At 43.6% G+C, this 140,431-nt stretch overlaps 1 protein-coding gene across 1 annotated transcript; it reads right to left on the bottom strand.

Annotated features, from left to right (window-relative positions):
• Nucleotides 1-27,917: 27,917 nt before the first annotated feature.
• LOC124616589 (cytochrome P450 6k1-like) lies at nucleotides 27,918-100,086 on the bottom strand. The gene is made up of 6 exons (XM_047144909.1): nucleotides 99,867-100,086; nucleotides 52,465-52,729; nucleotides 49,210-49,409; nucleotides 39,570-39,788; nucleotides 37,580-37,831; nucleotides 27,918-28,075 (listed from the first exon to the last, which is right to left on the bottom strand). Exons 1-6 carry the CDS (start codon nucleotides 100,084-100,086, stop codon nucleotides 27,918-27,920), a joined length of 1,314 nt encoding a protein of 437 aa, XP_047000865.1.
• Nucleotides 100,087-140,431: the final 40,345 nt, after the last annotated feature.

Genomic DNA, 140,431 nt, shown 5'->3' with positions numbered 1-140,431 from the left:
TGATGTGGAACGTGACAAATGTTGGTTGGGTCTCTGTCAGACTTTTAATACTATTTGGCGAATGACTGAAGATTTTTGTGGCAGCATAATTCGCACATTTCTGTGCGAAAGTCAGATTTAATCTAGAGTAGTGAATATCATGCTTTCTTCTAGTGTTGTAGCTATACACTTCGCTGTTATTTTTTAATTGGGATGGGTTATTAATAAAAAATTTCATACATGAATAGATGTATTGCAAAGGCACTGAATATCTTGAGTTCCTTAATTAAATTTCAGCAAGGCGATCTTGGGTGCGCTCCAGCTATTATTTTGATTTCACGCTTTTGTGCAATGAATACCTTTTCCCTTAATGATGAATTACCCCAAAATATGATGCCATGTGAAGGCAGTGAATGGAAATAGGTACAATAGGCTAATTTACTGATATGTTTATCACCAAAATTTGCAATAATATGAATAGACTAAGTGGCTGAACTTAATCATTTCAGAAGATCATCGATGTGTTTCTTCTAATATAAAATACCTAACCTGTACACGAGTTTCTACTGTTCCAACTTCTACGAAAACGCGATACCGATCACATTAGCTTGCTGGCCAAAAGCAACATCGTCTTTTGTATGTCTAGAACTGGAAAAGTAACTATTACAAGTATTAAGTTTATCAAAAGTCATTAATGGCAACAAAATTTACCTTTATTTAAAAAAGATTTTCCTGACTCTTTAAACGTGTCTAGCAACTAAGCAAAATAATAATAATTCGAAACGAACTTGTTTACTACTGAACGCACTATTTCGTGTACTCCATGTCAAGAGCGTGGGCGTAGAAAACCAATCGAAGTCGGAAACTCGTAGTGCTTTCTACTGTTAAGAGGTAAAACAAAAGCCGACATTAGGCAATGGTGACTCAGCACCCGCGCGACAGGAATTCCCCGGAGATAAAAGTAGCAGTTCAAAGCCGGCGGGCTTGCATCTACGTGTCAGATGAATTTCGTCAGCGATAGGGCAGCCTCCTAGTCAGCGTGACACGCGATTTCTGTGCTCGGTATCGCGGGAGCTAATCGCACAACTCATTGTTTATGTACTACGAAACGTGCGATTCTTCCTGGATAACTATCACATTACATTAATACTTGTTTCATAGATCATGAATACGACATTTCGTAATGATGTGGAACGTGACAAATGTTGGTTGGGTCTCTGTCAGACTTTTAATACTATTTGGCGAATGACCGAAGATTTTTGTGGCAGCATAATTCGCACATTTCTGTGCGAAAGTCAGATTTAACCTAGAGTAGTGAATATCATCCTTTCTTCTAGTGTTGTAGCTATACACTTCGCTGTTATTTTTTAATTGGGATGGGTTATTAATAAAAAATTTCATACGTGAATAGATGTATTGCGAAGGCACTGTGAATATCTCGAGTTCCTTAAGTAAATTTCAGCAAGGCGATCTTGGGTGTGCTCCAGCTATTATTTTGATTTCACGCTTTTGTGCAATGAATACCTTTTCCCTTAATGATGAATTACCCCAAAATATGATGCCGTGTGAAGGCAGTGAATGGAAATAGGTACAATAGGCTAATTTACTGATATGTTTATCACCAAAATTTGCAATAATATGAATAGAATAAGTGGCTGAACCTAATCATTTCAGAAGATCATCGATATGTTTCTTCTAATTAAATTTCTCATCAATGCACACACCCAGAAATTTTGAATATTCTGCCTTAACAACAGACTTCTATTCATGGTCTAAATTTATCAGTGATGTTATGCCTTTTACTGTACAGATTTGTATACACTGTGTTTTCTGAAAATTTAGTGAGAGTCCATTCGCAGAGAACCACTTAATTTTCTGAAAGACATCGTTTACAATTTCCTCAGCTGTTTCTTTTTTGTTGGGTACGATTACTACAATTGTACCGTCAGCAAAAAGAACTATCGTTGCATCTTCATGAATACAGAGTGGCAAGTCATTAATACATATTAAGAACAATAAGGGACACAAGACTGAACACTGTGGGATACCGTTATTGATACCTCACCAGTTAGAGGACTCTGCTGATTTTTGCAGACTATCTGTACTGTTAATTTCAAACTTCTGAATTCTTCCAGTTAAATATGAGTTAAACCATTTGTGCACTGTCCCACTCATACCACAATACTTCAGCTTAACTAGAAGAATTTTATGATTCACACAATCAAAAGCCTTTGAGGGATCAGAAAATATCCAAATGGGTAATGTTTGGTTACTGAGTGCACTTAATATTTGATCAGTGAAAAAATATCATATTCTGCTGAAGATCCTTTCTGAAAACCAAATTGACATTTTGTTAGTAGTTCATTTTTGCAATTATGTGATGCTATTCTTGAATACATTATGTGATGCTACTCTTGAATACATTTCTTTTTCAAGAATTTTGGATAAAGCTGTTAGAAGTGAGATTGGGCAGTAGTTGTTAGCATCAGACCCATCCCCTTTTTAATGCAATTATTTAACAATAGTGTATTTCAGTCTATCTGGGAAAGTGCCCTGTTTCAGTGAGCTACTACATATGTGGCTGAAAATGCTACTTGTCTGTTGGGAACAAGCTTTTAGTACTCTGTTGGAAACGCCATCAGTTTCTTGCGAGCTCTTATTTTTAAGTGAATTTATTGTTTTCCAAATTTCAGTAGGACAGGTGGACTGAATTTCAATCGACTTGCATAAGTATTGCCTCTTCCATGTGTAGTATTTCAGGCTCTTCTTCACTGGTGGTACATAATGTGAGACTTTTCTTTATGAAGTGATTTAAGCTGCATGGTTAAACAGCAGGAATCTCCGTCTAAGTTCCTTGTGATGGCCGCTGTTTTTGATTCGAATTCTGGAATATTTACTTAACCTTCTTTGCTGAAAGAATTATGTAATTATCAAAAGCGCTGTAGTGAGATACTTGTTGACTATCATTTGACGTGCAGCTGACCTTAAGAGTTCGTGGAATGATATCTGGTAAACTGCTGATTAATATAACATGTAGTCTGTCGTCGATGTCCATCTAGGATTCGTCCCACGCTTTTGCTCTGGTGTTCGCCTATGAAACAGAGATCGGTAGTGCACGCCTGTGAGGTAATGCCAGAATTGGAGGTAACCGGTTCGAAATCTGGTGTTGGTAGAATTTTAACATCTGGTATTTGGCCGGCAAGCCTGGGGAAGGTATTTGCATGAAGTTACTGATTGCTACACTTTGCGCCAATGTCGTGCACTAGACTTCAAATCTCTTCTCAGGATTTCATCGAGTAACAATGTGTGACATTTTTATGGTGATTCAACCATCGGATGTGGATGTTAAGCACTGTTTGGTGCTGTTCGACTAAGCTGCGTGCTGGCATCGAGTTTCATGTATCTCTTCTTTCATCATACAACTCAAACATGAATCCACCCCACACACAGACCAACTGTAGTCACATATCCTCAGCCGATAAACGTAAGACACGACCCCCACACAATGCGAGGGAAGGCACAGTTACGCGAGGTTAGATGGCAGTACCTGCCCGATGGGTCCTCCAAACAACAGTGCATCACTACTCTGTTCTCTTCTTCTTGTTAAAGATTTCCAATTTAGTATTGCTAGTTTCTTCTTTTCTTCTGTCTCTTAAAATAATGACTGCTAATCGGATGTTTCGTGACGATTACTATCGAGAGAAAACGTGACTTAAGTGATAATTAATCTGAGAAATCTATAGTGCGGCGTCAAATCACTCTGTTACTAGACTCATATGGAGGTCAGTTGCTGATTATGACACTGTAGCACGAATAATGCTGGATATTTCCAGCATTAGATGAAGCAGCCTGCTCTGTATCCTTAGCTTGATGTTATACCGCCTCATATACAGTCTTACTGATTTATGCTAAGAATGACTACCAGTTTCATATTTTGCTCTACTTGTCCTACAACTCCATTCTCTATACTGACTTCTATCTTTAACTGTCCAATTTGTTGTGTGGTTAATGCAGTGGTTTCCGTTGCCTCCTGCATCCTCATGTCTATAGCTGTACTATCCCGTCCTGAGAACAACAATGTGCTTTGGATCTCTGTCCACCTTACTGGCCTGTTTTGACAAGCTGTTGCAGAATGAATGTGTCTCTGAATGAACTCTTTCGACTGGGAGTGCAAGACGTCTCAGATATTGACTGCCTATGACTGCACTTTACTGTTTGTATTCGAAGCTTGTACATCTCCCCTCAACTTCTTCCTTCTGATTCTCTCCTTCCCACATCTATGCGCTTCGTTTATTACAGTCATCAGTAAAAATCCCACATTCTCCTTCCAAATTTAGTTGTGTACCAACATTATATTGGGTAAGTCACTAACTAATGCCACCTAGAATAACTCTGAAAGTATGATATTAGCTGAAACGTTTGTGGGGCAAATGTTGCATGGGACAACAGGGGCCATAATATGACGTTTGTTTTTTGTTGCTAGTTGGGGTCGCGTCAGAGATATGAACGTCAACTTTGTTTTTTAAATGGCATGTTGTAGTTTGGTACTTCTTTTCTGGTAGCAGCTATCAAGACTAATCAAATGATGTGTAAAAGTAAGATCTTTGAAGGTCAAAAAAGGTCAAAAAGATGGCATGAACGTCCATTTACAGAAGGTGTGACCACACGGAAGGTGAGACCATACAGAAGTGATGACCATTGGTATCAATGCAGTGCTGCAATCTTCTTATCATGGATTGAGTGGTATTCCTTATCACTTTGGCACTTATAGAAGCACATGCTCTGACAATTCTCTCTCGCATATCTTCAATGTCTTTTACGGGTCCCCCCCAAGAAAAACTTCAGTGGTATCAACTGTGAACTGTGGCGAACGAGCCAGCCACGACACATCTCCTCCACTTCCAATCCAGCGATATGGGAATTGTCTCTGTAACTCATTTCTAGCCATCAGTGAAAAATGTACTGGATACGCATCGTGTTGATACCACCTGCTAGATGCACACACCACCATCAGTGCTCTCTGAACTAAATAAAAGCGCGAAACGTGCAGAAGCAGTCAAACAGACAATTTACATGGGAGGGAATAATGATCCAGTGCAAACACAAGTCCATACTGAATCTTCTCAGATTTACATGTGATCACAAAAGCAGTACAACACATACTAAGTATTAGTTTGCTATTCGCCCGTATAGAGAATGACATGGTAAGGTGACCTACATTTCTGCACCCCAATCGCTCTTTCCATTGGAGCGGCTCCTGCTGTTAGTGAGAATCATTCCCACCACAGACCACGGCCGCTGCGCGCCACACACCCCTAGACGGAATCGTCCTAGGAAACTGGCTACATACATATTTGATCACTGTACTTACAATTAAATATTACGATTGCAGTCTCAACGGAACAACATTCGACAATGTGTGAAGAATCGTTAATACACCCTGCTGATGGCTGTGGCTCTGGAAATAGAGATATCTTATCATTCTTATGACCCGACATACTTTTCACTTTGCTATCGCAGTATTCCACGTCAAATTCATACCTTCCTTAGGACTGGACATAGTCATTTCCTTTGCACATGTCGGGAAACACACACATACTTCATAAGCCTGATGCTCATGGGAAACCTATCACGCGCCCGCTACTACTAAGTATAATACTTCGCCAATAACTGATTGCCGGCGATACGAAATAATACTGACCGAAATTCAGCGGTGGGTCGACATGTCTCATAAATTTTTCCCGAGAGTGGTATCATTGTGTCTTAGAAAGAGGTGCCTAATCATCTTACAAACTGCGATATGTTAAAAAACGCGATCGCAATGACCATATTACTATCACAATCGCTCCTGGTTCTATAGGTTCACACAAGTATCCATGGTAAAACTATAATGGCTTGGCATTACCTTCGAATGAAGTGGTTTTTCCAGACAAATACCGCTGCATTGAACATAGACGGTGATCGCCGGAATGTAAATTAACAGACCGAAAGTGCGGTCACAAGTCGCCGACTGTGTAAGCTCGTAATAAAATCACCGAATTTAGAAAGTGATTCGGCTAAGGAATGCAGTATGAAGACGGTATTTGCAGCTCCCTCATGCCTCTGCTAGATATTCCTCCAGTATTAGTAATGCATTCTGTCTCGGTGCCACGTCAGAGGTTCTGCAATATATCCACTGTGTTATAGGTGATCATTGATTGAGAATGATCGCAAACAGCAGATGGTGTGCTGATTGAGGTCGTAAGAAGTGTATACAGGCTTTTTAGATCGCTAGTGCTACACTTCCCGGTAGAAAGTCTGCGATTTGGAATTAAGTCTTTCAATTCAACTACATACCTGCATTTGATCCTATGGAGAAGTCTTTTAATGACTACAGCCACTAGTGAATCGTATTTTGGCACGCCCATATCTCGAAAGGAGTCATCCTTTTCGAACCTATCTGCTACAGTAAAATTTTAGATAGTCCCTATGCCTCTTGCAACTGCTGCCATTTCTGTAGCTTTGTGCATGTGATCACTCCAGTTTAAGTCAGAACTAAGCAGAAGTCGAAGAGAGCTATATCTGCCACCTCCTGCAACCTGTGTAGAAACAGAGTGACCTGAGTTAGTGCGACAGGTCCGTGTTTTGACCATTTGGTGGAAATGGGAACATGTTGTCATAGCTCTGCCAACAGTGTACGATGTGAAATGTCAGCACCAAACGAAGCCTGCTCCTGCAACATGAGGTAGTACAAAAATAGGCAGTGTAGGAACTGGGAGGAGGACGAGGATTTTGCTACTGCATTGTGGTGCGTCCCCAAACTACATACAGGTACTGCAGTCTGATGCAGATACACATCCCTCAGGGCCCATTCATGTATATCACCCCAACATGGTATCATCCTTATTATGTACCATCTAACACAGAAAAATTACGACCTATGGTTCAAATGGCTCTGAGCACTATGAGACTTAACTGCTGAGGACATCAGTCCCCTAGAACTTAGAACTACTTAAACGTAACTAACCTAAAGACATCCATGCCCGAGGCAGGATTCGAACCTGCGACCGTAGAGGTCGCGCGGTTCCAGACTGTAGCGCCTAGAACCGCTCGGCCACTCCGGCCGGCTACGAACTATAAAAGTTCCACTAACTTCATCCGATAGAGAACTTGATAAAATTTTTACCACACCTCTCTCCTCCCATACATCGAAAACAAATACTGTCTGCTAGCTGGTATCAAGTTGTTGAATATACGGGTATTGATCCAGTGCACAGATTAGTGTAAGTCCGCAGCTCGTGGTCGTGCGGTAGCGTTCTCGCTTCCCGCGCCCGGGTTCCTGGGTGCGATTCCCGGCGGGGTCAGGGATTTTCTCTTCTCTTCCTCTTGATGACTGGGTGTTGTGCGATGTCCTTAGGTTAGTTAGGTTTAAGTAGTTCTAAGTTCTGGAGGACTGATGACCATGGCTGTTAAGTCCCATAGTGCTCAGAGCCATTTGAACCATTTGATTAGTGTAAAGTTGCATCGCCTGTACTGTAAGAGGGTGACCATATCCGACAAACTATACTGTAAGTCGCAAGAAATACCCACTTTGAGCGTCTTTCGTTGTTTGAAACATTTCTTTTTCTGCTGTAACACGCTCTGTACACTGCCATACGTTTTTTTCCCGCCACAACTTCGAGGTCTGTGTCAGGTTCTAAAATGACATTAACACGTTCTGATCCATTGCTTCTCACAGAAAACTAGACGTTGCATAGTGTAAATCATTTTGTTGTTGTTGCTGCTAACGTAACACACCACACACACACTGGATGATTTTAAATAAAAGACAATTACAACATAAGGAAACTGGAAGAGTTTGGCAGGGTTGTGGAGCGTTTCCAAACTGCTGTCCGAAGGTGATGACATCCTCTACATTTAAACTCATAGGTCACAGTCGCTAAATAGCTGATGGTTCTGCACTCTGTTTTGACTGATTCCTCATATTCCAGTCATGTACTTGATCACTGTTTCAGTGCTAGCCATCCCCAGAAGGTGTTGCCCCTCCACCAAAACTCTTACTCCATCTCAAACAACCGATGTTAGTCAATCATTATGTGGTAACCAATAGCGTACCAGTGGACAGATGGGATGGAAAAGACACCATCGATGTACTGTAATAATAAGCATCACAGTTGATAGCGTGAAAAATTTCAGCAATTTTACAGTAATTTCAACAGTCATCAGAGATGCAACAGCATGTTCCCCAATTTCAGTGTCATCGCTAAACAACCCGTTCTCTACTTTGCGAGTATCATTGTGAATGTAGATAGGTGACTGCAGTACATCCATTCATTGTTAATTCTCGAACGTATACATCATGAATGTATACCAGACAGCGCTCTACATATTTCTAGCACCTCGAGCATAGTGCATAATTTATGATCTATCTCTATACGCATGGGAGTCACAGGGCTTTCTCGAAGATACAAGATGAAATTAGAGACTGAAAGACCCCCCACACACCAACCCGACCTCTACAGATTCAATCTGCAGCTGACCAGAAGTAGAGCGCTACATTCAGCGTCTTGTGAATGCATGGAGCTTACCGAGTTCTCGCCTATCCAAGTGCACAATATTTCTCCAGATGCTCCCATGTCGAGGAGGTTATCACCCCTTATAGGTGTATAGTAACACATTTGAAGGAGTTGTGATGTAGTAGCACACAGTTAAGAAGAACAAGAAATGGGTTGTTTTCATGCATGATGGAGCTCCAGAAAGATGAATTTGGAAGCATTTTACGTAAATCAACTACGTTACGAATTTTAAAGCATTGTTCTGGTGTCTGGGATCAGTACCAGGAGGGTACTGGTAAGAGAGAACATAAAAACACGCACTACTAAGACTACACAGTTCCGCACTTAAAACAGGCTATAATGTTACATTGCTTCAATTTCTGACGTATCAGTCTTGTGGAATGCAGCGCTGTTAATATTCCATTGTAGGAAATATATTTTCATCACGTGACATACATCCTTCTTGCAGGTTTGTCTATGATAAACTATTCTAACAGACTGTAAAATGAAAAAAACTACTTCCTTAAAATATCGATTCTCTGTGATACATGCACATTGTAGCTTTCCAGAGATGCATAGCGTCCACTGTTCACATTCGATCGTGGTTCAGAAATTATACTATGCCCGCATCAGTCCTATATAAAATGATCGTTAGTAATGGAGAATGCCTCTTATAAGGAAACAGATAACGCACAGTAGCAGCGTTCGACATGTGTAATTACATCCTTGCCGCTACTAACTCTGTAAACAGCACGTTTGTCAAGCAGATGCATACATGGGGATTGCAGTGTCTCACAAACACCTATCGCTAACTTAGAATCACCTTAGTTATGAAACTGAAGTCTCGATCTTATACCCAAGATGTGACAATGGAATGGAGTACATTGGATAAATCTTTGTTCATTTAGAGGAATGTGCCGAAACAGGGACATTTCATCACACTTGAGATGGAAGTCCTCTGATGTCCGAGAGGTTTGCTGTTAACAATCGCACTAGACAGTGCTCTAAGTCTCATACAGAACACGTGGTTCTATACAAGTCAAACGCAGGCTATGTCACATGACTGATGCACCCTGACATAACATTGGAAAAATGTTCAAATGACCAGCAAGATCATCTCCCTTCCAATCAACTATTAAATTATTACAGCTCCATCTGAATCGATCACTCTGTCCACTCTCTGTTATCCTTCAATGCATATGCATGTAAGTTTAGAAGCAGATGGTTCTCTGTTTTCCTGAAACACGTCAGCGTGTATCACTATTACCACAATAGACACACAGCAGAGTGCTGCCTCGACAGAAAAGAAAGTGACTCCTTCCAAATGGTTCAAATGGCTCTGAGCACTATGGGACTCAACATCTTAGGCCATAAGTCCCCTAGAACTTAGAACTACTTAAACCTAACTAACCTAAGGACATCACACACACCCATGCCCGAGGCAGGATTCGAACCTGCGACCGTAGCAGTCGCGCGGTTCCGGACTGCGCGCCTAGAACCGTGACTGCTTCCATGGTTCCCTCTGCTTCCATGTTGACATTTTCTCAGATTCCTCTTGCTGTCACATACTTGTTCCCATGCACAAATCGTTCTGTGTCAGCAAGAAGACATGCAGTACTTCCTAGATTCCCCCCCCCCCCCCCATTTTGGTGTATGTTTCCTCAATTTATACTTATCTTCACTCATTTTTCGCAGTTCTATCGATTTTATGTCAGTTCTACCCATGTGGTTCTGACATAACCTCTCCTTCTGTGTTCTAAACTGGTAGTACAGCTGCCAACACCTAGCGCAATTCACTATTTATCTGATTGGGAGGCATAGTACATCACTGTAGGCGATTGCATACAGTCGCATCCACCCACATATTCCACATTTGCAGTGCATTTGCTCTGTTTTCTGTGTACCTGTGTGTGTGCATGTGTCACAGACACCTCCCAGTACCAGATCTTCCCACTGGTGGATCCAACTTCGAACATACAACACACCTTCAGACGTAAGACATGGTTGGTCCACCTGGAAGCGCTATCCCAAATGTTACGTGTGGCGGATCCGACTCTGAACATCAGTTTGCATATATAGTGCGTGGAAGATCCACATTCGAATGCTAACTCGGATGTGGTAAATTGTGGATCTGCAGCCCAACATCGCTCTGTACATTGTGCATCTAGAGATGGGTGTAGAATGCAAATAAGCAAGCAGGTTGGGACTAGAAACAGCAACATCTTTGCACCCAGGGGAAACGGGCCAGCCATTGTACAACAGTTCAAACAGTGACTTCGGTCCACTGAGGGCACTCTGGACACGCGTCGGTAGTGGATGACTTGTGACCGTCAGCTGCAGTGGGTGACCACGTGAACTTGTGGGAAATATCAAGTACTGTGAGGAGTATATACTGTGCATGGCCTTATACTGTCTGTCTTTGCGGTATATGTACGAGTGTCTGGCGGTCGATTGCTACATGTATGATGCAAAAGGGATGATATTGTATGGCGCAGGATACGAATTGTATGTTTATTACATCGATATGGTACGTGGAGATCGGTTTCACGCTAAAATATTCAATCTTCCGTCCTTAGTGGCAGAACAGCGTAATTGAGCAAGACTCTTTCCGTATTTGACGATCTGTAGGCCACTTTTGCAGGGTTTAACTGTCAGTGTAATATGGCGATCTGTACAAAATAGTTTTGCCGCTTGAAGTCTCGTCTGCAGAAAGAAAAAGGCGGATAGTGCTTCCACACCAGCAGCATCAGTAAATTGGTGAGTAACTTCAGTAAGAGCCGATCAGAATACTCCATTCATTTGCAAGACATCCTTTGTGCTGGGACATAAGAGCTTCTATATAGCAGTGAGAACGATTGCGTTTCAGAGATGTTTGTTGAAAGCAAGACTTTCCAGGATGGATGGGGTGCCACGTTAGGACCACCAGGAGGAATGCATTCGGCATTATTCTGGGCTATTTTCGTAAATAGGTCCTGTTAGACAAGAATTTCCATGAAGAAAAGCTGAGACATCGTGAAAGCTCCTATAAAAGCGACTGTTAACTATTTCTGCAGCACATTACGATTTCCGAGAGGTAGAATTTGCTCTTGCTTACATAGACATGTGACAGTAGTATAACACTGGCAGCCTTTTAGCTGCACCTGCACAGGTGAGCCGCTATGCAAACGTCTATTGCTGGGCCGACAGCTCTGAGAGCTACATGTCAGCCACAGTAAACACGTGCACAGCTAGATGCATCTCACATGTCCCATTAGGTTCACTAGGAGCAATGCACCTTGTGCTGGGAAGCATTGCAACAGATTTCTATAGCGTGTTCAGAGAGAGCGACTTGACTGTTACTTACATAGACATGTGACATCAGTATAACAGTGAGAACCTTTTATTTGCGCCTACGATGGTGAGTCGCTCGGCTGTAGGTCTTCACTGGACCACAGGTAGAAAGGCATTGTGCCAGCATTGGAAAACACTTGCACGTGGCCCAGGGGCGCCCCACATATGGAACCGACGTGAGTGCGTCGTCCGACATGCGTGCCTTGGGACCTTTGTAGGGAAGAGTTCGCTGATATGTTGCGGTTGACGACAGTTCTGAAGCGTTTTTTTACATGGAATGAGTTTTTGTGCCATGCATATTTTGCAGCTGTTTAAGCGCTATAAGTGTCTTTGCAGATCGTTACAAATGCATTATTTTTTTACAATTGACGTGTTGTTTTCATGTGTGCTGCATTATTTTGTGAACATGTGCGAGATTGTGCAATGCATAATTTTGACAGCTGACGATTAGCAAGCGTGTTTGCAGAGCGTTTTACATGCATTATTTTGACAATTTACGAGTTGTTTGCGTGTCTGTACACCAGTGTACTGCATTATTTCGGTGATTTACGAGTAGTGTGCAGGTCTGTAGGCTATGTAGTGTGACCCCAAGCACATCACAGTGAGTGTTTTGTATCGGCATAATAAGTGAACCACATGAAGTTCATTGCTAAATAAATTGTTCCAAAATAAATAAAGTACAGTCCTTCCTATCCAGCAGCCCAGAACAGGCAGTGTCCTTTTCCCGCCATTTTTCCCCAGACCGCCTTGGGGTGACAGTGCTCTTTGTTCGCAATACTGTGAACTTGATCAGTTGGACTCCAGAACTCGTAGTGAACGCACTGTATGGAGCTACTACCTATGACAACACGAATTGTTTAAATAAACAATGCCTGCATAATAAAGACCTATGTCCATTCTATCCAGCAGCCGAGCACAGGCTGTGCCCTTGCCCCACCAACTCCTAGGAAGAGGTGACGGTCGGATGGCTTAGGTTAGTGGAGGTAGTGCAAGTGATTTTTTTTTCTCTTTATTTTCTTAGGTTAGTGGAGGTAGCCAAAGTGCCGTTTTTCCGCTAAATTTTAACTTCCCACCATTTGCGGGGGGAAGGGAGGGGCAGGGTTAGTGGAAGTAGCCCCATTGACCTACTTTCCTGCCAAAATTCGAATTTCCCACCTTGACGTCATTGCGACATTGCCATATGTATCGCAGCCATCCTGGATCCACCATCTTGAATAAATTTGGCAACAGTGCTATGTGGGGTGGTAAGAACTTTGTCCCACTTACTCCTCTCCCCTCAAATATACTCATGTACCCTGATGATATGGCATTCCTTGTCCCTCATTTTAACCCTTACCTTCTCCCAAAGAAATCTTCTTCACCTTAACTGTTTTTTGTCATACAGCAATCTGTCGCACCTAGTAATCAGTACCAAGAATACGAACGCATTAATAGTAGAAAAATCACCTGCTGATTTCGCCTTCCTAATTTTCACCACACCATATACAGTGTGACAACTGTTGGACTACAAGAAATAATTGTTATAAGTTTTGAACGGTTTGTGTTAGGACATTCAAGCTGGATGGTTGGCCACGGGGCATGATGGGAATCAGCATACGTATGCGCATGATTTAGCGACGAAGCCCACTTTCATTTGGATAGATTCTTCAATAAGCAGAATTGAAGCATTTGGGGGACTGACAATCCGTATATCGCGATCGATAAGTTTCTCCACCCTCAAAAGGTGACTGTGTGGTGTGCATTGTCCAGTCACGGAAAATCGTGCGATACTCCTTGACAGCACGGTATGTGAAGGTTTTGGAAGATGATTTCAACATCATTATCCAAAGTGACCCTGATTTCGACAAGATGTGGTTCATACAAGACGGAGGTCGACCCGATCGAAGCAGGAAAGTGTTTGATGCCTGAAGGAACACTTCGAGGACCGTATTCTGGCTCTGAGGTACCCAGTGGCCACTGGCATGGGCCTCGATTGGTTACCATATTCTTTGGATCTGAACACATGCGGCTACTTTTTGTGGACCTATATTAAAAACAATGTGTACGTCAATAACCACAAAATCATTGTTGAGCTGGAAACAACCGTTCAGGAGGCCATCGACAGCATCGATGTTCTGACACTTCAGCAGGTCATGAAGAATTTCGCTATTCGTCTGCGCCACATCAACGACGATGATGGCAGGCCGATCGAAAATGTCATAACCGAAATCCGAATATCTGTAGTGTTTACATGTTGAATGAAGTGTGTGAAAGCCGTATTTTGTAACTAATTTACGTTTTTCTCCTACAGTTCAATAATTGTCACCCTGTACAACCATGTCGTGCAAGTTACTGGAACACAAATACACTTGGTAATAATTATCTACTGCACGCTATCCTGGAAACTGAAAGTTGAACAAAAACAAATAACTGCAACTACTAATAGGCCATACCTTGGGATCACATCGTTTCACTACATCTCGCACCTACAAATGCCTTACCTGACTCATTCGTATCACTGTCAATGCTGCTTGTACTTGCGCACCTTACATGTTTTAAAACTCACTAGAAGTTCTTGTATATGATGCTCAACACATTTCATTCTGAAACCACCTGCAGTCGTCTATGTAAATATTTTACCAGTAAATTACGTTCCTAAGGTTCAGACGTTTCATAGGTGTACCTTTGTAAATATGTATGAACTGCACCAGAAAATTCCCACCCTCATCACATTCATCAGCTATACTCGACCACTACCTGGACGAACCTCTTTCCCTTAACCTTCATACACCCCAAATCTTCTCTGAAGGTGATTATTACCGACTCCCGCTTACTGATCCAAGAAATGCGTACATAAAACTATCTGACCAATCAGACAAGTGCTAATCTTCCGTCTTTCCTTTCGTCTCTTCTCCACAAATATAAACGTTGTTGCATTCCCTTTCACCTCCTACGTACAGCGGCCAAACACTCATAAAGAACTTTTGTTTCCTTCCACCCACAAAATCGCCACAGTACTCCTGCCACCTGCATTACCACGTTAGTACTGAACACGGTCGTTGTCACGTGTCCTTGCTGATCATGCCATTGCCTTTATGTCATAGAGTTACAATCTATGAGTAGTCCACTTGTGACCATATTTTTTTATGTAGCACTGGTAGCTGTTTTTCTCAAACCTATACACAATATTTCCAGAATGTAGGACTACTTTCTAATCATGGAGACTTTTCCGCACCGTTTGTGCTACTGAGCATTTATTCTCCCTCTTACTGTTGTGTTAGCTGAATCATTACACGGGACTGGAAAGTAACAATAATAATACAACTACATAGTTTTATTTTGAATTTTAAACGCTTTTCCAATAATCCATGTCTTCTATTTCTGAAGATGAGGTTAGATTTGTTTGTTTCTTCATCATAGCATATGTGATATTAACAAATTATAGCTGCATGGGATATGAAATCGGTTTGTTGGATAGGCTAATTTCTTATCGTGCCTCATGTAAATCTCTGCAAATAACTACTGATTAAAAACTGAGTTACTGCAATATATGAGGGTAACTCCAAAAGAAATGCACACTATTTTTTTAAAAATCCATCTTTTATTTTACATGTTTGAAAGTTTTACAGTGTGTAGCTACATCCTTTAGGAACAATATTTTCATTTCTCCACATAATTTCCATTATTTCATATTTGTTCTTGACTAGTCTTTCAGTTTAGTCGGCACCACTTTTCTTTTTACATTTATTCTTTGCAATTTGAGCTGATCAGATTCCATATTCGCGTCAAACTTGTATTTAACTTGATAACTTTTTGAAACAGTCATTAAAATTGTTTTCACTCTGGCTTATGTCCCTGGACAGTTTTATTTCTTTCATTTGTGTACACCCTTGTATGGCATAAAAGGTGACGCACGTGTTGCATGTTCGTAATAAGTAAGACATTTAATCGGAGCAGCCATTATGCTGGTATATTTTTGAGGTTGTGATACTGTCCATAATTTTCTTCCATTTTGGCTGCTGAATCTTAGTAATCTGTTGACAGGGGTATCAAAACATACTTTACCTTTTGCTATTCTTTTAATTTTTCATATTTCTGAATAAAAATGATATTGCTTTAATATGTTTCTTTATACTCTCTGTAATATAACAAGTAAGATTCTTAAAATGCACAATATTGTCAGGTGATGTTAAGCAGCTGAGAGAGTTTGCAGCTTGGTACACTATATGATCAAAAGTGTCCGGACACCCCCACAAACATACGTTTTTCATATTAGGTGCAGCGTGTTGCCACCTACAGCCAGGTACTCCGTATCAGCGACCACAGTAGTCATTAGACATCGTGAGAGAGCAGAATAGGGCCCTCTGCGGAACTCACGGACTTCGATCGCAGTCAGGTGATTTTGTGTCACTTGTGTCATACGTCTGCATGCGAGATTTCTACACTCTTAAACGTTCCTAGGTCCACTGTTTCCGATGTGATAGTGAAGTGGACACGTGCAGTACAAAAGCATACAGGCCGACCTCGTCTGTTGACTGACAGAGATCGCCGACAGTTGAGGAGGGTAGTAATGTGTAATAGACAGACACCTGTCCATACGATCACACAGAAATTCCAAACTGCATCGATATCCACTGCAAGTACTATGACAGTTAGGCGGGAGGTGAGAAAACTTGGATTTCTTGGTCGAGCGGCTCCTCATAAGCTACACATCACGCTGGTAAATACCAAACGACGTCTCGCTTGGTGTAATGAGCGTAAACATTGGACGATTGAACAGTGGAAAAGAGTTGTGTGGAGTGACGAATCACGGTACACAGTATGGCCATCCGATGGCAGGGTGTGGGTATGGCGAATGCCCGGTGAACGTCATCGACTAGCCTGTGTAGTGCCAGCAGTAAAATTCTGAGGCAGTGATGTTATGGTGTGGTCGTGTTTTCCATGAAGGGGACTTGCACCCCTTGTTTTGCGTGGCACTATCACAGCGCGGGCCTACATTGATGTTTAAACCCCTTCCTGCTTCCCAGTGTTGAAGAGCAATTCTGGGATGGCGACTGGATCTTTCAACACGATCAAGCATCTGTTCGTAATGCACGGCCTGTGGCGGAGTGTTTTTTTTTTTTATTCTGGTCATCGGTCTTCTGACTGGTTTGATACGGTCCGCCACGAATTCATCTCCTGTGCTAAAATCTTCATCTCAGAGAAGCACTCGCAACCTACGTCCTCTCTTATTTGCTGGATGTGTTCCAATCTCCATCTTCCTTTACAATTTTTGCCCTCTACAGCTCCCGCTAGTACCATGTCTTAACAAATGTCCTATCATCCTGTCCCTTCTCCTTATCAGTGTTTTCCACATATTCCTTTCCTCTCCGATTCTGCACAGAACCTCCTCATTCTTTACCTTATCAGTCCATCTAATTTTCGACATTCGTCTGCAGCACCACATCTCAAATGCTTCCATTCTCCTATGTTCCGGTTTTCCCACAGTCCATGTTTCACTATCATACTGTGCTGTACTGTCCGCCCACGGTAGCTGAGTGGTCAGCGCGACAGACTGTCAGTCCTAAGGACCCGGGTTCGATTCCCGGCTGGGTCGGAGGTTTTCTCCGCTCAGGGACTGGTGTTGTCCTAATCATCATCATTTCATACCCATCGATGCGCAAGTCGCCGCAGTGGCGTCAAATCGAAAGACTTGCACCCGGCGAACGGTCTACCCCAGTCACACGACATTATTATTAGTATTGATGCTGTACTCCAGATGTACATGATCAAAAATTTCTTCCTCAAATTAAGGCCGATACTTGATATTAGTAGACGTCTCTTGACCAGGAATGTCTTTTTTGCCATAGCTTTTGATGTCCTCCTTGCTCCGTCCGTCATTGGTTATTTTACTGCCTAGGTAGCAAAATTCTTTAACTTCATCTACTTCGTGACCATCAATCCTGATGTTCAGTTTCTTGCTGTTCTCGTTTTCACTACTTCATGTTACCTTCGTCTTTCTTCGATTTACTCTCCGTCCATACTGTGTACTCATTAGACGGTTAATTCAGTTCAGCAGATCATGTAATTCTTCTTCACTTTCACTCAGAACAGCAATGTCATCAGCGAATCGTATCATTGATATTCTTTCACCTTGAATTACAATTCCACTCCTGAACCTTTCTTATATTTATATCATTGCTTCCTCGATATACAGATGGAACAGTAGAGGCGAATGGCTACATCCTTGCCTTACACCCTTTTTAATATGAGCACTTCGTTCTTGGTCGTCCACTCTTATTATTCCCTCTTGGCTGTTGTAGGTATTGTATATGACCCGTCTCTCCCTATAGCTTACTCCTATTTTTCTCAGAATTTCGAACATCTTGCACCATTTTTCATTGTCTAACGCTTTTTCTAGATCAACAAATTCTATGAACGTGTCTTGATTTTTCTTTAGTCTTGCTTCCATTATTAACAGCAACGTCAGAATTGCCTCTCTCGTGCCTCTGCTTTTCCTAAAGCCAAACTGATCGTCATCTAGCGCATCCTCAATTTTCTTTTTAATTCTTTTGTACACTCCTGGAAATGGAAAAAAGAACACATTGACACCGGTGTGTCAGAACCACCATACTTGCTCCGGACACTGCGAGAGGGCTGTACAAGCAATGATCACACGCACGGCACAGCGGACACACCAGGAACCGCGGTGTTGGCCGTCGAATGGCGCTAGCTGCGCAGCATTTGTGCACCGCCGCCGTCAGTGTCAGCCAGTTTGCCGTGGCATACGGAGCTCCATCGCAGTCTTTAACACTGGTAGCATGCCGCGACAGCGTGGACGTGAACCGTATGTGCAGTTGACGGACTTTGAGCGAGGGCGTATAGTGGGCATGCGGGAGGCCGGGTGGACGTACCGCCGAATTGCTCAACACGTGGGGCGTGAGGTCTCCACAGTACATCGATGTTGTCGCCAGTGGTCGGCGGAAGGTGCACGTGCCCGTCGACCTGGGACCGGACCGCAGCGACGCACGGATGCACGCCAAGACCGTAGGATCCTACGCAGTGCCGTAGGGGACCGCACCGCCACTTCCCAGCAAATTAGGGACACTGTTGCTCCTGGGGTATCGGCGAGGACCATTCGCAACCGTCTCCATGAAGCTGGGCTACGGTCCCGCACACCGTTAGACCGTCTTCCGCTCACGCCCCAACATCGTGCAGCCCGCCTCCAGTGGTGTCGCGACAGGCGTGAATGGAAGGACGAATGGAGACGTGTCGTCTTCAGCGATGAGAGTCGCTTCTGCCTTGGTGCCAATGATGGTCGTATGCGTGTTTGGCGCCGTGCAGGTGAGCGCCACAATCAGGACTGCATACGACCGAGGCACACAGGGCCAACACCCGGCATCATGGTGTGGTGAACGATCTCCTACACTGGCCGTACACCACTGGTGATCGTCGAGGGGACACTGAATAGTGCACGGTACATCCAAACCGTCATCGAACCCATCGTTCTACCATTCCTAGACCGGCAAGGGAACTTGCTGTTCCAACAGGACAATGCACGTCCGCATGTATCCCGTGCCACCCAACGTGCTCTAGAAGGTGTAAGTCAACTACCCTGGCCAGCAAGATCTCCGGATCTGTCCCCCATTGAGCATGTTTGGGACTGGATGAAGCGTCGTCTCACGCGGTCTGCACGTCCAGCTCGAACGCTGGTCCAACTGAGGCGCCAGGTGGAAATGGCATGGCAAGCCGTTCCACAGGACTACATCCAGCATCTCTACGATCGTCTCCATGGGAGAATAGCAGCCTGCATTGCTGCGAAAGGTGGATATACACTGTGCTAGTGCCGAGATTGTGCATGCTCTGTTGCCTGTGTCTATGTGCCTGTGGTTCTGTCAGTGTGATCATGTGATGTATCTGACCCCAGGAATGTGTCAATAAAGTTTCCCCTTCCTGGGACAATGAATTCACGGTGTTCTTATTTCAATTTCCAGGAGTGTACATTATTGTTGCAAGCAGCTTGGATGCATGAAGTGTTAAACTGATTGTATGATAATTCTCACACTTGTCAGCTCTTGCGGCCTTCGGAATTGTGTGGATGATGCTTTTCCGATTGTCTGATGATATGTCGCCAGAGTCATACATTCTACACACCAACGTGAATAGTCGTTTTGTTACCACTTCCCCCAATGACTTTAGAAATTACGATGGAATTTTATGTATCCCTTCTGCCTTATTTGAGCGTAAGTCCTCCAAAGCTCTTTTAAATTCCGATTCTAATACTGGATCCCATATTTCTTCTAAATCGACTCCTATTTCTATCACGTCAGACATATCTTCCCCCTCAAAGAGGCTTTCAATCTATTCTTTCCCCCTATCTGCTATCTCCTCTGCATTTAACATTGGAATTCCCGTTGCACTCTTAATGTTACCACCCTTACTTTTAATGTCACCGAAGGTTGTTTGGACTTTGCTGTATGCTGAGCCTGTCCTTCCGACAATCATTTCTGTTTCGATGTCTTCACATTTTTCCTGCAGCCATTTCGTCTTAGCTTCCCTGCACTTCCTATTTATTTCATTCCTTAACGACTTGTATTTCTGTATTCCTGAGTTCCCCGACATATTTTTGTTCTTCCTCCTTTCACCAGTCAACTGAAGTATTTCTTCTGTTACCCATGGTTTCTTCGCAGTTACCTTCTTTGTACCAATGTTTTCCTTCCCAACTTCTGTGATGGCCCTTTTTAGAGATGTCTATTCTTCTTCAACTCTACTGCCTACTGAGCTATTTCTTATTGCTGTATCTATAGCCTTAGAGAATTTCAAGCGTATCTTGTCATTCCTTAGTAATTTCATATCCCACTTCTTTGCGTATTGATTTTTCCAGACTAATGTCTTAAACTTCGGCCTACTCTTAATCACTTCTATATTGTGATCTCCGTCTGTATCTGCTCCTGGGTACGCCTTACAATCCAGAATCTGATTTCGGAATCTGCGTCTGACCATGATGTAATCTAACTGAAATCTTCGCGTATCACCTGGCCTTTTCCAAGCGTACCTCCTCCTCTCGTGATTCTTGAACAGGGTATTCTCTGTTACTAGCTGAAACTTGTTACAGAACTCAATTAGTCTTTCTCCTCTCTCATTCCTTCTCCCAAACCTATATTCTCCTGTAACCTTTTCTTCTATTTCTTTCTGTACAACTACATTCCAGTCCCCCATTGAGCCGTGGTAAAAACTGCTGTTTTGAAGAGCGCGCCACAGCGCGTAGTGTGAAGCAGTCTCGCTCCGTTTCTGGCGGTGGCGCCGCTGTGGCAATCGCAGCTTTGGTGTCTCCCTCTGGTGGGAAAGGGGAAAGGTTGCCTGTTCACGTGCATTTAAGGGGCGCTATGAGCTCGCCAGTAAGTGAGTCTGGGTCAGTCTCTCGTCCCCAGCTTGCTAGTCTGTCTCTCGTCCGCATTTGTTAGGCAGTTAGTGTCTGTCTGTCGTTCGGAGTGCTAGTATGTCTGTCGTTCGTATCAACCTTTAAAGCCGGCAGAATGAGAGTCTTTCCACTCCGCCAGTAAGAGAACTCAGCGAGTGGTCGCCCGGTCAGGGCTTAGTTCCTGCATCTGAGTCTGTGCGTTAGGCCGCCAGTCTGCTCGAGTTTGCTCAGGCAATGGTCACTGGCGGTTGGATCGATCGGTTGGTCGGTCGCGCACTGAGACACGACTTGTCCGTCTTGAGCGTCGGCGCATGTGAGGTCGCCACGTGAGTCCAGCGGGCCGCGGCGTATAGCGAGGGGTAGTTGACTTCGTGGTCGACACGAGAGCAAGAGGAGTCAACCCACGACATCAGTCTGGCCGGTGCGAGCTGCGACGACGTGAGACGGGAGATCGGCGCGCCTTCCTGCGTCCGTTGAAGCGGCTGGCAGCGGACGGTTCGGGAGAGCGATTTGGTGGTACTGCGCCAGGTCTTCTCGAGAAATCGCAGTTTATTAGAAGTCAAGTGATTGGTGATATGTCGTTTGATTTGCTCTTGTTAAATTCTACTTGTTTTCAAGTGAGGTCACCAGCCGTTTTGCTTTGGGGTCGTCCCACCATTGTTCTTCGTTTGCCCACCCGCGGGAAGGTGGTTGTTTATAAATTGGGTGGTCCGTTTTTCCCTTGTGGACTAGGGGCGGTTAGAGCAACTTGCAGTTCGGGTTGTTTGGTAATCTCCCTATCAATCTACCGTACGTTAGTAGCTGCCTCTGTCATGTTTGTCGGATTTGGTGTGTTAAAATTTATTGCTTGGAGTGTAACGGCCTAATACCTGAAATATGTTTTGATCTTTGGAAACTTTGATATTATTGCCTATGATCTTCAGAGGCGGTATCTGTGTACTGTAGAGCACCATAACTATTGTTTGGCCGATCTTGCAGAATTTGATATAAGATTGCATTTCATGGGCTGTTATTTAAATGATCATTTTAGTATATAAAGTTGCCATCCTTTCACCGTAAGACATTTCTTAGAAGTTAAAATCAAGTTGCACCTTCGATGGCAAGGTTAATATTTTAATTGTTGGTGTTTTGTACCATTTCCATCCCTACCACGGGAGGTGCATAGTTTGTGTGCTTGTGTAAATTGTTAAAACTCTTAGTTTAAAGTTATCTGGTGTGTTGCAGATTTGCACCAGTGTAGTCTTTCAGAGGCTGTTGTGAATAGTCGTAACTACGGCCGTGTCAAAAGGGAGCGCCAAGGTTCTCTGCCCGAAAGCTCATACAGTCAAAACTTGTTTCTTTGTGCCTCTGAATAAATTGTAACTTTGGTATTTAGAGGGTGCTTTCTGCTTATAATTTTAAATCTGTTTTCTTTAAAAGAAAACGCTTTTAGGAATAAAATTCCCATTTGTTAAAAGGAATTTGGTTATGATTTCATCAGTTACTCCCTGGCAACTACTTCCATGCTTTCATAGTGTGATTAAATGTGTTAATGTTCTTGATGTATCGCTAGTAAATAAAATAAATTCTTAAGAATATTCTTTGAAAATAAATCACGGTTCACCCATGACTATTATATTTTCATCCCCTTTTCCATTGTTGCCCTTTCAATAACCTCATACACCTTCTCTATCTCTTCATCTTCAGCTTCCAATGCCGGCATATATACGTGAACTATCGTCGTCGGTGTTGGTTTGCTGTCGATTCTGATAACAACAACCCTGTCACTGAACTGTTCCCAATAACACACTCCCTGCCGTACCTTTCCATTCATAACGAGTCCTACTCCTGTTATACCATTTTCTGCTGCTGTTGATATTACCCTATACTCATCTGACCAGAAATACTTGTCTTCTGACCACTTCACTTCACTGACCCTTGTTATATCTAAATTGAACCTTTGCATTTCCATTTTCCGATTTTCTAGTTTCTTTACTACGTTCAAGTTTCTGACATTCTGCGTCCCACTTCACAGAACGTTATCCTTCCATTGATTATTCAATCTTTTTCTCATGTTAACCTCCCCCTTGGCAGTCCCCCCCGGAGATCCGAATGGGGTCTATTCCGGAATCTTTTGCCAATGGAGAGATCGTCATGACACTACTTCAATTACGGGCCACATTTCCTGTGGATGCACGTTACGTGTCTTTAATGCAGTGGTTTCGATTGCCTTCTGCATCCTCATTCCGTTTATCATTGCTGATTCTTCCGCCTTCAGGGCAGTTTCCCACCCCTAGGACAAGAGAGTACCCTGAACCCATATCCGCTCCTCCACCCTCTTTGACAAGGCCGTTGGGAGAATGAGGGTGACTTCTTACGCCGGAAATCTTCGGTCGCCAATGCTGATTATTAATCAAAATTTAAGCAGCGGCTGGGTTCGAACTCGGAACCGTTTGGATTATGAATCAAAGACGCTACCCCTGGACGAATGGTCACACGACAATAATATCCTTGTAACTGAGTGGGCTGCACGGAGTCCTGATCTGAATCCTGTAAAACACCTTTGAGATGTTTTGGACCGCCAATTTCGTGCCAGGCCTCACCGACCGACATCGATACCTCTCCTCAGCGCAGCACTCCGTGAAGAATGGGCGGTAATTCCCGAAGAAACCTTCCAGACCTGATTGAACGTATGCCTGCGAGTGTAGAAGCAGTCATCAAGGCTAAGGGTAAGCCAACGCCATACTGAATTCCAGCATTATCGATATTGGGCGCCACGAACTTGTAAGTCATTTACAGGCAGGTGTCCGGATACTTTTGATCACATAATTTATGTCTTGAACTGATGAATGACCCTCCTGGAGGGGTTGTGAGTTTTAGGGTGAAACCGGTGAGATCTGTGGATCTACTGATCTGTTTATCGCCTACAGAAATAAAAGATTTGATACACAACCTTCGTATTCTCTCTTGAGATTTTGCTTATTTACCTCATTTATATTTCTTCATATAATAAACATAATTTTCTAAGACGAAACTATTAACTTATACTAATCCTCGTCACACATGATCATAACTGATTTCCATTTGTCAGCTATTGATCGTAGCGCCACGCCAACAGTCGGAAATGATATTTCATCTGTTCTGCATTTAATGTCAACCTTGTTGTCTTGCTAGTGTTATTTTAATTGTTATATTGCTGTACTTTCCTCAAACTGGAAGCTTAGCAATCGCTATTCTACTTTCTACACCTATTTACAGATTTCCCCTTGCTTCTCCTCTGCCCTATGTCAAGCAGGCTATTCATTTCATTCAACTATTCCTATGTATCTCGCTTTCTTTCAGCGGGGACCTTAGTCTTACCATCTGTCCCCACGCACCCTCACTGTCAAATAGGATGTCTGCTACAGTTTATGATCAGCTGAAATTAATGTTAGCTACAAGCTCAGAAAGCTCTAGACCAAATCAGCACAAAATTTTATTTCATTATTTTACGTACTGTTGCAGTGTTGGAGGCGCTATAAAATCCTTGCAAAAAATTAATATGTTGTTTAGTCTAGGTTTCAAAGAAAGATCAGAAGTATTGCAAGGCCCATTATGTCATAGTCAGGAAACAGTCTTCAGTTAATTCCGATTTCTTACAGCAACAAGACAGAATGAGTGTTCAATCATCTGTGATTTATTTTAAAGGTAATGTAAGATCCTACCCTTCACCCTGCTTGTGCAGGTTAACGCAAGAGGCACCAGCTTGAAGTACACAAAGTTAATTCACACCAAGGTAGAACCTGTGTCGTGCATGGTACACAGTCCAATTTTTACATCGCTTCTACTGTCATCCTGGCATTTGGTGGACTTCGTGCATTTCCGAGGCAAACTGTGTCATTTTGTCAATAACGTTTATTTATTGTAATTTCATCCCTTAGGGCACTGCTGGTAATTGTGCCGTTTGCCACTCTCCAGTAAAATGAATTGTGTAAGTAGTAACAGATTTTTTAAAACAAATAATAAGACATAAAATTGCAGTATATTTTAATACTGTGTAGGGAAGCAGCCTACTCGCGCCATATAGAATTCATATGCTTTCCATTGTGTGCCATCCTAGTCCGCTGTAACTAGCTATGACGTCACAAATGTTGCGCAATACCTTAAAAGTAAAGTAAATGATCTGAAAAGTTAATAGCATGTCAGGAGTGATGCTAAAATAATAATTTGTTATGTTTGTAGTTTAGTAACTTTAATAGTTTTCGAAATTTGGACGTTTTACGTAAAAATCATTGGGGCAACAGGAAGGAGCTAGAATCTTCAAAATTTATATTCGAATTCCTTTTTCATTGTAATTTAGTGGAAACAGCATGCTGGATGTCACAAAGTAAAAATTTCGTTGAAATTCATGATTTTCTGTTTTTGTGTCCTAAGAGTAAGGAAGCAAGATCGATTAAGTAAGTCATTAGATAAAGCTACGATGTTTAGATTTAGGTAGGATGGAGATGCGCTATAATAACAAAGATGTGAGAAGTTTCTAAAAGGTAGTTATAAAACTATAGCTGTAGCGTCTCTCCAAAGGGCAAGTTCAGAACGCATCTATTGCGTGCAGTGCAACTAAAACAATTCTCTCGCCAAAAGTAATTAGCCTAGCCACATCAGAATTTTATTACAGACACTTACCGGTGTGCTGATAGCACTATTAAATTGGGAGCTTCATTGGCATTCAGCGAATGAAGCAATTAATTATTTAGTAACTTGAAGTAGTCGAAGTAGAGAAGATATAAAATGTAGACCGGCAATGGCAAGGAAAGCGTTTCTGAAGAAGAGAAATTTGTTAACTTCGAGTATAGATTTAAGTGTCAGGAAGTAGTTCCTGAAAGTATTTGTATGGCGTATAGCCATGTATGGAAATGAAACATGGACGAAAATAGTTTGGACAGGAAGAGAATAGAAGCTTTCGAAATGTGGTGCTACAGAAGAATGCTGAAGATTAGATGGGTAGATCACATAACTAATGAGGAGGTATTGAATAGAATTGGGGAGAAGAGGAGTTTGTGGCACGACTTGACGAGAAGAAGGGACCGGTTGGTAGGACATGTTCTGAGGCATCAAGGGATCACAAATTTAGCATTGGAGGGCAGTGTGGAGGGTAAAAATCGTAGAGGGAGACCAAGAGATGAATACACTAAGCAGATTCAGAAGGATGTAGGTTGCAGTAGGTACTGGGAGATGAAGAAACTTGCACAGGATAGGGTAGCTTGGAGAGCTGCATCAAACCAGTCTCAGGACTGAAGACCACAACAACAACAACAACTTGAAGTGGTGCTTTACGGGCAGAGCGCCAAGGCAGGAAGGCAAATGTTGTTGGCTGTGCCATCGGCGGGTCCGCAGCGCGGCTATATAAATAAGAGCTCTGTGAGCTAGAGTAAGGCCCCAGTTCCCTTCTAGGTTCGTATCAGAGCGCACTCAGTGTTGGAAGCCTCGTCGCGTTGCAAGGAACAGCCTTGGATGCCGTATTACGTAACTCGGTATGCACGTAACAATGAGTTCATATTGGGGTAAAGTGTTAATTGCGGAACGACTCCAGTGATTTATTCTCAGTTTGCGTGTGTTGGATTTTCACGTGTCGCTGTAGGACAGACCATCTATCATTACTAGCGTGGCGTTTGATGAGTATTAACATCAAATTTTGGCGAGCATTCACTTTGAACATTTACATCGATAAAGATTATTGAACAGTTTCGTAATCTAGTGATAATACGATTTACGCAGTAGACTCTGAACAGCTCTGATAGTACAATAGCTGACAGTAGCACTCCTTGATAAAACATTTATCTGGAATTTTACGCTTGATCATTTTCAGAATATAGTGAAAAATGTTATAGTAAACTGCATATACTATGAATCCCAGACATCCTAAATCCTCAGAGTGACGGACTTCAATGATCAATAACTTTATTTCTCCATCAGAGTTGGCACAGTGAAATTTAATTACAGGCATCACGTTTTTGGTAATCACGTTCTGGTTGCCAACATCGTAGTTAGAGAGCTTGTGTTGAGAACGGCAACAAATAATACAAAAAAATTAAAATTTTCCACCCGCCGCCCCACAGCTGGCAAAACAACAGTTCAGCACACATGGTACTGAGAACATCAGAAATATTACTGCTTCTTGGAAGTATGAAAATACGAACTTCAGATCCTACACATTTTAGACAACAGTTAAGTTATTCAGATTATTTCATTTGTCTGAATGTCAATTTCATAAAATCACCTCAAAATGCTCTTTTACGAAAGCATAGGTATCTGTCTTCCTGATGTACAATTTCTATACCACAGAGCATCTCAGCATCGCTATCGTCATCTATGGCATAGGTACTCAACTGGGAGCCAGTTGTATAAAGTAACCATTAGATGGCCACTGTGGTTTCCCTTTTAGAGAATATTACGAAGGGCAGTTGCAGTAGCAATCATCATCTTACAGTTTAAGTGAAATACGTAGTAGTGTGTTTATTTATTAAAAATAAGTGCACAAAATGTGCTAAAAGTACAATATTGAATGTCAGTTGTCTGCATCTCACGCAATAGTAATTCATAGAGTAAAGCTGTTGTGTAAGGATTATCTACGACCTACAATGCTTAATTACAAAGACAACACAGAACACAGTTATTACAATTTCAAGCACCAATACTGATCACTTTGCTCGTGAAGATCGTTCTTCCTTGTTGTCCTCCTAGAAACGCCTTACAAACTGAAGATGGATTCCACTTTTAGCCATGAGGACTGGAGACCGTGGATGGTTTGCTACTGTCTTCTGCGTGGTTCGCACGCTATACTTAGAGAGGATGTTCGTGAGGCCCACTTTGGTTTGCAACAGGCCCATCCGCATACCTGAAACATGTATACAGATCAAATTATAGAGCTGGGGGGAGTGATTTTAAATCAGCATAAACTGTGCCTCCTCATTAGAAAGAAACTGCTTTTCTGTATCGTTCTGTCATCAAAATATCCGAACACCCCCAAAAACATACGATTTTCATATTAGGTGCATTGTGCTACCACCTACTGCCAGTTACTCCGTATCAGCGACCTCAGTAGTCATTCAACACCGTGAAAGAAAAGAATAGGGCGTTCCACTGAACTCACTGACTTCGAACGTGGTCAAGTGATTGGGTGTCACTTGTGTCATACGTCCGTACGCGAGACTTCCACACTCTTAAACATCCCTAGGTCCACTGTTTCCGATGTGATAGTGAAGTGGAAACATGAAGGGACAAGTACAGCACAAAAGCGTACAGGCCGACCTCGTCTGTTGACTGTCAGAGACCGCTGACAGTTGAAGAAGGTCGTAATGTGTAATAGGCAGACATCTATCCGGACCATCACACAGGAATTCCAAACTGCATCAGGATCCACTGCGGGAGGTGAGAAAACTTTGATTTCATGGTCGAGCGGCTGCTCATAAGCCACACGTCACGCTGGTAAATGCCAAATGACGTCTCGCTTGGTGTAAGGAGCGTAAACATTGGGCGATGGAACAGTGGAGAAGCGTTGTGTGGAGTGACGGATCACTGTGCACAGTGCGGCCATCTGATGGCAGGGTGTGGGTATGGCGAATGCCCGGTAAACGTCATCTGTCAGCGTGTGTAGTGCCAGCAGTAAATTCGGAGGCGGTGGTGTTATGGTGTGGTCGTGTTTTTCATGGAGGGGGCTTGCACCCCTTATTGTTTTGCGTGGCACTATCACAGCACAGGCCTACATTGATGTTTTAAGCACCTTCTTGCTCCCCACTGTTTAAGAGCAATTCGGAGATGGCGACTGAATCTTTCAACACGATCGCGTACTTGTTCATAATGCAAGGCCTGTGGCGAAGTGGTTACACGACAATAACATCGCTGCGGTGGACTGGCCTGCACAGAGTCCTGACCTGAATTGTATAAAACACCTTTGAGATATTTTGGAACGCTGATTTTGTGCCAGGCCTTACCGACCGAAATCGATACATTTCCTCAGCGCATTACTCCGTGAAGAATGGGCTGCAGTTCCCCGAGAAAACTTCCAGCACCTGATTGAACGTACGCCTGCGAAAGTGGATGCTGTCATTAAAGGCTAAGGGTGGCCTAACACCATACTGAATTCCAGCATTACCGAGGGAGTGCACCACGAACTTGTAAGTTATTTTCAGTCAGGTGTCCGGATACTTTTGATCACATAGTGTACGTTTCAGACAGTAAAATGCGGTCATTTGTATACTTTGACACATAGATACATTTACTCGATGAATTCCCTGGACTTGTTATAAACGTAAGCTCTAAACGTTACTGTTGTTTGTCCGCAAGGCATATCAGAATAAGTATCCACGGATAAGATGTCATGTGCTGGTGCTATGTAGGCATATGCTAGGCTCCGTTTTCCTTCTTTTGCTCTCTCTCTCGTTTTTTCCTTTTCTTTCTAACAACATTGGCGATATTTACTGACATCACAGAAGCCAGAGGTATCAGTTTCCGATTTTAAAATGTTTCGAGTTTCAGTATGAAACCAAAATGTTAAATGTCACCTGCTTGCTTCATCTGAGGAACTCAAGGTGACAATCGCGGAAGTAACAGCGGGATAGGATATTATCATGACTTTGCATTAATATGCTCGTTCTACAATGTGACTTTAGCATCAGAGATGGAGGTTTCTCAATCAGTTGAGAAACTATAATTGTATTAATTGAGAACTGGTGCTGAAATGCGCCACCGAGAAACCGGTATTGGTTTTTAGTGTTTACATGGAATGACTTCAACAGAAGGCTGCGGTGGATCCTTTTTCAACTGGGGTACTGACCAGTGGAGGGTGAAGATCGGCTGGTTCCGAGCTCCCTCTTGGTGGCCCAGGCAGCCCAACACCCCCGGCCAGGCCGGAAGCAAAGAGTCACACACCATGCCAGCCAAGACACTTCATCATGCACGAAGGTAGGTGTGTTCTGTAATGTTCGAGAGTTGTGTGTTTGCGAGTAGAGGATGTATGTGTAAAAAGTAAAAGAGGCTGCTTTCTTCACAGCACAATAGCTTGGTAATTAACTTGCTATCGTTTAATTGTCAGGCGAGGTTATAATAGTAATTCGAAATGAAGTAGCAATGTTTCACGTAATTCAGAGTTGACACAGTATGAAAACAATGCTTTCTTTATCTCTAGTCTAGTGTAGCTCGTTCATACCTGCCAATCATTTAATTGATTCAACAGTGGGTTCTTGAAGAAACATTGTGTGTTGCATTAACTAACCGAAAGCCCATTTTTAGTACACAACTGACCCCAAAATGGCAACCAACCATAGATAAACAAGCCATCCTCTTAATATTTGTCCCAAGAAGGCTATGACCAGGGACGTAATACAATAAAAACAATAGCCAGAAATACTGAATTTGAATTCAGCGTTATTGACAAAATTCTCTACAAAACTTGTAAAAGCAAGCCAGATCACTATAGTACCCAGTGGGCACTGTAGATAGACTGCAAAGGATATTTTGTAATTTAACTGTTACAGATAAAATTTCTAGTAGAATGAGCAAAATTTTAAAGGCAAAGGGTTTTTCTTTGTCTTTATATATCCCACAGACGCTGGGTAGATGTTTCTTTAATTCAAAAGGGAAACAAAACGGCCTTAACTGAAAAGTGTGGTTTATAAGATCATCTACCAAGAGTGTTAGTCCTCTCGTATACTGGTCAGACTGGAAAGCCAATCCGTAAGAGACTAAAAGTACAATATGGAAGCTAGAGATTAAAGAAGCCAGATTCATCCTTTGCCGAACACTGCTTAAACCAAAAATACAAGTATGTGGTAGATGTAGAAGGAGATGTAGAGGGAAAGGGGGTGAAGATTAAAAATATTATAAATTAGAAAAACAGATGTTTGTATTCCCACATTAACTATTAAATGAGGAAAATAAGTTCAATTATTCAACCCTTTTCGACAATGTTACAATCTCTACATGCGAGGAGAACCCGGGCGCCTCTTTTATAAAAAGATAATGACAATAAGTCTCATTTCTCTGCACATACCTCCACTTCAGTGTATGTTTATTCGTAATTATTGGTTTTGGATGCAAATGTAACTACGGCAAAATTGTCAACAGAGATAATTTTTATACTTTAAGTCAACGATCGGTCGATTAAGAAGTTGACGTGTTTATCTGTGCTTGGTTGCCTTCTCTGTGAACCGAGGATGTAGAATAATAACAACGTTTATGAAACACGACAAAAAAGCGTTTCATGTAGTTAAATGTAGTCAAAAGATAGTAATTCTTTCAGAAGTTGTAAGGAAAGCCATGTCTTCAATCACACCCAAAAAACTGATTTACATCCACATCTATAGACATGCTACACAAGCCGCCGTACGATGTATGGATGAGGGTTCCACGTACCACTTACTAGTCATTTCATTTCTTGTTCCATTCGCAAACAGAACGAGGGAAAAAGACTGTCTAGAAACCTCCGCTCGAACCCCAATTTCTCGCATCTCATCTTCGTGGTCCTTACTCGAAATGTACGTTGGCGGCAGCAGAATCGTTCTGCGGTCGGTCTCAACGCCTACTAACTAAATTTCCCGAATGTTGCATCACGAAAAGTTCATGGTCTTCCCTCCAGGACTCCCATTTGAGTTCACGAAGCACCTCCGTAACACTTGCGTGCAGACCAAAGCTACTGTAACACATCTAACAGCGTGCCTCTCAATTGCTTCGACGTCTTTCTTTAATCTGGCCTGGTAGGGGTCCACAACACTCGAACAGTACTGAAGAATGGGTCGCAGTAGCTTTCTATACGCCGTCTCCTTTGTGGATTAGCTACATTTCCCCAAAATTCTCCCAATAAAACGAAGTGGAACCTTCGCCTTCCCTATTACCAACCTGACGTGCTCGTTCCATATCGCTCTGCAACGTTACGGCCACGTATTTAATCGATGTGAATATGTCAAGCAGCGCGCTACTAATGCTTCATTCGAACGGTAGAAGATTATTTTCCCTTGGCATCCGAATTGACGTACATCCTTTTTTATGCATTTAGAGCAATGTTCTATTCCTTGTACCAATTAGAAATTCTAAGTCATATTGTATGCTCCTACAGTCACTCAACGACTACACCATCTTGTACACCACTGCGTCATCAGCAAACAGCCGTAAATTGCCGCCCACCCAATCCGTCAGATCACTATTCATGTATACAGAGAATACGAGCACCCCTACCACGCGTCCCTGGGGCACTCCTCACGCTGCCCTTGTCTCTAGTGAACAGTCGCCTTCAGGGACAACGAACTGGGTTCCATTACTTAAAACGTCTTTGAGCAATTCACGTGTCTGAGAACCTCAACTGTATGCTCCGACCTTCGTCTGCAGTGGGGCGCCGTGTCAGATGCTGTCCGGAAATCTAGGAAAATAGAATCTGCCTGTTGCCATTCATCCATTGTTTGTAGGATATCATGCGAAAAAAAGGGCATGTGGATACCAGCAGGAGCGACGCTCTCTTAAACCACGCTGATTTGTGGCCACATGCATTTCTGTGCCAAGGAAATTTATTACGTTATAGCTCGTAATGTGTTCAAGAGTGTTGCAGCAAACCGATGTTAAGGTTATTGGTCTGCAACTCTGCGGTCCGTTCTTTTACCTTTCTTATACACAGAAGTCAGCTGCATTTTTGTCCATTCGCTTTGGACTTTGCGCTGGGAGGGGGGGAGAGATTCACGATAGATGGAAGCTTAATAAGGCTCCAGTGCAGTAGAGCACTCATTGTAAAACCGAACTGGGCATCCACCCGGACCTGATGACTTACTTGTTTCCAACACTTTCGGCTGCTTCCCTAAGCCACAGATACCTATTTCCATGTCCTCTATGCGTGAGTTTGTAAGACAGTCAAAAGACGTTATGTTTATATGATCCTCCTGCAGGAATGATAGCTTAAACGTGAAATTTAAAACTTCAGCTTCCTTTTTGCTGTATTTTTCACAACCAGACTTGTTGACGAGTGGGTGGACAGAAGCCATCGATCCGCTCAGTGATTTTACGCAGGACCATAATTTTCTTGGGTTCTTGGCAAGATCGTTCCCAGGTATAATGATGGAAGGTGTATGCTTACCGCACTGCGGGAGCACGAATTTCTATTAATTTTTGGCTGTCAACATCTGTGCGCACTTTTTTGAACCGAGAGTGTTACAATCTCTGTTTCTTCAGCATTTTCTTTATCTGATTAAAACCACAGAGAGTCCTTTTCGTTCTTAATCCACACACGCCAACATCACCGAGCCGTGTCATGCAGAATAGACTGAATTACGACGCTTCCTATCACATAAATAACTCGTGTTCTCCAGATAAAATTTTTGCTTAAAGAGTATTACGCAAAGGACAGATAATTTTGAATCATGGTTTATGCTAGAAATTATTTATTCATGGAAATAGAAAAGTTACGATACGATTCTCAACGCAAAATTTTTACAGTATTTGATACCTTTGCAAATAGAAGAACAGTGACACAGAGAAGCAATTTTTATATTGCAGTGTTTAGTGAAGTAAAAAAAATGCTACCTCAGTATATCTGGTAGTAAGTTTTAATCCGTAGTGATATAATGACAGTTCTTATTTCTGCCAATGACGTTGGTGGTAAGGTAACAGAGTTGAATTCTATTCCCCCCCCTACTCCCCACCACCCTTCCACCCAGGCTCGATCGTGTTGAAAGATTCAGTCGCCGTCCCTGAATTGCTCTTCAACAGTAGGAAGCAATAAGATGCTTAAAACATCAACGTAGGTCTGTGCTCTGGTAGTGCCACGTAAAAGACTCTTCCGTGAAAAACACGACCACACCATAACACCACCGCCTCCGAATTTTGCTGTTGGCGCTACACACGCTGGCAGATAACGTTCACCGGGCATTCGCCGTAGTCACACCCTGCTATCGGATGGCCATACTGTGTATATTCTGTAACAAAGTATGACTGAATAAATGTTCTCTCGCATGGAAACCATGCATTTGCAGACATAAGTTCATTGGCCCTTTTTGTTCCATATCCTCTCGTCGATCAATCCCTCGAGTTTGTATACGGTGGAAAAAACATACAGGATATGTTATATACCATCGCGAAGTTTCATAACGGTTGATACACTGGTGGGTTGATCTTTTCTGGTTTTAGCATCTAGGCTGGTATGTTCAATGTCTGGATCGGCAAGAAAAGCAAGCTTATTAGCAACTGTACTACATTCAAATGGTTCAAATTGCTCTAAGCACTATCGGACTTAACATTTGAGGTCACCAGCCCCTAGAACATAGAACTACTTAAACCTAACTAACCTAAGGACATCACACACATCCATGCCCGAGGCAGGATTGGGACCTGCGACCGCAGCAGCGCGGTTCCGGACTGAAGCACCTAGAACCGCCACTGCGGCCGGCTGCGTCCAGCTAAAAAGTGGGATGATTGGGTGGGGAAGCGGAGGACATTGCACTGGCTGTAAACTTTGAGCCTAGCTATGTCACCTGACACTTTCATAAATGTATTGTCCAACTGACGTTATTATCTGTCCCATGTGCACTGTAGTCTGATGGAACTCTGGACTCTAAACATGTTATCTGTGTATTACATCTTCTCTCAATATTACCATATTTCTGTCAGAGGCATCTAAATATCGCGGTATTATCATGAAATTGTTCATGATGTATATTAATGACCTTGCAGAAAATATTAACAAAAACCTCAGCCTTTTCATATATGATGCAATTATCCATTATAGAGTACTCTCTGAAAAACATGCACGAGTATTCAGTCAGATATTAGCAAGATTTTCAAGTGGTGCAATGACTGATTGGCAGCTTATTATTAATATAATTAAATGGATTTTAGAAAAGCTGAGTAGTCGCATACAAACAGGTTCTAGTGTTTTTATGCATACATTCCAGTTGATATGTTTCTGGCTCTGCACATCATCTGATTTCCTGGTGTAAACACTGCAACAAATAATTAGTTATACATTTTTTAAAACACCAGATGTTAACAAGGAAGCGCAAAATCGAACAGAGTGTTAGGACCAATACATACCACTTCATACCAGAAATAACTTTGACAGTTTGTTCCTTAATCATACATTCACGAACCAAAAGGTGTGACATATAATTTAAACCTGGAAAAATGGAATGTTGGTCGGAATACTTCTACTTCAGTGCGCTCGCAGTTGCTATGGAAACCACTCGGTGCAAGAGCGCACCACCTTACGGCATTGCGGCTGTGCAAATGCCGATATGTTTATCAAAAGTCAAACCAGTAACCAATAACAAGTAAAAGTATGTCTTATGTGCCTGCACATTGGCAAACACACATTGCAGTAGTACCAAGTACATTACAAAATTGTAGAAGAAATGTTTTGTCTTGGAAAAGCATGAGTTGTCGAAGATTACAAAAGGATTTGTCTAAATTGGAAACGTACATTACAAAATTGTATAAAACAGTATTTTGTTTTGGATAGACATGACTTGTCAAAAATTACAAAAAGAAATGTTTAGATTTGTAATTACACTTCTGCACTGTTCGTCAAACGTCAAATGTGAAGACATTTGTCCCACCCTATAATTTATTATTACGGTTGTTCATATGCCAATATGTTTACTGCCCGTTACAGCAGTAAACTAAAAACAACAAAAACACATGTAGTTTGTGTGCACGTAAAAAAAATAGTAAAGGGACGGTGGTTGCCTGCTCACATTTAACCTCAGTAAAAGAAGCATCACTGTAATACCTGGGCACGAGATTGTACCTTTCAACAATTAAAAAATTATTTAGCTTCAAAGAATAACGTTACAAAATTTCAGAAAATTTGTCTTGATTCACTAATCAGAATGGTACATAGGGAAGGGACTGTACATTTGAAGGTTCAATTTTTTTATTCTTTTTAAATATTTTTATTATATTTTTACGTGGTATTTGCTAATCACTGTAGAGCGCAAAGAAAAATAGTAAAGGGAGAAGTGGTTGTCTATATACTCTATTTCAGAAAAGTGGTTAGGAGGGTGATAATAGTTTTTACGTGCCTCTCACAACAAATCGTCAAAATGACTAAAAACCATTCCCTACCACTACTGATTAGTTCTTTGATTAATAGTTCTGGAGCCACTTGACTGAATGCACGTATTTCAAATTCGCCGTTCTAGGCGCTACAGTCTGGAACCGCGCGACCGCTACGGTCGCAGGTTCGAATCCTGCCTCGGGCATGGATGTGTGTGATGTCCTTAGGTTAGTTAGCTTTACGTAGTTCTAAGTTCTAGGGGACTGATGACCTCAGATGTCAAGTCCCATAGTGCTCCGAGCCATTTCAAATTCCTCCAAGATGTCCCAATTGTTCCCCTTCCTCTCTGTGTGTAGGACTGTCATGCTAGTTTCTAATTCTGCCTGAATATGGCTTTTATCGTTCAAATGGGGACGTAATGCGCTACTATCGCTAGCATACCCATGTTCTTTAAACTAGGATTTGAACTCTCGCCTTGTTTGTCCCACGTAAAAACATTCACATGATCCGCACTTTATTTTATGTACTCCAGTTTTACAAAACTTATTTTGTACGGATTCCAGACCGTGCCTCAACAGGTTCCCCAAATTGTTAACCGTTTGGAATCCTACCTGAACGTTAAGGTTTTTGAACAAGTTTGCAATCTTTTGTGAAAGTAGTCCTAAAAAACTTAACGCTATGTGTTTTACTTCTTCTCTACGTTCCATTTTGCCTGTTGCAATCTTAGCAAAAACTTTTTCACCTAGTCTCCTAACATTAGCTTCATGTTGCTCATTTGACAGACCGATCTGTACAGTTGTCCCGATTTCCTTATTTATAACAAAAAACAACTAATACCTGTTTGTTTGCGACTGCCCAGATTTTCTAAAATCCAGTTAATTATCCCACTTATTAAGTTTCAAGAACCAACTTTAAGTGATCAGTTTGGGGATACATTATAATCCCCTGAAAATTGCTCCTGTAAGATTCGTGTAGAATTAGACTAATTTACAGCACTCACAGAACGTTTAAGTAGTCATTCTTACCGCATTCTGTTCGTGGATGAAACAGGAAAAAGCTTTGGAAACTGGTACAGAGTACCGTCTGCCATGCATTTCACAGAGTTTCACAGAGTATGGATGAAGATGTAAGGTAAGGGTAGCTAAGAAAGCGGTGTATATAGCAACAAAAGTCTTATTGAGACAGTCCACAAGTTTGGCCCCGGGCAGTGAATCACATCTTTTCTGTGACCAAAGACCGAGCGGCATTACAGAACACAACAGTACACGATCGGCCATACGAAAGTCGGTATAAGATGGTCATACTGGCAGCCTGATCTACCATGAGGTGACAATGTAACTTAATGCAGGTATCAGACGACTAAGTACTCACCTATGCAAATGCGTGGTCCCTCCCCGAAAGGCAGGTACACATAGGGGTGGCGCTTAGCTTTGGCCTCTTCGGAGAACCTCTCAGGGTCGAAGCGGTCGGGGTCAGGGAAATGCGTGGGATCGTGGTGGAGGCCCAGCACAGACAGCACTACTGGAGTTCCCTTCTCCAGAACGACGTCGCTGTCTGGAATCTTGTAGTCTTGCTTGCACTCTCTGTTCAGTACTGCTGCTGGGGGGTGTTTCCTGAGAGACTCTGGAACCGAAATGAAAAAATATAAATATTGAAAGGCAGAAATGCGCTGAACTGATTCGAGAAAGTGATCACGCACAGTATGAGGGCGGTAGGTACTCGAATCGGCTACTTACGAATCGAGTACCACCGGCCTATGCGGAGTTGAGCATCTGACGGAGAAATAGCCCAGAGCTCAAGCCTTCAAAGTCAGTGTCGCGTTGGCGAGAGAGACTTATGAATTGCTTCCGATTGTTGCTGGCACTCATTGGCTATCATTATCATTAAATTCGTAGGGTGTTCAGTAAGTAGTGCAGCACCCTCTCTTTCTGAAATCAGGTTGGTTTTGTTCAAGATTCAAACTGTTCCCCACTCCTTTCGCTACGAAACCGTATTTTTCAACATGGATCTCCGTATCTCCGTTCAATGCGCCGGCTTTACGCCACCTTACTGTGTGGCGCGGGGGGGGGGGGGGGGGGGCTGGGGGGGCTGTATACCCGCTAGATCCACCAGGAAGCAGAGTCAAATGGTTCAAATGGTTCTGAGCACTATGCGACTTAACTTCGGAGGTCATCAGTCACCTAGAACTTAGAACTAATTAAACCTAACTAACCTATGGACATCACACACATCCATGCCCGAGGCAGGATTCGAACCTGCGACCGTAGCGGTCACGCGGTTCCAGACTGAAACGTCTAAACCGCACGGCCACACCGGCCGGCGAAGCAGAGTCATCCATTTTCATAGTACGTATTAACAATCAGAGCACAACAGTACAGAGACTGTGGCTGCACACGATTTTTAAATAAAAATTACTTAGCTAACATATGATTGAAAAAACGTTGATGACTGTTAATACATCAGACTGTCTTAAAGTTTCACTTACAGTGACAGCAATAAGATAAATAATACATAAGTTGGACCAGCTTCCAAGACCGGAACATAAGTGTACGAGAGGTACGGTTGCTGACCAATCATCGCGCTTCTGGTTTTTTTTTTTTACATCAGGTTTATTCTTATGATGAACAAAGTATAGTAATGTTTTAGGTACGCCCGTCAAAATATAACTGAGAACACGACTACATACAACGATTTACAACGTTCTTCCGCTTTCCTGAAAAATGTAAATTTTCGAAAAGGTCGGTTTTTTGTAGTTGGTACTGTAATTGTAATCGATACGGGATTTTAGCACTGAGCGCTGCGAATCTGTGGATAGAGGCAGAGTACAAATATAGGTTCGGAAGACTCTCAGACTTCCGGATTGCTTCGCAAATTACTGTAATTTTACGCCAAATTTCCGCAGCTTCTTTAGCTGAGCTCTTAGCTGGGTCGAACACAGTCTGAATCGTAACCAAATTCGGCAGCTGCTTTAGCTGACTTTCTCAGATGGGTCGAGCACAGTCTCAATCGTAACCACCACTTTCCTTAGATTAACTAAGCCGTAAATTCGAAAATCTCGACAGTTTATTGAAATCAGCTTCTATTGTTTCTCTTAATCCGTTTAATTTGGGGCCGGGATGCTTCCTCGAACAAGAACAAAGATGAAACCCTTTCTCAAGAATTTCAGTCGGAGTTAAAGTACAGTCTCCAAGGAATTCAATGTTCGCAGAATTTTAATTAGTGATATTTATTCCTTCCTTCTTCCGCCATCTAATACGTGTGTGGGTGAACTCATTGACTCTTCTAACGTGAATGATGACAGTCCATGATGTGGAAGGTTCGCATTGCAAGCCAATTGAAACTGAAGATAGATTTTCCTTACCAGATACAACCTTGTCAAGGTAAGTCATTTTGCCGATGGCGTCGTAGGAAATTTCACCGCCGTTTTCCTCGAGCACGGCGTCAATTTCATCGTGCAGCTTGCTCTGTATGTCAGGGTTGAGCGCCAATTCGTGAAGCGTGAAGCTCGTCGCTGTTGAAGTCTCGAAGCCTGCAGCGAAGAAGACGAACGCCTGCGCTGCCATGTGTTCCATCGACAACTCTATACAAAGATAAAAGAAAGTTAAAAGTCACAAAAGACTAAAACGTGAAATGTGATAGGGAATATCATTGAATTATGTAATAGTTTTAGTGTCGAAGGCCAACGGCTTTGCCGTAGTGGTAACACCGGTTGCCGTCAGATCACCGAAGTTAGCACTGTCGGGCTGGGCTAGCACTTTGATGGGTGATCATCCGGTCTGCCGAGCGTTGTTGGTAAGACGGGTGCACTCAGCCCTTGCGAGGCAAACTGAGGAGCTACTTGACTGATAAGTAACGGCTCCGGTCTCGTAAACTGATACACGGCAGGGAGAGCGGTGTGCTGACCACGTGCCCCTCCATAACCGCATCCAGTGACTCCTGTGACCTGAGGATGACACGGCGGCCGGTCGGTAGCTTTTGGACTTCATGGCCTATGTGGAAGGAGTTTAGTTTAGGAGTTTTTTTATTGTTTTGAAGACTGTGTACCTAAACAACCAGGAATGTCTTTCGAGTCTGAAATTGTACTCTTCACCATATTTACTTAACCAAATCAGACATGCTAGCGCTGCCAGCGAGGAAGTAAATGTATCAGTTGTTTCATTATTTCGCATTAGTCCCTTGAAACTTGCACAATTTCTTTGAAATACGTGTTCAGCCATAAAGAATGGGGTAGTCATTTGGCATTGTTGGCAGCGAGACACTAAGTAGTAGCTTCAGCTGTCTGATTGTAAAGGCTTTTCTTTCTCTATATCTACATACGAGGGTCGTTCAATAAGTAATGCCCTACACTTTCTTAAAAAGCCATTAATATGCATACACAAACGTCTTTGTTGCTGCTTCACATTTGATGTCTGTGCGCGGGTGAAGTTCTGAACCATTCTGGCAGGTGGGAGAGCTGTATTACAGCGTCAAAATAACGTCTACATACGACTCACATGACAAGCAGCGTGCTGTTATTGAATTCTTGTGAGCAGAAAAAGAAACCGTGCTGAACATCCAAAGACGTTTGTGCGCTGTGTATGGTGATGCTGCAGTTGATCGGAGTATAGCTGGGCGATGGCTAAAGAGAGTTGCAGAATCAAGAAATGCAGAAACAGAGCTCCATTATCAGCTGCGCTCGGGACGTCCTGTCACAGCCACTGTTCCAGGCATGCTGAATCGTGCGGATGCCATTATTCGCATCGACCGGCGAATCACAATTCGACAATTGTCTCTACACTTTGAAGATCACGAGAATGTCAGTCATGCAGTGAAAACACGGCTATGCCTACCGGACAAGATCTTTTACCAGCAGGGAATACATGCTCTTCCACAACGATGGCGTACTGCCATAGAACGTGATGGAGATTACGTAGAAAAATAGGACATGGACGAGATATGTTGATGTATATTCTCACCAAATTCTGACTCGTAATAATAAATATGTTCTGCGAAAAAAATGTGGGGCGTTAATTATTGAACGACCGTCGTACATAGTCTGTAAGCTTTGTATAGTATAGAGCAGAGGGTACTTTGTACCAATGCTTGTCTTTTCCTTCCATGTTCCACTCGCAAATTGAGCGGGGGAAAACAATTGTGTATGCCTCAGTACGAGGTCTCATTTTACTCATTTTTTCTTTGTAGGCCTTGTGCGAGTTGTATGATGGTGATACTATAATCATTCTGTAATCTATGTGTATATGAAGGTGGTATCTGATCTTTCGTACATTTCCGAAAGAACAGATAACATCAGTGACCATGCACCTTGTTACAATGAAATTACAATGAAATGAATACCCCTAGCTGCATACAGGCGTTGACGTAAGTCAACGGGGACAGTTGAAAATGTGTGCATCAAGTCGGACTCGAACCCAGGATCTCCTGCTTACATGGCAGACACTATCCATCTGAGCCACCGAGGACACAGAGGATAGTGCGACAGCAGGGACTTATCTCTGGCAAGCCTCCCGTGAGACCCACATTGCCAACTTATTTTCCCGCACTATATTCATAGTGCCCCTGCCCATTATACTCATTACTCGCGGCTTTTTGCCGATTCCCGTTAGAGTTCGGGCACTGTTTGCGCATCCGCACAGAAGATGATGGTCAAATGGCCGGTGAGCCTTAACTAGTTATATATATATGAAGATGGTATCTGTTCTTTCGGCCATGTCCGAAAGAACAGACACCATATCCATATAAGTATATAGTTCTTGCAATACCGGCCATGACCTTCTTCTGTGCGGATGTTCACATATTCCCAGAACTCTTAAGGGACTTGCTAAGAATGTCTTCAACGAGTAATGATTGTGTTTGGGTGGGACACTACGAATGTAGTGTGTGGACATACAAGGTGAGAATGTGGGTCTTGCGGGAGGCGTGCGCGAGATAGTCCTTGCAGTCGCACTATCCTCTGTGTCTTCGGATGGATAGAGCGTCTACCTTGTAAGCAGGAGATCCCGGGTTCGAGTCCTGGTCGGGGGCACACATTTTGTTCTGTCCCCATTGATATATATCAACGCTTGTCAGCAGCTGACGGTATTAATATAATTCTAATTGAGATACAAATATATTGGGGAGGTTGCAAGATGCGCGGAGCCATGAGGGAATTAACGACCCATTAACAACAGTTGGGCTGATATTCTGGGATGTCTGCTTATTGCTATAGGAGGGTTCCTACAAGTGTTAAACCGAACGGCAACGGCCTTGCCACTGTGGTAACACCGGTTCCCGTCAGATCAACGAAGTTAAACGCTGTCGGGCTGGGCCACCACTTGGATGGGTGACCATACGGTCTGGCAAGCGGGATTTAGTCTGCCTTCGGCAGTGACGCAGTGCGGACCGTGTTGCCTGCCGGCCGCGCTGTGGTGCGCGCGCCTGTTTGTTTACGCCGGAGCAGCTTCGCGTGTGCGGTGTTGTGAGTCAAGAACGAGATGGCACACTCGTACAGAAAAACGACTTTGAAGTTCAGTTTTGCGAACGACTACACACGACCAAAGGCACACGAGATTGAACGTTTCTTAAGAGAAGAGGTAAAATTCGATCCACAGGAAATCGTGGGAATCAATTTATCGATCGTTTCTAGCGTCGTCTATGTCAAGCTTGTTGACGAGGCTACTTGCGAAAGACTTCTACAACGATCATCGAACGGGTATCGTTTCTGTCATGCCGACGGGAATGTTGGTGCGGTTACAGTCGATCAAGCGGGAATGGGGATCCGCACTATACGAGTCTTCGAACTTCCGTTTGAGGTCCCGCCTGAACTTGTTACCGACCCCTTTCGACCATACGGTACAGTTCTATCCCATGTGGCCGAAAAATGGACGAGTTTTACCACGTACCCCGTTTTAAATGGGGTGAGACAAATACGGATAGAACTGCGAAAGCACGTCCCCTCTTATTTGTACATAAGAGGTTGTCGAGCGATTATAATCTATGATGGGCAACCTCGCACTTGCTCAGGGTGCGGGAAAGAAGGTCACGTCCGCTCGGAATGCCTCCAGCGACGTTTAGTGCAAATTCTACGGGATGACGTTCAGGCGCCACAACAGATGACTGTCTTACCGTTGACCTTTGTGGAAGCCCTGAGAGGCGATGTGAGGGAGATTTCCGATGGGAACCAGCAGCTGCCCCTTATAGAGAACATGGACACCAACGGATTGGAACTCCGACCACCGGTTCCACCACAGCAGACACAGGACACCACACAAGAGATGCAGCTGACGGCCGCTACAGGCTCATCCGTGGTGGCTGCCAGTGCTTCCACCGAGAGCGTGATAGGCCAAGCCCAAGACGGAGGATACGCAACCCCAACAGCCGATGCGGAAGCAAGGCAACGGAAACAGCGTTCGCCGAAGAGAAGAAAGAAGCGTCGACTGACTTCTGCTGACGATAGCCATAGTCCCGAGGGGACAGTAGACGACAACGACAGTATCGACCTGAGACCAGTGGATTCAACAGATACCGAGATGACGATGCAGGAATTACACAGCGACGATAACTTGAACGCTCCTTCTGGTGACCGGAAGGCAGAAGTGGAGATGACAACTGTCCAACATCAGAGCGGTTACGACGTTGCCTCCCATCCGTCGACCAGTTCCGGAAATATGCTGGGGGACTGGGCGCAAGAAATGGACCAACAGGAACAGAATGAAAATACGAACGCGACGACTGAGGATAGTCCTGGCCAGAGGCCGGGAGGGGTCGAGAAATGTTGGACAACTTAGTGTGGTGAGGAGCGCCGGGGGTGCAGATAGACGCTTAATGACACCGCCCTGCAACTGATGAACACACGCCAGGCGTACCGCATTGCCACGATAAACATTAATGGCATTCGGACACCGCTTAAAATTCAAATGCTGAAAGATATGTTACGCGCTGCGGACGTGGATATTGTACTCCTACAAGAAGTGCGGTTCACATCGCCGCCAGAGTTCTACGGATACGAGGCATATTATTCAGTGCACGATGAAAATGGATGCGGTGTGGCGATTCTCACCAGGGAAGGAATGGGACTGGAGGACTTCACGTCTCTCCCTTCGGCAAGTGGCATAGCGATCACTGTCGATGGCGTTCGTTTCATCAATTTATACGCGCCATCTGGCTCCACAAAACGCAGAGAAAGGGCGACCTTTTACACCGAAGAGATAGCACCGTTGTTCGCTGGACGCTATGACAACCATATAGTGATCGGCGACTTTAATTGTGTCGTCGACAAAAAGGACCAAGTACCTCATTATGTGCCATGGATGGAACTGCGTGCGTTGATTACCGAAATGGTGCTTCTGGATACCTGGGAACTGCAGCATAGCGACAGACCGGGTTATACGTTTGTAACGGGACATTCGGCGAGTAGACTTGATAGAGTGTATGTGACACGAGCTCTACGGACGGCGATACTGGTTGCCGAAATCTGGCCAGCGGCTTTTACGGATCATATGGCGTACGTCTGTACGATTTCACTAACGCGTCAGAAGATATGGCGCAGTAAGGGTCACTGATAAACGAATTGTGCACTTTTACGTGACACTGAATGTCGCCGGACGATAGAGGCGGCCTGGGAGACCTGCGTTTGTCGCCAACGAGCATACACCTCGGTTCTCCAGTGGTGGATTAAATGCGCAAAATCAACGTTACGGAGAACGTTGATACGATACGGGCAGGACAAACCGCAGTGGAACCGCACGACGGCTGATTTTTATCTTACAGCTCTGAGAGAGCTGATGACCCAACAACCATCACCGGAAAGGCACACGGCCATGCGCAGGATAAAAGCCAAGTTATTACGGCTGACGAGACTAAGAATGGAAGGTATAATGGTCCGGGCGAGATTGGCGGACACAGTTGCTGCCGAAACGCCCTCTATGCACCACGTAGTACGTGAACGCCAGCGACGACGCAGGACGTTGATCAGGGAACTAATCTCTGAAACTGCCCAGCAAGTTGTGCACCAACGTGATATTGCGCATGTGTTTACTGACTATTTCCGCCAGTTATATGGACCTGTATAAGTGAACCACGAGGCACTACATGATGTCATCTCGGAAATGCCAGATAGAGGACCACCACTGGATGCAGAGACTTTCATCACAGCGATAACAGAGGACGAGCTGACGGATGCAATTGCCAGGGGGGCTCCGAACAAGTCCCCAGGACAGGACGGCTTCCCAATTGAATTTTACCGCGCCTTTGCATACCTCATGGGACGGACCTGGATTCAGATGTACAACGAACTCCTGTTACCGCAGACTGAGATACCTGCCGAATTCACGGAGGGTATCATCATCCCAATACCCAAACCACGCGGTGGCAGATGGCCAGGAGATTATAGACCACTCACTCTCTTGAACTGCGACTATAAGATTTTCGCGCGCATCCTTGGGGCTCGCCTGCGGTCTTCAATTTCTGATAGACTCCTCATAGATCAAACTTGCCTCGGCGGTAAGAGTAACGTACATACGGCGCTCGGTGACTACCGAGATATCATCGCATTAGCAGCGGCATGCCGAGTGCGTGGGGCATTCGTTGCTATTGACTTCGAGCATGCGTTCGACAGAGTGGATCATACCTTTTTGCATGCGGTGATGGGCAGACTGGGAATCCCACAGGCCTTCATTCTAGTGAACATGTGACTGTTACACGGCGTGCGATCAAAGGTCTCGGTGAATGGACGGGGCACTGACAACATTGTTATTTCAAGGTCAGTTCATCAAGGTTGCCCCCTTTCGATATTTTTGTATGCAATGGCTTTGGAACCCAGTCTATATGGTCTCCGAAGACGGTTGGAGGGAGTGCCGTTGCCACAACTGACCTTTCATTGCCGCGCTTATGCTGACGATGTGATGCTGGTGGCACGGACAGGCGAAGAAGTACGTACGGCGTTGGCATGGATACAGCGCTACGGGATGGCGGCAGGAAGGGTGCTTAATCTACAGAAATCACGCTGCATGAATGTCGGTAGAGGATTACAACCGGGGGAGGAAGGCCCGCTCATGTTAGTTAAGACCATAAAATGCCTAGGTATTACGTTCCACACGGATGTGCAGCGGACAGCAGTGGAAAACTACCGACGCATATTGAAGCTGATGCGGACAATGGTGCTGTTACAGATATTAAGAGCGTTGGATATGATTCAGAGGGTGACCTAGCACCGAGACTCACTCACGTGGCGCATGTCCTGCCTTTAACGCGCACAATGGCATCACGGATACAAGCAACTTTCGGAACCTACGTGAGTGTGGGACACCTGTATAAGATCCAATACACAACTCTTACGCTACCACCTGGAGAGGGTGGACTTGGTCTAGTGAACGTATATGAAAAGGCACGGGCGTTATTCGTCAGTACGGTTTTCCGACAGTGGCGCGGTCAATTTCGCAATATCTCGGGTGCGTTGGCCGATGTACTAGCGCCCACTTCAATGCTGCCCCCAGTCAATGTGGGCCATATTTCACCGAAGCTGTCACATTTCATGTTTTTTTTTTTTGGAGCTTAGCTATGTCAGAGATTCCTTCCCAGCAACACGACTACCGACGACGCGAGATGTATACCAACTCTTACTGCGCCGGTGTCCCAGGAATACCCTGGAAAAGAAGTACCCAGACAAGAACTGGTGACAGATATGGCGCGTTATACGGAACGTTTAACTCCCAACGTCGGTACGCTCAACATGGTATGTGGTGGTAAATAGGAAGTTCGCAACGAATCAACGGCGGCACGCGATTCTTTTGGCAGACACTCCACTATGTTTAGGCTGCGCAACAGTGGGCACTGATGAACATCGTTTAGCATGTGGTGGGACGGCTCCAGTGTGGCACTTGGTACAACAGATATTGGCGTTCCTGTTACGCTCCGCCCCTCACACAGTTTCACCAGACACACTTTTGTTCCCCCAAGAATCTTATTTACCGGTCCAATAAACCAATTCAGTGACATGGGTACGTGGAATGGTGGCGGGCTACGTCTATAACGAATCGGAAAAGGACAAAATTGATTTTTGGCATTTTCTCCTGGATGGACACACGAAGCTGCAACAGCATAAGAAATATGGGCAAGACTTCACTAATTACTTGCGACTTACATTTACCGACGCGCCGGCCAGATGGGGTGTGACGGGTGAGAGATGAGACAGACGAAGAAGCCGAGATAGACATCGATCACACTTACGGACCCTTAGTTAATTTCGAGAAGACGACCCAGTCTTACACCAACGTCTGGAGAACGAGTCGACAGATGGCTCTCTTGCTATATCGAACGTCGGGTCGTGAGCAGGTGTCGCCCCGACACGAATTTCATTTCATTGCTACAGGAGCATGTTTCTTTTGCATTTGTACTTTCCGCAATGTCTTCATGTCTTTCATTTCGGCATTTTCAGTTTTATTCATTTCCTTAATTACACAATTTTCTAATTAGGCACTATTTGTCAACATATGGACATTGTAGACACTACTTATACGGTAGTACAACAAAATGTATGTCAGCAAAGGTGGTAAGCCTGACATTGTATTGAGAAAAAAAAAAGATGGATAGAGCGTCTACCTTGTAAGTAGGAGATCCCGGGTTCGAGTCCTGGTCGGGGCACACATTTTGTTCTGTCCCCATCGACATATATCAACGCCCGTCAGCAGCTGACGGTATTAATATAATTCTAATTGAGATACAAATATATCGGGGAGGTTGCAAGGTGCGCGAAGCCATGAGAGAATTAACGACCCATAACAACAGTTGAGCTGATATTCTGGGATGTCCGCTTATTGCTACAGGAGGGTTCCTAGAAGTGTTAAACCGAACGGCAATGGCCTTGTCACCGTGGTAACACCGGTTCCCGTCAGATCACCGAAGTTAAACGCTGTCGGGCTGGGCCACCACTTGGATGGGTGACCATACGGTCTGGCAAGCGGGATGCACTCAGCCTTTGTGAGGCAAACTGAGGAGCTACTTAATTGAGAAGTAGCGGCTCTAGTCTCGTAAACTGACATATGGCCGGGAGAGCGGTGTGCTGACCACATACCCTTCCATATCCGCATCCAGTGACGCCTGTGGGCTGAGGATGACACGGTGGCCGGTCGGTAACGTTGGGCCTTCCAAGGCCTGATCGGACGGAGTTTAATTTTAGTTAAACTGAATGCTAAACTGGTTCCATATAGGGAGGGGTCAGCAAAAGGAAGTACTAACCCACAAGAATGTTGCTTTTCCGCATGTTATATGTCTTGTTACATTCAAAGTCAAGATCATAAATACAGTAAGACAAAACAATTTATCTAGTAGGCAGTAATTTATGGTGGTACTGATTACTAGCATGTCCTGCATTCGAATCCACAACAGATAACGCAATGACCCTAATTCTTGCTAAATTGATGGTTTAGGGTTATCTCTTTATTTCACTGACCTTTTCATACACACTACAGAATCACGACTCACAAACAATAGAAGACACAATCAGCAGTTATGTGATTCGTAGACACACAGAGAATATGATGAAGTTACTGTCATGTAACGAAGTCTTTGTACCGTCAGGCAGAGACCACCCGTCCGGATAGCCGTGCACGTTATGGCGTTGATACCAGGATAGGAGGTGCGGCGGTCCCGGATCGTTTCTGCCTGGCGGATTAATGACGAGGGTCGGTGTGCTGGGGAGCCTGGATGTGGTTCTTTTTTGCGGTTTCCCTCATTCGTCTAGGTGAATAACGGGCTGGTACCCAATTCCCACCTCAGTTATACGATTCGCAAACATTTAGAAAACGTTGCTCACTTTTATGTGAACATCACTACAGACAGACAGTTGAGGAGCAAATATTTCGTCTTGGAGGGCTAATGGTATGATGACAGGAAGGATATGTGGATGTGGATATGCCGACCCTGCGCCGATCGGGACAAAGGCACAAAAACAAGAAGGCCCTCAGAAAAAGAGGGCACTGCGGGTGTGTAGGTAAATACTAACGAGAAAAAGTAGAAGAGGAACTTACTGTCGGTGGTGCCTACTCCTTTCTGCTGTCCATTCTCCACTGTCTCTCCTTTATCAGGGTCGACGTAACCCTTGTTTTTGAGCTGAATGAGAAGGTCCATGAAGTCTTTCCTTCTAAGGTTGTTCTTCTCTCTGTAAGCGACAGTGTCTGCAACCATCTGCTGGAAATATTTGCTGACATTCGATCCTCCTCCCTTGATTCTAGAAAAGAAATATAAGTTATTTATTATTAAAGCAAAAAAAATTCAAATGGCTCTGAGCACTATGGGACTTAACTTCTGAGGTCATTGGTCCCCTAGAACTTAGAACTACTTAAACCTAACTAACCTAAGGACACCACACAAGTCCATGTCCGAGGCAGGATTCGCACCTGCGACCGTAGCGGTCGCGCGGTTCCGGACTGAAGCGCCTACAACTCTCGGCCACTCCGACCGGCTTAAAGCAAAGATTCTATCAACAATTCCTCCTTTTCCACTGTGGAAGGAGATTACTTACCTAACATATCCCACATTATATACACAGTGGCCAATGTAATAGACTCGTTACTTAGTTTGTGAAGGTTAACAAGAAGCGAGAAAAGACTGTGAACCATCACTAGTACAGTGGCAGGAAGCAGGAAGAACGATGTGTGCTGGCACGTGACTGCTAGCAAGTCCATATCAATTTGTTCCATAGTGTGGGGTCAAGAAAAGTCTAATCGCCAGATGGACGCAATCCAAGCAGATTTCTGTTGATAGTGTTCAGGTAATGCCGATAACAATAAGCAAACGTCGGCTGTTTGAGACTTCATGGTCGGTTATGGTGAAGTCATGTGCCAGTTTAGTGATCTGTTAATACATTACTGGCCATCAAAAATGCATCACCAGGAAGAATGGCAAACATACTCAGAGGATGTATATGACATTCTGTTGTGAAGGACGCTAAAGGAACAGTAGGCTTTAAAAACCCATGGACGACGAGACCAGTGGAGACATATAACTACTGCATCCGTTGAGCATTCTGCCCCAGATGAACGTGACTTCATACATGAAAATTATGTAAGGAGGAAATTGAAAATTGACCATTCAGCCTTTATAGCCTTCGATAACTGCGAAGGTGTTGCCAGTGAAGGATTTTCTGCACGAACTGACCTCTCGATTGTGTCCCATAAACGTTCGATAGGTAGCCATAACATTTGATCGAACTGTCCAGAACGTTCTTCAAACCAATCGCCAACAGTTGTGTCCTGGTGATATGGCAGATTATCATCCATCAAAATTTCTTCGTTGTTAGCATGAAGTCCGTGAATGGCTGAAAATGGTCTCCAAGTTGCCAAACATAACCACTGTCAGTCAGTGATTGGATCAGTTTGAGCAGAGAACTCGGTCCATTCAGTATAAACATAGTCCATATCATTACGAAGCCACCGCCAGCTTGCACAGTGCATTATTGACAGCTCGGGACCATGGCTTTGTGGGGTGTGAGCCACACTTGAACACTATCATCAGATTTTAACAACTAACATCGGGACTCATCTGACAGGGCCATGGTTTGCCAGTCGTCTAGGGTCCAACCAATATGGTCACAGGCCCAGGAGAGGAGCTGCAGGCGATGTCCTGCTGTTGGCAAAGACACTCGCGTCGGTTGTCTGCCGCCAATTTTCGCTGGACTGTCCTAACGGATACGTTCGTCATACGTCCTACGTTGATTTCTGCGGTTATTTTATGCCGTCTTGTTTTTTTCTGTTAGCACTACAACTCTACGCAAACGCCTCTGTTCTAGGTCGTTAAGTTAATGGCGTCAGCCATGCCTTGTCCGTGGTGAGACAAAATCACCAGAACAGAAAAGCAATTACTGTAACACCAGGGTGGCTTGAGGGCCATGTTCTGATCATTCACCAGTTACGCCCCAAGACTGCAGCTGTTTGTTTCAACACAGTTTTAGCAGAACCACTGCCGAAGAACAGTTAGTGACTTGTAATCGGAAAGAACGAAATGAAAAAGGTAAATCGTCTTTGAGCACGGTAATTGCAACAACGTAGCACTCCGTCGTGCTGCACATCGGTCGATGCGAATTTGGCGATGCCCAAGAAGATGGATAAGAAAGTACGACACTTTCCAGTCACAGATGCCCATGGAGGTAATCAAAAATCAAATGTTCAAATGTATGTGAATCCTACGGTACTTAACTGCTAAGATCAGTCCCTAAGCTTACACACTACTTAACCTAAATTATTCTAAGGACAAACACACAAACCCATGCCCGAGAGAGGACTCGAAACTCCGCCGGGATCAGCCGCACAGTCCATGACTGTAGCGCCCCAGACCGTTCGGCTAATCTCGCGCGGCGCCATGGAGGTAATCGCCAGAGATAACTTCACCTCTCGTTTCAAAGAAGTTAGCGCACCAAAGTGACCGACTACATATAGTTGAACAAAGATTTGAAGTAAGGAACCCCACCGAACATCAATACGGTCATATTCTAAGAGCGCACGAAATGGTAAAACGCGTGAAAGTTGCTTGTTTCACTCTCTTGATATGTTCAATGACTACATGATAACCACAAAGTATAGAACATGAGAGTTTATTGCTTTGTACAAACAAAGATTTGTAGGCTTTCATGTTCCACAGGCTGAGTTATCCCACAACACTTCTTGACTTCATAACTGTCGGCTTGGCTGTTTTTAGAATCTCAAACTGGCAGACATGCTCTTCGCATCATTCTTGAATGTTTGGACCACTGTCATGAAAACACCCTGTAGGCAGCGATACACAGTGAAGTAGTGCAAGGCCATAAGAATTTACTTTTTCTAGCAAGTCCAGTATCTCCACGATAAGTGTATAGAAGCATTAATAGTCCATGAAGACGTCGTGAAATGGACGTAGCTTCAAAACATTACTTTTGAGACCCTGGGAAGTGAATTCGGCAGCAACACAAAGGGGATGCGCCATGTTTGTGATATGCAGAGTGTTGTCCATCACATCCAAACTCTGAAAGAGGACGATTAGGATTTAATGTTCTATTGACAAACAAGGCACTACAGACGAAACGAAAGCTTGAATTGGGAAGCGATTTCAGACGTGTCTTTCTAAAGAAATCTTTCTAACGTTTGCCCTAAGGGATATAGAGAAACTACAGAAAAGCTAAATCTACGTAACTGGGTGAGGATTTGAACAGGTACCCTCTGGAGCATGGTACTAGACTCTTATCTATGGCGCCTTGAGGCTCCTCATATCAAAGAGATTCCTCTGGTGGAACGGAGCGTTGCAGGTCTCACCTTAGATACTCCATTAATGTTGGGCTGACGAAGTTCAGAACGAAAGAGATGGCTGCTTGCCAAGTGGGCTCAAAGATCGTGCGTCCCCACTGCCGGAACTCGTGGTCTGAGTTCCGCTGGCAGTTGCACTCCTGACCGAAGGCGACGGAGGAGATGACGGCAGTGGTGAACCGTGCTATCAGCTCGCGCACCTCCACCGACTCACCGCGGTCCACCATCTCCCCCCCATCACGTCCACCATCTCTTGCCCGCAGTCCTGGATCGCCTGTCACAGACAGATACACTTCGTCAGCGTCCATAATAGAGAAGAGTGTTTCAGCAAACTTGCATGTTTTTGTGACTGGATTCAAGATTTTTTTTATAAGAAATAACTTAATTCTTTATTCTTAACGGTACAAGATCAACAGTATTGAAGGTTATTTCTGGAGTACCCCTGAAGAATGTTATAGGACCAGTACTGTTAACAATGTACAGACTGATTTTGCTAAGAGGGGACAAACTGCAGAACATAATCCCTGGGAATACAAGGAACAAAAAAAAGTAATGTAGGTATATGGCCGGAAATGCATTCTGAGGGAGGTATATTCACTTGAAGGTGGAGAAGAGATCTCTGACAGTGATCGCGGTATCACGTTCCGGTGGTACTACCAACAGCCTTTCTGCAGCACGGTTTCGTCGTTGGTTCGCTGCACAGGCCACCCATGGTTCTGGAACTTCAATCATCCATCTCTCCCCAACTGAGAATGTTTGGGGCATTATAGGCAAGGCTCTGCAACCATCTCTGGGTTTCGACAGTCTAACGCGCCAATTGGACAGAATTTGGGCCGATATCCATCAGGAGGACACCTAACAACCCTGTAAACCAGTGCCAAGCTGAACAGCTCCTTGCATAAGGGCCAGAGGCGGACCAATGCGTTATTGACTTGCTCAGTGTGCCCTGTCTCTAGAATAAATCTTCCAATTTTTCTGAAATTATTTGTTTGTCTCTACATGGTCTGCCCGTGATAGCCGAGTGGTCAGCACGGTGGTCTGTCACAGCAAGGGGCCCGGGTTCGATTCCCGGTTGGGTTGGAGATTTTCTCCGCTCAGGGACTGGGTGTTGTTTTGTCATCATTATCATTTCATCATCATCAGTGGAAGGCAACGGGAAACCACCACTGGAATTACTTCCCTAGACGTTCATGTGGTGGACCTCTCTGACGAGGCTTCCCCCTTGACAAGACCTGCCGTAAGGCAGAACACGAAGTTTGTCTCTACATGTGCATCACATCTACTAATTTCCATCCCATTTGGATAATTCCTTCATGGTGCGTCGTTTTTTGCCTCAAAGAGAACATATACAAATATCCATGTGTATATTTATGTAGATACACATAAATACATACATGTAAATGCATTTATATGTGCATGTATATATGCACCTCCCAAAATAAAAAAAAAAGACGCGCTTGCAACTTAAGAGTTAAACTGGTAAGGAAACACAAAAAGAGTTAAATAGACAGCTTGCTGTCTGCAGGTGTATAGCAGGAGACAGTTAGAGGCTTAAACTGTAACTTCCGACTGCCTGTGGCGCAGTTGTTATTCATTTGTTTGTTTTGAAGAGCCAGCAACAGTTTGTTTCAGCCCAGTCAGGTTCCTACACTCGTCTGCTACTTCAAGTTACGTATTTAGCTCTTTCTGTGTTTTCTTACTAGTGCTGGGATGGAAAGGACGCCCGCATGCTGTGTGTGGATGCAGGAGGAGCTGTCCATAGTGTGTAAACAGCTGAAGCAGCTTTTGGGTACTATCAGGCATCTTCAGGCTGCTTCCTGAGATGCAGCAGTAGCGGAGCATCTGGCATATGACATAGGACACTTCAGGTGTCTGTTGTTTAGCTCACAGGCTCTGCCATTGAGGCTTCTCCAAGTGGACCCAACAGGGCGATCCGCCATCACTGCAGTCTGAGTGGCGGGTTGTAATGCATTCACATTGCTCCAGGCGGAGGGTCATTATGGAGGCTGGCCATTTGGCCTCGCCCATTCACCCTGTGACTGGCTCCTTCAGCAGGGTCTGACCAGGCACACGGGGTGAAGCGTTTGCCAGTTATTGGGAGCTTCAATGTTAGGTGCGTTATGAAGCCTTTTAAGTAAATAACATTCAAGGCCGAAAAGAAAGCCAGAGTGCACTCGGTGTGTGTATCATGAGGCATCATCTGAGCTGCATGCGAGGCCCTCCCTGCGGCTATCAAGCGTACAGGACGCTTATGTCAGCACCAGTGAGGTCTGCTGCTTGGGTTCTAAGGCCGCCCTCAGTTCATATGGGCAGCTGGCAGAGGTGGTGAAGGCTGCTAGCCTCACGCATGGTGTGCAAGCACTGTTGTTCTCAGAGTTTGTTGGCGTCTTTTGGTTTGGAACTGAGTGGAGGGTCCCAAAACAAAGTCTTCGTTGAATCTTCAACGGTCTTGGCTGTAGATTTTCTGGACCTGCGTTATTGGGTGGAGAGTTGTAGGCTTCTGTTGATAGACCAGGGGTGTGCTACATAGAGGAAGCAGCTGCTCGGGTAGTAGAGTACTTATGGAATGCACATGTGGTTTTTTTTAGGCTCGGCCGTGATTTGAGGCACACTGATGAACACTCGCCAGTGGACATCCAGGTAACGAAATCTGACCAGGTTCAGGGTAAAGACACGCAACTGCTAAAACTCTATCAGTAAACTGTCCAAGTATTCGTGGAAAGTCAGCGAATTTACTGATTCCCACAGTGTCGAACTCTAATTATTATCAGGAATAAGAGTTGGCTGAAACCCAAGATAGAAAGCTCTGAAATTTTTAACGAGTCATGGAAGGTATATCGGAAAGAGAGATTAGATGGCATGGGAGGATGAGTGTTCACTGCAATTTAAGAAAATATTGCCTCTAATGAGATGGATTTTGAGCGTGACAGTGAAGTTGTTTGGATGCGTGTAACAGATCTACGTGAAACCAAGTTGGATGTTGGATGCTTTTACCGGCCATCCGATGACGCCGTAACAGTTTTAGAATCATTCAAAGAATGTCTGTGCTCAGTATCGCGGAAATACCCAGATCATCCAGTATTAGTTGGAGATGACTTTAACCGACCGAGTATAGATTGGGACGTCTACAGATTCATTACAGAGGGTGCGGACAGGAATTCTTGCGAAATACTTTCCAACATTTTTTTCCAAAAACTGTTTTGAATAGTTAGAGCGACAGTTCACACATAATGGAAACATTTTAGACCTTGTAGCTTCAAGAGGCCTGATCTTATCGACGGTGTCCGTATAGAGACAGGGATTAATGACCGCGATGTCATCATAGCGACTATGGTTACTAAAGTTAATAAATCAGTCAAGATGGTTAAGAGAGTATTTTTGGTAGAAGGAGCTGATAGGCAGTTGCTAGCATCCGTCTTAGACAATGAATGGAGACCATTTAGAACTGATATCATGAAAGTAGAGGAGAAATTATTGGCAAAGTTTAAACAGTTTTGCAAATCGCGCTCTGGAGATCAATGCCGAGAAAGTGGATTAAGGACGGAAAAATCCACCGTGGTTTAACAACAGCTTTGGAAAATGTTTAGGAATGAGTATCGTTGCACTCTCGGTTCAAAAGAGAATGAGCGAATGACGACTGGCAATAGTTAATAGAGGTATGCGTGGGTAAAAAGAGCTATGGACGAAGCATACGACAACGACCACCGTCATACATCAGCAAAGGATTTAGCCGAGAACCCAAGAAAACTCTGGTCCTAAGTAAAACGGCTAAGCTGATCGATGGCTTCTACCCAGTGAGCCATTGGTCAGTCTGGTGTAACAGTAGAAGATAACAAAAAGAAAGAAATCGTTCATAAGAAGGATCGTACAGACATACCATCGTTTGATAGTCGAACAGACTCTCGTATGGAGTGAAACGTCCCCTTTGAACAATTTATACAGGACTGTGCTTAACCTGACACACAATATTTTTAGCGCAACGCAATCTGACTTTCAAAATTCCCTACAAAACAATGGCCCTGACTTACATTTAACTATACCTTTCACAAATCACTTACCTCACAAAAATCTTCGCTGCTCAAGCTACTGCAATACAGCGAGCGCCACTACTGCCAGCTAAATAAAAGATTCAAACTATGGAAGGCACTAACTACTGATAGGGATAGTTAGCAAATGAAAGATATTAATAGAGAACAAACAATGTATTTACCTTGATATCATCACAAGTCATAATATATATATCAGTTCATGACAAATTACAAATCTCCGCCATCTCTCTCCCCACATCCACCACTGCTGGCGGCTCACCTCCAACTGCTCAACGCTACGCGCTGTTAACAGCCAGCTGCCGCTGCCCAACACTACAATGGCAGACAACAATGCAAACTAGCCACAGACTGCACACAGCACAGCCAGTGATTTTCATATTGAGCGCTACGTAACGTTGCCAATAAGAAAACATAAACAGCCTACTTACATAGAGAAAACATAAACAGCCTACTTACATAGCCCCCATGCTCCCCACAAAAATTTTTACAAATGGTGTTGGGCACTGGCCAATACAGATTTGACAAAAATTTTTCACAATTACAGTAACAAAGATATAAAATGCACACACTTATTAATATTATGTTGGTCAAAAGATCAAAATTTCTCACAGTCCATAAAGACAGTCCACATTGTTCATCACAGTAAAAATGCAGAGTTTTTCTCAAAGTCCAAGCAGTAAAAGAAAATGCACATAGAAGTAGTGGATTTCCATGCAGTCTTGAAGAAGTAGTGTTGACCTTCCAACGGAAAGACAGTGCTGACTCTCGACATGCAGACAGGTAATGGGCCACAACAGAGCAAACCCACAGCAGAGTCATTCGAAGTTTGGAAGAATATTGGTAGGTAGGTCATCACAGAGCAGACCCACTGGAGTCCTGGTAGAGATTGTGGTATTGGTGGGCCACCAGAGGTGCAGACCCACTGCAGTCCTTGTAGAAATAATGGCGTTGGTAGGTCATCATAGATGCAGACCCACTGCAGTCCTTGTAGAGATGGTCAGCAGCCATCTGTTGTGACTGTGCAGGTGCACAATCACCATTGAAGAGTCTTCCGGATAATGTAGCAAGGCCATAACCACCACTTGTGCACTCACAAAGTTTTTGAAATTGTCCTTAGAACCAGCAATGCTGTTATCCAGTCCCTTGCTGAGTTATTAACACACGTGCAAACACTAACAGTCCCTACTTCTCACATATTGTCCATATACTATGACCAACGGAAATGTGTGCAGTGAAATGAATGCTTACATGTTAGTTTGATAAACTGGTGTCAATTACAATTTTATAACATGAGAATACAATAACAAAGGTACAGAATACATCATTAAAAACATAATAATACAGATAACATTTGTAGTACAGGCTTTACAAAAGAATAGAAATAAACATATACATGAGTGTTACAAAAATAGTGACATAAGTACATACATAAAATAATGAGAATAGTTTTCGAAACATTAATTTCACACATGAACATTGAAACAGAACAGAATTGTAAACAACTTTACAAAGAAAATAACATATTATTAATGCAACTTATATTTGAGGATAACAGTATTCCTCCTCATAGTGAATATAGCTTAGTATTAGAAGAGAAAAAAAATTCTATGAAACAGTACACAGAGACAGGAAGAAAACAAATACTCAAGGGTACACAAACACATAGTGGGATAACACCAATAGGAAAGGACAGGGTTCGTTTTCAGTGTAACATTTGGTACTGCAGTCCAACCCAAAACTTCATATATCTTTCCTCTTATTTCATCCTCTGTTTCCACCAAAAAAAATTCTATCCAAGCATGCTTTCTGTATTTATATGTTCACCCATTTCTTACCTCAACATTTATTTCCAAGAAAATCCTACCTAAACCTGTTTTATGTACTTTTTTCGTATTAATTCTCAATGCATTTCTTCCAATTCATCGCAACTCATTCTCTTATAGTCTACCCCCTCTTAAGCTAACTTAAATCTACTGAGCTCAGATGCTAAACTAAGGGACGAGGCAATGCAGCATCACATAACAAATCAACACAAACAGCAATGCAAAAAAATGCAAATTGGCAAAGCTAGCAGCATAAATGAGCAAAAGTCAAATTCAATAACACTATGCCTGGCAAACAGCAGCAACTTATACCTAAACATGACATAGCGCAAGCAGAAAAAATATTACACTAAACAACAATGCAGATAAGGGAAATGTATATTCACATCTTAATGTCTATGTAATTAAAATGGTGCACCACAAGAAGTTATTCTACCAAAAAGTTACCAATTACTTGAAAAGAAAATTATGAATGCAGTTACTAGTTCCTTCTTATTGTTCTTTCCTTTCCAAGTGCTCCTTTTTTAAAGAATGTGGATCATAAAATAATTATTTAATAGATCTGTTGACAGAAAGTGTTCACATTAGCAAATGCATTTTATTTTATAAAAGCAATGCTGCAACGCAGCTGAAAAACAGGTATCAAATGAAATAAGCAATTACGCAAACCAAAGCATAAAAATATCATTCAATAGTCATGTGACATTTCATAAGTTAGTAGAAATTCTCTCAACTCTCGTAGAAAGACGCTTGTCATAATCAGGTGTGCAGATGTAAAAATATTTCCAAGGATAATGGCCTCCCCTTTTTTTTTGTGCTACCGGTGCCGCTGAAAAGGGCTCACAATAATGGCTTTTTCTCCAGGCGTCTGACACAGCTGGGTGCCCGCGACGCATTACGTGCAGGTGGTCACTTAACTTTCGTACGGAAATATTTACGACAGGAGATTCTGCTACCGTGGTAGTCTCATATAAAAATATTTCACAGGTCAAGAATTAGCGTTGCAAATCTGTAGAAACAAAACCCTATAAATATAACAGTGTCCAAAAAAATTTTCAGTGGCATTGTGATACATTCATGCATATAGACACACATTTCATAACTCTTAAAGTACGATTCTTGGTTTCCAACAACCTTTTCATAAATCAGAGTCCCTAACCCCTACTCCTTATTTCTTACCTTATTACACATCTACGTATCCATCGACACTCGTCAATATTTCGTCATTATAAATATGAAGCATAATCAAATAACTCATATAGCCTCAGCCTATTAATCATAAACATACCTCAGCAGCATAATACACATCGTCGTCGTAAAAATAACATCATTAACACCTCAGTCAAATATCAAAATCGTCGTAGCTTTCTGCAATACTTCCAAACCTAAAGAAAATTCTCTGCTCATGTCAAAAGTGTCATCTGCCTCAAACGTACTTTAAAATCATGCTCCCTTACCAAATACATCATTCAAAGCTCTCATAGTATCACAATGATTCCGAAAAAATATGAACAGTTTACAAAGTACAGATAAAATACAGTTTCATAAGTGTGAAGTTACCCAACTGTGTATTGCGTAAACATGTGTCACTGATGTAGAAAAAAAATGTTTGTCTCTCTCAGTTAAATGATCAGACAGCTGTGTAAATTGTGTGTTAGAGAAATATGGTACCTATGTGTAAAGTTGTATAAGCAAATACCATATTAGCTAGGGTTCCTTGTGGTTGCCACACACATGGTACACAAAGTAAGCATGTACCCCCCTGAGGATAAATGTAATTATACCCTCAGGTGTTACAAATTACAGCAATGGAATGAAATGTATCACGGAAAACTTTCTTTGTAATTAAAAAATCTTTGAAAATAAGTGTTTTAAGTATAAGATTAATCACTCAAATGCGTGTCCTGTAGCGCTAAATGCGCGTCTTGCTGTAAGATAATTCTGTGGAACTGTCGTAGTTATCGTCCTCTGTAAGCAAAGTTCTGCTAAAGTCAATGTACTTACCTCATGATACACAAAAGTGAAATGCTTTACGTATAGATATCTTAGTTATTACGCTTATTGCCGTGATGAGGAAAGTACTGTACAGTAACGTATTGTTATGCCACGAAAAAGGCTGTCTCATTGTTGCTATACCACAAAAGTTACTACTAAAACATGTTTTTCTTCCTAGAAGAATTCAGAAAACTGTGCAGATATAAAACAGATACACTGCAAAAGCAACATTGTAAATTGTCACTCATTAGTAGCGTCGTGATAAAAATCGTGTAGCTGTCACATAAACTAACCTCTGTGTCATCTGGTATCTCTCAGAAAGTACTTTAAATCCGGAATGTATTTTCAAGTAAACCAAAATGTTGCATTAAAATCTCATTAGCAGTACTGGTAAATGTTCTAATCGTACAACTAACAAGCAAGAATGTACACACACAATTACACTGTGTCGTCAGTTCGCAATAACAATGCATTCATAATTTCTGTTTAAATAATTTCTCTTGGTTCTTGGCTGGATATTGAACTTCAAACATTGTTGCATGGTAACAGTTTCTAAAGCATACTAGTAACGTGAAGTGAAACGTTTTATGGCAAAGACAAAGTTAAAAAGCAGATTATCTTTCAATAAACGGTTTTACATGTGAAATATGGTGTAAACCTTTACTCTTCCTAGTACGCAGAATTTCAACTTGAATGCAATTATCATGCGGTATTCGCCCGTAAAGAATACTGGAATCTTGCTCAAGGTTAGCGTCAATGTTATTTTTCTCTGAGCCAGCCGGCGCACGCGGCTGCCTGCGGTGTGAGTCATTGTCTGTTTCTTTGTTGGCGCGCGTCGTTATTGGGATTAGGAGACCTAACTTCTACAAATTCGCCTTGCCGAGAGGGCCCTGCTCTGTTTGAATCCCGCCAGTTCTGATGCAATTGACGTCTGTCGTTATGATCATATCGTCTGTCGTCATTTCGGTAGAATCCGTAGTTTCTTCCTTGTCGGTCACGTGGTGGAGAATTTCTCCCTGAATCGTAACTCCGCGCTGAACTGTTGCGTCTGAAGTTATTCTGTCTCCCTTGATAATAATTATTTTGGTTCCCATATTGTCTGTTTCTCTGATTGTCTCTGTGATAGTCGCTACCGCGGAGAGGTGATCTTTCCCTGTAATTATTACTACTCTGCCAACGGTTGTCGTACGGGTAGTGTCTGTTTTGGTCACGATTTGTGTTGTGAGAATAGCCTTGTCGTGTAAAGTTATTACTTCTTTCATCGCGGAATTGCGACGGATGTGACCTGTAATTGCTGTGTTCCTGGTTTCGCGTTCCGCGATTGTCAGTGTCAATTTCTAATTCTTGTAAGAGTCCCTGAAATGCTTCAATGTCGTCTTTGCAACGTCCTGCCAAAATAATATGTCGTAAATGTTCAGGCAGTTTGATTAAGCAAATGCGGATGAGTTCTGAGGGGCTGTATGGGTTTGAAAGATACTGATTCTTATGCAACATGTCTTCAAAATATTTCATAAGACTGGAAAATTCAGATTGTTCGAAACGTTTCATCATTATGATGCTATGTTTTACACGGTCTTGTGTAGCTTGAGACCAATATGCTGAGAGGAAGGCATGGTAAAACTCTCCTTCACTGTGGCAATCGTGAATTACCGATCGCATTCTTACAGCTGGTTCGTTCTCTAAGTAGCCACACATAAATTCTAATCTGTGTTCCAACGACCAGTTGGGAGGAAAACAATGAGAGAATTGATGGAGCCATGCTTGTGGATGAATGTCGTTGCCAGAATTCTTAAATGTTTTGAATTTACGTGTAGTAATGAACAGCTTATAGTCAAAATCGTCATGTCGGCGAGTCGCATGTCGGGCATTGTTACTTCGTTTCGGCGGTTCCATCTCAAAATCCAATGCGCCTTGCCAATTTCTTTCACAATTTCCGAAGTGCCCTGTGTTGTTATTTTGTGTCTGTTCCGTATTTGTATGTCCCTCTTCCCGTATTGGGGCGCGAGTGTCCTCTAAAATACGTAATTCTTGTACTACTTGTGCCAACTGATCTTGCACTTCCTGGATTTCTCTTTTGTACTGTGTATTGATTTGATTTTGATTTTGTTTGAATTTTCTAATTTGTTCATACTCTTCTGTGTCAGTGAAGGCTACAGGTGTTGTGTCGTTCAGATCATCATCTACCTTTGTAGATAAGTTAGGGAACTGATCTGAAAGTTCGGCTACTTTATCCGATAGTGAAATCATTTCCTCTGTATGTTTTTCTGAACCAAGTTTCAGAGTGTCCATTTGTGTTGCAATCGTGTCTACTGTGACCTTTAAGTTTTCCTGAGTTTTTGCAAGTTGCGTAACCGAATCGGTAGATGCAACTGAGTCAATTTTAGCTTGCAAGGTGTTGTGATTTTCATGAAAAATAGTTTGCAGTTCTTTTATGGCTGCTTCATGATTCTGTAATGCATTTTCATGCCGCGAAAAAAATAGGTTGGAAATGCTCACAAATTTGTGATTTTACGTCATTACAGACTTTTTGACGTTTCGATTCAATGTTATGTAACTCACTAGTTAAATCTTCACGTGTTTGTTCAAGTGTGGTGTCTAACTTTTGAAGATTTTGTTCCATTGTGTCTAACTTTTTGAGATTTTGTTCCACTGTGTCTAACTGTTGCTGTGTTTGTCTCTGATTTTGTTCCATTTGTTGCATTAATTGCAATAATAATGTATTAGTGTCTGGAATCTGTTTCTCTACGCTTTTCGGCAGTGCATTTGCACCGACAACATTCACATTTTGACAAGCAGAAAATGTGTCTTGACTTATTTGAGAAAACGGTGATGACCCAAAACCTGAATCTACAGTATTTGCGAAATTGTGTCCTGTCATTTCGGATTCCTGAGGCGAGCTGTTGCCGACCGATCGATCGATAATGCTTCCCTCTTCACTAATTGTTTCACTGTCCACGCCATTGTTTGCCGCCCGCTCCATTTCCCTATGCACAATTACCAAATTACTACTTTGAACATCAGTTAATTCATAACTCGGTGGCGCTAACACACTGCTCTCATTTTCACTGTCATTTCTCAGTTTACTTTGGAGCCTAGTATTACGTTTTTCACACGCCATTATTGTCACAGTATTTCACACGACAACACAGAAAAACACAATTTGAAGAGCAAAAATAAGAGAACACATTAACATAACACTGAAAATAATATCTAGTTAATTACAGCTGCGAAATACTTGGTGCAAATCTATATGCATGCCACAACTGTTTTACTGTACAACAATGAAAGGCTACAACTACAAAGGAGATTCTCTCTACAATTACGCGCTAGCAATAAACAAAAGCTACACTAAATACACAAACTACAAGAAAAATCAGAAGATTCCAGTGAGGTATCCTAGGCTAAGGGTCGACATATGAAACGTCCCCTTTGAACAATTTATACAGGACTGTGCTTAACCTGACACACAATATTTTTAGCGCAACGCAATCTGACTTTCAAAATTCCCTACAAAACAATGGCCCTGACTAACATTTAACTATACCTTTCACAAATCACTTACCTCACAAAAATCTTCGCTGCTCAAGCTACTGCAATACAGCGAGCGCCACTACTGCCAGCTAAATAAAAGATTCAAACTATGGAAGGCACTAACTACTGATAGGGATAGTTAGCAAATGAAAGATATTAATAGAGAACAAACAATGTATTTACCTTGATATCATCACAAGTCATAATATATATATCAGTTCATGACAAATTACAAATCTCCGCCATCTCTCTCCCCACATCCACCACTGCTGGCGGCTCACCTCCAACTGCTCAACGCTACGCGCTGTTAACAGCCAGCTGCCGCTGCCCAACACTACAATGGCAGACAACAATGCAAACTAGCCACAGACTGCACACAGCACAGCCAGTGATTTTCATATTGAGCGCTACGTAACGTTGCTAATAAGAAAACATAAACAGCCTACTTACATAGAGAAAACATAAACAGCCTACTTACAGGAGGACACAGAAATAGGCATCTCTAGGGCAGAGAAACAACTGAAAGAGTTGAAAACAAATAAATCGCCCGGTGCGGATGGAATCCGAATTAGATTTTACAGAAATTACTCTGCAGCTTTGGCCCTTTACTTAGCATGCACGTATCGCGAATTTCTCGTCGAGCGCAAAGTCCGAAGCGAGTGGAAAAAATATTTAACATGAATGCAGATGCTAGCGAAGCCAACAGGTTTCATTGCTGTATTTGACCACTAACAGCACATTTGTAATGTCTCCAACATGTTGCACGTGTCAGTCGTGGCCTGAACAATGAATGTTCTGTGTAGTTGTAGGTGCATTACGTTGAAGCTAAGAGAATTCTAATCTGTCGTGCTTGCACGGTCGGTGCCCCCATAACGCAGGCGGCTGAAGTGTTTGGTATTTCAAGAGGCATCATATTGAAGATTTACATCGCATACAGGAAAAGGAAATACAGCATCGGATAGATCACACCGTGGATAAAATGTGTTTAAGTGAACATGTCGGAAGGCCGTGAGAAGGATTTTCACGAAAAATAAGAAGACATCTCCAAAACTCGCTACAAAATTGAATGGCGCACTTGCAAACCCTGTTAGCACAAAAAAAAAAAAAATGCGGAAGGAGCTCCATAAGCATGGAATTTCTGTGCAAGGTGGAGTTCCAAAATCACTCTTCAGTGAAGCAAATGTGTGTGCTTATGTATGTGTGTGTGTTTGAAGTTCAAGGGCATTCAGTGGCGAGTTTATCAGCGTCCTTAAAATATTAAAAGAAACGAATGTGAAGAAAATATCTAAAATTGTAAAGCCACAAAACGTCACTCAATCACTCACTCCCACCTTATTTGTGTTGATCCACACAATCACTCTATCTTACATGCCGTAATATAGTGGAGAAAAGGTAAAAGGTGATATACATCGGATGAAAACACAGATAAAACGAAATGGTTCAAATGACTAAGCACTATTGGACTTAACATCTGAGGTCATCAGTCCCCAAGACTTAGAACTACCTAAAACTAATTAAGGACATCACACACAACCATGCCTGAGGCTCGATTCGAACCCGCGCCGTATCAACAGCATGGTTCCGGACTGAAGCACCTAGATAAAACGACAGAGCAACTAAAATAGAGAACTGTGACTTGCTGACCACATACGAAAAACAATGGTGAGCCAGTTGTAAAATACCTTAAAGATGTTAAAACGGAAAGTAAAACAAAAAATACGAGAGAAGAGATAAAATAACAGCTTAGAGAAATGTTACTACCTGACCACACGAAAACCTGGGTGAGCCATTCACCATTTTAACACTTTAAAAAAAGCTCCCTAAAAGTTTAGGAAACATAAAATCCCTGACCACATTCGTTTGACGGTCACTTAAAAGAGACGGCAGGTCTGTTGGCATATCAGCCCCTCTCTTCTGGTCTGAAAATAAAACAGAGTCTTCTAAAAAGTGTCGTACAGTGATCTGAACGCCACAAGCACCGTACATTGAAGAGTCCTCTCGCCACAGCAAGAAGCCACGCTTGAAGAGCTGTGTCCTATAGGCAGATGAGTGAGGAAAACCTCATCCCACCTGTGTGGCTGGAAGGAGGTATGCCGTGTCCACGTTGTGGGCTCTGCCGGATGCAGCTTCTTGTCTGTCACTCCCTGTCACTCTTCCGCACCCTCTTCCACACACTTATACCTCAACAGCGAGGCAATAGACCGTAACTAACTGAGTAGTGCATCTGTGGTCTAGGGGACTACACAGTCATACTTTCCATTGCCAGGCATAAGTGGATGACCTTCTGCTCCTGGCACTTTCACCTACAGAAATACAATACGCCATTGCATGGATCCGACAGTATGGAAGATCCTCTGGAAACATCCTCAATGTAGCCAACTCAGCGGTTATGAACTTTGGTAGTGGCCTCCAAGACAAAGGGGCACTGTCGTTCCTCACAATGGACAAATTCCATTACCTGGGTATCACATTCACTGGAAATACCTATCGTATGGCGGCGTAGGCCTACCGCCGTCAATATGAGCCCACATACAACAGAATCGCCGCTGCAGCTTGAATAAAGTCTAGCCAGTGGCCTACAGCAACACCAGTGTTGTGCCCAAGCTAGAACCCGTTACCCAAATCTTCTCCTTGCCAATGGTCCTAGGGCGACAATTTCAGGTGGCCATTGGGTACTTAATATCAGCAGGAACCATCTTTAAGGTCCGTTACGACACTTTCACCCTCCCCACTTCAGCAGAAGGACTCGGTCCCGTCGATGCTAAAGCCAGGAGATCCGCTTTATAATTAACTACTACGATAAGGTGTTGCGCAGCTCTTCCACGTCACCCATACACAGCCACATACACGATGCTCTTCCGAACACGAGCGCACCATGGGTGAAACAGTTTTACAAATTGTTTTCGCAATGCATCCCCTCCCCTCCCTGCAATATGTTGGAGAGCCTCCGCCCAGTTATTCATTGGACAAGAGCGTTGAAGAATATCCATGTACCGTTCCTTCCAGCGGATGCACGAGCCCTATGGTACCGCGTCGTGAACGGTAAAAGCCTGACGAACCAGCGACTTCACTATACTGGACTGACTAAATGACCGCCATGTATTCGCTGTCAGAGTGAGGATACTGATGAGCATCGTCTCATATGTTCGTCAATGCACGATATATGGCAACTCGTGCAGTGGATACTGGTGATGATGTGCACTCCAAGTTCGACTTTTGGTACCATGTTGTAGTCGCTCACACCGCTCTTGAGCGAACGCCATTTTACCGACGTCAGTTTGCTAATTACTTACACAACGTAATTTACGATCCTCCCCTCCCCCCGCCCGCCACACAGTTGGAGTTATCCAACATTCAGCGTGCCTGAAAACTCATGACAACCGTTTCGAGAACGGTAACAGCCCAGTCCCGGTGCGAGCCGCAGATACTCTCCAAGAAGCGTGCGCTACATCTCCCAAGTTATCTTCCTTTATCTTCGATAAGGATGGAAGCCGATGCAATGAATTACAATTTGTGGCACAGCCACGACTTGAAACCAGGTCTGCTGCTTGCTAGGCAGACCTTCGAGCCATTACACCACTCTAGCGTTGCGACTACCACAGCTAGATAGACTACCTAAGTCCAGTGCCTTCCCTAACACAAACTTCGTTCAAACCTTCAATCCATTATATTGTTCTCACATCATCACCACTGCTGAGGTTCAGGACGCTATCTTGCTCTTGCGGTGGGAAACTGCCCCTAAAGGTGGAAGAATGAGCAAAGATCAACAACATGCAGGGGGCAATGGAAACCGTTGCATTAAAGACACATAATGTGTATCCACACATGTGGCCTGTAACTGAAAAACTGTCATGATGATCTCTCCATTGGCAAAAGATTTCAGACTACCCCCCATATAGATTCCGGGAGGGGACTGCCAAGGGGGAGAAAGAGTAAAGTCAACGTTAATGTCAGAAGTTTGAACGTGGTAGGAAAGCTAGAAAATCGGAAAAGGATAATACTAAGGCTCAGTGTAGATACAGTGAGTGTCAGGGAAGTAAAATCGAAAGAAGGCAAGGATTTCTGGTGAGATGACTATCTGGTAGTATCAACAGTATCAGAAAATGGGATTCGTGTGAATAGGGAGATAGGGCAGAGATGAGTTACTGTGAGCAGTTCAATGATAGGGTTGTTCTGATCAGAATCGACAGCAAACAAAAACCGATAACGATAGCTGAGGTATGTATGGCAATGTTTCAAGCTGAAGATGAGGAGATAGCGAAAGTATGTAAGGATGCTGAAAATAGGTGATGCAGTACATAAAGGGAAATGAAAATCCAGTAGACATGGGCTATTCGAATGCAGCTGCAGTGGAAGGGGTAGAAGGAATATCGGCTTGGTACTAGAAATGAGAGAGGAGAAAGACTAATTGAGTTCTGCAATATATTTCAGCTAGTAATAACGAATACTCCGTTCAAGAATCACAAGAACAGGAGATACACGTGGAAAAGGCGAGGATATACAGGAAAATTTCAGCTACATTACATCATGGCCAGGCAGAGATTCTGAAATCAGATACTGGATTGTAAGGCGTAACTTGAGCAGATATAGGCTCAAATCACAATTTAGTAGTGATGGAGTACGCAGAAGTTTAAGAGATTAGTCAGCAAGAATCGTAAAAAAGTGGGATATGAAAGTACTAAGGAATGTAGAGATCTGCTTGAAGTTTTCAGAGGCTATAGATACTGCTATAATGAACATCTCAGGAGGCCGTTTAAACGAAGAGGAACTGACATCTCTTAAAATGGCAGTCACAGGTGTTGGAAAGAAAAACATAGGTACAAAGAAGGTAACTGCGAAGAAACTACGTGTAACAAGAAATACTTCAGTTGATCGATGAAAGAAGGAAGGACAAAAGTGTTCAGGGAAATTTTGGAATACAGAAATACAAGTCACCTAGAAATGAAATAAGTAGGGAGTGCAGGGAAGCTAAGGGGAAACCGCCGCATGAGAAACGTGAAGAAATCGAAAAATAAATTATTGTCAGAAGGACTGACTCAGCATATAGAAAAACGCAAAGAATCTTCGATGAAATTAAAAGCAACAGAGATAACATTATCATTGCAATGTGAATTCCACTGGTAAATGCAGAGGAGAGAATTGATTATTGGAATGAGCAAATTGACGGCCTCTATTGGGAGAGGGGGGGGGAAGGGGGAGTTGCCTGATGTGATGGAAGAGGTGGATGATCCAGTATTAGAATCAGCATTTAGCGGAGTTTTGAAGACTTATGATCGAATAAGCCAAAAGGGATCGATAATTTCCCCATCAGAAATTCTAAAATAATTGGCAGAAGTGGCAACAAAACGCCTATTCATGTTGGTGTGTAGAATGTATGAGTCTGGCCATTGACTTTTGCATAAATATCATCCACACACTCCCGAAGAGTGTAAGAACCAGAAAGTGCGAGAATTATCGCACAGTCAGCTTAACAGCTCATGCATCCAAGCTGCTGACAAGAATAATATACAGAAGAATAGAAAAGAAAACTTAGCGTGTGTTAAATGACGGTCGGTTTGGCTTAAGGAATGCTAAAGGCACCTGGGAAGCCTTTCTGACGTTGTGGTTCATAATGGAAGCAAGACTAAAGAAAAATCAAGACACGTTCAATGGATCTGCCCACCAGGAGAAAGCGTTCCACAATGTAAAATGGTGCAAGATGTTCGCAGTGGCCGATGTGGCCGAGAGGTTCTGGGCGCTTCAGTCTGGAACTGTGCACACCGCTATGGTCGCAGATTCGAATCCTGTCTCGGGCATGGATGTGTGTGATGTCCTTAGGTTAGTTAGGTTTAAGTATTTCTAAGTTCTAGGGGACTGATGAGCTCCGATGTTGAGTCCCATAGAGCTCATAGCCATTTGAACCATTTCCCCGCATTTTGGCGTATTTTCCCTCAGCTCATACGTATTTTCCGACAATTTTCGTAATTTTACCGATTTTGTGTCACTTCTGTTCATGTGTTCATGGCATCACTTTTCGCCACGTATTCTAAAACTACTTGTAAATGTAGTACAGTTGTCAACATCTAGTGCAACTAAGGTATTAGATATCAAAGGTACGCTTCTAGTGTCGAGGGATTTGCGAGAGGGTTGGGGAGGTGGAGCGAGAGGGGAAGCGGTGGAGGGGGTTTCTCAGAATGATGGATGATAACCAGTGGTCATAAATCAATTAACAGAACAATAGGTTAAGGGGAGGGTGAGGGGTCATAAATCAATCGAGTTTGCTCCTGAATGTTTGTAACCTGCACTAGTAAACTGCGCCAGAATATATACTTTGTATCACTGAGAGCATCACTGTTCATATTAAGAGGGACCAGTACAGTACACTGCAAGAAGAGGGCCGTCATACCTCCTCCCACATACGTCTCATGAAATGACCGTAGGGAGAGAAATCGGAGCTCATAAGAAAGTTTATAGTGAGCGATTCTTGACTCGCACTATTTGCGAATGCAAAAGAGAAAGGGAAAAATGACAGGGGTACAAATGGTACTCTCCACCACACAATGTAAGCCGGCTTGAGGAGTATGGATGTAGATGTGACAATTGAGCTGAAATCCTACTTCGGATACTCATTCTCCAACATGCTATAAAAACATTATGTACATTACTTTTCTTGTGCTGAACCTAAAGCTAGTACAAGCATATAACCCAGTTCAAATGTTGTAAAGAGTTGCATGCAAAGGAAGTGACTCCATATTCTGTACTAAATTGTCTGCACACTAAATTGCCCTTCAGCCTAAACATACAGAATATAAATAACATTCTGGCAGGCTATCACGTCGTTATTATGACGAGTAGATGGCGTAGTGTTTTGAGCCGGTATCCTGGACTGCAGTTCAGTCCTTATCTCACATCCGTTTCGATTGACTGTTAAGACGTTTTAAGTTTCGTACATGCATAGAATGGGAAAATTACACACCATATGGCAACCTAACTGTGAGGGGACAGAGGGTGAATTTCTGTCGCAATCCTACATAGACTTCCAACGTGTACTGAAACGTTACTGTATACTTTAATCCGTTGAATGGTGGCTGATCAGCTCCATGTCATCTAACAGCATCACAGAAAATGAGGATCTAGGCTCAAACGCAGACATTGTGAAATATGGATATGTAAGGGGAAGACCCAAGATAACTAAACGGTATTATTATTAAATAACGATGTCTTAATCCTTTCAGACACATTGGCTTCCACTGTGTACATTAATGTTTAATGTGTCATCGCTAAAAAAGAAGTACTTCCCCCCAATGGAATCCCGAGGCACACATTTGTGAATATTCAGCCCTCTCATTATGGTAAAGCGCTGCCAGCTGCTGGGCATTACTATGAAAATATTAGCATGTCAAAGTAGCAATGTGCACCAGCTCGTCACCACTGGAATACACAGATGTGGTTGGTTCGATGTATTCCACTGTTGTTGTTATTTTGCATGGTAACTACTGAATGGTCATTTTATTTACTACAACAGAGAACCTTTCATAATTAGTTATTTTAGTCCATAAAATGAAGCCAAGTCTACAAAGTATGTTTTGAAAATGGGTACATATTTTTGTAAAAATTTTCCTTCTAAAACCATTACCACGTAAAGAAAAATGTTCCTTCCTTCAGAAACATTTCAGGTCTGAAAGGGTTAAAGGAACGATGATCGATTCTGAACCTATAGGCTCCAACAATGTTCAAACAGATTGTGCGCTTTCCCAGCATTCCCCACACAAGGAAAAATTCTCAAGCTTTCAAGAAACAGTTTTTGCATCAAGGATTCTTGATCTATAACAGAAAAGGGCTATCCACGGGTCGCACAACAGCTCACCTTAAACATGCCCTTCAGTTTGCCGGATGTGAACGTAGGGCTCAATTTGATTCTCAGCTGGCGCCACTTCTTTCCTGCCAGGAAAAATAGATGTTTGTTGAGAGGTTCTTCATCGTCGATGAACAGTCCCCTGTCGTGGAACGCCCCGAAATCCTTGATAAGGACGTGGCGAATGAGTTCAGGGTCACGGATAAGCAGCAGTGGTCGATGGAATCCGTAAAACTCGACGTACCTCTCTTCTGAAAAGAAAACAGAGTACAGTTACGAATTAAATTAACGACAGATATCACCTCTGGGTAGTAACACATACATCCTACCACAATTATTGTCGTATTGACCCTCAGTCTTAAGTACATCCACAGCTAAGAGGACATGACGAGTGCGTGACATATCTAAATGCAGGCGTGCTCTGTGACGAGATTCCCAGTAAACTTGGCCAGACTACGTTTTGTGGCGGTGTTCGTAGCGACAAACACTTGGCTGTGGAAATGGCTTACGAAGTCACCGCCACACTTTTAATAGCGGGCCGACCGGTCCGCTGGAACAGTGAACAGAAAGATGAAAGCCCAAACACTCAGATTAAATAAAAGTCGGTACTTATCTTTATTCACTAAGATACAGAAACAAGGTCGTGAACTCCGTGTCTACAGAAATCTGTCTAGTTCAAGTCGGAGCGGCTAGGTCAGCGTCGGCTGACGACAAACAACAACTCTGCTGCGATGAACACACAACTGACTAGCAAGTACACAATTCGGTGGCGAGTACACAACTGAGCGGCGAATGCAGAACTGTCCTAGCGCTCGCGACTCCAGCGCTTAAGAAGCCAGAAGCCAGCGATGGCGCGCGCAGACTTGCGGCGATTTCCTGTAGCGCTGGCGCTGCTTATACGGACGGCGTCCGGACTTTGATGCTGCCAACCTTTTGGCAGCGGGCTCGGTTGGCATTACTGGCTAGGACATAACACTATGTTTGGCATGGGTTCGGCGACCCTGGTATCCCGTCAATGGTGGATTATCAGCTCTGCTTCATCTGTTAGGTGGGCAGGTAACGGGAATCTTGGCTTCATCTACATCTACATGGATACTCTGCAAATCATATTTAAATGCCTGGCAGATGGTTCATCGAACTACCTTCACAATTCTCTGTTATTCCAATCTCGTACAGCGCGCGGAAAGAATGAACACCTATATCTTTCCGTACGAGCTCTGATTTCCCTTATTTTATAGTGGTGATCGTTCCTCCCTATGTAGGCCGGTGTCAAAAAACGATTTTCGCATTCGGAGGAGAAAGTTGGTGATTAGAATTTCGTGAAAAGGTTCCGTCGCAACGAAAACAGCCTTTCTTTTATGTCCAGCCCAAATCGTGTATCATTTCTTTGACACTCTCTCCCATATTTCATGTTAATACAAAACGTGCTGCCTTTCTTTGAACTTTTTCGATGTACTCCGACAGTCCTATCTGGTAAGAACCCCACACCGAGCAGCAGTATTGTAAAAGAGGACGGACAAGCTTAGTGTGGGCAGTCTCCTTAGTAGGTCTGTTACATTGTCAGTGTTCTGCCAATAAAACGCAGTCTTTCTGTAGCCTTCCCCACAACATTTTCTATGTGTTCCTTCCAATTTAAGTTGTTCGTAATTGTAATACCTGGTATTTAGTTGAATTTACGGCTTTTAGATTAGACTGATTTATCGTGTAACCGAATTTAACGAGTTCCTTTTAGCACTCATGTGGATGACCTCACACTTTTCGTTATTTAGGGTCAACTGCCACTTTTCGCACCATTCAGATATCTTTTCTAAATCGATATAGCGTCAGCACTAGAAATCTTTACAAAGGTAGAAAAAAATCTCAATGAGTGCTAAATGGCAGAGGAGCGTGCGACTGCTGAGGACAAACAGTTGCCATGGAATTCCCTTCGGCCAGTAACCTGATTTCCGTTCTAGGAAGCTTACTGTGGTAGTTGGGTGCGCAGTAAGTACTATAACTTCCTCTAAAAAGCCTGTTACAGGTTCGGGTGGCTTGTTGGACAGTGCAACAAAAGTAATCTCGTGGGCTGTTTGCCGCCAGAAAAATTTTCGTATAATTCAGAAAACAATGATAATGGAAAGTCGCCTGTCAAAATGTGTTACACGTTGTGAAACGAGAGCAAAAAAAAACATCTATAAAAATTTCGTATCTGTATACATAAATAACATTCAGTACAGCACGAACTGCGAATTCCACGTGGCGATTGTCCTTATAAAAGCTAAATGCGTGGAAAGTTGCTGTATCGTGATGAAGTTGTTCAGTACACTGAATTACAACAAAGCAGACCCGCCGTGCTAGAACATAATACATCTTGATGCAGGTGGCGGAAGTAGGAATGGTAGTCGGCGAGTATCAGTGATGCAAAAAAAAAAAAAAAAAAGTATGAATAAAGGTAGTCAGTGAGCAGCATGAAACTCTTGTACGTGTGTTAAAGTTAAGTATAACGGCACTCTAAGGATTTATTACGGCAGATACCATCCACCTCTTAATACGGACCTACGTTTCCGTGTCGTTACGATATTTTAAATGCCAAATCTTAGTACAGCAACTGTGGCGTCTAACGATCAAGCTACATGTGATTAATTTAGCAGGCTGCTCCAAAAACAGTGAAGTGTTGTTAATCTTCTGCACAATATCTTAACTACACAGGTAAAGTGAGTAGTTACCCACCTACTCGAAGGAGACAAAGATCTAAGGTCCTGAAAAATACTGCAGCATATTACTTTTTTCGAGCTAGAAAGGCCATCAAAGCTCTGCAGCCGCTATCCATCGCAATTTCTTTCACAGATACGGTCACAAAATGAATGTAAGAAGTTTCTGTATCCACACAAGCAAATGGCGAAAGCAATGCCACATGCTCCTCTAAGTAAAACTGCGAATGGAAAATGAGTTCGTGAAACGTCAGAGTACAGCGTTCCAGAGTCAGTAGGCATGAATGGCAAAGTCGAGAGACTCAGGGCGATGTGGAAGGACAAATTTACTAAGTTTTCGGAATTAAGAACTGGATGGGTTCCGACAGGAATTGAAATTTACCCAAACACCTCTTTTTTCTCATCATTCTATGAAAGTGTGTTCGCCATGCTGCGATGTCCTCCATCTCAACCAGAAATGTTCTGTTTTTGATTTTTTTTAATAGGAAGCTAACATTTTCGTTTTTCTTCTAGACAGAATTGAGCTACGTTATTTATTGACACTTATTCATCTGAGCAAACTCTTCGATAACGTATATTTGCGTGATGACTAACCATTCCAGAAGTTAAGAATATGCAGAGTTAGTAACGGAGTATGACTGTACAATGCCGTGTCACGTGCGTTGGTCGTGTACTGTGGAGTACTGTCAAACACCTTCTTTCCGGTCTGCACTAAACAAAGCTTGGTCTTGCCTTCTGCCGTCAACTACTGTAAAGCGAGGTTATTACTAACTTGACATGTAGCTAATCTAAAGTAAACCTGATAAAGAGACGAGATGAAGTGAGTAAACAAGCAGACACAGATAAAACGGCAGCGAGACTGGTGCTGCGCTAAGCGCGGTGGGTACCCAAGGGGTGGGGGGGACTGGAAGACGCCCTCCGGGCCTTCGCCACCGGGAAAAACCGTGCACTTACTTCTATGCTCTGTGATCACAGGTCCCCGAGGAGGCGGCGTGTTACGTCGTCCATCTCCCTCAGCAGCAGGCGGCCCCCTGGGCCGTGCCGTTGCTGTTGGTGAATACGCGGGGACCGCGAGGTGAGCCGGCAGTCACGTGGCCAACAACAAGGGGTCCGTAGCGTCACCGCGGGCGATTTTCTCCAGGAGAGTGGACGTTGCAATTCAGTGTGAGGTTGTGGCGGGGGGGGGGGGGGGGGCAGAAGACTCAAAGGCCGCAGGTTACTTCGTTACTTCACAGTTGCTGCGCAAGTGTGCGTACTATTAAAGGGTGTGGAACAGGCAGAAGCACCATACGAAAAAGAGAAACGAAACGAGACGAGGAGGTTCGTCTAAACACCCCCTTTGTACACATACAATACATTATGTACCGACGGTGGAAACTATAGACCTACCAGCTACTTTTAAAAGTTATAATTTCAAAATGGCTTGAGGTGAGCGACAGGGTGACAGTCGAAAAAACTGGAATTTTTTTTTATTGTGGTATCAGAAGGTATATAGATTGAAGAATTGTTCCCCAAAATATTATGCGTGAACTTTAAAAAGTTACGATTCTGTGAGCGTTTGAAGCCCAGAATTCACTGAAGGCCTCAGCAAAAGAGGTCCGGTTCCACGCGTACGCTTCCTATTTATACCAATTTGAGTAAACCTCATTGGTTGGAACGTTGTTTGTGCTGTTTTACTCGAAATGTGAACGAAACTTTCAATAGTCTTATTTGGAGATGCGCTCCAAAAATAACATGAAGCCGAAGCGGAATTGTCAACGTCGCTTCAAATCTGGCCGTATGTCTATTCAGTGTAGATCCTTCTGCATTAATGCACGTGGTAAATGCCATTCAAACCAAAACTGGCGACGGAATTCGCCGATTCTGTGAAGACAGAGACGCCAGCGGCGATGCACTCAGCGACGAAGAGGGCTTTGAGGACGTAAGTGAGGGCTTATTAGGTCAAAGTAGGAGAAAGCGGCCGTCCACTAGCCAGGGCGATAGTTATTACTGACGAGGAATCGGTGCTATCCCTTAAGTTTCAAGCTTTCTCCATTTTTCGTATGATAAATACTTGTCAAACTTTAAAGGCGGTTTTCTAGAAACTACACCCACGCTACAATTTTCATCCGGTTTTAATAATTTTTCGACTCCCTTGAAGCAAAATTAATTCTCTTCACTCCATCATAGCCGTTTATTTTGTAAATTGATGTTTAGTATTTTATTCGGCCAAAATAGAGGGGTCCAAAAATGTCCAAGTTTTTTTTAAATATGTATAATTCACCAAATTTTTTTTTCCGAATCCGTATGATGAACTAAAATTACATCTGTAAGGATAAGAGTGACACATTAATTTCAGGTTGCAGTTAACCACAACCGGAGTTACAGCAACAACCGTCGATCTGCCTCCTTTCAGAGCTGCCTGTGGAAAATCACCATTACACATTGAAGACATTAATATTTTTCGTTAAAAAAATACCCAATAAATTTTCAATTTATGCCGCATTCATTGCAGCAAACCACATTTGTCTACTACATTCCAGTACGTAGAAAAGAATACTGAATTTGAGCAATGTTTTCGTCCGTCACCCTGTCGTTCCCCTTTAAGGAATCTTAGCAAATGAAGTGTCAAACAATGGCGCTTGGAGATCACTATCTGACATTATGTTTACAGTTTATATATGAGCAGTAAAATGTTAGTTATGGTTCGGAATGTTCATTCAGATTATTCGAAAACGCATTTCAGCTCAAAATAAACTGCAAAAGATGTGAATAGCGCCACTATTACGTAACAGACTACAACGACTATCTTCTCTTTAATACTTGTTTCGTAAATAAAACCGCCTTTTCCTGCTGCCAATTAATTTATTTTTCCAAGACACGTTTCGCATTATTCTTATTCTAAGGCATCATCAGTGAGATCTATAACGATACAGTTTTGTTATTTTTAGATTATCAAACAGTTCACGTCGCGATTTTTTTTGTAAAAAGTAATTACTTACGATTTGTTGTGATCAGCGTTTCCTCTCATCTGGTCTGGAGATTGTGCTACCACTTTATTACCGATATATAAGCACAATTTTGAGTTCCGACCTTTTTCGCACTGTTCACTATGTTTCTTCTTCTTTTCTGTGGTGTACTATTGTTATTTTGCCACTCGATATATTTATTTCTTCGGACACTGCGCTTTTAACAACGTAAATATTGCGGCATCTTTACGTGTTTCCTCCTCTTCGGTGTGTTTACCTACTAGTTGCCAACCTAACGTCGTATATGTTCAAGACCGTAATGTTTATATCGTGTGTGTTTATGAGGGAGAGATAGTCAGAGCTTACCTTTCACTTACTGACCGTGATCTCCTTCGGTGCCGGCCGGAGTGGCCGTGCGTTTCTAGGCGCTACAGTCTGGAACCGCGTGACCGCTACGGTCGCAGGTTCGAATCCTGCCTGGGGCATGGATGTGTGTCATGTCCTTAGATTAGTTAGGTTTAAGTAGTTCTTAGTTCTAGGGGACTGATGATCTCAGATGTTTAGTCCCATAGTGCTCAGACCCATTTTCATTTCTCCTTCGGTATACTCTCCTCCACAACTGATACACTGATACAACGCTCCCAGTGCCGTTTCCTCTTGCTGGATCGCGCGAAGGGCCATATGCGAATTTTCTTTTACCTGGTCTATCGTTGAAAATCTTCGTCGTTTCCAGCGGTTTTTAATTTTGGAAATAAACATAAGTCCACAGGGGCCATGTCTGGAGAGAACGGAGAAGGCGGCACAGTGCTTTCGGGTTCTGTGCAAGAGTCACGCACCAACAGGGATGAATGTGCGGCTGTGTTATCGTGATGCAAGAGGCGTGAATTCTCTCTCCATATTTCAGGCCGTCTCCTTCTCACAAATTCTCGCAGGTGTCGCAACGCGTCCCGACAGTACCATCGATTAAAAGTTTGTCCCTGCGGCACGAAATTAATAATGAACTAATAATTCAAAGTCAAAGAAAACTATCAGCAAGGTTTTTGACATTTTACCTGACCTGACGAGCTTTCTGTGTTCTCGAAGAACCTTTTCCGACGCATTATAAAGACTGAACCTTGGCCTCAACATCATAACTGTAGACCAATGTCTCGTCACCAGTTATGATTGTCTTGAGGAACATCTCGTTCTCATTTGCACGATTCGAAAGCTCTTCCCAGACGAGCTTTTTGTGGTCTCGAAGAACCTTTTCCGACGCATTATGAAGACCGAACCTAGGTCTCAACATTACAACCGAAGACCAATGTCCCGTCACCAGTTATGATTGTCTTGAGGAACATCTCGTTCTCATTTGCTCGATTCCAAAGCTCTTCGCTGACGAGCTTTTTGTGGTCTCGAAGAACATTTTCCGACGCATTTTGAAGACTGAACCTTGGTCTCAACATCATAACCGCAGACCAATGTCTCCTCACCAGTTATGATTGTCTTCAGAAACATATCGTTCTCATTTGCACGATTCGAAAGCTCTCCCCTGACGAGCTGTTTGTTGTCTTGAAGAACATTTTAAGACGCATTATGAAGACTGAACCTTGGTCTCAACAACATAACAGTAGACCAATGTCTCGTCACCATTTATGATTGTCTTGAGGAACATCTCGTTCTCATTTGCACAATTCGAAAGCTCTTCAATGACGACCTTTTTGTGGTCTCGAAGAACCTTTTCTGACGCATTATGAAGACTAAACCTTGGTCTCAACATCATAACCGTAGACCAATGTCTCGTCACCAGTTATGATTGTCTCGAGGAACTTCTCGTTCTCATTTGCACGATTCGAAAGCTCTCCCCTGACGAGCTTTTTGTGGTCTCGATGAACCTTTTCCGACGCATTATGAAGACTGAACCTTGGTCTTTACATCATAACCGTAGACCAATGTCTCGTCACCAGTTATGATTGTCTTGAGGAACATCTTGTTCTCATTTACACTATTCGAACGCTCTTCCCAGACGAGCATTTTGTGGTCTCGAAAAACCATTTGCGACGCATTATGAAGACTGATCCTTGGTCTCAACATCTTAACCGTAGACCAATGTCTCGTCACCAGTTATGATTGTCTTGAGGAACATCTCGTTCTCATTTGCACGATTCGAAAGCTCTCCCCTGACGAGCTTTTTGTGGTCTCGATGAATATTTTCCGACGCATTATGAAGACTGATTCTTGGTCTCAACATCATAACCGTAGGCCAATGTCTCGTCAACAGTTATGATTGTCTTGAGGCACATCTCGTTCTCATTTGCACGATTCGAAAGCTCTCCCCTGACGAGCTTTTTGTGGTCTCGAAGAACCTTTTCCGACGCATTATGAAGACTGAACCTTGGTCTCAACATAATAACCGTAGACCAATGTCTCGTCACCAGTAATGATTGTCTTAAGGAACATCTCGTTCTCATTTGCAAGATTCGAAAGCCCTTCCCTGACGAGATTTTTGTGGTCTCGAAGAAGGTTTTCCGACCCATTTTGAAGTCTGAACCTTGGTCTCAACCTCATAACCGTAGACCAATGTCTCGTCACCAGTTACGATTGTCTTGAGAAACATCCCGTTCTCATTTGCACGATTCGAAAGCTCTCCCCGGACGAGCTTTTTGTGGTCTCGAAGAACCTTTTCCGACGCATTATGAAGACTGATCCTTGGCCTCAACATCATAACCATAGACCAATGTCTCGTCACCAGTTATGATTGTCTTGAGGAACATCTCGTTCTCAATTGCACGATTACAAAGCTCTCCCCTGACAAGCTTTTTGTGGTCTCGAAGAACCTTTTCCGACGCAGTATGAAGACTGAACCTTGGTCTCAACATTATAACCGTAGACCGACCAATGTCTCATCACCAGTTATGATTGTCTTGAGGAACATCTCGTCCACATTTGCACGATTCGAAAGCTCTGCCCTGACGAGCTTTTTGTGGTCTCGAAGAACCTTTTCCGACGCATTATGAAGACTGAACCTTGGTCTCAACAACATAACAGTAGACCAATGTCTCGTCACCATTTATGATTGTCTTGAGGAACATCTCGTTCTCATTTGCACAATTCGAAAGCTCTTCAATGACGACCTTTTTGTGGTCTCGAAGAACCTTTTCTGACGCATTATGAAGACTAAACCTTGGTCTCAACATCATAACCGTAGACCAATGTCTCGTCACCAGTTATGATTGTCTCGAGGAACTTCTCGTTCTCATTTGCACGATTCGAAAGCTCTCCCCTGACGAGCTTTTTGTGGTCTCGATGAATATTTTCCGACGCATTATGAAGACTGAACCTTGGTCTTTACATCATAACCGTAGACCAATGTCTCGTCACCAGTTATGATTGTCTTGAGGAACATCTTGTTCTCATTTACACTATTCGAACGCTCTTCCCAGACGAGCATTTTGTGGTCTCGAAAAACCATTTGCGACGCATTATGAAGACTGATCCTTGGTCTCAACATCTTAACCGTAGACCAATGTCTCGTCACCAGTTATGATTGTCTTGAGGAACATCTCGTTCTCATTTGCACGATTCGAAAGCTCTCCCCTGACGAGCTTTTTGTGGTCTCGATGAATATTTTCCGACGCATTATGAAGACTGATTCTTGGTCTCAACATCATAACCGTAGGCCAATGTCTCGTCAACAGTTATGATTGTCTTGAGGCACATCTCGTTCTCATTTGCACGATTCGAAAGCTCTCCCCTGACGAGCTTTTTGTGGTCTCGAAGAACCTTTTCCGACGCATTATGAAGACTGAACCTTGGTCTCAACATAATAACCGTAGACCAATGTCTCGTCACCAGTAATGATTGTCTTAAGGAACATCTCGTTCTCATTTGCAAGATTCGAAAGCCCTTCCCTGACGAGATTTTTGTGGTCTCGAAGAAGGTTTTCCGACCCATTTTGAAGTCTGAACCTTGGTCTCAACCTCATAACCGTAGACCAATGTCTCGTCACCAGTTACGATTGTCTTGAGAAACATCCCGTTCTCATTTGCACGATTCGAAAGCTCTCCCCGGACGAGCTTTTTGTGGTCTCGAAGAACCTTTTCCGACGCATTATGAAGACTGAACCTTGGTCTCAACATTAAAACCGTAGACCAATGTCTCCTCACCAGTTATGATTGTCTTCAGAAACATATCGTTCTCATTTGCACGATTCGAAAGCTCTCCCCTGACGAGCTGTTTGTTGTCTTGAAGAACATTTTAAGACGCATTATGAAGACTGAACCTTGGTCTCAACAACATAACAGTAGACCAATGTCTCGTCACCATTTATGATTGTCTTGAGGAACATCTCGTTCTCATTTGCACAATTCGAAAGCTCTTCAATGACGACCTTTTTGTGGTCTCGAAGAACCTTTTCTGACGCATTATGAAGACTAAACCTTGGTCTCAACATCATAACCGTAGACCAATGTCTCGTCACCAGTTATGATTGTCTCGAGGAACTTCTCGTTCTCATTTGCACGATTCGAAAGCTCTCCCCTGACGAGCTTTTTGTGGTCTCGATGAACCTTTTCCGACGCATTATGAAGACTGAACCTTGGTCTTTACATCATAACCGTAGACCAATGTCTCGTCACCAGTTATGATTGTCTTGAGGAACATCTTGTTCTCATTTACACTATTCGAACGCTCTTCCCAGACGAGCATTTTGTGGTCTCGAAAAACCATTTGCGACGCATTATGAAGACTGATCCTTGGTCTCAACATCTTAACCGTAGACCAATGTCTCGTCACCAGTTATGATTGTCTTGAGGAACATCTCGTTCTCATTTGCACGATTCGAAAGCTCTCCCCTGACGAGCTTTTTGTGGTCTCGATGAATATTTTCCGACGCATTATGAAGACTGATTCTTGGTCTCAACATCATAACCGTAGGCCAATGTCTCGTCAACAGTTATGATTGTCTTGAGGCACATCTCGTTCTCATTTGCACGATTCGAAAGCTCTCCCCTGACGAGCTTTTTGTGGTCTCGAAGAACCTTTTCCGACGCATTATGAAGACTGAACCTTGGTCTCAACATAATAACCGTAGACCAATGTCTCGTCACCAGTAATGATTGTCTTAAGGAACATCTCGTTCTCATTTGCAAGATTCGAAAGCCCTTCCCTGACGAGATTTTTGTGGTCTCGAAGAAGGTTTTCCGACCCATTTTGAAGTCTGAACCTTGGTCTCAACCTCATAACCGTAGACCAATGTCTCGTCACCAGTTACGATTGTCTTGAGAAACATCCCGTTCTCATTTGCACGATTCGAAAGCTCTCCCCGGACGAGCTTTTTGTGGTCTCGAAGAACCTTTTCCGACGCATTATGAAGACTGATCCTTGGCCTCAACATCATAACCATAGACCAATGTCTCGTCACCAGTTATGATTGTCTTGAGGAACATCTCGTTCTCAATTGCACGATTACAAAGCTCTCCCCTGACAAGCTTTTTGTGGTCTCGAAGAACCTTTTCCGACGCAGTATGAAGACTGAACCTTGGTCTCAACATTATAACCGTAGACCGACCAATGTCTCATCACCAGTTATGATTGTCTTGAGGAACATCTCGTCCACATTTGCACGATTCGAAAGCTCTGCCCTGACGAGCTTTTTGTGGTCTCGAAGAACCTTTTCCGACGCATTATGAAGACTGAACCTTGGTCTCAACATTAAAACCGTAGACCAATGTCTTGTCACCAGTTATGATTGTCCTGAGGAACATCTCGTTCTCATTTGCACGATTCGAAAGCTCTCCGTTGACGAGCATTTTGTGGTCTCGAAGAACCTTTTCCGACGCATTATGAAGACTGAACCTTGGTATCAACATCATAACTGTAGACCAATGTCTCGTCACCTGTTACGATTGTCTTGAGAAACATCTCGTTCTCATTTGCACAATTTGAAAGCTCTCCCCTGACGAGCTCTTTGTTGTCTTGAAGAACCTTTTCCGACGCATTATGCACCTTGGTCTCTACATCATAACCGTAGACCAATGTGTCGTCACCAGTTATGATTGTCTTGAGGTACATCTCGTTCTCATTTGCACAATTCGAAAACTCTTCCCTGACGAGCTTATTGTGGTCTCGAAGAACCTTTCCGACGTATTATGAAGACTGAACCTTGGTCTCAACATCATAACCGTAGACCAATGTCTCGTCACCAGTTATGATTGTCTTGAGGAACATCTCATTCTCATTTGCATGATTGGAAAGTTTTTCCCTGACGAGCTTTTTGTGGTCTCGAAGATCCTTTTCCGACGCATTATGAAGACTGTGCCTTGGTCTCAACATCATAACTGTTGACCAATGTCTCGTCACCAGTTATGATTGTCTTGAGAAACATCTCGTTCTCATTTGCACAATTTGAAAGCTCTCCCCTGACGAGCTCTTTGTTGTCTTGAAGAACCTTATCCGACGCATTATGCACCTTGGTCTCAACATCATAACTGTAGACCAATGTCTCGTCACCAGTTATGATTGTCTTGAAAAACATCTCGTTCTCATTTGCACGATTCGAAAGCTCTCCCCTGACGAGCTCTTTGTTGTCTTGAAGAACCTTTTCCGACGCATTATGAAGACTGAACCTTGGTCTCAACATCATAACCGTAGACCAATGTCTCATCACCAGTTATGATTGTCTTGAGGAACATCTCGTTCTCATTTGAACAATTCGAAAACTCTTCCCTGACGAGCTTTTTGTGGTCTCGAAGAACCTTTCCGATGCGTTAAGAAGACTGAAACTTGGTCTCAACATCATAACCGTAGACCAATGTCTCGTCACCAGTTATGATTGTCTTGAGGAACATCTCGTTCTCATTTGCATGATTCGAAAGCTTTTACCTGATGAGCTTTTTGTGGTCTCGAAGATCCTTTTCCGACGCATTATGAAAACTGAACCTTGGTCTCAACATCATAACCGTAGGCCAATATCTCGTCACCAGTTATGATTGTCTTGAGGAACATCTCGTTCCAATTTCCACGATTCTAAAGCTCTTCCCTGACGAGCCTTTTGTGGTCTCGAAGAACCTATTCCGACGTATTATGAAGACTGAACCTTGGTCTCAATATCATAACCGTAGACCAATGTCTCTTCACCAGTTACGATTGTCTTGAGGAACATCTCGTTCTCAATTGAACGATTCCAAAGCTCTCCCCTGACGAGCTTTTTGTGGTCTCGAAGAACCTTTTCCGACGCATTATGAAGACTGAACCTTGGTCTCAGCATTATAACCGTAGACCAATGTCTCGTCACCAGTTATGATTGTCTTGAGGAACATCTCGTCCACATTTGCACGATTCGAAAGCTCTTCCCTGACGAGCTTTTTGTGGTCTCGATGAACCTTTTCCGACGCATTATGAAGATTGAACCTTGGTCTCAACATTAAAACCGTAGGCCAATGTCTTGTCACCAGTTATGATTGTCCTGAGGAACATCTCGTTCTCATTTGCACGATTCGAAAGCTCTCCGTTGACGAGCATTTTGTGGTCTCGAAGAACCTTTTCCGACGCATTATGAAGACTGAACCTTGGTCTCAACATCATAACTGTAGACCAATGTCTCGTCACCAGTTATGATTGTCTTGAGAAACATCTCATTCTCATTTGCACAATTCGAAAGCTCTCCCCTGACGAGCTCTTTGTTGTCTTGAAGAACCTTTTCCGACGCATTATGCACCTTGGTCTCTACATCATAACCATAATCCAATGTCTCGTCACCAGTTATGATTGTCTTCAGGTACATCTCGTTCTCATTTGTACAATTCGAAAACTCTTCCCCGACCAGCTTTTTGTGGTCTCGAATAACCTTTCCGACATATTGTGAAGACTGAACCTTGGTCTCAACATCATAACCGTAGACCAATGTCTCGTCACCAGTTATGATTGTCTTGAGGAACATCTCATTCTCATTTGCATGATTGGAAAGTTTTTCCCTGACGAGCTTTTTGTGGTCACGAAGAACCTTTTCCGACGCATTATGAAGACTGTGCCTTGGTCTCAACATCATAACCGTAGACCAATGTCTCGTCACCAGTTATGATTGTCTTGAGGAACATTTCGTTCTCATTTGCACAATTTGAAAGCTCTCCCCTGACGAGCTCTTTGTTGTCTTGAAGAACCTTATCCGACGCATTATGCACCTTGGTCTCAACATCATAACTGTAGACCAATGTCTCGTCACCAGTTATGATTGTCTTGAAAAACATCTCGTTCTCATTTGCACGATTCGAAAGCTCTCCCCTGACGAGCTCTTTGTTGTCTTGAAGAACCTTTTCCGACGCATTATGAAGACTGAACCTTGGTCTCAACATCATAACCGTTGACCAATGTCTCATCACCAGTTATGATTGTCTTGAGGAACATCTCGTTCTCATTTGAACAATTCGAAAACTCTTCCCTGACGAGCTTTTTGTGGTCTCGAAGAACCTTTCCGATGCGTTAAGAAGACTGAAACTTGGTCTCAACATCATAACCGTAGACCAATGTCTCGTCACCAGTTATGATTGTCTTGAGGAACATCTCGTTCTCATTTGCATGATTCGAAAGCTTTTACCTGATGAGCTTTTTGTGGTCTCGAAGATCCTTTTCCGACGCATTATGAAAACTGAACCTTGGTCTCAACATCATAACCGTAGGCCAATATCTCGTCACCAGTTATGATTGTCTTCAGAAACATATCGTTCTCATTTGCACGATTCGAAAGCTCTCCCCTGACGAGCTTTTTGTGGTCTCGAAGAACCTTTTCCGACGCATTATGAAGACTGAACCTTGGTCTCAGCATTATAACCGTAGACCAATGTCTCGTCACCAGTTATGATTGTCTTGAGGAACATCTCGTCCACATTTGCACGATTCGAAAGCTCTTCCCTGACGAGCTTTTTGTGGTCTCGAAGAACCTTTTCCGACGCTTTATGAAGATTGAACCTTGGTCTCAACATTAAAACCGTAGGCCAATGTCTTGTCACCAGTTATGATTGTCCTGAGGAACATCTCGTTCTCATTTGCACGATTCGAAAGCTCTCCGTTGACGAGCATTTTGTGGTCTCGAAGAACCTTTTCCGACGCATTGTGAAGACTGAACCTTGGTCTCAACATCATAACTGTAGACCAATGTCTCGTCACCAGTTATGATTGTCTTGAGAAACATCTCATTCTCATTTGCACAATTCGAAAGCTCTCCCCTGACGAGCTCTTTGTTGTCTTGAAGAACCTTTTCCGACGCATTATGCACCTTGGTCTCTACATCATAACCATAAAACAATGTCTCGTCACCAGTTATGATTGTCTTGAGGTACATCTCGTTCTCATTTGTACAATTCGAAAACTCTTCCCCGACCAGCTTTTTGTGGTCTCGAATAACCTTTCCGACGTATTGTGAAGACTGAACCTTGGTCTCAACATCATAACCGTAGACCAATGTCTCGTCACCAGTTATGATTGTCTTGAGGAACATCTCATTCTCATTTGCATGATTGGAAAGTTTTTCCCTGACGAGCTTTTTGTGGTCACGAAGAACCTTTTCCGACGCATTATGAAGACTGTGCCTTGGTCTCAACATCATAACCGTAGACCAATGTCTCGTCACCAGTTATGATTGTCTTGAGGAACATTTCGTTCTCATTTGCTCGATTCCGAAGCTCTTCGCTGACGAGCATTTTGTGGTCTCGAAGAACCTTTTCCGACGCATTATGAAGACCGAAACTTGGTCTCAACATCATAACTGTAGACCAATGTCTCGTCACCAGTTATGATTGTCTTGAGAAACATCTCGTTCTCATTTGCACGATTCGAAAGTTCTCCCCTGACGAGCTCTTTGTTGTCTTGAAGAACCTTTTCCGACGCATTATGAAGACTGAACCTTGGTCTCAACATCATAACCATAGACCAATGTCTCGTCACCAGTTATGATTGTCTTGAGGAACATCTCGTTCTCATTTGCAGAATTCGAAAACTCTTCCCTGACGAGCTTTTTGTGGTCTCGAAGAATCTTTCCGACGCATTAAGAAGACTGAACCTTGGTCTCAACATCATAACCGTAGACCAATGTCTCCTCACCAGTTATGATTGTCTTGAGGAACATCTCGTTCTCATTTGCATGATTCGAAAGCTTTTACCTGATGAGCTTTTTGTGGTCTGGAAGATCCTTTTCCGACGCATTATGAAGACTGAACCTTGGTCTCAACATCATAACCGTAGACCAATGTCTCGTCACCAGTTATGATTGTCTTAGGGAACATCTGGTTCTCATTTGCACGATTCGAAAGCTCTCCCCTGACGAGCTTTTTGTGGTCTCAAAGAACCTTTTTCGACGCATTATGAAGACTGAACCTTGGTCTCAACATCATAACTGTAGGCCAATGTTTCGTCACCAGTTATGATTGTCTTGAGGTACATCTCGTTCTCATTTGCACAATTCGAAAACTCTTCCCTGACGAGCTTTTTGTGGTCTCGAAGAACCTTTTCGACGTATTATGAAGACTGAACCTTGGTCTCAACATCATAACCGTAGACCAATGTCTCGTCACCAGTTATGATTGTCTTGAGGAACATCTCATTCTCATTTGCATGATTGGAAAGTTTTTCCCTGACGAGCTTTTTGTGGTCTCGAAGATCCTTTTCCGACGCATTATGAAGACTGTGCCTTGCTCTCAACATCATACTTGTAGACCAATGTCTCGTTACCAGTTATGATTGTCTTGAGAAACATCTCGTTCTCATTTGCACAATTTGAAAGCTCTCCCCTGACGAGCTCTTTGTTGTCTTGAAGAACCTTTTCCGACGCATTATGCACCTTGGTCTCAACATCATAACTGTAGACCAATGTCTCGTCACCAGTTATGATTGTCTTGAGAAACATCTCGTTCTCATTTGCATGATTCGAAAGCTCTCCCCTGACGAGCTCTTTGTTGTCTTGAAGAACCTTTTCCGACGCATTATGAAGACTGAACCTTGGTCTCAACATCATAACCGTAGACCAATGTCTCGTCACCAGTTATGATTGTCTTGAGGAACATGTCGTTCTCATTTGAACAATTCGAAAACTCTTCCCTGACGAGCTTTTTGTGGTCTCGAAGGACCTTTCCGATGCATTAAGAAGACTGAACCTTCTTCTCAACATCATAACCGTAGACCAATGTCTCGTCACCAGTTATGATTGTCTTGAGGAACATCTCGTTCTCAATTGAACGATTCCAAAGCTCTCCCCTGACGAGCTTTTTGTGGTCTCGAAGAACCTTTTCCGACGCATTATGAAGACTGAACCTTGGTCTCAACATTATAACTGTAGACCAATGTCTCGTCACCAGTTATGATTGTCTTGAGGAACATCTCGTCCACATTTGCACGATTCGAAAGCTCTTCCCTGACGAGCTTTTTGTGGTCTCGAAGAACTTTTTCCGACGCATTATGAAGACTGAACCTTGGTCTCAACATTAAAACCGTAGGCCAATGTCTTGTCACCAGTTATGATTGTCCTGAGGAACATCTCGTTCTCATTTGCACGATTCGAAAGCTCTCCGTTGACGAGCATTTTGTGGTCTCGAAGAACCTTTTCCGACGCATTATGAAGACTGAACCTTGGTCTCAACATCATTACTGTAGACCAATGTCTCGTCACCAGTTATGATTGTCTTGAGAAACATCTCGTTCTCATTTGCACAATTCGAAAGCTCTCCCCTGACGAGCTCTTTGTTGTCTTGAAGAACCTTTTCCGACGCATTATGCATCTTGGTCTCTACATCATAACCGTAGACCAATGTCTCGTCACCAGTTATGATTGTCTTGAGGTACATCTCGTTTTCATTTGCACAATTCGAAAACTCTTCCCTGATGTGCTTTTTGTGGTCTCGAATAACCTTTCCGACGTATTATGAAGACTGAACCTTGGTCTCAACATCATAACCATAGACCAATGTCTCGTCACCAGTTATGATTGTCTTGAGGAACATCTCATTCTCATTTGCATGATTGGAAAGTTTTTCCCTGACGAGCTTTTTGTGGTCTCGAAGATCCTTTTCCGACGCATTATGAAGACTGTGCCTTGGTCTCAACATCATAACCGTAGACCAATGTCTCGTCACCAGTTATGATTGTCTTGAGGAACATCTCGTTCTCATTTGCTCGATTCGGAAGCTCTTCGCTGACGAGCATTTTGCGGTCTCGAAGAACCTTTTCCGACGCATTATGAAGACTGAAACTTGGTCTCAACATCATAACTGTAGACCAATGTCTCGTCACCAGTTATGATTGTCTTGCGAAACATCTCGTTCTCATTTGCACGATTCGAAAGCTCTCCCCTGACGAGCTCTTTGTTGTCTTGAAGAACCTTTTCCGACGCATTATGAAGACTGAACCTTGGTCTCAACATTATAACCGTAGACCAATGTCTCGTCACCAGTTATGATTGTCTTGAGGAACATCTCGTTCTCATTTGCACAATTCGAAAACTCTTCCCTGACGAGCTTTTTGTGGTCTCGAAGAACCTTTTCCGACGCAATATGAAGACTGAACCTTGGTCTCAACATCATAACCGTAGACCAATGTCTCGTCACCAGTTATGATTGTCTTAGGGAACATCTCGTTCTCATTTGCACGATTCGAAAGCTCTCCCCTGACGTGCTTTTAGTGGTCTCAAAGAACCTTTTTCGACGCATTATGAAGACTGAAGCTTGGTCTCAACATCATAACCGTAGACCAATGTCTCGTCACCAGTTATGATTGTCTTGAGGAACATCTCGTTCTCATTTGCACGATTCGAAAGCTCTCCCCTGACGAGCTTTTTGTGGTCTCGAAGAACCTTTTCCGACGCATTATGAAGACTGAACCTTGGTCTCAACATCATAACCATAGACCAATGTCTCGTCACCAGTTATGATTGTCTTGAGGAACATCTCATTCTCATTTGCATGATTGGAAAGTTTTTCCCTGACGAGCTTTTTGTGGTCTCGAAGAACCTTTTGCGACGCATTATGAAGACTTAACCATTTTTTATTTATTTCTTTATTTATTTATTGTTCCGTGGAACCACATTTAGGAGAAGTCTCCATGGTCATGGAACGAGTCAATACATGAAATTATAACACGATTGTAGAAACAGATAAAATGAAATATAAGAAACACATTCAGGCAACAAGTCGTTAGTTTAAATAAAGAAAATCAAGAATGTAACACTGGAATTTGCTTAATTTTTTAGCTCTTCCAGGAGCTCCTCGACAGAGTAGAAGGAGTGAGCCATGAGGAAACTCTGCAGTTTAGACTTAAAAGTGTTTGGGCTACTGCTAAGATTTTTGAGTTCTTGTGGTAGCTTATTGAAAATGGATGCAGCAGAATACTGCACTCCTTTCTGCACAAGAGTCAAGGAAGTGCATTCCACATGCAGATTTGATTTCTGCCTAGTATTAACTGAGTGAAAGCTGCTAACTCTTGGGAATAAGCTAATATTGCTAACAACAAACGACATTAAAGAAAATACATACTGTGAGGGCAATGTCAATTTTTCCAGACTATTGAATAGGGACCGACAAGAGGTTTTCGAACTTACACCATACATAGCTCGAACAGCCCGTTTTTGAGCCAAAAATACCCATTTTGAATCGGAAGAATTACCCCAAAAAATAATACCATATGACATAAGCGTATGAAAATATGCGAAGTATACTACTTTTCGTGTTGAAATGTCACTTATTTCAGATACTGTTCTAATGGTAAATAAAGCGGCATTTAGTTTCTGAACAAGATCCTGAACATGGGCTTTCCACAACAGCTTACTATCTATCCATACGCCTAGGAACTTGAACTGTTCTGTCTCGCCTATAACATGCCCATTCTGTCTGACTAAAATGTCAGTTCTTGTTGAATTGTGGGTTAGAAACTGTAAAAACTGAGTCTTACTGTGATTTAGCATCAAATTATTTTCCACAAGCCACGAACTTATATCATGAACTACATTATTTGATAATGTTTCAATATTACACACAAGATCCTTCACTACCAAGGTGGTGTCAACAGCAAACAGAAATATTTTTGAATCACCTGTAATACTAGAAGGCATATCATTTACATAAATAAGAAACAGCAGTGGCCCCAGCACCGACCCTTGGGGGACGCCCCATTTAACAGTGCCCCGTTGGGACTGAACATCATTACCACTCTCAATATTGCGGAGGATTACCTTCTGCTTTCTGTTCTTAAAGTAGGAGGCGAACCAGTTGTAAGCTACTCCCCTTACTCCATAATGTTCCAACTTCTGCAGTAATATTTTGTGGTCAACACAGTCAAAAGCCTTCGTTAAATCAAAGAAAACACCTAACGTTCGCAACCTTTTATTTAATCCGTCCAAAACCTCACAGAGAAAAGAGACTATAGCATTTTCAGTTGTTAAGCCATTTCTAAAACCAAACTGTACATTTGACAGCAAATTATGTGAATTTAAATGCTGCAGTAACCTTGTATATACAACCCTCTCGATAACTTTAGCAAACACCGGTGGCATAGAAATAGGTCTATAATTGTCAACATTATCCCTGTCTCCCTTTTTATAAAGTGGCTTCACTACCGAGTACTTTAATCGGTCAGGAAACCGACCACTCCTAAAGGAAAAGTTACAGATATGGCTAAGTACTGAGCTAACATACGTGGAACAATACTTCAGTATTCTGCTAGATACCCCGTCATATCCATGAGAGTTCTTGGTCTTTAGAGATTTAATTATTAACTCAATCTCCCTCTTGTCAGTATCATGGAGGAGCATTTCAGGTAACAGTCTCGGAACACTTTTTTCTAAGAGCGCTATATGATTCCCTGTTGGGACTAGGTTTCTATTTAGTTCACCTGCTATATTCAGAAAGTGATTATTAAGTACTGTACATATATGCGACTTATCAGTAACACGGACATCCCCACTACGCACTGATTCTATATTCTCGACCTGTCTCTGCAGACCAACCACTTCCTTTACGACTGACCATATGAATTTAATTTTATCCTGAGACTTAGCTATTCTATCTGCATACCACATACTTTTTGCCTTCCTAATAACTTTTTTAAGCACCTTACAATACTGTTTGTAATGGGCTGCTGCATTTAGATATTGACTGTTTCTAACGTTTTGATATAATTGCCACTTTGTTCTACAAGATATTCTTATCCCTTTAGTCAGCCACCCAGGCTGCCTGTTTGTGCTAGTACCCTGTTTTGAACGTTCTAACGGAAAGCAACTTTCAAAGAGCACGAGAAAAGTCTTGAGGAAAGCATTATATTTATCGTCTACTGTATCAGCACTATAAACATCTTGCCACTCTTGTTCCTTGATAAGGTTTACAAAAGTCTGTACAGCAACTGGATCAGCTTTCCTAAAAAGTTGGTAACTATATTTAACATGTGTTGCAGCACAAAAATCTTTTAGATTTAAAATTTTTGCATCATGATCTGAAAGGCCATTCACCTTTTTGCTAACAGAATGCCCTTCTAATAATGACGAATGAACAAAAATATTGTCTATGGTTGTTCTACTGTTCCCTTGCACTCTCGTTGGAAAGAATACGGTTTGCATAAGATTATATGAATTAAGGAGGTCTACCAGCATCCTTTTCCTTGCACAATCTCTTATACAATTAATATTGAAGTCACCACATATAACTAACTTTTTGTATTTCCTATAAAGTGAACCAAGAACCTCCTCTAGCTTTAGCAAAAATGTTGTGAAATCGGAGTCTGGGGATCTATAAATAACAACAGTAAGAAGTTTAGCTCCACTAAATTTAACCACACCTGCACAACATTCAAACACCTTTTCAGTGCAGTTCTTTGAAACATCAATTGACTCAAATGGGATACCGTCTTTCACATACATGGCTGCTCCCCCACACCACAAAGAGCTCCTAGAAAAGCTGCCAGCCAACCTGTATCCTGGTAAAGGAAGCCCCTGAATTATCTCCTTATTTAAGAAGTGTTCAGATATACCAATAATTTCAGAGTCAACATCTATAAGCAGTTCACTAACTTTATCTCTAATACCTTGTATATTTTGATGAAATATACTAATTCCCTCATTAATCGGATACCCAAGCTTTGTAGAAAGTGGTTTCTTTGTTAGAGAGACTTCCCTTAAGCAGGAATACCTATCAGCTGACTTCAATCTAAAAAAGGTACAGCTCTAACACCCACAACTACCGGAATTTTCCCATGAGTGGTCCCACCACCCCCACATATGCTGTCACCTATAAGTTTTGCCAACCTCCCCTTCCCATACCTGTTGAGGTGCAGGCCATGTCTAGTGAAACCCGTCCTACTGATAGACTCCACCGACACCACTGAAATGTGACTCATGCCTTCTGTCATCAGCGCACCCCCAAGTCTCATGTTATTACGCCTGACGGCTGTATTAAGATGAGGCCGATCGTGACGCTGAAACAGTTCCACGAAATGCACATTCGTGTTGCCAGCCTGAGTGGCTATCTTTTCCAGGTCACCATCTATGTCATTCTCCCCATCCCTATCAATACTATTACCAGCCCCACCCACAATCACTACCTGATCCTCTTTAGTAAAATCCCTACATAACCCCCCTATGTTAAAAGTCACCTGAGCCAATCCTGCATTAGGCTTCACAATGCTGGTGACCTGGTACTCACTCCCCAAAACTTCCTGCAACTGCTGGCCTACACCTCTACCATGAGAACTACCTAACAGCAGAACCTTCTTCTTTCTCTTAGACTTTGCAACTGTCCTAGCCACCGTAACTGCTGAGGTCTGCTGCATACTTCCTACATCTACAGCTACTAGAGATTCCTCTCCACTAGACTGACAGTTGGTCATATCTATTACAATCACCAATAGTAAAACTATCTGAAAATCTCCTTCTCCTAGCAGATCTCTTGCCAACAGCCAGCTCCCATTCCCCAACCCCCTTCTCCCTCCTCATCCTATCTAGCTCCTCCTGTGCGTTTTTCAACTGCAGCTGAAGGGCACAGATCTTACGCTCCTGCTCCTCTATCAACTTACTCTTGCTACTAACCTGCAGTTCCAGGAGAGGATCTCACCAGAATGCCCACTGGCTTCCCCAATGCATTCCCCCCAGTGAAAATACTTCGAACAAGCCTCACACCGCAATCCACTACTCACGAACCTACGGCAAAGCCCGCACTTCTCACTCATGGTAAAATTTTACAATTATTGAAACAAGAAAAACAACTTTATCTAAGTTCCGCTACTACAATAAGAAGATGTTAAAAACTGACTACAATTATCACAAATTTGCTCTACAAGGGAAGTAACTACTATTATTGACAGTATTAATCAACAACAAATGGGAATATAACGAAATACTAACACAGAAAGAAAATCAAACGTCTAATGACAGTAACGAAACTGAAAGCAGTTCGCAATAATTTCTTCTGAAGTTATTTCACCGGAAAACACCAAGAACACCGGTTGAAGACTACTAAAGTTCCTAAACAAACTACTATACAAAAACAATTAATTAGTACTTAGTTTTCGATGCGCCGCTACAGCTGCAACTGGTCAGCGCGGAATGTAAACACAGGTAAGAGGTTAAGTTGCTCGATACGAAACACTCACAAATATCAGGCCACAACACAAGAAATGCAGAGGTGAATGAAGAAACCACTAATAAGTCACATATATAGTAAATATTATCACAAAAACAGTTAAAATATATATCTGAAACCTAAAAATAGACGAAAACTTAGAGAGCGATCTCACACGCAGTCACGCGTTTATGACGTCACACCAAAGACTCCTTGGTCTCAACATCATAACCGTAGACCAATGTCTCGTCACCAGTTATGATTGTCGTGAGGAACATCTCGTTCTCATTTGCACGATTCGAAAGCTCTCCCCTGACGAGCTTTTTGTGGTCTCGAAGAACCTTTTCCGACGCATTATGAAGACTGAACCTTGGTCTCAACATCATAACCGTAGACCAATGTCTCGTCATCAGGTATGTGTGTCTAAAAGAACATCTCGTTCTCATTTGCACGATTCGAAATCTCTCCCCTGACGAGCTTTTTGTGGTCTCGAAGAACCTTTTCCGACGCATTATGAAGACTGAACTTTCGTCTCAACATCATAACCGTAGAACAATGTCTCGTCACCAGTTATGATTGTCTTGAGGAATATCTCGTTATCATTTGCACGATTCGAAAGGTCTCCCTTGACGAGCCTTTTGTGGTCTCGAAGAACCTTTTGCGACGCATTATGAAGACTTAACCTTGGTCTCAACATCATAACCGTAGACCAATGTCTCGTCACCAGTTATGATTGTCTTGAGAAACATCTCGTTCTCATTTGCACGATACGAAAGCTCTTCCCTGACGAGCTTTTTGTTGTCTCGAAGAATCTATTCCGACGCATTATGAAGACTGAATCTTGGTCTCAACATCATAACCGTAGACCAATGTCTCGTCAAAAGTTATGATTGTCTTAGGGAACATCTCGTTCTCATTTGCACGATTCGAAACCTCTCCCCTGACGAGCTTTTTGTGGTCTCGAAGAACCTTTTCCGACGCATTATGAAGACTGAACCTTGGTCTCTACATCATAACCGTAGACCAATGTCTCGTCACCAGTTATGATTGTCTTGAGGAACATCTCGTTCTCATTTGCATGATTCGAAAGCTCTCCCCTGACGAGCCTTTTGTGGTCCCGAAGAATCTTTTGCGACGCATTATGGAGACTTAACCTTGGTCTCAGCATCATAACCGTAGACCAATGTCTCGTCACCAGTTATGATTGTCTTAAGGAACATCTCGTTCTCATTTGCACGATTCGAAAGCTCTTCCCTGACGAGCCTTTGGTGGTCTCGAAGAACCTTTTGCGACGCATTATGAAGACTTAACCTTGGCCTCAACATCATAACCGTAGACCACTGTCTCGTCACCAGTTATGATTGTCTTGAGGATGATCTCGTTCTCATTTGAACGATTCGAAAGCTCTCCCCTGACGAGCTTTTTGTGGTCTTGAAGAACCTTTTCCGACGCATAATGAAGACTGGACCTTGGTCTCAACATCATAACCGTAGACCAATGTCTCGTCACCAGTTATGATTGTCTTAAGGAACATCTCGTTCTTATTTGCACGATTCGAAAGCTCTTCCCTGACGACCTTTTTGTGGTCTCGAAGAACCTTTTCCGACGCATTATGAAGACTGAACCTTGGTCTCTACATCATAACCGTAGACCAATGTCTCGTCACCAGTTATGATTGTCTTAAGGAACATCTCGTTCTCATTTGCACGATTCTAAAGCTCTTCCCTGATGAGCTTTTTGTGGTCTCGAAGAACTTTTCCAACTCATTATGAAGACTGAACCCTGGTCTCAACATCATAACCCGTAGATCAATGTCACGTCACCAGTTATGATTGCCTTGAGGAATATCTCGTTATCATTTGCACGATTCGAAAGGTCTCCCCTGACTAGCCTTTTGTGGTCTCGAAGAACCTTTTCCGACGCATTATGAAGACTGAACCTTGGTCTCAACATCATAACCGTAGACCAATATCTCGCCACCAGTTATGAGTGTCTTAAGGAACATCTCGTTCTCATTTGCACGATTCGAACGCTCTTCCCTGACGAGCTTTTTGTGGTCTCGAAGAACCTCTTCCGACGCATTATGAAGACTGAACCTTGCTCTCTACATCATAACCGTAGACCAATGTCTCGGCACCAGTTATGATTGTCTTGAGGAACATCTCGTTCTCATTTGCACGATTCGAAAGCTCTCCCCCGACGAGGGTTTTGTGGTCTCGAAGAACCTTTTGTGACGCAATATGAAGACTTAACCTTGATCTCAACATCATAACCGTAGACCAGTGTCTCGTCACCAGTTATGATTGTCTTAAGGAACATCTCGTTGTCATTTGCATGATTCGAAAGCTCTCCCCTGACGAGCTTTTTGTGGTTCCGAAGAACCTTTTGCGACGCATTGTGAAGACTGAACCTTGGACTCAACATCATAACCGTAGACCAATGTCTCGTCACCAGATATGATTGTCTTGAGGAACATCTCGTTCTCATCAACATCATAACCGTAGACCAATGTCTCGTCACCAGATATGATTGTCTTGAGGAACATCTCGTTCTCATTTGCACGATTCAAAAGCTCTCCCCTGACGAGCTTTTTTTTGTCTCGAAGAACCTTTTCCGACGCATTATGAAGACTGAATCTTGGTCTCAACATAATAACCGTAGACCAATGTCTCGTCTTAAGGAACATCTCGTTCTCATTTGCATGATTCGCAAGCTCTCCCCTGACGAGCTTTTTGTGGTCTCGAAGAACCTTTTCCAACGCATTATGAAGACTGAACCTTGGTCTCAACATCATAAACCGTAGATCAATGTCACGTCACTAGTTATGATTGCCTTGAGGAATATCTCGTTATCATTTGCACGATTCGAAAGGTCTCCCCTGACTAGCCTTTTGTGGTCTCGAAGAACCTTTTCCGACGCATTATGAAGACTTAACCTTGGTCTCAACATCATAACCATAGACCAATGTCTCGTCACCAGTTATGATTGTCTTGAGGATCATCTCGTTCTCATTTGCACGATTCGAAAGCTCTCCCCTGACGAGCTTTTTGTGGTCTCGAAGAACCTTTTCCGACGCATAATGAAGACTGGACCTCGGTCTCAACATCGTAACTGTAGACCAATGTCTCGTCACTAGTTATGATTGTCTTGAGGAACATCTCGTTCTCATTTGCACAATTCGAAAGCTTTTCCCTGACGAGCTTTTTGTGGTCTCTAAGATCCTTTTCCGACGCATTATGAAGACTGAACCTTGGTCTCAACGTCATAACCGTAGACCAATGTCTCGTCACCAGTTATGAATGTCTTGAGGAACATCTCGTTCTGATTTGCACCATTCGAAAGCTCTTCAGACGTTGCAAGGCAAAGTCGTTCTGGTCTTGAGTCAGTCGTGGGACTAATCTAGCTGCAGTACGAGGCATTCGAAAATGTTGTGTCTAGGATTTCATGGCATGAAATGTTCCATTCTTCTGCGGTCTCTCGGACTGTCAGTCTTCCACCGGAACGCTCTATTTCGTGAAGTTCCTGACTTGAGCGTCGTCAATAGACGTCGAAGGGCGTCCTGAACGAGGGTCATTTTTAACTTCGACCACCCTTGTGAACCATCTCTAACACCGGGTACGGCATAAGGACTCATCACTGTAGGCTTCCTGCATCATTTGGCGAGTCTCTGTAAAGGTTTTCCAAGTTGCACGCAACATTCAATGCAGACGCGGTGCTCCTCTATCTCTGACATGTCGAAGTTCCCAAATTGTGCGACACATCGTTCTACTCAATACAGTACTCAACAATAACTAACAGACATACAACAATGAAACTTACGGTAGTTCCAGATTAAAGTCAGGCGTGTGCAGGTGTGCCAACCGCATTTCTCTCCAATACACCACTGGCGCGAAATTACAAATTTTCTGGAATTTTTTAATTTTTCGGTGCTGACAACCGCATATTCCGCATTGCCCACATCCCAATTGCGTGCTACAGAAAGGGGAGCCAGCTTCATGAGATTAAGGCAGCCACCTCTCCTACACCATACCGCTAATCAGTGCGATGATCAATTCCGTCCGCTGGACTGGACAACGGGCACCACAAACCGTCATTGTTCCATTTGAAAATGGTTACCAGCTTCTCGTGCCGCTCTCTGCTGTATAAACAAAATCACATAACCGTCCAAAGTCAAAAAAGTTAGGGGGGCACACAGAAACACTACGCTTCAGGTATCCACCGGAAAGAACAGAACTTACTGTGAAGTGTTACACACGTCGGTGAGACCCCATCCAGCTCGCTGATGGCTCCACATCTTGCTAAGCCGCCTCTTTCTGCCTACTGTGTATGCGTTGGCTAAACCGCCGTAGTCGCCTTGGAAACAGCAGAATGAAGAAGGCGATGCCCATACACAGCCACTTGCCAACTCTTCCACAACCTTTTGCAGAGGCCAACAGCTTCATTAGTGACTGACTGCCGACTTCCGAAATCCGTCCTCGAGGGTTCAGTATTCACCACCTGCATGCCATAAGCATTTGCAGTCGACTTGGCGAGTTCCAGGTAGCTCCACGAAATTATGTAACAATGAGCCCTTCCAGCCAGGCAGGGTCAGCAACAGAATTCACGCGTTTCTTCCTACACGCTAACTGCACTCGCTGCGAGTTGGTGCTACCTGCCATGTCTTCCAGAAGGGTTTCCGCAACAGTTTTTGGTGATGACCAGACAACTGAACCATTCGCCCTTGAGCCAGCCACCTCGGCCTCCACAGCAGCACACAGAAGAGAGACCAGTCCGTCACTCTGAGGCTACCGACCGCCTCAGACACCAGTCTGTGGTTTCCACAGCAGCAGCAGAACGAACACGCAGTTGCGGACAGGAAGTGGAACGTTGGAAATGCACAGAGCACGTCTACATCATCACATATTATGTCCCAGATTCTCTTAACAAATAATGAATATACTTATAGTCTGTTTATCACTGACAAAAATTTTAATTTCTTACTTGGCAGCTGATTGTATATGTTCTGCATGGTCCGAGCAATACATTCGTGGCCGAAAAAGTTTCTCCAGAAGTTTCCAAACGGAACTGTAGGTTCTGCGTACGGCACCCCCTTGTTCTTCCAGTGCCTGTAGCTACTGGAGAACCACAGGTAGAGGGCGAGTACAGCCGCTGACAAGACGACGACCAACTCGGCGATCCACGAGTCCAAGAGCAGCGCCATCTGGAGCCTGGAAAAAAAGTACAAAGCGGGGAACGGCGTCAACGTCCATTAGACTTATAGCGAGCTACGCACGACGTGGAAACTTATAATGGTGTGGGTGAGAATGGAGTGCACGAATGATGCTCTGCTGGAGATGGGTGAAGGTGCAGAAGGTAGCCAAATGTTGCGAAAGGCCTTTATTTTTAACCCTAAGGAGACGTATCGCAGTGGCCCAGAGGCGACGGACGTTGAACGTGACACCTGGGCACGCCGGTCTGAGCACTCCACTATAAGCACTTCTCGAAGAGGCAGACCCGTAGCGAGGGGCTTTGGCCGTCACCACATTCCGGGCGGCCGGCTGTTTCCGAGTCAGCATTGCCTGACAGCGTTTGGAGTGAGGTGGCCGTGGCGGAGCAGGCGGGTGACCGGCCCAGAGGGAGCGGCAGTCACTTCGGGGCGACGAACCCAGGACCGACGGCTGTGGCGCTGCGTCCCATGCCGTCGGACCCCAGCGGCTCAGCGCCGCGAGGTCCTCGCTTTGTACCGTGACGCTACGGCAGGATCCTTGGAGGGGAGTCTCGTGGAGACGACGAAGGACTGAAGGCGGTCTGGTGGCTGGGACTGTCAGACAGCTGTCTCTGACACGCAGCCTGTCTGAGTCAGCAGAGTGGAGGGCGGCGTCGTGAGACAAGCCCACACACCCGGCAGGTGTCAGTCCGTACCCCAGGAGTGCCTTGCCGGTAACCCAGTCCGCCGGCTAGGGGGTGTATATGGACGATCAGTGCTTAATTTATAAAATTTTAGCTCTTTCAGTCCATATGTGTTGCGCTCGTTGACATACCAAGACAAAACAACGATGCTCCTTCGGAGATCACACAATGCACCTTCTGTCGGGGAGCACAATTACATTTCTTTGCCATTTATGGGCAATTTTAGTTATGAACTGGCAAAACTTTTCCGGGGAGTGGGCTCTCGTATAGTATTTTCCGCGGCTACCAATCTCCAGTTTATCTACATACATAATGAATGACCTAAAAAGAACAACCTTTTGGCATCGGGGGTATATCTGCTGGAGTGACACGAATGTAATGCAGGATATGTTGGACAAAAAGGCAGAACCTTCAAAATTAGATTGCAAGAACATCTTCTTAATAGATGGGGACAGGTAAAATAGAGCTGTGCCTTTGCCCAACACTTTAAAGCCACAGTCCTCCGAAAGTACACAATCTTAAGATTTTGCATTTTGCGCAAAAGGGTAAGAAGTTAAACGATTTGGAAGAAATTAAAATAGTTAGGCATATGGAAGACAAAGATTCGTCTCTCCTTAACGGCCAAATAATTGGCACCAATCAGGCCTTTTTAGAAGTTATGAAATAGATGTTATTAATGTAATCCTGGAGCTCTCGTGGTCCTGTCTAAATGTGAGTTCAAATAGGATATTTGCGAGTTTGTCGCTTTAAATGGATGACGTTACACATTTCAATGTAACTATAAAAAAAGGGCGGGGGGGGGGGGGGGGAGTTTACCCGCATGACGTCCGTCTTCCACTTTGGTGTGTATTTTTTAAGCCTAATAATTTTACTTGTATTATATAAAAAAAAGTTTTCTTGCTGGATATTCTGGCTCCGAATGACGCAGTATAGAGTGTTATAAGGGCGGCCTCTTTATTTGGAATTACGGTCCTGTGTTTTTAATGTTCTCGTTCTAGTGGTATATGATACGAAAAAATCTGTTTATGTACTGCATCTGTGTGTTCTATTATACAGCCTGTTTTCTAATTTTAAATTTACCGTCTTCAATTATATTTTACTTCGTCAAAATTTTAGAATAAGTTAAGCACAATTGTAGCCCCTAGTAATTCCATCTTATCAATGTTTTATGTGCATTACATTTATAAAGTTATAGTGGGTATGTATATCCAGTTTACGATCTCTGATTTTTAATCACTGCTGCGCCGCAGCGCCACCTCCTGAGGTGATTCTGTATTAGAGGCTTCAGTACTGGCACACGACGCTGGGGAGTATTATGCTTACTACCTGAGCCCCCTTCTTACTGTTACTCGCTCCTGTGAACGGGAACGCAGATCTTGGTGCCTCTCGCGTCCATCTAGAAAAAGTAATGATTTGACTATTTTATATTTATAGTTTTTACCGAGTTTAACGAAGGCAATGTTGGCCTGATATATTCGACGATGCCCTTTGGCTACACTGACAAAAGGATTCTTAAGAAATACCAAATTAAGATATTTGCTCTTTCAATAGGTGATCTGTTTATATCTTCAATAGGTGATCTGTTTATACATGCTTATAGGTTATCCAAGTCTGCACAACGCGATCACGATTGTTAAATAGATGTATTTCTTCTCTGTCTTCTATTTAGATAACCTGAAAATGCCTAAATAAGGCGAAACGCGTCGTTGAAAAATAAAAAAACTAAAATTGCAACCAAGACTGTTTTTAACCAATAAAATTTTAGGGGCAAGAACGCACCCCTTCCACCACCCAACACCCCACGTCCTTCCGTCCCTGCCTCCACCTAACCGCCTCTCTCCTTTCCGTACCCGACGCCTTCCCGACCCCGCCAGCCTCTGCCACATGCAGGTCTTAAAAATCACAAGTGTCGAGTGTCGAAATTATTTTTACTAAGCAATGTTCTGAATGTCAAGTTTTTAAAAAACTATCTCATTTAATCAAACCATCAAAACGACAATATAAACAAGATTTCGTCAAAGAAAATTATACAGATGCTCATGTTCAGACACTCGTTAAGTTATTTATTACATCTACATTTACATCTACATATCTATATCTGCACAGCCACTCCGCAAGCCACAGCATGATGCGTGGCAGAGGGTACCCTGTATCACTACTAGTTATTTCCTATCCTGTTCCATTCGAAAATAGAGCGAGGGAAAAACGACCATCTATATGTTTCTGTATTACTCCTAATTTCTCGCCTCTTATCTTAGTGATTCTTACGCGCAATCTATGTTGGCGTCAGTAGAATCGTTCGGCAATCAGCTTCAAATGCCGCTTCTCTAAATTTCCTCAATAGTGTTTCTCAAAAAGAACTGCACCTTCCCTCCAGGGATACCCATTTGAGTTCCTGGAGCAACACTTACGTGTTGTTCGAACCTACCGGTGACAAATCTAGCGAACCTCTTCGATGTTTCACTTCAATCCGACCTGGTGCACCTCCCAAACACTCCAGCAATCCTCAAGGACAGGTCGCTCCACTATCCTGTATGCAGTCTCCTTTACAGATGGATCACAATTTTCCACAGTTCTCCCAATAAACCGAAGTTGACCGTTCGCCCTCCCTAGCAAAGTTCTCATATGCGCGTTACATTTCACATCGCTTTGCAACGTTATGCCCAGATATTTAAAATACACTCCTGGAAATTGAAATAAGAACACCGTGAAGTCATTGTCCCAGGAAGGGGAAACTTTATTGACACATTCCTGGGGTCAGATACATCACATGATCACACTAACAGAACCACAGGCACATAGACACAAGCAACAGAGCATGCACAATGTCGGCACTAGTACAGTGTATATCCACCTTTCGCAGTAATGCAGGCTGCTATTCTCCCATGGAGACGATCGTAGAGATGCTGGATGTAGTCCTGTGGAACGGCTTGCCATGCCATTTCCACCTGGCGCCTCAGTTGGACCAGCGTTCGTGCTGGACGTGCAGACCGCGTGAGACGACGCTTCATCCAGTCCCAAACATGCTCAATGGGGGACAGATCCGGAGATCTTGCTGGCCAGGGTAGTTGACTTACACGTTCTAGAGCACGTTGGGTGGCACGGGATACATGCGGACGTGCATTGTCCTGCTGGAACAGCAAGTTCCCTTGCCGGTCTAGGAATGGTAGAACGATGGGTTCGATGACGGTTTGGATGTACCGTGCACTATTCAGTGTCCCCTCGACGATCACCAGTGGTGTACGGCCAGTGTAGGAGATCGCTCCCCACACCATGATGCCGGGTGTTGGTCCTGTGTGCCTCGGTCGTATGCAGTCCTGATTGTGGCGCTCACCTGCACGGCGCCAAACACGCATACGACCATCATTGGCACCAAGGCAGAAGCGACTCTCATCGCTGAAGACGACACGTCTCCATTCGTCCCTCCATTCACGCCTGTCGCGACACCACTGGAGGCGAGCTGCGCGATGTTGGGGCGTGAGCGGAAGACGGCCTAACGGTGTGCGGGACCGTAGCCCAGCTTCATGGAGACGGTTGCGAATGGTCCTCGCCGATACCCCAGGAGCAACAGCGTCCCTAATTTGCTGAGAAGTGGCGGTGCGGTCCCCTACGGCACTGCGTAGTATCCTACGGTCTTGGCGTGCATCCGTGCGTCGCTGCGGTCCGGTCCCAGGTCGACAGGCACGTGCACCTTCCGCCGACCACTGGCGACAACATCGATGTACTGTGGAGACCTCACGCCCCACGTGTTGAGCAATTCGGCGGTACGTCCACCCGGCCTCCCGCATGCCCACTATACGCCCTCGCTCAAAGTCCGTCAACTGCACATACGGTTCACGTCCACGCTGTCGCGGCATGCTACCAGTGTTAAAGACTGCGATGGAGCTCCGTATGCCACGGCAAACTGGCTGACACTGACGGCGGCGGTGCACAAATGCTGCGCAGCTAGCGCCATTCGACGGCCAACACCGCGGTTCCTGGTGTGTCCGCTGTGCCGTGCGTGTGATCATTGCTTGTACAGCCCTCTCGCAGTGTCCGGAGCAAGTATGGTGGGTCTGACACACCGGTGTCAATGTGTTCTTTTTTCCATTTCCAGGAGTGTATATGTCTCTTTCAAGCCAGATACTAGTACTACAGTATCTGGACATTACAGGTGTGACCTTCCTACTCATCCGCATCAATTTACGTTTTTCCACATTTAGGGCCAGCTGCCATTCAGCTCAGCAACTGAAAATTTTGTCTAAATCGTCTTGTATCTTCCTACAGTCACTAAACTTCTACACCTCACCGTACACCACGGCATCATCAGCAAACAACCGCAGCTCATTGATACACTTGACACAAGACGTCGCCATGCTACTAGATCGCTGATGTTGCTGGCAATCATAAACAAAACACTGTTGACAAGAAGGCTACCGATTTGGACCAATCACAACTTTGGAACGAAGCTCAACTTAAGTTGGGTACAGAAACCCACACGCACACACCCACACACACACACAGACGGACACTATCATGCCTCTTCTCATCACACCGACGTTCATCTTCCTTTGTCACGTTCGTGGCCGAGCGGTTCTAGACGCTGCAGTCTGGAACCGCGAGACCGCTACGGTCGCAGGTTCGAATCTTGCCTCGGGCATGGATGTGTGTGATGTCCTTAGGTTAGTTAGACTTAAGTAGTTCTAAGTTCTTGGGGACTGATGACCTCAGAAGTTGAGTCCCATAGTGCTCAGAGCCATTTGAGCCTTTGTCACGTTCAGGTACAGCGGCAAATTATAGTTACACTGTGGTTTAATGCAAGTGTTCTATTTTCAAATTACCAGAGCCAACTTGTTCCAGTGATTTCAAAAGACAATTCCTTGGGAGGTATGTTACGGCAAAAATTAACCCCTGTATGCGGCCTAAGGAGGCCTTTTAACGTGGAAGACAAGTACTATCTCATACATTAGCCCTTTGGAAACTTCCCAAAGGTTCTTCATCTCCCACAGAGCTGGGTCGCTATTGAGCAAGATGTCGGTCTGACAAAACGCTACATTGCTTGGCTGCAACCCGCGCCCAGAGTATGCCCGTACTGTCACCCCATCAACGGTCAAAAAGATTTAATCCTCGTTTCAGCTCCGTTTGTAGACAATTTTAGACAAGCTTTATACCTGGTGATAAGTTCACCATAAAATTGAATCACCTGAATCTATGTATGTGTTAGTACGAGCCGGAAAATAAACAGCAGTCAATTGTTTGGCTGTTCTGACATGAACCGATCCTGACAAAAGTGCTCCCTTATCAAGACTTCTACCAAAATGACTACCTCTGTTCCTTTGATTACGCTAATCATGCCTTGACCGTTCCCTTAGACAGTCAAACGATAATTACCGCAAAATGGTATTTGCATACTATAATATAGACGATGCCTACCATAAATAAATACACATGCTCTAACGGGTATACGTGAAGACATTTTTACATGTTGTACACTGATACATACGCACACAATATGTTGTTTATGTTTCTCTGCGTCAAACATTCGTCCCACAAGCACATTACAAAATTTACGATCTGACGCTTTCTGCACCGCGTAACTGCACCACCAAGTGGACTGCTCCTGTCAGTATAGACCAACCGTTTTGCGTCAACACGTCCACATTGTAACATCTGTCCTGCTGCCCAGAGGAAAATAAGCATTAGTGGCTTATTGATGCCACACCTCGGAGATACTAGCCAACCTAAAAACATACAACTTGTAATAGCTATAATTTTTAGTCTGCAAATGAGGTAAATACTGATGTAATGTTGTTTGCTACACAGTCCTTAGTCACCAATATAAATGTCTGCACTTACACCCGTTACACCCCATATGTAATAACTACAGCGGAAATTTATATAAAAATTTAAATGTGGTTAGTTCAAGACATTAAAGCTCTTAAAGTTCTGCACCGACTGCTTCGAAATTATGATGCAACAGTGCATTCGAATTCAGGCATATTTTATACGTCTACTTTTAATATACACTCCTGGAAATTGAAATAAGAACACCGTGAATTCGTTGTCCCAGGAAGGGGAAACTTTATTGACACATTCCTGGGGTCAGATACATCACATGATCACACTGACAGAACCACAGGCACATAGACACAGGCAACAGAGCATGCACAATGTCGGCACTAGTACAGTGTATATCCACCTTTTGCAGCAATGCAGGCTGCTATTCTCCCATGGAGACGATCGTAGAGATGCTGCATGTAGTCCTGTGGAACGGCTTGCCATGCCATTTCCACCTGGCGCCTCAGTTGGACCAGCGTTCATGCTGGACGTGCAGACCGCGTGAGACGACGCTTCATCCAGTCCCAAACATGCTCAATGGGGGACAGATCCGGAGATCTTGCTGGCCAGGGTAGTTGACGTACACCTTCTAGAGCACGTTGGGTGGCACGGGATACATGCGGACGTGCATTGTCCTGTTGGAACAGCAAGTTCCCTTGCCGGTCTAGGAATGGTAGAACGATGGGTTCGATGACGGTTTGGATGTACCATGCACTATTCAGTGTCCCCTCGACGATCACCAGTGGTGTACGGCCAGTGTAGGAGATCGCTCCCCACACCATGATGCTGGGTGTTGGCCCTGTGTGCCTCGGTCGTATGCAGTCCTGATTGTGGCGCTCACCTGCACGGCGCCAAACACGCATACGACCATCATTGGCACCAAGGCAGAAGCGACTCTCATCGCTGAAGACGACACGTCTCCATTCGTCCCTCCATTCACGCCTGTCGCGACACCACTGGAGGCGGGCTGCACGATGTTGGGGCGTGAGCGGAAGACGGCCTAACGGTGTGCGGGACCGTAGCCCAGCTTCATGGAGACGGTTGTGAATGGTCCTCGCCGATATCCCAGGAGCAACAGTGTCCCTAATTTGCTGGGAAGTGGCGGTGTGGTCCCCTACGGCACTGCGTAGGATCCTAAGGTCTTGGCGTGCATCCGTGCGTCGCTGCAGTCCGGTCCCAGGTCGACGGGCACGTGCACCTTCCGCCGACCACTGGCGACAACATCGATGTACTGTGGAGACCTCACGCCCCACGTGTTGAGCAATTCGGCGGTACGTCCACCCGGCCTCCCGCGTGCCCACTATATGCCCTCGCTCAAAGTCCGTCAACTGCACATACGGTTCACGTCCACGCTGTCACGGCATGCTACCAGTGTTAAAGACTGCGATGGAGCTCCGTATGCCACGGCAAACTGGCTGACACTGACGGCGGCGGTGCACAAATGCTGCGCAGCTAGCGCCATTCTACGGCCAACACCGCGGTTCCTGGTGTGTCCGCTGTGCCGTGCGTGTGATCATTGCTTGTACAGCCCTCTCGCAGTGTCCGGAGCAAGTATGGTGGGTCTGACACACCGGTGTCAATGTGTTCTTTTTTCCATTTCCAGGAGTGTATATCTATTGTGAATACATACGTAATATATACTCTTCAAAATAATAAGAGAAAAACGTCTACAAACTTGCGATATGTTAAATCTATTTTGACGTAGGGGTTACTTGTGGTCTTACTTCATGGTGTGAGATCTTCGCTTTCACTGTAGACAACAACTAAAATCATTCGCTATGTATTCGCTGTGTTACGCACTACAGTGTTAGGTGACTCCTCAGAAGGAAGTGAGTACTGGTGCACCAGTGTTTCCTAGTGAGGTACACAGATGGTAGATGCCATTTGTGGACGTTGTATTTAACGGGGCGCATAGACTGCGGCATCTGAATTAAGTACATGTTGCAAGGGCGGTCTGTTTGAAGCAAAAAGGATGAAATTTCTGTCATGTTGCTATAGGTGCCAATGCCTCTCAGTGTGTCATCCATAGGTTGCGGACATGGTATAGGGAGAAAGGTCAATCCAAAAGGCTATTTGGGTAAGTTTACACACCCGGAAACTTCCCCATTAGGCGTCAAACGTTGTCATACACAAATTTCTTTGCATAGGGACAACATGGAACTCAAGGGTCTTGCAAATCAGTGTATCAAGTATACCAAATTTCGGGCATTGCCTCTCACCACGTACGAGGCAGTGGTCTATGGCCTTTACTTAGCTACCAAGAGCAGCGACGTTTGTGTAGAGTTGTCAGTGCCAACAGACAAGCACAGAAATGACCGCAGAAATAAATGTGGGACATACGAGGTACGTATCCGTTACGACAGTGCGGCGAAATTTGGCGTTAATGGGCTGTGACAGCAGACCACGGTCGCTAGTACTTTTGCTTACAGTACGACAGCGTCTGCAGCGCCTCTTCCTTGGTTCGTGACCAAATCAGTGGAACCCTAGACGACTGGAAAACAGTGGCTTGGGGAGATGCGTCCAGATTTCAGTTGGTGGATCGAGTGTGGTGCAGATCCCACGAAGCCATGGACACAAGTTATCAACAAGGCACTGCGCAAGATTGTGGTAGCTCCGTATGGGCGTGGGCGATGTTTACATGGAATGAATTAGGTCCTCTGGTCCAACTGTACCGATCATTGATTGAAAATGGTTATGTTAGTCTACTTGGAGACCATTTTCAGCCATTCATGGACTTTGTGTTCCCAAACAACGATGGAATTTTTATGGATGACTACACCCGTGTCTCCAGCCCACAGTTGTTCGTGTTTTGTTTGAAGAACATTCTTGGACCATTTGAGCGAATGATTTGGCCACCCTGATCGCTCTACATGAATCCCATCGAATGCTTATGGGTCGTAGTCGAGAGGTCACCTGGTGCAGAAAATCCTGCACAGATAACACTTCCGCAATTAATAGACGGCTGTAGAAGCCGTATGGCTCAGTATTTTTCTAGCAGATTTCCAACAACTTGTTGAGTCAATTCCACCTCGTATTTCTGCACAAAATCGGTCAAAACGCGGTCCGACACGGTATTAGGAGCCACCACACGACTTTTGGCACCTCGAAGTATAATCCCTGTAGTGATCCAAGGTGTTTTTACGTGGTTGTTTCATGTCCTTTCTGATTAACTTATATGGAAATCGTTTTCAAATAATGACATGAGTTTACTGTGGAATGAATTAAATTTTAAGTTATCATTTGGTTCATTATAGATTTTATCGTAGAACATGTCTTGTAAACTATTCTTAAATGCGTTTGTCCTGGCTTATCTGTTATTCGAACTGGTTTCCACTGACACGTATAAATACTGTGAGGCGTTGTCTTATTTATCCTAACTATCTGAGCGTCATGATGAGAGAGAGCATTTGGTACTCGGTACACACTTACTTTTGCTCTGACCTTCACCAAAGTAGACATTACCAGTTGGGGTCGTACTGTCTTCACCCGTAATCGCTTCCGCTTCGACGTCGACTACTTTCAAAAACGATGGTTCAAATGGCTCTAAGCACTATGGGACTTAACATCTGAGGTCATCAGTCCCCTAGACTTAGAACTACTTAACCTAAGGACATCACACACATCCATGGAAGGATTCGAACCTGTGACCGCAGCGGCAGCGCGATTCCGGACTGAAGAGCCAAGAACGGCTCCGCCACAGCGACCGGCTCGACGAATTTACTTGTAACGAAAACATAGAATGAAAAGTGGGAGCACTGGTGTGAAATACTGACATGCTAGATGTACCGTACAGGGTACCGGTAGTGGAACGCACACCGACCTGTAACGGGCAAGCTGCGTCTGGTATCTGGGCCAGCTGTGGCGGCTGCACTGTCCGGGTCTGAAATGCACCGCAGTTGCCGAGAGGAGACTGTCCTGCCGTCACCCGGAAGCCGCGTTTAAATCTAGGAGGACGCGGCGTGCGTCGTGACGCATCAGACGCCGCCTGCGATAACGGTGGCGGATCCACCTCAAGGCCAAACAGAGTCCGTGCGCCAGTCACCCACACGGGAAGACACTACGGGGCACGTATTCAATTATACTACGCACTGCACGCACCTGAAATATCGGTATGAGGCTGATTTTCTTTCATTTACACATACCACACTTCGATGGCATTTGTAATAAATGTAGCGAACAGGGTCAACTCTTCCCTGTTATAATCTCAGTAACACACTCGACTACGCGATATCAGGCAGCGTTCTCATGACGTCACAATCGTACCGTTGCGCGGATACGTATGGACATTTCGGCGTGTTGAGCTTAATTTAAGTCTGAAACTTGTGTCGGAGTTTTAGTAGCCTGCGATGATGTCTCCAGCATTAGTAAATAAAAGCTTAAGCGGAGAAACATGCCCTGTTTTAGCTGAATTTTTGGGGCGAGTCATCAACCTTCTTCTCTCCTGTGCCAATCTCTTCATCTCAGAGTAGCATTTGCACATAATGTACACAGTTATTTCTTGGATTTATTCCAATCTGTATCGTCTTCTACATTTTTCCCCTCTACAACTCCGTCAAGTATCATGAAAGCCATTCACCGATTTCTAAACACATCTCATATCAGCCTGTCCCTTTTTCCTCTCACTGTTTTTTCAGATATTCCTCTCCTCGCCAATCCTGGGGACAACCTCATCATTTCTTACCCAACCAGTCTACTTAATTTTCAACATCCTCCTACAGCATCAGACCTCAATCACTTCGTTTTGTTTAAAGTCTATTTGGAATTCTGCTCTCTCCCTTCTCAATGCAACCACAATAGTCGATTTTTAATTTCACTATCGATAACTTCTGAGTTCGGTCATCTTTGGTTTGTGATTGCGCTAGTGTTTCCAGTAGTTTCTGTGTGTGTTTTTTATCCTTCCTAGAGGTTATAAACTCCCTTGCACAGCTCTTACTGTTTTTTATGTTTACTCGAGGTTGTAAACTCCCTTGCACAGTGATTACTTTCTACAGATTTCCCTTGAAAGTGGAAGGGTTTGCTCCCGTCGAAATATCGGCTGTTGTCCATGACGTCAACCGGCTGCAGACCTCTAAGTTATTTCAACATTATCTATGGCGTGAGAAACTCAGGCCTACACCCCCGTCTTATTCCCTTTCTAATCCGAGGCCTTCGTTCTCTGTTTTCCGTGGCCATCAGGTCATACTGTAATGGCACTGCTGTCTCACTAGTTGCAGCACGAACCACTTGTAGCGGTCGATACGTGGATTCTGTTGCCCAAGGCTATGAATTAGCGCACTCTACAATATTTGTGCCACGTGCTGAAGTTCCTGAAACCCGTGGACCACATCCTGTCATTGTGCTTCCGCGTGTAGGCAGCAGGGGTGGACGTCCAGCGGGATGTGACAGATGCTTCTCAACGACTTGTTCTGCTGCTGTAGCAATCACTAGAGACGTATCTGTACTTATAGGCTGCATTCCATGGAAGTTTGTTGGTCAGCAGCCGACTGAGGATGACTCCAAGATACTTAGCTGCGCGTGTCCGTTGTACTGTTGTGCTAAAGAGGTTGAGGTCCAGTTTGGCTGGCGGAAGTCTTTTCTCCCCATAAAACACCCCTACGATTTATTGGTAAGATGGTACTTGGATAGCGCGTCTCCCCATTAAACATCCCTCAGATTTATTGATTAGATGGTACTTGGATAGCGCGACAAAAACAGAACACAGATCAAGCATGAAAGCAGGATGACAGTGCACTGAACTGTGTTAAAAAAAATCAAAATACGAGTAGAAACAGTGAACGGTACAAGCTTAACAAGTACAACACCGAGAAACGCGGAAGAGCCAAGGCGTCGTCGTTAAGCGGTCACTGTACGAGACCACAAAGTGGACGAACCGGGTTCAAACCTCCCTCGTATAATTTTCTTTATTTTTGTTCAAAACATTACGAACTGTCCGTCCATTCATTGAAATGTTTGTGCTCTTTCTGTAATCTTGCCAGTTGTCACACTATACATCGTTTACAGAATATAAGCCGAGTAGTAAGGATACTTTGCCGTCGCAAGTAAACGTGATAAGGTGTGAAAGTAGGCGAGATACCACATAAACGTCTCACAGAAATGAAAAAAACACATGAACGGGTCTGAACTGTATCGCAACAAAGGACTGCAAGAGTCAAAACTTCCAAAACGGAACGCAACTTCAAAAACGTTAAAAACGTGTTTTGGCAGAGCACAAAGAAACTGTGTGATTGTGAAACTGTTGCGTTCTTTTGTTGCAGCGTATGTGATAAACTACTATGCTTTCATCATTTACTTGGAAGTGAAAGCATTCATATTCATAGGAATATCTAAGTCGGGCAAGGAGACAGTCACTCTCACATGGGGAAACTCCCCCCCCCCCCCCCCCCAATCAGATTTACTGGTAATATGGTCCATTGGATAGCGCGTCACTCATCCGCGTATAAATTAAGAGCGTCGATAAGAGATTCCTATCATAAGACACACATACTAATGCCGTTTGTGACACATCAGACGTGTTTTCCGGCAGAGGATCCGGTTCACTTATCGCCTTGTCATAAAACAATTGCAGTTCTCATTCGAAAGCCACTTTATAACGTGCTACTTGTGTAGAACAGATACGAGGTACTTACGTCTGGAGGTCCTTTCCTTACACCTCGCTGTTGCAAACGGACGGTACACCTTCACACAGACACAAATTTGAATACAGAGAGTAAAAAAGAAAATTGCACTAGGGGAATTTGAACACGGCTCGCCCCCTTTCAGTCCCATATCGTGACTACTTAATCACGACGTCATGTTTTTTTCAACCTCCTCTATGTTATAATTCTTGTGCTTAGACCGTTCACTGTTACTATTTTGCTTTCTGTTTCACCGGTCAGTACACCTTTCTCCTGTTTTCGCGCTTGATCTGTGTTCAGTTTTTGGCGGGCTGTCTACCGAGCCCTCTTACCGCCAAATCTGATGATGGCGCGATCGGGAGTTTCGCTTGTTAGCTGCGTAGAACCCAATGTCCCAATCTGCTGTCCATTACCATAAATCACTGCAGGCTTCTTGGGGGCGTCTCTGAATCGCGTCGTAGGGGGTGCAGACTACAAAGTTTTCTTAAACATACTTTTCATTTTCTACGTGACGTGGACTGTTTGAGTCACGACCCGTGTGGAATCAGGGAATTTGCAGGAAAATACCACACAAGCTGGTACGTTGGGACACTGAATGGCAATTTTAATTATTTAACAGGCAGCGATGTTGCCTGGTAAGTATGCATATTAAATAGACACAATTTACAGTAGACACCTGCAAAGAATGCCTGCGAGAGCTGAGGTGGAGAGCGGATAAGCAGCAGTTTGCCTCACTCTGGACGCTGGTCTGTTTGCAGTCAAACCCACTTCCTGATTCAAGTCACGTGACGTGGCTGTGAGATACGGCACAGCAATTGCTCTGACCGTACCTGTACTATCGGGTGCCAGTCACTAGAGCTGCTGAGATCCTGCAGGGCATTGAAAATGGCTCTCTTGAACTCACCGATTACATATTCCCATGAGACTTGTCGCACCTGGAGCAGTACTAGGAGAAATTACACGGGACGTTAGACACCAGTCTACGACGGGAAGACATCCTGACGCTTTTGAATTACGACACGCCTGGCAGACGTTTCTGCCTCTTATATGAGGCATGACACGTTTTTCTCTCGAACGACCTACATTCAAGTGCCATTTCTGGATGACAAAACTGCCGCGGAATCTCTCCATATATGCAAGATGTAGATGGCGTTACTCGTATCTGCAGCAGCGCTGAAAATCCGCGTATCCCAGCACCCCAGTTTGACGTTTGTTGCACACTGAATGCCTGCGTGGTACCCCAATTTCAGTTGCCAACAGTATATTTATAATTCAGCCTGGAATAAGTACGTCCCAGAGTGTCGAAGATGGTTTTAGGAGAAGGAAATAAATTTAATTTAAAAATGGACAGAAGAGAATTACTGGTGGTTGACGCCGGGATTAGCCGAGCAGTCTTGGCGCTGCAGTCATGGACTGTGCGTCTAGTCCCGGCGGAGGTTCGAGTCCTTCCTCGGGCATAGGTGTGTGTATTTGTCATTAGGATAATTTAGGTTAAGTAGTGTGTAAGCTTAGGGACTGATGACCTTAGCAGTTAAGTCCCATAAGGCTTCACACACATCTGAATTTGGTGGATTACATTCCGCCGCCGGCGTCTGCATTACAAACTCCTATTGAACGACGATAGCGAAGTATATCCGCAGTGTCCTTATCAAAGAAACTAATCTAGAATTCAATTTCAGTAGTTTAGAGAAAACTACGGAAGAAGTAAACCAGACTCGTCTGCTAAGGATTTGAATGTATTTCCTCCAAAAAGCAAGAGAAAGATTCAATCATTGTTTCTAAAAGCTAAAAAGACGATTGGAGATGGGGCTCTGTGTCACACCGTGCTGAGTATCAAGCAAGATCTACCAAAGAATTTTCATGAGGCCATGATGGGTAGCTTTACTTTTCAGTAGTCATTCTACTACTTAAAGTTAAGAAAACAGGAAGGCTAGCTATTAATTTCGCCGTTCTTAAGAGATACGAGTTTCGTCGTACCAGTATAGTAACTGTCATCACAAACGTAGTTAAATTGTACGAAGTCAGTTTTTGCGGCAAGGTTGATATGGTAACACTCGTAGGGAATGCTTACAATTCACAGATATATTTCACGACAGACACAATTTATGTAAGCAATGACTTACGTGTGGTAGAACAGATTTTCAGTTCCTATTCTGAGAATGAATCAACATATAATTTAATTTGAAATGATGGAAAGGAAGAACACATTTTTGTGTCCCATCGTCCACAATACCACTAGAGGCGAAAAATTTAGTACAGAATCTCACAGAAAGTTTATTATTTTGTATGTGAAACTTCGTCATCATAATGATGCTAGCGTTTGTTTGCTCATATAGTATCTCTTACATACCCCTTTCATACAATGGGCCGAACGTTCTTCGTTAATAGCATAAGAACAGTATGATTCGTGACGTGTCTTCGAGTGCTTCCTGTGGGGTACTGTTAGTGACCGAGTCCTCCTAGGGGTTGAGGAAATGAGATGATGAGGCGCTACTGAATCAATCCGAAAGTATCAATCCCTGGTCAACGTTCTTTGACTGACTGGGATCTTATTCCCTATGAATTACTATTCCTATCAACAGGTTTGATGTGGCTCCACCACTGGTGTACCCTTTCCTTTACACCAAGACAGAACTCCTTAGACCAAAAAGAGTCGTCATCGCTTTTCCCCTACAACCAAACGGTTTACACTCAATTTGAGGACTTTTCAGCTTCTGCGTTCGTCTTTTCCGACTGTGGATTGGCCTCCACAGTGTAATGGTGAATCCATATTTCACCTACAAAGAACAGTCCCATTACGACATTAAGAGTCCGACATTTGCCCTAATTTCTTCAGATTCAGTTTTCAAATGCCCATCTTTCGGCGTTCTTGAACTGCTGCATGGAAACAAATTATAGCTATCAGTATTACACTCAGATTCTTCACACGCAGTACGCAGTTCATGAGAAACGCTAACGAAACATTAGATACACCGCATAGGGGCTTCATAGCCTTGACACCCACTTCGTCTTGATGTGGGGAAAGGTGTTACGATTGTGAAGCGTTCCCCACATTGCTTGCTTCTTTGGTTACATCCGACATGTCACGACTATTGCCGTAGACGATAGTGATGATGATGATGATGATGATCATCATCATCATCATGATCTTGATATGGCGGTGAGTAACTTAATTGTTGTTTTGTGTAAGTTAATTGTTGTAGCGACGCCATTAATGACAAGATGATAAAAACGCTTTTAATAGTCATTTCTTGCAAGAAATATTACAGATAATAATCTTAATAAATGCAGAACGGCGTCTTGTATTTTCCGTTTCATTTTTTAGGCCAGAGGTACAGTTTTATGAGCAATAATTTTTATTAATATATACGCTGCCATTGCACATAGGCAGCTATATTGGAGCACCAAACCTCACAGAAAAAAAAAAAATTAAGCAGTTTATTTAACGGATTTATCACGTAACATAAAAGAAAGATTTTTTAGAAATCCATCGTGAGTAAGACGGACGTCTTCACGTTGGAATACGTATGATATTTCTAGGGGTGGCGCCCTGACAAACAATTAGTCGTGGCTTTTAACCAACATAAAAGAGAATTTTTAACAAATCATTTTCATTTCCAACTATCAGAATAATTTATTTAATTCTCTTTTGAAAAAAGGTTGCGTGATATGAGGTCGCACGACACCAAAGTCTTTAGCATCCGTATGAAATTGGTGTGAGACGAGTGTCGATAAATTAGTTGGCAGAATTATAAAACTCCAATGACAATTAAAAAGAACGAATAATCATAAAAAAAAACATTTACACGCGCACACACTTAGACCCCCCCCCCCGCACACACACAAAGAGCAAGAGAGAGAGTGAGGGTAGAGAGAGAGAGAGAAAGAGAGAGAGTGAGAGAGAGTATAGGAGAACAGTTGATGCATGCTGTACGATATCGAAATTTCAAATCATTGCCCGTATTCACATGACTGACAACTTCTTATTGTCCTCCTACGTCAAACAAAAATATGTGTGCTTTCATCGTCTAGAGGAGTTATTGATCCTTTAAAAACCATGCTTTTGTAGCACCATCGTTAGAGTTAACAACAAATAAACACAAGAAGTGTAAAAACATTTAAAGGGGAGTATTTTGAGAAACCATAGAACAATTTGTACCAACAAGCTGCCTATTGTTTAAGTGTCATGTAAACACTAAACAGGGCGCCTTGATATCTCGTACCCGTTGAAATGAGATGCGTACCAGCTCATAAATCTTACAAAACTTTCTGTGCTTCTCTTCCCTATCCCAGCATCGAGCGAGACGGTGCTTAGGTCAGGCAATGGCCTCGCTTTCTGGGGCACAGCGGTTCACATGCAGTCCATGAGTCAATTTCCCGGGATTTCTCTAAATATTTTAAGGCGAATGCTGGAATGGTTCCTTTTATAATGGACGTACAATTTCCTTTCCATCCTTCCCCAGTCCGTACTTGCGCTCTGCCTCTAATGACCTTATCGTCGACGAAGCATCAAATTTTAAACATCCTGCCTTTCCTCCAATACAGTAATTTGAATTTTATTGGAGATTACCTTGGAACTTTACGAAATTTGACAGTTCGTTTATCGCTTGATAAACAGTTCATTCTACATTGAAGGATTCTCTCTGCGTAAGACGTGAACACGCTCCTGCGCGTGAACTAACACGGCTGCAGAGAGAGGGCCGAGCGCAACAGTAAGAAAACAAAAGGGAAGTTGTTTTGGCCAGAGAGGCCACTGGCGAAATGCTTCATTCTGGGGTCCCAGTTCTGGATTCCACACAAAGAGTCAAGAGCTAAGGCCAGGGAAATGTGACAGAAAGATTTTTGGGACTCCTCCACAAATAGGGAAAGGTATTAGGTACAAATATACCATTCGCTTCAACTGCTTCAGTAGAAAAACTACCGATGTTCGAGCAGGCTCAGAACCACCATCACATACCTAGGTCTCAGACAAGGTTGCTTCAAAGAATATCCGCACTGCGTTCGCCACATAACATCCCTGCTGAATGCATGCCCGTATCTTGATCGATTTCGTATATCTGCGTGAATCCACACTTGTTCTGTTGGCAGATCTTCTAAAACTGTTCTCTGCCGGCTTTAATGGCGTCGGAGAATAATTATGAAATATGTAGAACTGACATTAACCGAAGCCTTCAGTGAATGAAGTGTCACCTTCCTGACGTTGGCACCGGTTTTTCAAAGAATAAAAAAAGACCAATACTGTCACTATTCTGTTCTTTTCCCATTTGCTCATGTACGACATCGCAATATAATAACGTTGGGTGTCGGCCTTGCTTCAGATCGGTAGGTGTGACCTACTGCGGTGCGCTTCTGCACTGCAGTGCACGGCTGTTACTGGTCGCTTCTTCGGCGTCTTCAATCAGTCCTGAGGCTGCAAATGCACGCCGTCCACCCAATGGGCACTCCCCACTGGTGCTGTGCACCGAGTACATTTTCAGCCTCAGGTTTGATTGTAAACATAAAAAAAGCCACCATTAACAGCTTTCCATTGTAGTGGACATATGCACCACAGGTCTCATGTATTCAATACGAGGCACCTGAGTGCTTCTAAGTAAGCAACGACCTTAGCAGCTATAATGTCCTCGTGGTCTCCTAACTCAACACTGTAGTATTGCTCCTAACATCAACAACGATTCTTTTAAGGACCAAAGACCTAGATACTTTGGGCTCTTACAGAATTTTATTGATTTATACGAGGGAGAGCATAAGGGAACAACTGACAGGAATAGGTGAAATAAGAACAGTAGAAGAGGAATGGGAAGCTTTGAGAGATGAAATACTGAAGGCAGCAGAGGATCAAGTACGTAAAAAGACGAGGGCTAGTAGAAATCCTTGGGTAACAGAAGATATATTGATTTAATTGATGAAAGGAGAAAATATAAAAATGCAGTAAATGAAGCAGGCAAAAAGGAATACAAACGTCTCAAAAATGAGATCGACAGGAAGTGCAAAAAAATAGCAGGGATGGCTAGAGGACAAATGTAAGGATGTAGAGGCTTATCTCACTAGGGGTAAGATAGATACTACCTACAGGAAACTTAAAGAGACCTCTGTATGAATATCAAGAGCTCTGATGGAAACCCAGTTCTAAGCAAAGAAGGGAAAGCAGAAAGGTGGAGGAAGTATATAGAGGGTCTACACAAGAGCAATGTACTTGAGGACAATATTATGGAAATGGAAGACGATGTAGATGAAGATGAAATGGGAAATACGAAACTGCGTGAGGAGTTTGATAGAGCACTGAAAGACCTAAGTCGAAACAAGGCCCCAGGAGTAGACAACATTCCATTAGAACTACTGACAGCCTTGGGAGAGCCAGGCCTAACAAAACTCTACCATCTGGTGAGCAAGATGTATGAGACAGGCGAAATACCCTCAGGCTTCAAGAAGAATTATAATGATTCCAATCCCAAAGAAAGCAGGTGCTGACAGATCTGAAAATTACCGAACAATCAGTTTAATAAGTCACGGATGCAAAATACTAACTCGAATTCTTTACAGGCGAATGGAAAAACTGGTAGAAGCCGACCTCGGGGAAGATCAGTTTGGATTCCGTAGAAATATTGGAACACCTGAGGCAATACTGACCCTAAGACTTATCTTAGAAGAAAGATTAAGGAAAGGGAAACCTACGTTTCTAGCATTTGTAGACTTAGAGAAAGCTTTTGACAATGTTGACTGGAATACTCTCTTTCAAATTCTGAAGGCGTCAGGGGTAAAATGCAGGGAGCGAAAGGCTATTTACAATTTGTACGGAAACCAGATGGCAGTTATAAGAGTCGATGGACGTGAAAGGGAAGCAGTGGTTGAGAAGTGAGTGAGACAGCGTTGTAGCCTCTCCCCGATGTTATTCAATCTGTATATTGAGCAAGCAGTGAAGGAAACAAAAGAAAAATTCCGAGTAGGTACTAAAATCCATGGAGAAGAAATAAAAACTTTAAGGTTCGCCGATGACATTGAAATTCTGTCAGAGACAGGATAGGGTAGCGTGGAGAGCTGCATCAAACCAGTCTCAGGACTGAAGACCACAACAACAATAAGAAGGGGCGTTTGAAAAGTCCATGAAAAAATAAAAACTACTTATGTGTTTGTGGTAAACATTTTTTTTTTAATTTTTCGACATAGTCTCCTTTTAGACTTATACACTTCGTCCATCGCTGGTCTAATTTGCTGATCCCTTCCGAATAATAGGAATTGTCCAAGTCTGCAAAATAGCTATTAGTTGCTGCAATCACCTACTCATTTGAATAAAACCTTTGTCCCACCAGCCATTTCTTCAAATTGGGGAACAAATAGAAGTCCGAGGGAGCCAAGTTCGGAGTATAGGGGGGATGTGAAATGAAGTGGAATCGTATTTCCATTAATTTTGCGATCACAACTGCTGACGTGTGCGCTGGTACATTGTCGAGATGGAAAAGGACATTTTTGCGGTCCAATCGCCGGCGTTTTCCTCGCAGCTCGGTTTTCAAAACGATCCGATAACGATGAATAACGTTCACCTGTAATAGTTCTACCCTTTTCTAGATATAAGATGAGGAATATCTCTTGCGAATCTCAAAAGACAGTCGCCATAACCTTTCCAGCCGAAGGAATGGTCTTCACCTTTTCTGGTGCGGATGCTTCCGCTGTTTAGATTGTTGTTTGGTTTCAGGAGCATAGTAATGTAGCCATGTTGCATCCACAGTGACGAAACGATGCTTAAAGTTCTGCGGACTCTTCCTGGACAGCTGCAAACCATCCTTGCAACACTTCACACGATTTCGTTTTTGGTCAAGCGTGTGCAATCTCGGTACCTATCTTGCGGATAGCTTTCTCATGTCCAAATGCTTATGAAAAATATTATTTACACGTTCATTCGAGATGCCCACAGCACTAGATATCTCACGCACCTTATCTCTTCTGTCATCCATCACCACATCATGGATTTTATCAATGATTTCTGAAGTCGTTACCTCCACAGGGCGTCCAGAACGTTCAGCATCACTTGTGCCCATACGGCTTACTCCGACAATTTTGAAACCACTTATAAACTGTTCTAATCGAAGGTGCAGAGTCACCGTAATGTTTATCGAGCTTCTCTTTAGTCTCCTTAAGCGTTCTGCCTTTCATAAAATACGAGTAGAAACAGTGAACGGTACAAGCTTAACAAGTACAACACCGAGAAACGCGGAAGAGCCAAGGCGGCGTCGTTAAGCGGTCACTGTATGAGACCGCAAAGTGGACGAACCGAGTTCAAACCTCCCTCGTATGATTTTCTTTATTTTTTTTCAAAACATTATGAACTGTCCGTCTAGTCATTGAAATGTTTGTGCTCTTTCTGTAATCTTGCCAGTTGTCACACTATACATCGTTTATAGAATATAAGCCGAGTAGTATGGATACTTTGCCGTCGCAAGTAAACGTGATGAGGTTTGAAAGTAGGCGAGATACCACATAAACGTCTCACAGAAATGAAAAAAAAAACACATGAACGGGTCTCAACTGTATCGCAACAAAGGACTGCAAGAGTCAAAACTTCCAAAACGGAACGCAACTTCAAAAACGTTAAAAACGTGTTTTGGCAGAGCACAAAGAAACTGTGTGATTGTGAAACTGTTGCGTTCCTTTGTTGCAGCGTATGTGATAAACTACTATGCTTTCATCATTTACTTGGAAGTGATCGCATTCATATTCATAGGAATATCTAAGTCGGGCAAGGAGACAGTCACTCTCACATGGGGAAACTCCCCCCCCCCCCCCCCCCATCAGATTTACTGGTAATATGGTCCATTGGATAGCGCGTCACTCATCCGCGTATAAATTAAGAGCGTCGATAAGAGATTCCTATCATAAGACACACATACTAATGCCGTTTGTGACACATCAGACGTGTTTTCCGGCAGAGGATCCGGTTCACTTATCGCCTTGTCATAAAACAATTGCAGTTCTCATTCGAAAGCCACTTTATAACGTGCTACTTGTGTAGAACAGATACGAGGTACTTACGTCTGGAGGTCCTTTCCTTACACCTCGCTGTTGCAAACGGACGGTACACCTTCACACAGACACAAATTTGAATACAGAGAGTAAAAAAGAAAATTGCACTAGGGGAATTTGAACACGGCTCGCCCCCTTTCAGTCCCATATCGTGACTACTTAATCACGACGTCATGTTTTTTTCAACCTCCTCTATGCTATAATTCTTGTGCTTAGACCGTTCACTGTTACTATTTTGCTTTCTTTTTCACCGGTCAGTACACCTTTCTCCTGTTTTCGCGCTTGATCTGTGTTCAGTTTTTGGCGGGCTGTCTACCGAGCCCTTTTACCGCCAAATCTGATGGTGGCGCGATCGGGAGTTTCGCTTGTTAGCTACGTAGAACCCAATGTCCCAATCTGCTGTCCATTTCCATAAATCACTGCAGGCTTCTTGAGGGCGTCTCTGAATCGCGTCGTAGGGGCTGCAGACTACAAAGTTTTCTTAAACATAGTTTTCATTTTCTACGTGGCGTGGACTGTTCGAGTCACAGCCCGTGTGGAATCAGGGAATTTGCAGTGTCTATGTTAAATAGACACAATTTGTAGTAAACACCTGCAAAGAATGCCTGCGAGAGCTGAGGTGGAGAGCGGATAAGCAGCAGTTTGCCTCACTCTGGACGCTGGTCTGTTTGCAGTCAAACCCACTTCCTGATTCAAGTCACGTGACGTGGCTGTGAGATACGGCAAAGCAATTGCTCTGACCGTACCTGTACTATTGGGTGCCAGTCACTAGAGCTGCTGAGATCCTGCAGGGCATTGAAAATGGCTCTCTTGAACTCACCGATTACATATTCCCATGAGACTTGTCGCACCTGGAGCAGTACTAGGAGAAATTACACGGGACGTTAGACACCAGTCTACGACGGGAAGACATCCTGACGCTTTTGAATTACGACACGCCTGGCAGACGTTTCTGCCTCTTATATGAGGCATGACACGTTTTTCTCTCGAACGACCTACATTCAAGTGCCATTTCTGGATGACAAAACCGCCGCGGAATCTCTCCTTATATGCAAGAAGTAGATGGCGTTACTCATATCTGCAGCAGGGCTGAAAATCCGCGTATCCCAGCACCCCAGTATGACGTTTGTTCCATACTGAATGCCTGCGTGGGACCCCAATTTCAGTTGCCAACAGTATATTTCTAATTCAGCCTGGAATATGTACGTCCCAGAATGTCGAAGATGGTTTTAGGAGAGGGAAATAAATTTAATTTCAAAATGGACAGAAGAGAATTACTGGTGGTTGACGCCAGGATTAGCCCAGCAGTCTAAGGCGCTGCAGTCATGGACTGTGCGTCTAGTCCCGGCGGAGGCTCGAGTCCTTCCTCGGGCATAGGTGTGTGTGTTTGTCATTAGGATGATTTAGGTTAAGTAGTGACCTTAGCAGGGACTGATGACCTTAGCAGTTAAGTCCCATAAGGTTTCACACACATTAGAATTTGGTGGTTGACATTCCGCCGCCGACGTCTGCATTACAAACTCCTATTGAACGACGATAGCGAAGTATATCCGCAGTGTCCTTATCAAAGAAACTAATTTAGAATTCAATTTCAGTAGTTTAGAGAAAACTACGGAAGAAGTAAACCAGACTCGTCTGCTAAGGATTTGAACGTATTTCCTTCAAAAAGCAAGAGAAAGATTCAATCATTGTTTCTAAAAGCTAAAAAGACGATTGGAGATGGGGCTCTGTGTCACACCGTGCTGAGTATCAAGCAAGATCTACCACACGAAATTCTTTTCCATCCACTTTCTCACTATCACTCGACTTCCTTGATTCACACGAATGTCAAGCACAAAGAAATAGACCAATATGGCTGAGACTTGGTGTGCGTTCTTTCCAAAGATGCTACTAACTAAACATGACCTCGATACTCGCCGGTAGTGTCATCTCTCGGACTTTGTACGGGCTTTTCAAACGGCCCTCGTATAGAGAGAAGTACAAACATAAATGCCAATATTTATAAAAACTATGCCTGGAAAATGATGGTGGCGTCATCGCTATCCGTGTGATGAGGATCAACTAAAGACAAGGGGTAAAATACGATGATACCACCTCCTTGGCCCAACTTACCATCCACCTGACGGGATTGCCACATACATTGATCAGCGAGAACACTATGAGCACCTACCTAATAGCCGATATGTCCACCTTCGCCACGGACAACAGCGGAGAAGCGTTGCGGCTTGGAAGGAATGAGGCCTTGGTAGGTCGCTGGAAGGAACTGTCATCACATCTGTTCACATAAGTCACTTAATTCCCGTAAATTCCTGTGATGCGGGCGATGAGTTCTGACGCCACGTTCAATCTCATTCCAGATGCGATTGATCGGGTTCAGAACTAATGAGCTGGGGGCAGGATATCAACTGGAACTCGCCACTGTGTTCCTCGAACCACTCCATCACACTCCTGGACTTGCGACATGGCGCGTTATCTTGGTGAAAAACGTCACTGCAGATGGGAAACATAATCGTCATGAAGGGGTGTGCGTGGTCTGCGGCCAATGTACGATAGTTCTTGTCCTTCACTGTGCCGTGCACGAGTTCCACCGAAGCCACGGATGCCAAAGTGAACGTTTCCTAGAACATAACGGAGTCGCTGTCAGCTTGTCTCCGTCCCGCAATACAGATGTTATGGAACTGTTGCACTGGAAGATGACGGATTCACACCGTCAAATCGACATGATGAAGAAGGTATCGGGATTCGTTGGGTTGGGTTGTTTGTGGGAAGAGACCAAACAGCGAGGTCATCGGTCTCATCGGATTAGGGAAAGATGGGGAAGGAAGTCGGCCGTGCCCTCTCAAAGGAACCATCCCAGCATTTGCCTGGAGCGATTTAAGGAAATCACGGAAAACCTAAATCAGGATGGCCGGACGCGGGATTGAACCGTCGTCCTCTCGAATGCGAGCCGGGATTCGTCAGACCGTGCAACGCTCTACCACTGCCCCAACATCCTGTGCCGATAGTCATGTGCCCTTTTCAGTCATAGTTGCCGATATCATGGTGTTTTGATTTTGGCACGTGCGTGGGATGTCAGCTGCGTACGCCCATCGTTAGGAGTGCTCGGTGCACTGCGTGTTCAGACACACTTGTACTCTGCACATCATTAACGTCTGATGTCAGTTCCGCCAAAGTTCTCCGCCTGTCCTACTTTTCCCGTATGCTCAGCCTACGACGTTCGACATCTGTAATGAGTGGTCGCCGCCCAACCCCACGATGTCTGGACGTGGTTTCCGTGGTGTCACCGCGAGACACCACACTTGCTAGGTGGTAGCCTTTAAATCGGCCGCGGTCCGTTAGTATACGTCAGATGCGCGTGTCGCCACTATCAATGATTGCAGACCGAGCGCCGCCACACGGCAGGTCTAGTCTAGAGAGACTCCCTAGCACTCGCCCCAGTTGTACAACCGACTTTGCTAGCGATGGTTCGCTGACTATAAACGATCTCATTTGCAGAGACGACAGTTTAGCATAGCCTTCAGCTACGTCATTTGCTACTACCTAGCAAGGCGCCATATTCAGTTACTATGTCTTCTGAACAGATAATATTGTGACTGATGCACCGTCAAGAGCGACGTTCCTCATTAATGGATTAAAGTTAAGTATCAAACTAATTACGTCCGCTTTCTGAATTCTCATTCCTTTTCATGTTCCAGACCTCACGTCAGTATAGTTCTTCCCTCCTCACGCCAGCCTGCGTGAGCTACAACACGTGCATTTCGGCCTCCTGTAGTAACACGGTGTTGGCTCTTCTGCCAACACAACAGTTTAACCTTATCTTCTCTACGCGTTGAAGACACTCACCATTCCTCGAACACCCGACAAGTCGTGCAGTTTCCGATATGCTTGTGCCAAGCCTCTAGGCCATCACAACCTGCCCACGGTCGAATTGCGATAGTACTAACTAGCAGTCGTTCTTCGCCAGATGGCGCTGCTGTCACCTGGACTGGTTTATATCGATAGTAGGTCGGTGGTCATAATGTTCTGGCTGATCAGTGTGCGTGCACTATACAGTAGAGAATCTCTACAGAAATGTCAAACGGTACCTACGAAACTGCTACAAAAATTGGGTATTTAATTATTGTAAACATCTACAAACCTCCAGCAGTTCAGTGGCTATCTCACGTTCCCCGTAAACACCTACGTCCAGGTTTTTACATGGGTGACTTCATCAGCCACCTCGACCAGTGGAAGTATAACTTGAATGACTCAAACGCAGAACCTTTAATTTCATGCGCAGAAAAACGAAATCTCAATCTAATTTTTGAAGCCATATTTAGATGAGATGCATGGACTTCACAAGGTTTTTTTAGACCAGGCTGTAGTTGGAGGTACTCTGATAACACTCGCCAGTGGACACGCAGGTAGCGAATAAGAGCGCGTTCAAAGTAAAGAAACTGCAGCTGTCATAATTTTTTATCAGTGAGCTGTCGAAGTATTCGAGACGAAGTTCCAGAATCTACTGTCCTAGATGAAATTTCTGGCGCTCAAATTATTCTCGGGACCAAGAGCTTGTGAAACCCAAAGTAGAAAGTACTGAGATATTTAGCTAGTCAGAGAATGTAAATTGGAAATACAGATTAGATGCCATAGGGTGCCATCGGAGGTGGAGTCTTCATTCTAGCTGACTCTCTATCGACCTCGAATTTGAGTGTGACAGTGAAGTTATTCGGCAGCGTAGAACAGATGTACGTGAAATCATCTTAATTGCTGGACGATTTACCAGCCACCAGATTCAGTTGTGACAGTTTTAAAGTCATTCAAAGGAAATCTGGTCAGTAGCGCGGTAATACCCAGATCATGCAATACTAGTTGGAGCCGACTTTAACGTACCGGGCATAGACTGGGATGTCTATGGATTCATTACGAACAGACAGTCTTACGAAGTACCTTTGAACACGTTTTCGGAAAACTGCCTTGAGCAGGTAGTTCGGCAATCCACGTGCAATGGAATTATTTTAATCGTTGTAGCTGCAAACAGGCCTAACCTTATCGAGGGTGTCAGTATAGACACAGGGCTTAGTGTTCATGATGTCGTCATAGCGACGACGCTTGCTAGAATTAATACAACAATCAAGAAGGCTTGCAGAGTATTTTTGCTGAAAAGAGTAAATAAGCAAACGAAACTTCGTGGCAGATTAAAACTGGGTGCCGCGTCGAGACACGATCTCGTGACCTTTGCCTATCGCTGGCAAGTGCTCTACCGTCTGAGCTACCGAACCACGACTCACGACCCGTCCTCACAGCTTCAATTCTGCCTGTACCTCGTCTCCTACCTTCCAAACTTCACAGAAACTCTTCTGCGAGGTTTCATATCAGAGCACACTCCGCTGCAGAGTGAAAATCTCCTTCTGGAGCACATAAGCAGTTTGTAGTATCTCACTTACATAATGAATGGACATCATTTACTTCGTACGACTGATGGAGAGAAATTATGGGCAAAGTTTAAACAGACGGTAAATCGCGCTCTCGGTGTAAGTAGATTAAGAATGGAAAGACGCACCGTGGTTTAACAATAACTTTTGGAAAATGCTTAGGAAGCAAAGACTGTTGCACTCTGCTCTCGGTTCACAACATAACACGTGAATGACGCCGGCCGGTGTGGCCGTGCGGTTAAAGGCGTTTCAGTCTGGAACCGCGTGACCGCTACGATCGCAGGTTCGAATCCTGCCTCGGGCATGGATGTGTGTGATGTCCTTAGGTTAGTTAGGTTTAATTAGTTTCAAGTTCTAGGCGACTGATGACCTCAGAAGTTAAGGCGCATAGTGCTCAGAGCCATTTGAACGTGAATGACGACAGGCAAAAGTTAGTGCATCTGTAAAAATGATAGGTGCGCAAGGGATACAACTACCACTTCAATAAAAGTCTTGCCGAGAACGCGAGAAAATTCTGCTGCTACGTGGGTGGAATGCAACTATTCAGTCACTCCTTGACCAGTATGGTGTGAAAGTAGAAGACAGGAAGTTATTTCGCGTTTAGGAAAACGTTTACGCAAGAGAATCGTACAAATATACCGTCGTTAAAACATCGCACAGACTCTCGTATGAAGGACATAGTAATAGGCATCCTGCCATTGAGAAACAACTGAAAGAGTTGAAAACAAATGAGTCACCGGGTCTGAATGAAATCCAAGTTCCGTTTTACAAAGAGTATTCTGCAGTATTGGCCTCGTACTTACCTTGCATTTATCCGCGATCTCTGTTGGCAACGTGAAGCAACCAACTGGCATTGGTTTCATTACAAAACACGGCTCTGAGTACTATGGGACTTAACTCCTGAGGTCATCAGTCCCCTAGAACATAGAACTATTTAAACCTAACTAACATAAGGACATCACACACATCCATACCCGGGGCAGGATTCGAACCAGCGACCGTAGCGGTCGCGCGGTTCCAGACTGTAGCGCCTAGAACCGCTCGGCGACCCTGGCCGGCAATACAAAACAAATGCAAATTATTATACCGATGTGTAACGCCATCTGATTAAATAGTAGAATTCGATTTTATTTTGTAATTTATTTTCCCTTCTATGCAGATCTAGGTAACCAGCATAAGCAGTCGCCTTAGAGATACCAACCGACATTATGCGTCTGGAAGTGAAATGTTAAAAGCAAAAGATAAAAACGGGGGAAAAACTGTCATATCAAAAACACTTAAGCTGACTGAGTTTTTGAACGTTCACAGTGATGTTTCTACATCTAAAGAAACTGTAGTAGGAAATATAGAAGTAGCTTCAGTGTAGTAGGCACTATTTATAAAGCGATAAAATAATTTATAATTGAAGGACGCAACTGCGCAGTTTCGTTACGTTCCGAGGAAATCGCCAATGAAACTCACATTTCTGTACTGGAAAAAAGGTAGGATGCTTAAAGTTAAACGTCTCGTCGACGACAAGGTGGTCAGAGGCAGAGCACGAGTGCGGGCTGGGGAAGGAGGGGAAGGAAATTGTACTTACATTTTAAAAGGAAACATATCGGCATTCGCCTTAGCCGATTTAGGGAAATCACGGGAATCCGATACATGGACAGAATATGAACTACTGTGCTGAAGAAAGTGAGTCCATCGCTTGACCTCAGCACAGTCTCGCCTGTTACTGGCATAGAGTAGAGCTACACAGAAAGTTTCCTGAGGTTTTTGACATGTTACACATTTCATTTGAACGAGTGCGAGATGCGAGAGCGCCCTGTTCAGTGTTTACCCAGACACTTAAAAAATAAGCAGCTTGTATGTTTTCTCAAAATACTCCCCTTTAACACTGTTTACGCTTCTTCTTGTGCTTTTCTGTTGTTAACTCTAGTGTTGGTACTACAAAAGCACGGTTTTTAAAGGATCAATAAATTCTTGAGATGCTGAAAGTCGCAGACATATTCGTTTGACATAAGGGGACAATAATAAGTGGTGAGTCAGGTGAATACGGCCAATGATTTATAAATTCGGTGTCTCTTCCATCAAACAATCAATTGTTTGACGTGCTGTGTGACAGTCTGTCATTAAGGAGAATAGTGCGACGGTTTCAAGGTGCATTTCCCCACTCCAACCATGGTAAAGAAATGAAATGATAATTAAATCAAGACCCTAAGCTGTCGACAGGTGTTGATATACATCAACGGGGACATTTTAAAATGTGTGCCCCGACCGGAACTCGAACCCGGGATCTTCTGCTTACATGGCAGACGTTGTTCATGGTTGTGTTTGGTCGTTGCGGACGTCACATGACATTTTTTCAAGTTCGTTGTTGATCCTTTCACTCAGTTTTATTATTACAGATGCCAACCAGCGATCTGACCGAACACGCTGAGCTACCGGGCCGGCATCGATCTCAGCCACCGAGGGCACAGAGGAAAGTGCGACTGCAGGGATTTATCCCTTGCACGCTCTCTGTGAGACTAATATTCCCAACTTAATGTCCACACACTACATTCATAGTACCCCTGCCCATTACACTCATTACTCGCGGCAGACAATCTTACCGAGTTCCGTAAGAGATCGGGCAATGCGTGTGCTTCCAGCAGAGAAGAAGTAGGTCAATGGCCGGTTAGACTTAACTATATAAAGATGGTTTCTGTTCTTTCTGACATCACACAGCACGCATTCAACTGTTCTTCTATAAACTAAGGCAGTTATACATAATTTTCGTTATATTGTGATGTCATACATGCGCAAACGGGAAGAGAATAAAACAGTGGCAATATTAGTTTTTTTATTTATTGGAATACAGACTGTGGTGTCACACCGAGCTGTAGTACAGCGAGGTGCCAACGTCAGGTAGGAGACACTTCGTTGCTTCAGCGCCTCACAAGGGGAGGCCGCCAATTGTGAAATTCAGATTCGATTCATACTGCGCATAATAAAAGCTCATGGCCAGAGGTGTAATGTGGCAAAGCACCAAGATGCACTTCTCAGCCGTTGTCGAGAAAATCGACAGTTAAAAGAAACCGTTGCGGTGAAATACTCTCTACGATTAATAATTCTCTACAGTATTTGTTTTTTATAATTCAAATATATATATATATATATATATATATATATATATATATATATATAATTCCCGGCAATCAGTTGCAACAATTATGCATATAATAAGTTGTTGAAAGTCGTTTGTCGTGGAAAAACTGGCGACTTCGAACATCACTATGTTTTCCGCAAACAAAGTTGTATTTCACAAATGTTGTTAATTGTCTTCATAATGTTAACCACTTGTAGTTAACGGAAGACGTAGAAACGATATTCCGAAACGAATACGTATAGCGTAAGTCAAACGTTCGAATTAGTATAGAGACCCCACGAACACAAATTTGCTGTGGCAGGTATGAAATATAAACTCCGTTACTCGCTCGTTACACTTGAATGACAGATGTTGAATGGGCCGAAACGAGCCGCCGCATAACAGCGTAGTTGCCTGCTAACTTCGAAAGAAGGTAGATGCGGTCCCTAGCGCAACTTATAACATTGTCGAAAATCAGTGCGGACGGGAGAGCTTTGGTACACCCTGTTAAAAAAAACGGAAAAATGGAGGCGGTACAATTGGAGAGTATTTCACCGCAACGGCTTCTTTTAACTGTCGATTTTCTCGACAACGGCTGAGAAGTGCATCTTGGTGCTTTGCCACATTACACATCTGGCCATGAGCTTTTATTATGCGCAGTATGAATCGAATCTGAATTTCACAATTTGCGGCCTCCCCTTGTCAGTTAATCTCAGATCTGTGTATTTCGTAATTATTGTCCGATAAGAACGCCATTAAAGTCGGCATATAACGCTCCCACACTCTGTGTGTATGTACGTACGTGTCTACAACATGTTTTGCGGATTTTTCGCTATTTTTAGCTGTAGTTGCAGTTTTATAATTCTGTCAACTGTATTATATCGACACTCGCCTCGTAATACTTTCGTACGGATGCTAAAGACCTTGCTATCGTGAACCCACACCATCGTATCATGATGATCATCATCGTCATCATTATCATCTAGGGCAATACTCGTGACAGGTCGGGTGTAACCAAAGAAGCACGCAATGTGGGGAATGCTTCACAATCGAAACACTTTTCTCCGATTAGGAATACACAACATCGAGACGAAGTGGGTGTTTAGGCTGTGAAGCCATGCTCGGCATGTGGTGTACCTAATTTTTCATTAGATTTTCTCATGAAGTGCGTACTGCGTGTGAACAATCTACGTGCAGTACTGATAATCATAATTTGTTTCCATTCATCAGATCAAGAACGCTGAATGATGGGCGTTTCCAAACTTAATCTGAAGAAGTTAAGGCTCTTTATGTTGTCGTGGGGCTGTATTCCGTAGATGAAATATGTATTCACCATTGGAGTGTGGAGACCAGTCTATAGTCGCAAAAGAGGAATGCGGGGGATGAGAAGTCCTGAAATAGAGCGTACACCGTTCAGTTGTAGGAGAAAAGCGATGACGACTCCTTCAGCTTTGAAGGAGTTCCATGGACCATTTGGAAAGTGTATTCCTGTGCGAAGCTAAATCAAACCTGTTGGTAGAAATAGAAATTCATAGGAAGTATGATCCCAGTCAGTTAAAGAAAGTTAACCAGCGACTGATGTTTTTCGATAGATTCAGTAACGCGTCCTCACCTCATCCCTGCAACGTCTAGGAGGACTGGCTCACTAACAGAACCCCACTACAAGCACTCGAAGATATGTCACGAATCGTGCTGTTGTTACGCTATTCACCAAGAACGTTCGATCCATTGTATGGAAGGAACTATAAGAGGCGCTGTATCAGTAAACAAACGGTAATATCATTACCATGAGTTGGTTTCACATATAAAATGGTAAATTTTTTATGAGATTCTGTACCAAATTTTTGCCTCTGGTGGCATTGCTGTCGACGGGAGACAAAAATGTGTTCTTCCTTTCCATAATTTCGAACGAAATTCTGTGTTGCTTTATTCACAGAGTGGGAACTGAAATTCTGTTCTACCGCACGTAAGTGCATTAGTTAAGAAAATTGTCTCTGACGTGAAATATTTCTGTGAACTGTAAGCATTTTCTACGAGTTTTTCCATATGTATCTTGACGAAAAAACTGACTTCGTATAACCTAACTTGGATTGTGAGGACCTTCACTATTTTGGTACGACGAAACTAGAATCTCTCGACAAATGTCTTAAAATATTTCTAACTGCAAGACACACCTGGAACGCTAACAACGAAATTAACATTTGGCCTTTCTCTTTTCTTTACTTTAAGTTGCAGAATAACTACTGCAAATAATGTTACCCATTCTAGCCTCATGAAAATTCGTTGGTAGATCTTGCTTGACACTCAGCACAGTGTGAAAAAGAGCCCCATCTACAATCGTCTTTGATTGAATGTTTCTCTTGCTGTGGGAGGAAATACCTTCAAATCCCCAGCAGACTAATCTGGTTTGCTTCTTCCGTGGTTTTCTCTAAATTATCGAAGCCGAATTCTGGGTTAGTTTCTTTGATAAGGACACAGCGGATATAGTTCACCACCGCTGTTCAACAGTAGTTTGTGCAGGATTTGTAATAACGTTGTTGTCTGCAGAATATTAACCACCAGTAATTCTCATCTGTCCATTTTTAAATTAAATTAATTTTCCACGCATTGAACCATCTTCGACATTCTGGGGTGTGCTTATTCCTGGCTGAGTGAACGTTTATTAGAAGTATAGTGCTGGCAATTGAAATTGGACCACCACGAGGGAAGCCAGCATACAACAAAGGTCAGACAGGCGTGCTGAGATACACGGATTTTCAGCGCTACTGCAGGTACGAGTTACGCCATCTACAACCTGCATATAAGGAGAGTTCCGTGGCGGGTTTTTCATTCAGGAATGGCACTCGAATGTTTGTCACTCGAGAGAAAATCGTCTTATGCCTGTTGTAAAAAGCAGAAACGTCCGTCAGGCGTGTGGTAATTCGACAGCGTCAAAATGTTCTCCCGTAGTACACTGCTGTCCAACGTTCCGTGTTAATTTCTCCTAATGCTCCTCTAGGTGCAACGACTATCATACGAATATGTAATCGATCAGTTCAAAAGGGCCACATTCAATGCGCTGCAGGATCTCAGCAGCTCTAGCGAGTAGCGCCCGGGAGGACAATGTACGGTTAGCGAAATTGCCGTGCAGGGCCTCACAGCCACGTCACGTGGCTTGCGCCAGGAAGCGGTTTTAACTGCGAACAGACCAGCGTGCATAGTGAAGCCAAGTGCTGTTTATCCGCTCTCCACTTCAGCTCTCGCAGGCAATCTTTGCAGGTGCCTTAGTTAATACGCACAGTTTTCAGCAACATGTGAGCAATGATCACACTCAGTTGTTTCCTCCGTATTTTCATGGTACAGCTTAACGTAAATCAGATGTGCAGTAGTTGACCGTAAGAAATATACTCCGCGATCACCGGAATTCTATCATGGATTTTGCAAGCTGGTAATTGCCTGCAAAGTCTCTGATTCCACAAGGGTCATTACTCAAACAGCCCACGTTACAAAGAAAATGAGAAGGATCTTCAAGAAAACTTTGTGGTCTCTGCCACTACGAATTCAGAGACGCCTCCAAGAAGACTGTAGCAATTTCTAAAAGTGAACGGCAGATTGCCGCATTTTCTTCTACGCAGCTAACAAAGGAAACTCCTGATCGCATCCCCATCAGATTTGGTGGTGAGAGGGCTCAGTGGGCAGCTTGTCAAAAACTCGCGCCAGTTTCTTCTTTTTTTCCTCTTTATATTCAAAACTGTGTATGTGTCATGTTGTGAAGTCAGTTTGCGACAACCTCCATATTACGTACCTCCTATTTGTTGTACACAACTAACACGTTATCAAGTGGTTTTCGAATGGGAACCGCAAACGTCTGATGACAAAGTGACAAGTCATCCGGATCCTACACCGGAAGACACGTCTGATAGGTCATCGCGGCATTGGTGACGGTATGTGTGTCTTACGATAGGAATCTCTTACCGATGCACCAAATTTATATGCTGGTGAGTGTGTGAGATGTGCCTCCTTTCCCGATTTAGGTGTTCATATGAATGTGAATGCGATCACTTCCAAGGAAGTGAAGAAAACAGAATAGTTTATCGTTGTGGGTGAGAGGTTCTAGGCGCTTCAGTCCGGAACCTCGCTGCTGCTACGGTCGCAGGTTCCAATCCTGCCTCGGGCATGGATGTGTGTGATGCTCTTAGGTTAGTTAGGTTTAAGTAGTTCTAGGGGACTGATGATCTCAGATGTTAAGTCCCATAGTGTTCAGAGCAATTTGAATAGTTTATCACGTTGTTGTTGTTGTGGTCTTTAGTCCTGAGACTGGTTTGATGCAGCTCTCCATGCTACTCTATCCTGTGCAAGATTCTTCATCTCCCTGTACCTACTGCAGCCTACATCCTTCTGTATCTGTTTATTCATCTCTTGGTCTCCCTCTACGATTTTTACCCTCCACGCTGCCCTCCAATTCCAAATTGGTGATCCCTTGATGCCTCAGAACATGTCCTACCAACCGATCCCTTCTTCTAGTCAAGTTGTGCCACAAACTTCTCTTCTCCCCAATCCTATTTAATACGTCCTCATTAGTTATGTGATCTACCCATCTAATCTTCAGCATTCTTCTGTAAGTTTATCACGTAAGCTGCAACAAAAAACGCAACAGCCTCACAACACACAATTTCTCTGTGCTGTGCCAAATCATATGTTTTTAACGTTTTTGAAGTTGCGTTCCGTATTGGATGTACTGACACTTTTAATTCCTTTGTTGTAATAGAATTCACATCCGTTTATTTGTTCGTTTCATTTCTGTTCAAATGTGTGTGACTTCCTAACGGACCAAACTGCTGAGGTCATCAGTCCCTAGATTTACACACTACTTAAACTAACTTACGCTTAGAACAACACATACACCCATGCCAAGGGTGGACTCGAAGCTCCGACGGGTGGGGTCGCGCGATCCGTGTCATGGAGCCTCCAACCACGCGGCCACACCGAACGGCTTCATTTCTGTGAGACGTCTATGTGGTATTTCGCCTACCCTCACTCTTCATCACATTTTCATGCGACAGTAATGTATTCTTACCACATGACTCATATTCTATAAACAATGACAGATGCCAAGATTACGTAAGAGAACAGACATTCCAGTGACCGGACGGACAGTTCATAATGTTGTGAAAAAAGGAAGTAAATAAGTGATACGAGGGAGGTTTAAACACGGTCCGTGCAGTTTGCAGTCTAACACCGTGACCACTTAACCACGACGGCTTGGCTCTTCTGCGTTCCTCAATGTTGTAATTGTTGAACTTGGACCATTCACTGTTTCAATTTTGATTTTATTTTTCACAGTTCAGTGCACCTTTTTCCTGTTTTCATGCTTGATCTGTGTTCAGTTTTTGACGCGCCATCTAATGGGCCATCTTACCAGTAAATCTGAGGGGTATTTGATGGGGAGTCTCTGTTGTAAAAGTCATGCTCTGATACTCTAGAAAAGACTTCCGCCAGCCACAATGGACATCACCCTCTTTGGCTCAACAGTACAATGGACGAGTACAGCTAAGTATCTTGGTGTCATTCTCAGTGGGCTGCTCAACAACAAACATCCAAGGAACGCAGCATATAAGTGTAGATATTTCTGTAGTGATTCCTACAGCAGCAGAAGAAGGCGTTGAGAAAGATTTCACATCCCGCTACACGTCTACCCCTGCTGACTACACGCGGAAGCATAATGACGGGAAGTGGTCCACAGATTTCAGGAGTAAGCCAAGGAACTTCAGCACACGATACAAATATTGGAGAGTGCGCTAATTCGCAGACTTGGGCGACAGAATCCGCGTATCGACCGCTACAAGTGGTTCGTGCTGCTACTAGTGAGGCAGCAGTGCCATTACAGTATGACCTGGTAGCCATGAAAGATATAATAACAAAGGGCTCGGGTTATCAATGGAATAAGGGGTGTAGTGCTGATTTTTTCTCACGCCACATACAATGTTGAAATAACTTAGAGAAATGCAGCCGGTTGTCGTCGTCGACAACCGCCGATATTTCGACATGAGTACGCCCTGCCACTTTCAAGGCAGGACTGTAGCGAGTAACCTCTGTGCAAGAAATTTTATCGTCTGGAGTAAATATAACACACACACACACACACACACACACACACACACACACACATACAAACACACACACACACTAACCACTGTAAACACTAACGCCATCAAAAACCGAAGATGACCGACGTCAGAAGTTACCGTTAGTGAAATTAATAATCGAATGGTGAGTTAGCATAAACTGCGTCCTTCTGTTTCTTGACAAGGGAGAGAGCAGGATTCCACGCAGAATTTGAACAAAACCCACCATCCCTATGTATATGGTTACTTTCTACTTTAATTTCAACAGCTCATTTATTTATATATTTATAATTTAAACAAAACCCACCATCCCTATGTATATGGTTACTTTCTACTTTAATTTCAACATGGTAGATCCCAATAGATAGAAGTGCTTGCCACAATCTTCGTGTTGCTATATTCCATAGGATGGCCGGTGTCAAGACAATCTTCTGCAATGGCGGATTTGCTCGGTTGTTGTAAGCCGGTCCTCCACAGCAGCCATATATGACGTGCCACAACTGCAAGGAATACGGTAGACACCCATCTTACGCAAATCGGGATCATCCTCTACGGAACCTAAAGGCACCCTGATCTTAGTTGGTGATCGAAAAACATACTTCACATTATATTTTCGCAAAATGCTATTTGAAATGCCTCCTGCGGAAGGCAAAAAGGCCGTAGACTTTTATGTAGCCTCGATATTATCAACACTCACCCGGCGCACAGTTGGTCGACAGCGCAACGAACGTCTGATCTTTCTTTCACTATAACCGTTCTGACGAAAGGTGATTTCGAGGTGGCGTAACTCAGCCGACAAACTCTGAGGGTTCGGGATGACGTGGGCACTGTGAACCGAGGTACGAAGTATCCCTTCACGTTGAGCCGGATGGTGCCAACTATCAGCCTGCAGATATTAGTCCGTGTGAGTAGGCCTCCTATAAACGGCATGTGCCACCGTACCATCTACCTTCCTACTGACCTTACACCAAGGAAGAGAAGACAACCATACTTTTCCACCTCCATCGTGAAACAAGTATTGGAGTGGACTGAATTCACTTGTTCTAAAAAGCAAAATAACACATGGTGGGTGAAGTAAGGACATAAAAACGGATTAGCCCTTCGTTTTTTTATCTCCTGTGGCTATCAGGTCATACCGTAATGGCACTGCTGTCTCACTGGTAGCAGCACGGAGCACTTGTCGCGGTCGATACGTGGATTCTGTCGCCAAAGGCTGCGAATTAACGCACTCTCCAAAATTTGTTCCGCTTGCTGAAGTTCCTTATCTTGCTCCTGAAATCTGTGGAGCACTTCCTGTCATTATGCTTCCGCGTGTAGCCAGCAGAATGGCCGTCCGGCGCGAAGTGACGGATCCTTCTCAACGCCTTCTTCTGCTACTGTAGCAATGACTAGAGACATACCTACACTTATAGGCTGCGTTCCATGGATGTTTGTTGTTGAGCAGCCGATCGAGGACGATATCAATAAACTTAGCTGTGAGTGTCCATTGTACTGATGTGCCAAAGACGGTGATGTTAGGGTTGGCTGGCGCAAGTCTTTTCTATAGTAGCAGAGCATGATTTAGAAGGGAAATTCCACATCGCACACCCGTCAGATTGGTAAGATTGCCCATTGGACATCCCATCAAAACTTGAACACAGATCTAGCATGAAAACAGCAAGAAGGTGCAATGAACTGTGAAAAAAAATCAAAACAGTAACTCTGAAGGGTCCAAGCTTAACAAGTACAACATCGAAGAACTCGGAAGAGTCACAGCGTCGTAATTAAGTGGTCACGGTGTTCCACTGCAAAGTAGACGAGCCTGATTCAAACATCCCTCGTTTCATTTATTTATTTTCATTTTTCGCAAAACTACGAATCTGTAATCTTGGGAGTTGTCACACTGTACATTGTTTATAGAATATGAGTCATGTAGTAAGAATAAAAATGGTTCAAATGGCTCTGAGCACTATGGGACTTAACACCTGTGGTCATCAGTCCCCTAGAACTTAGAACTACTTAAACCTAACTAACCTAAGGACATCACACGCATCCATGCCCGAGGCAGGATTCGAACCTGCGACCGTAGCGGTCACGCGGTTCCAGACTGAAGCGCCTAATAAGAATACTTTGCCGTCGCAAGTAAACGTGATGAGGTGTGAGAGTAGGCGAGATACCACATGGACGTCTCACAGAAATGAAAACAACACATAAACGTGTCTGAACTATATTACAACAAAGAATTGCAAGAGTCGAAACTTCGAAAACGGAACGGAACTTAAAAACCTTAAAAACATGTTTTGGCAAAGCACAGAGAAAGTGTGTGATTGTGAAACTGTTGCGTTCATTTGTTACAGTTTAGCTGATAAACTATTCTGTTTTCTTCACTCCCTTGGAAGTGATCACATTCTCATTCATTCGAACACCTAGATCGGGCAAGGAGGCACGTCCCACTCACTTACCAGGCGTACAAATTAGGTGCGTCGGTAAGAGATTCCTATCACAAGACACATGTACTCTCACTAATGTCGTGTGTGGCACACGAGACGTTTTTTCCGCTGGAGGATTCGGTTGACTAATTACCTTGTCATCAATAGTTTACAGTTCCCGTTTGAAAGCAAGTTCCTTTCGGCAGCTATTAGAGTATTTGTGCAGAATCAGCTGTCATCATAGGTCCCTTCCTTACACTCCGCTGTGGCAAACGGTCGTTACACAGAAAAATTGACACAAATTTGAATACCGCGAACAGCGAAAAAAAATTGGTGCAAGTGAGGTTTGAACACGACTCATTCGCGTCGTTGCAGTCCAACATCGTGATCAATTAAGTACGACGCCGTTACAGTTTCGAGATGCCATATATTGGTCTTCTTGTCCTTGAACCGTTAACTGTTTCTATTTTTTTTTTTCGTAGTTCAGTGCACTTTCTTCCTGTTTTCATGCATGATCCTTGTTCAATTTTTGAGAGGGCTGTCTGCTGGGCCCTTTTACCACTAAATCTGAGGGGGTGCTATGGGGAGTTTCCCTTGTGAGAATGAATATTTGAACACAGAGTTTCATGAGAGCGAATCATGAGCGGTGGGAAGAGGGGAAGAGAAGAGAATCGAAGCGTTTGAGACCTGACACTATAGGAGGACGTTGAAAGTTAAGTAGACTGATTATGTAAGAAATGATAAGGCTGTCCACAGGATCGGCGAGGAGATTAACATGTGAAAAACATTGACACCAAGGAGAGACAGCCTGACAGGAGATGGGTTTGGAAATTAGGGAATGACTTCCATGATATCTGAGAAAGTTGTAGAGGAGAAAAAAATGTAGAAGAACACGTGTCTACGTGTACCTCACTCCTCATGGTAATGTACATGTGCGTCAGTGAAAAAGACCAATAAAAAGGTGTTAGCATGTGGACGTAATGTGCTGTTCCAGTCTCTTCTGTACCTAAGGTCCATCACCGTTCCCCTTGGATCCCTACGTAATTCGGTGCTCTCCGATACACACGATCGAACAGCGGAGGAGTGGTACTCAAGCGTCAACTTTAGGTTGCAATATCTCCGGATGTAATTAACATTTTACAATGCAACAAACGGCACTGATTACGTATTTGTTT

This window comes from Schistocerca americana, chromosome 5, assembly GCF_021461395.2.
Source record: "Schistocerca americana isolate TAMUIC-IGC-003095 chromosome 5, iqSchAmer2.1, whole genome shotgun sequence".
In the NCBI taxonomy this organism is placed as follows: Eukaryota; Metazoa; Arthropoda; class Insecta; order Orthoptera; family Acrididae; genus Schistocerca; species Schistocerca americana.
This window is presented reverse-complemented; position numbering and strand designations above follow the sequence as displayed.

Excerpts from the sequence above, each read along its gene's own strand:
- LOC124616589 (XM_047144909.1), bottom strand. The coding sequence starts at position 100,086 with ATGGCGCTGCTCTTGGACTCGTGGATCGCCGAGTTGGTCGTCGTCTTG. Across the intron at positions 52,730-99,866 it reads CATATACAATCAGCTGCCAA|GCGATCCAGGACTGCGGGCA; the intron begins GTAAGAAATTAA and ends TGTCTGTGACAG. Across the intron at positions 28,076-37,579 it reads GGGACCACGCATTTGCATAG|GTATGCGGATGGGCCTGTTG; the intron begins GTGAGTACTTAG and ends TACATGTTTCAG.